The 121896-nt window shown below is 43.5% G+C and overlaps 1 protein-coding gene across 2 annotated transcripts; it reads right to left on the reverse strand.

The window, feature by feature from the left end:
- Positions 1-36658: 36658 nt before the first annotated feature.
- On the reverse strand, positions 36659-112350 carry SLC6A1 (solute carrier family 6 member 1). 2 transcript variants are annotated; one of them, XM_063164413.1, is made up of 15 exons: positions 112251-112350; positions 57251-57664; positions 55872-56003; positions 54491-54591; positions 53002-53111; positions 52757-52889; positions 51213-51347; positions 50990-51093; positions 50541-50665; positions 48337-48449; positions 44774-44905; positions 43329-43431; positions 42146-42246; positions 40387-40554; positions 36659-37770 (listed from the first exon to the last, which is right to left on the reverse strand). In XM_063164413.1, the coding sequence occupies exons 2-15, from the start codon at positions 57483-57485 to the stop codon at positions 37666-37668; spliced, it is 1797 nt and encodes a 598-aa protein (XP_063020483.1). In that variant the 5' UTR covers positions 57486-57664; positions 112251-112350; the 3' UTR covers positions 36659-37665. The 2 variants fall into 2 exon arrangements, with proteins under 2 accessions (XP_063020483.1, XP_063020482.1); XM_063164412.1 differs by lacking the exon at positions 112251-112350 and adding an exon at positions 90357-90563.
- Positions 112351-121896: the final 9546 nt, after the last annotated feature.

The following is a 121896-nucleotide window of genomic DNA, read 5'->3' on the forward strand; positions in this document are numbered from 1 at the left end:
TGGGAGTTTGGAACTCCATGATCTTTGAGGTTCTTTCCAAACCATTCTGTGACTCCATGAAAATCCCATAAAATCATTTACTCCCACAGTTATCCTGCTAGAAATAACTATCAAGTTTATGACATTTTTCCTGTTGCAAGACCATCACAGACATCTTTTTTCCCAAAGCTGCCATCCTGAGGTCAGCCTTTCCAATCTGGCAGAGTCAAGCCAGCACTACCCCAAAATTGCCATTTTTGTCATTAATTCCTGCTGAAGCTGTGTTCCAGCTGGGGAGCAGCTGCTCCAATATTTCCTTTATCTATTTCATGGCCACTAAACAGTTGACTTCTGCCACGTGCTTGACTGGGGACAGATTTGTATTTGACAGCTTTGGAACAGCTGAAAAATACACAAGGGAAGATTTGTGCTGGGCCAGTGAGAAAATACAGGAAATAAATATTTAAGGAAGCATTTATCAGATGAGTTTAATGCTGGATTTTACATAGGCTGGAAAGCTAGGAAAACATCCAAGACCAGAAGGGATTGTTTACGTTCCAAGTGTAAGTTCAGGTATGCTAATGTCTGTATGAGCAGCAGGATTTGTTAAAAAATTGTAGAAGAGCTTATTTTTTTTTTTTTTGCTTTAAGCCTTTTGGCTGCAGAAGTTTAGGATTAGAGAGGGACAATGGTTCTGGCCTATTTTATACTGTTCAGGGAGCCAAGAGTTGTCTTTTTGTTTAATTATGAGTGGAAGAATGTTGATGTGAAAAGGACAGATTTTCAGGTTTTAACACAATGAAGGATATTCAGAATCAAGTTGGGGATTGATTGGGAAAACCCAGAGGTGGAGAACATTTTCTCTTCATTTCCTCTTCCATTCCTTGTTGTGTTCAATCTGTTCAGCAGCACCCAGGAATTTCTTTAGCCTGATGACAAGAATACTCTTCTTGGGTGGATGCCTCAAGCAGAATGTGTTTCCAGCCTCTTTAAGTACTTTCCACACTCAAAGGTCTGCAAGAAAGGATGAAATGTGGCCCTCTGTTTCCTTTTTCACACTACATAAGAAGCTGATGTTGAATGAAATAAGTTCTTTCCAGTTAAAAGACAAAATTTAATGTAATTTATTTGTTTAATTGGAACGTATATCTGATATGAAATATTTAAGCTTTTTTGTCTCATTAAGCAACTTAGTTTGGATTTTACATCTGAAAGGTTTTTCAGTTTTGCTGTTTAATGAAGAAAACAGACTATGACATCCTCTGGGGAGAAAAGAAAAAATGTTGGCACTCTGCAACTTAATATATTCATAAAGAGAAAGGGTAAAAATATATAGAATTGAAAACGGTAAAAATATATAGAATATGAAAAGGGTAAAAATACAGAATATGAAAAGGGTAAAAATATAGAATATGAGAGCTAAGTGTTGCATGAGAAAAGCAAAGAATGGCTAAGGAAGAGAATGCCCAAGGGAGAGAACAGCTCTTTGCCCACCCTATCCCATCCCCTCCCAATGGGGCTGTGATATCTGCCCTGCAAACCCCATTGGGTTGTGGCCACCTCCCTTTCCATCTGTGAGGTCAGAATTTGACAATTTCAGCAGATCATTGCTCTAATTCCCAGGCACATTCAGAGTTTCTCAGGAGACAAACGAGCTCCTTGCCCACGGTGCCGTCAGAGCCGGCGTGGAATGGAGCCGTGCAGTTTTGTTTGCAGCCAGATCAGATGGTCCCCGTGCAGATCTCTGATGCTGAGGTCACCATTTGGGTGACATCAGGAGAATGCTGCTGAGCAGCAGGCAGATCTTGGATCCCACATTTGGTTCCTGTGATTCTGAGTTTGGGATCTGTCCTGATGCCTTCGTGTTCCAGACCTGGGCACGGGGCTTTTTGCTGGTCAGGGTTTCTCACATGCAGGAATTGTCCAGCTCATCAAGCCCAGCCCTTTGGACTTGAGCAAAGCTTTGTGGGCTGAGAGACCAGCACAGACTGTGGGGAAAAGAAACAAAATAAAACATTATTGAAAGAGAAAACGAAGAAATAAAGTGATATGAAAGAATAAAGAAACCCACTCTTTCCTCCTTGGATAACATCCCAGCTGGTCCCACAGACACCTCTTTTAAAAACACATATTTATTTAAAGCTGCATAGTATTTGTCCTCCTCCACACAGAGCAGGCTAAAAATGTCCTCTAAATTGTGCCAGGCATAAGCGGAAAATGAGATTCATGACTGCATGCCCTACATTTTGCATTCAGCTTTGTTTGGAATTGTATATTCTCTCCATTATTAGTCCTTTCTGTTTAATTCCACATGAACATTAGGCAGTAGTTCATAAATGTTAATTAAACTTTACTATTCACCAGTGGGGAATTATTCTTGTTTTATAGGCAAGGAGCACAGAGTGGAAGTGGATGAGTATAACCTGTGTAGGTGGGGGACCAATAAACAGAATGCACTTTTCCTGGTGATTTTTGGGGTTTGAATTAGCACTGCCAAGCCCAGGAGAAATCCAGGGATCTCTTCCCACAGTGTCTGAGGTCTGTGTGACAACGGCCACATAAAACTGACCTCTTCAGAACAGCCAGCTGAGGTCAAGCTGCCTTTCCCAGCTGAAGCCCCAAATTGCTAATTAACTTTCCCTGCCTTGATGTGCTAATTTCAAGCATGTAGAGCGAGGGTTGTCTAGCCCTGAAAAAACACCACATGCAGCAGTTTTTTCTCCCCAGATATCAATCTAAAAAGGCAGGAGGGGACTGTTAGCTCAGGGACAGGAATCAGCAGTGTGATCAGGTGTTTGTTATGTCCTCATCTCACCCAGGATTGGTGAGCAGCCACCCCTAACCATCCAAAGCCCACCTGCCTCCTCCAGCTCAGCCCCTGGAGCCTGCAGCCCCCCTTTTTACACCCTCAGGAGCAATGCCAATTGGATTTTTCATGTGTAAACACCTCCAAGTGCAGTAGTTTGGGAGAAGTGTCCATGTTGAATGCTGCAGGTTTGGATTTGCTCTTGCTCTGCCTTGAGGCAGATGCTCCCCGTTACAAAGGAGAATCTTTGCACAGCTGCACTCTGCAGGCATTTCTGGTAGCAAGAAAGATTCCTCTCCAATGGGAATTTGCTTTTTGATCCAACTTGGTGATGCCTCAGGTTTGGCTTTTATATTTTCAGGTTCTGTTCTGCTGTAGTGTGTGGGTCTGAGCTTCATGTTAGGGGATGGTGAGCTCTGTGCACAGAGCAGGGAGACAAAACAATTCCTGCTCCAGCTGGGCACCAAGGACAAATGATCCAAACCTCAGCCCCAGAGCACAAACACCGTGGGCTGGAGAGAGAAAAACAAGCAGGGTGGGACTGCCTGGGCTAAAGCTGGAATGGGACAATGAACTGCAAGGTGCAAATGGAGCAGAACTGATCCCAGTGACAGAGCCCATGACTGCTCGTGCATTTTGGGGCCATTTTGGTTCATCTTGGGTTCATTTTGGGACCATTTTGGTTCATCTTGGGTGCAGCCCAAGAGTGGATCCATGGAAGGGATCCTTTTAATAAATCCTTGCTTTATTCTTGAACTCTGCCCAGCCTCTGTTCTAGGGCAGCCTTCCCAAGGCATCATTGGAGTCAAGAAAACTCATCCATGTGCTTTGTACTCACAGTGGTTTCCTTCTCTTGACCCCACTGAGGACACTGAAGCAATGCTGCTGCATCACTCCACAGCTCATTCAGCTACAGATTATTCAAACTGGCTCTTTGGGTAACTCAGTTTCCCATTTTTTCCCAAGAAAGTACTGCAGTCACACTTCTTTCTTATCAAAGCCAAGAAGGGTTCACCATTCAGCCAGAATGTAATATTTGGTTCTCAGGTTACAACAACTCCTTCTGGGGTGGTGGTAAAATCTAGATGGGAAATATAATCCTCCTTTTTAGCCTTCTGAATATCCCTCTTTCTCAGAAGGTTTCTCATTGTTCCATTCCATCTTTGTTCCAAGCAGATGGTTCGCTCCTTTCACATATTCTGCATTCTTAGATTAATTCTAATTATTATCTCTCTCCCTAAATGCCTCATGCTTTGTGTGCTGACAAGCACTCATTTGTGTTATCCCAGGAGTGATTTTAATTCTGTTTCTTCACAGCCAGTATTAAGTTCAGTCTGTACAATTAGTGGTATAAAAAATATTGTACAGAGAATAAAGCTGTGTCTAGACTTGAAATCTCTGTGTGTGTTTGTAAAAATACCTGAAAAATCACAGCACCTCTGCTGCTCAACTGTCTCAGGATTTTGCTACAGAAATAAGGGCTAGATTAAAAAAAAAATTAAAAACCCTAAGGCCTTGGAAGCTGATGGGTAGAGTTTCAGAAGGTCAGTGCTCAAGCCTTGATGGATTTTGTGAAATTCTGGCTTCTCACATCGTGTGCCTAATTAGGAGATTGGAGGCTTTTGGAAAATGAAGGCCACACAGTTCAGTCTCCTCCAGCAGCAGCCAAAAGAGCTGAATTAGGATGCTGAGAAGGGACCTGCAGGCTTCAATTAACCAGCTCTGAGCAGCCACGTGTGTCTTGGAGGGCTGCACAAGGGACCGAGGTCAGGCTGGAGCACCAAGGGAGAAAAATTCTGCACCTCTGAAAGGGAGACTGCGGGAACTGCTCTCCAAGGGCTGGAAAATAACGCAGAACTAAAAGAACGTGGCCAGAGAAAATGAGGGAATGATCTGCAGCAAGTGGAGGAGGACCAGGCTGACCCCGTGCTGGGAACTGGGTAATTGTTCACAATGCTGCCCTCAAATACATCTGGCTTTATTTCCCAACAGCAAAGGCAGCAAAGGGGTTAAAAGGAAAAGCTAATTTTCACAGGTTAAATAAAATCTTAATTTTCATAAGTATGCTCCACCATTTTCCAAGAAAGAGGTGAAACAGTGAAGAAAAAAGTGATTTTCCGCTCATGCCGGCATGCTGAACGTGCAATCCTCAGTGGAACTGAGCACCAGAGGAAAGGAAAATTCAAGGGACCCAAAAGCCCTGGGAGCCTAAAGCTGTGGGTGCTGGTAATTTGTCCATGCAAAGCATTTGGACATCACCTTACTGGGGACATGAAAATACTGCAATGTGTGCTTTGATTTCAGAGCAAGAGCACAGAGAAATGTCAATATCCAGTCAGCACTGGCATGTCTTGGTGGCACTGATCCTCAAACTCACTTTGTGTCCTTGCAGAGGAGCCAAATCCCAAATCCTTCTCCTGAGATTCCCTTGGAGACCGAGAACCTCGAGGTTTTGTCTGGATATTCTGCTTTTTTGGGCTTTTTTTATGTGTTTTTATTTTATCTGAAGCTTAAAAGGTCTTCTTGAATTAATTCTGTGATAAATTCAAAATAGTGAACTTAAAACAGGTTATGAGCAAGGTTTCCTCTGAAATATTTATCCATGGAAGAATGGAAGGTGATTCATTTCCAGGTGAAAATAAATGATAACTTAATTGATTAAATTAAATTAATTAAATAATAATTTAATTGTTAAATTCCCCCTATTGGAGAAGGAGAATTTAATCCAGTGAGGCAGCTGTACAATAATCATTGCATGGGGCTTATGTGATCTCATAAATCATTGGGTATACCATTAAATTCTTTGGATACTTTTGGAAAGAAATCTAAAATATCTACTATAATATATAATATAAAAAATCAATCTTTATTTTTTTGCCTAATGAGTAATTATGACCAGGTGATATTTTGTGATTCCTTGCTATTTTAATTTGTGATATTCCAGGAATGTGTGCCATGAAAAATGGCAAAATCTGGGAGCTGGTGGCAGATAAAATTTTCTTCCCTTTGCTTGGGAAGAAAAGGGGCAGTGAGGTGAAACTGAGGGACCCAAACACCTTGGGGGTCTGTCCAGATTGTTTGTGGAGCATTTTCCCCCCTTTTTTTCCCTTTTATATCTCTTTGAGAAGCAGAGGCAAAGCAGGAATGGCAGGAGGAGCCCTGCCCTGAGCTCAGCAGATATTTAGGAGCTCTGCCAATCCCTGCTGTAAATCCTGTGATATTTTTGAGGGGTGTGGAACTTGTTTTCCATCAGGGATGGTGAGGAGCTGTCCCAGGTAACTCAGGTTTCAGGCTGGGAGGAACCACCAGGTGCACTCCCTCACCTTTGGCACTATGGAGGTAAATAAATTCCACATTTTCGTGACTCGCCTGAGGAATTGATGGAGAGCAGATTTTTAACGCAAGCTGAAACAATATCCAGTGACCAGCAATTCTGTTTAATGCTGAAAAATCATAATTATAACTCACCTGTAACAGCACTTTACAAGGTAAAGCAGTACAGGAGGACAATCAATTATCAGGACCAATTAAGTCAGAAATAAAGCATGGAATTAGCTGAGTGTGGTCACTGAAATTCTGCACTGTAAGGGCAGGCTGAACTCTGCTGTTCCCTGACAGCAGCTCACTTGGATTTCCACCTTAATAAACCCAGAACTCACCACAGATCCAGGCAGACACTGAAATGCCTTTGAAAGTAATTGCTGCAGGAAAATGTCCAACATTACAGGAAATAAATGTATTGTAAGTGCCAGGACCTGACAGAGTCCAAAGCGATCCAGGAAAGAGATGGAAATAGCCTGAGACACGACTGGGATGATGTGGGATTTGGGAGAACATGTCTAAGGATCTGATTGAAGGATTCTGTCTATTAAATAACCCTGATGGAAGAAAAACCCTTTGGGTTTGGAGGGCATGGCTGGGACTGGACAGCAGAGCCTTCAGCCCTGGAGAACTTCCCAAAGGAATTAGCTTAAATGAGGAGATTTTAAAAATCTTTTTTCTGTCTTTCTAAGCATTTTTTAGAGGAGAAATTGTCTTTGCTGGTTCTTGAGGAACCATCTGGGGTTTAATTTTTGTTTGGAGATCTAAGAGAGGCCAGTGAATAACCCCAACCCTCATGGAGTAGCTGCACCACAAGCACTTCTGCATTTTGGTTAAAAAATAAGGGTTTTTTTTTTAATTAGGAGTTAATTTTTTTGGCTGTTATGAGGTTCATCCTCAACTTTAAAATCTTATTTTGTTGCAGTCTTAAAGAAGGCTTTACATAAAATGAGTGTTTTTCTTTATCGTAGCTCCTGGGCTAAACCTGCACAAAAATATGTTTTCTTCTCCCTAAAATCCTTGCTTCCCTTAAATCAACATTGATTAAACCACTTTATTGTGTCAGCTCTATGAGCTTTCTACAGAAGGAAATCACATATTACCAGTGTGATTTTGAGGAGTTGCTGTGTATAAATCAAACCCAATCATTATTTATTTAACTGAGATTTGCACTTTGGTTTCCCAGCATCAAGGAAAACTTATTGACTGAGAACAACTTTGAGTTCTTTAAATTTACCTAAACTGCCAATTCTGGCTGTAGCTAATAATTCAAAGCTGCTGTAAATCAATTATTTTAGGCTTTATTGATTTGTACCTGTAAGCAAGCACTCAGTTATTCGAGTTACTTCCTCAAACTGATTTCCAAGCTTTTCAATATATTCTGCTGGTTTGTTTTGTCAGTTCAATCCCTTAAAAATTTTGAATGAATGTATCTATACCTACCTGGGAGCACACTTTAGTTTTATTAGTGTGCCTTTTTGTTTGTGGGGAGGAAAAGAGAGACAAACTAATTCAAATATAGTTAGGGAAAATTGTTTGACTGGTGACCAGAACAAAATAGATCCAATTTTGTTTTCAACCACTTCATTAGAATTTCTTTTCCCCGGGGTTCAACAGTGGTTTCCCACTTTCTCTTGTCAGTGTTCACACCACGAGGATGACAAGCAAGAAGCTGTGTGCTGGAAAGAGAGGTCACTTGGGCAGGAGAATCAAACATGGGCCGCAAAACCCTAATCTGGGCATCAAGGGAATATTGGCTTAATGAGGTCATTAATGGCTTCGTTGTTCAGAGGAAATCTGGAGAAAGAACAGTGCTGATGCTGCGATTTCCTTGCACAGTTGCAATTCCTTTGCATGGTTTCAATTCCTTTGCACAATTTCAATTCCTTTGCTCAGTTGCAATTCCCTCGCACAGCTGCAATTTCTTTGCACAGTTGCAATTTGCTTTGCACACTTTCAATTCCCTTGCACAACTGCAATTCCCTTGCACATTTTTAATTCCCTGCCATGGTTTTAATTCCCTTGCACAGTTTCAATTCCCTTGAACAGTTTCAATTCTCTTGCACAGTTTCATTCCCTTGCAAGGTTTCAATTCCCTTGCACAGTTTCATTTCCTTTCAAAATTTCAATTCCCTTGCACAGTTTCAATTCCCTTGAACAGTTTCAATTCTCTTGCACAGTTTCATTCCCTTGCAAAGTTTCAATTCCCTTGCAGTTTTATTCCCTTGCACAGTTGCAATTCCCTTGCACAGTTTCAATTCCTTTGCACACTTCCAATTCCCTTGCACAGTTTCAATTCCTTTGCACAGTTTCATTCCTTTGCACAGTTTCAATTCCCTTGCACAGTTTCAATTCCTTTGCACAGTTTCATTCCTTTGCACACTTTCAATTCCCTTCCATGATTTCAATTCCTTTGCACAGTTTCAGTTCCCTTGCACAGTTTCATTCCCTTGCAAAGTTTCAATTCCCTTGCACAGTTTCATTCCCTTACACAATTTCAATTCCTTTGCACAGTTTCAATTCCTTTGCACAGTTTCATTCCTTTGCACAGTTTCAATTCCTTTGCACAGTTTCAATTCCCTTGCACAGTTTCAATTCCTTTGCAGTTTCATTCCCTTGCACACTTTCAATTTCCTTCCATGATTTCAATTCCTTTGCACAGTTTCAGTTCCCTTGCACATTTTCATTTCCTTGCAAAGTTTCAATTTCCTTGCACAGTTTCATTCCCTTGCAGTTTCAATTCCCTTGCACATTTTCATATTTTCATTTCCTTGCAAAGTTTCAATTCCCTTGCACAGTTTCATTCCCTGACACAATTTCAATTCCTTTGCACAGTTTCAATTCTCTTGCAAAGTTGCAATTCCCTTCCATGATTTCAATTCCTTTGCACAGTTTCATTCCCTTGCACAGTTTTAGTTCCCTTCCACATTTTCAATTCCCTTGCGCAGTTTCAGTAACTTTGCAGTTTCAATTCCCTTGCACACTTTCAATTTCCTTGCACAGTTGCAATTCCCTTCCACGAATTCAATTCCCTTTCACAGTTTCATTCCCTTGCACAGCTGCAATTCCCTTTGCACATTTTCAATTCCCTTGCACACTTTCAATTCCCTTTGCACGGTTTCAATTCCCTTGCACAGTTTCAGCCAGTGCTGTGTGGTGCAAATAAGGATTCTCGGGGCTCTGGGGCTGTAGACACCCCGTGTTTAGGGCTGAGCATGGCTCCAAAGCTCAGTGCAGGAATAGATGTCACAATAGGGAAAGGCTGAGTGACCTCTCCAGGAGGATGAGAAGCAATGCAAGGTGAGGGGTTGGCTGTTGGTACAAACTGTGACTATTCCAGTGGCCCTAAAAGGACCCAGCTTGCTTCCCCATAGCCCTGCTGCCAGGAAAAGCCCTGCTACAAGCAGCTGCTTGGGCCAGATCCCAAAATTTATATATTTCTATAATGATATGGATCAACCAAAGCTGTTCAGAGCAGTCTGGGCTGTGAGGGAACAATTCTGCAGGACCCTGGTCAGTGTGTGCAGGGAGAAATCAGGACAATGCCTGAACTCTTACAGATACATAGAATGGATTGAATTATTAAAGTTATTACAATATGGAAGCCTCTGTGTCCTGAGAGGAAGGAGATGCAGTGCTAGATGTGCTACAGAGCTGATCCTTGCACTGGAGCTTTCCCAGCTGGGAAATCCTGCTGGGAGCTGCTCTGATCCGTGAGGAGATTCAAAATCTATCCCTGCAACTGAGCAGCGAGCCCTCTGGAGAAAGAAACTTTCTGGAGATTCCTGTCTGACGCTCCCTTTGCACCATGTCTACAATGGCTTTTTCAGGATCTGACCTGAAGGATGAAAAACCTCTAAAAGTCTGAGTTATCTGCAGGGAGTTGCTTGGTACCCTCTGTAAAACTGTGACAGAAATCCTGTCCTGCCATCCCTAAAATGGGAAAAGCATACAAGATGGAGCCCAATTTATTATTTCCATGTCATCAGTGCAGCCTGTGTTCTCTCAGCGCACGCCTGCGGGCTTGCTTGGTGTAAATCTGTCAGCAGGAGCTTGCCCTGCTCCCACAGCTTTAGGATCAGTGCAGGAAGGAGCTGGCTGTCCTCTCTGGGCACTGCCACTGCCCTCTCTCCTACCCCATCAGCTTTGGGAAGCAACTTAAAGAATGAAATAAAGCCCAAACATCTGACCCGGCACAACCCTGCAATGGAAATTTATCACCAGGGTGGCTTTTATTCAATAGCTCAGAAAGAATCCCACTGCTAAAATCAATTACATTTTTTTACATTCTTCTTTTTCCTTTGAGAGGAACTGCCCAGCTAGCAGCCTGCCCCAGCACTGCTGCCTTTGCAAGGCACACACAGCAGTGCCCTGTAGCTCCAGGTGGTTTGCTGGGGTCACAGAAGAAGGACATGGATCTATTTGAAGATGAGAACTTAACACTTTCCCAGCTCCTCTGGAAGGATTAAACCAGCCCTTCACAGGGGCAGGCTGCAATTATATTTAATATGTGTTAATCATCAGTGAATATTATGCTCTGAGAGGTGAAGGCTACTCTCACACAGAGGAAATTTAGGAAAGTGAAGTGATTTATGAAGAATAACGTTTGCATTAGCAGTTTGATGTTATAACTCAAGCAATCCATCAGATTTCACTTTGGTCCATTTATTTTGTACTTGCCTTGCCCAAGGCCTTGTTTCTCATTGCAATAAAAGGTCAACTCCCAGCACTGAGCTAAGCAAGAGCAGTGCAGAAGAGAGTTCAAAGACAAGGTAACATACAAACCAGAAGAATCCAGACAAGAGCTGATATTTAAAATGCATTTATTTGAAATAGAAATACAGATAAAAATCAATACTTAGCAATGAACCTATCCTGGCTTTTTAAATTATCTGCCTTAAGCTTGCATTTGGTGTGTCACTTTGGGGACAGCAGCTGGTTTGGTGCACATCCGTGTCAGGCTCTGCCAGGTGCCACAGATTCTCCTGAAGCCTGAGAGGCTGCAAGAATCCTCTCTGAACCCCAAAAGTCCTTCCTGAAGCCTGAGAGGCTGCAGAAATCCTCTGTGAGCCCCAAAATCCTTCCTGAAATCTGAGAGGCTGCAAGAATCCTCTGTGAGACCAAAAATCCTTCCTGAAGCCTGAGAGGCTGCAGAAATCCTCTGGGAGCCCAAAAATCCTTCCTGAAACTTCAGAGGCTGAAAGAATCTTCTGTGTGCCCAAAAATCCTTCCTGAAATCTGAGAGGCTGCAAGAATCCTCAGGGAGCCCAAAAATCCTTCCTGAAATCTGAGAGGAATCCTCTGTTAGCCCCAAAATCCTTCCTGAAGCCTGAGAGGCTGCAGAAATCCTCTGTGAGCCCAAAAATCCTTCCTGAAGCCTGAGAGGCTGCAGAAATCCTCAGGGAGCCCAAAAATCCTTCCTGAAACTTCAGAGGCTACAAGAATCCTCTGTGAACCCGAAAATCCTTCCTGAAACTTCAGAGGCTACAAGAATCCTCTGTTAGCCCCAAAATCCTTCCTGAAGCCTGAGAGGCTGCAGAAATCCTCTGTGAGCCCCAAAAATCCATCCTTAAACCCAAGCTGGGGATTTCAGAGCCTTCCCCAATGTCCTGTAGCCACAATCATGGCAATTTTCTGCACAGGACCCCTGCCTAAAATGAGAGCAGTGGGAGTGGAGAAAGCAGAGTTTGTGTGCCTGGAGCGTCACGCAGCAATCCCAGTTTCTGTAGTGAAGATGACGATCAGGATTATTGTTGCTGCCAGGTAAGACTGAGCCTGGATGGAAGAAAAACTCAAATAAGGCTGAAGAGGAAGAGGATGTGGAGGAAGAGGAGGATGGGCAGAGGATGGAGCAGCTCTGCTGGGAGGAGAGGCTGGCACAGCTGGCATTGTTCACCTGCACAGGAGAAGCTTTGGGGTGATGGAATTGTGGCTGTGTTTTATTTCCCCTGCTGGCCCTGCGAGGCCGCCAGAGCAGCTGTGGCTGAGTTTGTGGACACGGCCAAACACGAGGGACATTGGCTGTGCCACATTTGCTTGATTTGCAAGAGATTTTGTGCCAAATTAAACCAGAGCCTCAGTGCAGCAGCAAAAGCTCATTTTCACCTGTTGGTGCAGCTGCCATCCAGCCAATAAATGTCCTTGCAGAGCAGCAGAGGCAGTTTTTGTTTGCTTTGTGGTTTCTTTTTTTTCCCTTGCAGTGGCTGGATAAGTGTCAGTGGCAGAACAAAGAGGTCAGAAGGAATGAATTTTGTCAGGTCTGCCTTTGCTGGAGCTGCTCCTCCTGCTCGCTGTGCCCAGCCCTTGCTGTCCCAGAGTGTCCCCTCAAAGTGGCACATGCCACTTCCTTCATGTCTCCTTGGGCTGGTGTGAAACTGCACAGCCCTTCTCTGGCAGCCTTGAAGGGTTCAAACCAGGCCATATTGAAACACCAAAGATAAAATAAAACCAAAAAAACACCCTAGCTCTGAATTTTATCTCCCTGGAGAATGGCTCTCCTCACTTCCATGGTGCCACTGTGGCTCTAGATTTGCTTTTTTAACTCTAAATACATCTACTACTTGAACCTGACAGTGTGTGGTGCACAATTAACAACAGAAATCTTTGAATTAAGCTGCAAATTAATGCACATTGACATAGGAGTCCTTTATTTTGTGTTAGCCAATTCTTGCTTTCCAGTTGCTGTCTAAATATTAAATATCTATCTAAATATAAACCCCACAACTTCTTGGCTTTGTTATTTAACCCATTATACACACAAAATCCTCATCTGAGAGAATTTTTAGCTGATCCATGAATGGGGATAAACTGAGGAAAAGCTGGTGTGGAGCTCACAGGAGAATATGGAAAGTGTCAAAAGAAGCATTCATGGTATTTACTGACAAATGAAATAATTAACAATTAAGAAACTTGGTGGATATTTCTGTGCATAAAAGGGTTGGGTTGCATTTCTGTTCCACAGCTCTCTGATTTGCATATTAAGGCATAATTGCTGCTCATGATCAGTTATGTTTTGTTAAATTTGGATGAATAACAGTACTAAAAAACTCCCGATTTCACCCACTTTTGAGCATTTCAAGTTGTTCAGGTTTGGAAAGCAGCATCCCACCAAGAGAGCCAGACCTGCACAGAGAGGGTTTGAATTGACCAGCTGAACAACCCAGTAAATGAAAACACACAATATTTAGGCTGGGAATTCATTATCCCAATATTTTTCAGGTCAATACCAAACAAAACCATACAGTATTTGAGATAAGAAGAGACTTTTATAAGTGGCAGTCCTAAAAAACAGCTGGGCTCACCTTGGAAAATGCTCTGGGAATAGGGGATATTCTGTAATTGCAAATATTTATAGCAAAAGGCATTAAAGAAGGAAGAAAATGCTGGAATAATCTCCTCTGGGACCAATTCCTGGTGCCTGGGATCTCCTGGTGTCCAGACCTCCCAATGGAGCTGAACTTGGAGTAAATAGTGGAATATCCATGTTTTTAAGGGCTGAACACATCCTGAGATAAATTGCACCAACGGGATGTGACCTTTTAATGGCCCCTTTGATATAACGTTAATAACTGAAAACAAATATTAAAAACAAAGCAATATTTTGAGTACAACTGAACAGCACTGTCCCTCTGCCAGCTGGTGAGAGATCTGTGTGAGGAACAGATTTCTCAATCAAATTTGATTTGAGAGCACAGTGCAGACAGATATTAATTTCTTGTCCTGCTAATATGGGTGGCAATTTGAAGAAAACACTTTCACCCTCCCCAAGTCTGCTTTTTTTTTTTGTGTGTGTGTATTTCTCAGTTCTCCCTGCCTAAAGCCACTCATCTTCTAATCTCCTTAAATTAGCTCTGAAGGTCTCATTTCTTCATCATTGGAGCCCTTTGGAGGCTTTTAAAGAGCATTTTAACCAGGCTGAACAATGCACTGCACCTCTGTGTGGCTGGGAAAACACATTTTTTCCCCCGCAAACACCAATTTTAACCATGAAGCTCTCAGAACTGAATGCCTATTCCTCTTCTGGAGTGAGATTTATGTTCTCCTCTCACCGAGTGAGCAGGTGTGTTGCAATAAGGTAGAAAAATCATAAAGATTAAAAAAAAAAAAAAAGGAAAAATTATAAAGATAAAAAATCATAAAGCAAGGCTTCATAAAATCAAGGCTGCTCTCCTGGAATCAGTGGCTGGCCTTGTCAAGCCAGCATTTTGCAATGTGAAAGCAATCCTGGTGGGAGCAGTTTGGCAACATAACAATCTATTCCTGAGCAAAAAAAGTAATATATAAAAAATATTGCATCTGTATGAATTGTTTTCACACCATCAGATAGAAAAATGAAAATTACCTCTCACAAACAATTGTCCCTGCATGTACACACTGTGATTTTTGAGTGACCAATCAAAACAGAATAAAAACTTGTTAATAACCAATAAAAATAATTGTCAAGAAAGCTCCTGTGGCGATTTCAGTTTGAAACCAGTTGGAAACACTAATTTTGTGTAGTGGTTTTGGTTTTGTAATTTGACATTTTCCTAATTTTGAGATTTTTGGTTAATGTATTAAAATATTGTTGTTGGTTAATTACTAATATGCTTAATTCTTGTTGTGAGATAGCATTAGGAGAAAGGTAAAGTAGGCTTAAAACTTTAAAATTTACAAAGAAAACTTCACTAACAGTAACTAAAAGAAAGAGTAATAAGAATTGGAATAAATTCTCAAGGCACATTACTTCTTTACTAATCAGAAGAGAAAAAAGTAGTTCTGAAGTTTCTTTCTTCTTTACCATGTATTTTTCACAAAAGCATGTTTAGTTTTCTAGTAGCTAGAAGCTTTACCTCACTTCCCTAAATGTCTCTCGTGTAAAACCACCACAACTACTAAAAAATTGGAGTCCCACACAAGGTCTGTAAAACTGCACAAAAAGGAGTTATGTGAATAAAGAATTGGCTTTTCCACCACGAAGGAAATGGAGCCTGTGTGATTTATCCCCGTCCAGGTGAGGCACAGCAGTGCTGTGTTGAAGAAGAATAACCACTACAGAATGAAATGTTTCTCTGGGCCTGCAGGCTGAGCCCACTGGGCACAGCCGAGAACAGAATATATTCATTTTATATGGGCAGAATATCTTCATTTTATATGGGCAGAACATCTTCATTTTATATGGGCAGAACATCTTCATTATATATGGCTGCGGGCAGAACACCCTTGTGGTCGTGTTCTCAGGGGTTCCAGGATGAGGGAAGAGATGAGAATCTTGACTCCATGTTTCAGAAGGCTGATTTATTATTTTATGATATATATAATATATTAAACTATACTAAAAGAATAGAAGAAAAAAATTTATCAGAAGACTTGAAAGGAATAGAAAGGAATGATAACACAATCTTGTGACTGACCAGAGAGTCCGAGCCAGCTGGCTGTGATTGGCCATTAATTAGAAACAACCACACAGGACCAATCCCAGATGCACCTGTTGCATTCCACAGCAGCAGATAATCAATGTTTTTCTTTTCCTCTGAGGCCTCTCAGCTTCTCAGGAGAAGAATCCTGGTAAAGGGATTGTTCATAAAATTGTCTGTGACAACCTTCAACCCCAAAGCAGCTCCCAGGTCCCTGTTGATGCATTTACAGAGGAGAGGGTTTGAATTGGGGACTACTGCAGGGACGCCCTGTCCTTCACAGCCTTTGGAGGCTCCAACTTTAGGACTGGGGAGATTTGCTAATTGTAGGAAGGGTCAGAGTGTGGGGCAGTGTTTTGTTCCAAATCCACATCAGTGAGTTTGTCTGGTCCTTGTGGTGTCACAGACACCCAGGCTGAAACCACATCCACTGCTCTGCCCTCTCCTGCTTTTTTCAAGAAGTAATTCAGAGCCAAATACCAATATTTCATTCAGCCATGACTGCCTCACCTTGAAATTCCAGGAGATTTGAAAATCTCACCATTCCCTTAGAAAACTGCACCTTGAATTAGATAAATTTGTCTTTGGGTCTTTGTTTCTGGAGATGCTCTGTTGGCTTCATTCTGAAATGAAATATTTGGTTATTTTGCATCCTTTTCTCTCCTTTTTTTTTGTTTTGGCAAAAACCTGCCATGGAGTTTGACTGTTTCACAGATAGTCTGGATGGCAAATATGTATTATCTGATGGAAATAGCAGCCAATCTCCCTGCTGAACAATTTGAATAAAGGAGGGAAGCAAAGGACTCCATGTGTTTTACTGATGGTAAACTGAGGCTCAAACGCTCCAACTTGTTTCCAAACTGGGGTCTGAGAGCAGGAAAGGACAAATGTTCTGCTGAAGGCATCAGCACAGGAATATTTTCCATTTTATGGTACTTTTAATGGAAGCTTGGCACTATGGTGGTTTCCAGGAAATCCTGAGGGCTGGGAGAGACATCTGGACCTAAAAATCTGGAATAAGTATTGCTAAAGGAAAGCAGAGCAGTGCAGTTGGTCTTTTTCTAAACAAACATATCTCTACATATAAAGTTGTAAACTTTTTTTTTCCCAAGTCTAGTCCTGTGAGATTCCCCTCAAATAATTGGATTACACAGGAATAGAGGAGCACATAAAGAGGTTAACTTTGAATTTGCTGAGTAGCTTAAGTGAATTGTGTTTTTTATTATTTCTTTAAGATGTTCATAGTCTGTGTGGGTGGATAACAGGAGAGAGAGAGAGGCAGCGCTCCGGCCTTGCATTAGGAATAAATTGCAGCCTGGAGGAATTCTGCTTTATGGTCAAATTTTAAAGCCTTTGATAATAAGGGGAGTAAAGAAAATGGATTTGCCACTGCTGCAGAACACACAAGGCTGTGTGTCTGTAGCCTGGCCTGGATCGGCGCGGCACGTGCAGGGCTTGCTGGAGCAGCAGCAGGGAGGGATCTGCTTTGGGAGCTCTCTCCTGGCTGGGGCTTCTTCTGAGCCCAGCCTGGCCGTGCTCTGCTCTCCTGAGGCCTGTGCTGCTCTGCAGAGGGCAGAGAGGAGATTTAATGTGCTGTGAAAGGCACTGAGCACGCCAGAGAGGGGAGGCAGCGCAGCAAAAAGTTTACGCTCCCGACTTGTCAGTACAATTTTGCCCCTGCAGGATCTTTTATTTTTTTTTCCCCCTTTTTTTTGTTTTTTTTTGGGGGATGCAGAGCATGTGAGGCAGGAATGTTGCCTGGCAACTGGAGGGGAGCAACCTGCGCAGGGGGAATTAATTATTGCCCTTATTGCTCCTTTTAGGACTGAGCCAGGAAACCTTTGGCTGGAGCTCTTCTGCATTTCTTTCCCCCAAACAAGTAATTTCTCTCTCTCTTAGCAGGATGCGCCCAGCTGATGAATTGTTGTGATAATCTGGAAATAATAAAAATTTAGGGTTCCCAGAGTGAATAATAAAAAATATGAATAAAAAAAAATGAATAAAATGATTCTACTCAGGTATTAGAGGAGATGCACCTGGTTAACAAATCCCATGTGAAGGGTCAGGGCTGGGGGTCTGGATTTCATGGAATTCTCTCCAGCATTCTCCTGGTTTGTGTCAGGTGCCAAAAGGAGATGACACTTTAGAGTCACCCTGCCAGCCTCTGTGGGCACAGAGAAATTCTGGCTCACCCCTCAGGAATTTTAGGAGGAAAGCCAGGCAAAGTATCTGTTCCAGGCTCTTTATTGTCAGATAACTTCAGCTGTAGAATCACAGCTGAGACCATCCAAACCACACTCGAAGCATAAAATTCCCCTCACTGCAACTTTTATTCTACAAGTGTCAGCAGAAATAGTAGATTTAAGTTGGCCTCTGATTGCATAGAACATCACTGGTTGCCTGCAAAACTCTGCAGAAACAGCTATAAAATGGATTTTAACCAGCAGTGAGTCCATGAAGCACAGCTGTTTGAAATTCAGGTCTTTTTTTGGAATGCAGGAGCTGAAATTCAGGTGCTCCCCTGCAAGAGCTGGAACAGGAGGTGGGAGAGGAGGTGCCCAGAATGTTTATTTGCATGCAGGACACTTGGTGCTGGCAGCCTGGGAGGGAGCACTGAGCAGATTAACAATCAGCTCTGGCTGGGCAGGAAGCAGTGACCCAATGCTGAGCTCAAACCCTTCCCCAGCCCCTGGCACTTCTTCCTCTGCCACTTCTTTGCTTGCTAAGAAATGTCAGAATAAATATTTTCTTTTTTTTTTTTTTTTTTTCTAGTGAGTCTGGAATAGTCCTGCAATTGCAAAGATGAGCTGCATGTAATTTTCATGGAATCACAGGATGGTTTGGGTTGGAGGGACCTCAAATTTCATCCAGTGTCACCCCTGCCATGGCAGGGACACCTCCCACTGTCCCAGGTGCTCCCAGCCCTGTCCAGCCTGGCCTTGGGCACTGCCAGGGATGCAGGGGCAGCCACAGCTGCTCTGGGCACCTGTGCCAGGGCCTCAACACCCTCACAGGGAACAATTCCTGCCCCATATCCCATCTAACCCTGATCTCTGTCAGCCTGAGGCTATTCCCAATTTCCTGGCACTCCATGCCCTTGTCCAAAGTCTCTCTGTTGGATGTCTTGCTTGTAGTTCCATTTCTCTCTCAACAATATCTCTCCTATTCTAGAACATTTCTAAACCAACATTTCTTTTCTCAAAGTTAACATACAAACACACACTACGTAAACCTTCTATCAAATTTTAAAATTTTTCTACAACTCCATTTCCCACATCTCTCCATCTTCCCTGCAGCCCTTTCAGGTGATGGAAGGCCACAATTCAGTGACCCCAAAGCTTCTCCTGTGCAGGTGAACAATGCCAGCTGTGCCAGCCTTTGCTCCCAGCAGAGCTGCTCCAACCTCTGCCCATCCTGGAGCCTCCTCTGGGCTCTCTCCACCAGCTCCAGCTCCTTCCACGGCTGGAATTTGTCCTCACATGTGAAAAACCCTGTGCTGCCATTTGTGAGAAGCTTGGAAGGGCTCTCAACAGAGAGGCCAGCACCTGTGTTTGGGTGGATCACCCCAAAAAAAGGGTAAAATCCACTCCAAAATGTGTCAAATTATATAACTTTGTACAGAGCTCCACATCCTGAGAAGATAACAGCTGGAGCTGCCTGCATTGGATGTTTTTTGTGGAGGAGGGAGGGATCTGGAATTCCAGCTCTGTAGACAATGTCTACAGAAGGGGAAGGAGGATCAGGATGATGTTGTGCTGCACTCTAAATTCAGGTTGTTCTGAGGCAGCCTGAGCTTTGCTTTGGTGCTGGAGGACTGGGCAGGAGAAGGGTGGGAGATGAGGAGCTCCTTCCTCTCCAAAGCCTTCCCTCTCCAGGGAGAGCACCAGGCCAGCAGCTCAGCAGCAGCCAATGCCAAGACATTGCCCTCTCCTCACACAGCCCTTCCCTACAGCCTGATTTTTGGAACCAGGGAATTCTCACTGATGGGAGCCATTTGATTTGGGAATTACCAAGGGAAAAACACAATGTTGAATTCTCACCTGGAATTTTGGTACAATTTAAGGATTTAGCAGGAGTCCAAAGAGACGTTCAGGAAGTGCCCAGACTTTGGGTTGGCCCTTTGGGTTCACTGCCTGCCTTGGAGCCCTGAGCTCAGGCAGGGTTGGAGTTCTGGGAAGCAAGGATTTGTGTGCAGAGTGTAAGGCCTTGGAGTTGCCCCTAGAGCAGAGGCCAGGCAGGGTTCAGAGAATAAAGAGGGGATTTATGAAAGCCTTCAGTGGGCACAGCTTGGGCAGCCACAGCCTCCAGAGGCTGCACCCAAGGTGGGCCATGGGCACGAGTTTGTCACACAATTATCAGTTTGGGCATTCACAGATCAGGGGTTAATGCTCCAATTCCAGCTGCAGATAATGAAGTCATTCACCCCCAGTTTGCTCCCCCTAACTCACTTTTGGTTGTACTTTTTGGGGCCTGAGGCAGTGAGGTGTCCTTGAGTTCCAGGCCCAGAGAGGAATTGTTGTATATCTTATAATGTGCACAATTTATAAGCATGGCAGCACCTGTGTGTAATCAATAATTTTATCTGACCAAAATGTGAAGACAGTTAACTAGCACTCTGTGTGGAGTTCAGAGTTACAGCACAGGAACTGAAAAATACAAAAGCCAAAATCCTAACACATCACACAGCACAAAGGCTGACTGGAGGGCTCTACCTGAGTGCTCCTCTTTGCCACGGGAGAGATTCCTGTTCCAACCCTGTTATCCCCGGCAGCAGCACCTGCAGAAGGGCACAGAGCCATTAACTCTGGGCCACCTAAAACCTGGGACTGCCATCCAATTTCATTCACCTCTCATGTTGCAAACCTCGCTTGTTAAGATTTTTTTTTTTTCTGCCGGATTTACATATAAACAATTCCGATTTAAACTCAACCAGTGTATTTTAGAAATAACTCCAGTAAATCACTTTAATCTCCAGTGTGCTCTGTTAAATATAGTTGTTGTTAAAGTGTAAGCTGATATCATTAAGAGATTTAGCTGAGTGATGTCATACTCTGCTTTATCTAAACTGCCTTCTGCAGATGAAATAATTAAGCACCAAAATTTTTTCTCAGAGGGCATCCTGAATCCGAGACTATCCAGATATATCTCATTTTTCTGCAGGTTTTGGGATTCTTTGTCTGCAGTTAAATACTTTAACAGAGCGAGCCTCTCTGGTATTATTTTATTTGGGTTTTTTTTCCTTTTCTTTTGACCTTGGTGTGTCCTCAATCTTTGCTGGATTGCTTGGAGGCTTGTCTCAGCCATGAACCTCGTGTGTGTGATGTCAGCTCCATGCCACAAGGCTTGGAAGGTGAAGAACACTTACATTTTCCTCTGCAAGGCTTTCTGAAAAATATTCTTTCGTGAATAAAAACAAAAATGTTCTTTTAGTTGAATATTCTACTCAACAAAAATTTCTGTTGCCAGGTTTTGGATTTTGCTGAGATGTGAAGGGGGAAATCAGCAGCAAAATGGGAATGGAGGGAGAAAAGATTATAAGGAAATATTTGAAATTACTCTTCAAAGTATTTATGATTTACTTTGCAGAAGAGGTTATAAAACACAAAAGGCTTGAGATTAAAAATAACAAAAAAAGAAAGATGAAAGGAGATGCAGTAAGAAGCTGCAAGTGTTCTTTGAGATTAAGTTGGCTGATCAAATAATAAGAGCTAAAAAAGTGTGATCTGCTCCATTCATAAACCTATCCTGGATTAATTAAATCTGCCATTTATTTATTTTAAATACATGTCACATTGCCATGTTAAAGTTTCTAACTAAAACAAAGGGGTTGCCAGGAAAAATAGAACAATTTGGTTTAAAATCAAAGATATGAGCACAAGCTGAAGATCAGAAGGTTTTATAAACCCCACGCGTGGCTGCCTGATCCCAGCATCCTGGAATTTATCACCCCCCAGAGTTGGATGGGCAGGATCCATCTTCTCCTGGAGCTCTCTGGGAACATTTTAGGAAATTTCACTTTAGTTTAGAAGGTTGTGCTATTCATTGTTTGCCTCCATGGTCTCAACTATTCTGAACTTCTGTGAAACAACCAAATTATTTTCTTTTCATCATCCAGACAAACTCTGGTGAGGAGGAAACCTGAATTTGTGCTGAACTCTGTGGAGTTGCCTCACCATGAGCAAGCCCGCAGATGAGAGTGAGGCAGGATTCTGGTGTTGGGGCTTTGCAGAGCAGCAACCTGAGCAGAAATTAAACTATTTTCCCCACTTTTGCTGCCCTGGATAAATCAGCACAGCTTGCCTGATGTGGGGAAAGGGAAGATTCCTTTCAAACAGGCCCTGGGACCTGCAGGTGCCAGATGAAGCTTTGTGAAGTTATTTCCCATGAATTTTATTTCACTGGCTGCACTTTGTCATGGGCAAATATTTCCAATCATAGGGAAATATTTGTGAAATAAATGAGTGTTAAATATAAAAACAATGGGATTTTGGCAAAGTCTGAAGAGTTATATGGTTTCCTTTCTGTGCCCTTGTATCAGCTCACCAGAAAATGAGATTTTCCACAGAAAATTTCTGCAAGTTACAGGAAATAATAGCACGAGTGAACCAGAGGAGTCTTAGACTTCCCTTGCTTGCTCTGTGTTTTATTAGGAATTGAAATTCTTCAGATTTTCACAGAGTTCATGAACATTTCAAAGCCATCTGTGCCTTGCTGTGTATGAATGTGAATTTCAAGCCAAGATTTATTACAGATAGAGGGAAACTAATGGGATTTATCACTTCAGCAGTTTCAGGGGGGTAGTGAAGCCATTGCCACTACAAAAATACTGCTTAACAGAAAAAAATGTTGTTTTCTGTGAGAGGGAATGGCGTTTTCTGTTTGCCTCTCTGCTCTCCACACAGATTGTGACTTTCTTTTCGTGCATCTGAGAAAAGCAAAAATCTGGTGAGAAATGCCTTTAAAGCTCTCAGATCCCAAAGTCCAGAGCTGATCCCAGGACTTTCCTGAGCAGGTCCCCCAACTCCTGCTCTCAGCAATGCAGAAAGGGCTGGGGGAGCTGACTCAGGACTGACAGAGAAAATATAAAAATAAAATATCTGAATATCCCAGAAAATGTCTGATGGTCAAAGCACAATTCTCTGCTCCCCTGAAGAGGTTGGGGGGAGTGCAACTGCTTATAGCAAGGAGCAATCAGGAGAAAATGGAAATTCTTCACCTTTCGGACTTGTTTTCGGCTTCAGGACAGAACTGATGGAGGCTCACACTCCAAGGAAGCTTTTGTGGGGTTTGGTTTGCATCCCCAGCTGCTTCCCAAGACCTCCAATTTGTCCCAGCTGCAAAGCTCATATGACAGGGTGATTATCTTGATTGGTAGGCAAAACAAGAAGGCTCTGAGACAGACTAATGAAGTCAATTGTGCTGCTGCAGGGGCCAGTTGAACACACTTTGTGGGAAATGGATTCACTCAGCTTCTGCAGAATATGTGAAAAAAAAAAAATCTATATTTTCCTAAATTCTTACCCTCCAGAATAATTCTGAACTTTAATCCTGTTTAGAGCCATGATATTGAGAAGTATCAGGCACCTTTCCACCTTTCATTCTTCATTAGGAAGGAACATTCTGGTCCTTTGCTTGCTGCATTTTGAGGAAAGGGACTTTCCAGGCAGTGACGTATTGGGGTGACCAAGCTTTGGTGTGAGCTGGGGAGGGGGTCCCAAACAGAATTCCTCAGAGTCTTAGAGTGCAGTGCTGGGGGTGTGTATTATATATAATTCTATTGCCGTTTATTATATATAATTCTATTGCCACCTGTTAAAACCAGGTAGGGCAGGTATCTTCTGTTCATTGGGCAGTATTCCTTATCTCTTCCACAACCAATCCTCCATCCAGGAGACCTCTTCTGTTAATGGGCCATTAAGTATTAATTAACTTCTGTCCATGGCCAGTGAGTGTCCCTGCATGGCCAATAAAATTCCATCATCCCACTGGGAGATGCTCCACCCAGGGGGAGGAGCCAAGCATTCCTACCTGGATATAATCTGAGGTTTGGGACACCAGGGCAGCCTTTTTCCAACTCCATTCCCAGAGGAGCAGCTTTCTTCTCTACTGCATTCCCAGAGGGAGCCCAATGATCTCATTCAGGGGTCATCAGCAGCCTAGATGGAGGTGATGATTTCTTCTGTTTTACTCTAGGATTAGTTTATGGTCATTTTTCATATTTGCTAACATGCTTTTACATTTTAATTTTCCTTCTTCCCTGAACTGCAGCTCCACAATTCATCTGAATTTACTGTACCTGGTACCTTTCACATATTTTAATTTTTTTTGTTTTGTTCCTCTCTAGGTCTGCATTTCTGAGTATTGGTCAGCTGTTTATTGCCTTGGAGGTCTCTAGTATCCCAAATTTTACCATCCCACCTGTGTTCTCCTCCTCCTGTGGCTCCAGCTCTCGCTGCTGCACCAGGCCCCTGTTTCTCCGCATTTTATCTTTGCATTGAAGTCATTAAAAAACCCTTTTCACATAGAATTACTGCTGTGGCTATAAAACTATGTTTGTAGCACAGCAAGATAACAAAACCAAACCAGATTATCCGTAGATATCTGGTCATTCAGAGAAATTGCTGTCACAGCTGAACCAAGTAAAACAAAACTGTGGGCAGGTCAGGAGAAGTTCAGACTGAGCAGCCCCGAGGTTCTGCAAACCCTGCATGAAACTGATGGCTTGTTACTAACACAGAAAATGCCAAAAAAATCCACTTCCTAAGGCCTATTCTGCTGGTGAAGATGTTTATGTTTTACGCAGAAAAACTTCCAGTGTGTTTTCCCAATTTCCTGTTGAATCTGGGTTTTTTGGACATACAGAGTTTGCCTGCACACATTCCTGATTTGTACAGATGTTTTTAGGGGTGTTACCACTTGGCCAACATCCATCAGTGTAGGTTTTCTCACAAGGAATTCCAAACTCCTAAAAAGGCCCAAATTGAAATCATTAGAGGCAAACCCTGCAAGAAATCTGCACAAGGGAAGAAAAATCTGCGCATGGGAAGGTGGATGGAGAAAACATCCAAGGCAATCTTTAATTATTCACAAATCAACCCAAAGAACCCCAAAGCACATTGCCTGGTCTCAAGGAAAAGGTTGTTTATAGGAATGAGTGTATACATACATATTTATATATATATATAATATATATTTCAGTTACATATTTCATCAGTTTCATATATATGATATATAAATATATATATATAAATTTTTATATATATATAAAAATTATATATTATATATATAAGTATAATTTGTTATATTTATAATTTGTATATATATAGGAATTTGTATATATATATACACAAATTATATATATGAAAGATATATAAATCATATATGTAAAATGGATATATTATATATAATATATATTTTTAGTTATATATTTATATATATGTATTTATAAGAATTTTTTGTATATATATACAAATTATATGTATGAAAGAGATATATAAATCATATATGTAAAATAGATATATTATATATATAATATATATAATATATATTTTTTCCTTATATATATACGTATTTATAGGAATTTTTGTATATATATACACAAATTATATACTTTTATATATATATATAAATATAGTTTGTTATAAATATAATTTGTATATATATAGGAATTTGTATATATATACAAATTATATATATGAAATAGATATATAACTTATATATGTAATATATATAAACTTATATATGTAATATATATATATATATATGTATTTATAGGAATTTTCTCAGTGTTGTCACCAGCCAGGAGGATCCTGGAGCAGATTTTCCTCCTCCTCCCCTGATTTTCTGCTTCTCAAGAGGCTTTGGAAGAGCTGGTGCTCCCCTGTGTTTGGATTTTGCTGTCATCACCTGCCCACACAGCAGATCCTCTGCATTTAGCACAGAAAACACCCTTCCCCTGAGAGGGGGAATTTCCCACTGGCATTCCTGCTCCCTGTTTAGCACAAGTGAAATTTTCCAGGATTTTTTTTTTTCCTAAATTCAGCCCTGCCTGCCTCTCTGCACTCTGTAGCTGCATTTTTGCTGTGGCCCCTTTCCTCTGATGTTTTCTATCACAGAAAGATGTGGTGCTCTGTTAGAAAGTTCTTGGAATTAAAAATACCCTTTTTAAATTAACTGTCTGCTAATTCTCCTCATTAGTAAGCAGAGAGGAAAATCAGAAAATCATTAAGGTTAAAAAAGAGCTCCAAGTACCTTCAAACCAACACCACCATGATGCAAAGTGCCACATATGCTAAATTTCTTTACATTTTCAGGAATGGTGACTCCACCACCTCCCAGGGCAGCCCATCCTAATAAATACCTGAACAATTTCATTTTTTGGAAGTAATTTTTAACTTTGAAATGAGGACATATGTATCAAAAGCATGTTTATCTGTGATTCTTCAAGGGAAAATAAAGGTTCTTTTTAGCTGTGAATAAATCTTTAAAAAAGTATGTCATCTGCAATAATTTATTCAAAATATTTGTGTTCCAATTAATTTCTAGAGTGCTAGGAAATATTTGCATAAGGAAATCTTTGTAGTTTTGACTCCTCTAAAAAATAAAACCAGCCATTCATGATGTAATAATTAGTGAGAAGTACAAAGTGGTCTAATACCCATTCTTGTGCATCAAACTGGCTTTCATTTTTAATCAGAAACGCTGCCATTCTTAGCTCTGCAATAATTGCAATTTCCATCGAGCTGCCCCGGGGGATGCGCTCAGCCCTGGGAGAAGGAAAACAGGTCACTCCTTTGTTCTTTTTTTTTAAAGGCCTGACCCAAACTTTTCTACCCATGGTGGGAAAGGTGTTGAGAACCTCATCCCATAAACACATCCACGCTTCTCCCTGAGCTCTTGGCATTGCTGCTTTGCCTTCTGGGGCAAATGTGGGTCTGGAGAGCCTTAGGAAACAGAATCACTAAGATCTGTCTCATTAGGAAATGCTTGTTACTCTTAAACCAGCTCATTGCAGCCCCTCAAGTCCAGCAGGTGCCTCCAGGTTAAAAATCAGCCCAGCAGATCCTAAAGCAGTTTTATCTTGCATGTTGGGTGTAAAACAATCTGGTTGCAGAATCACAATTATTGCTGAATTAAGGTGTTGGTGCTGATGCCTTTTCTGGGGCAATTTTCAGGCATTTTTCCAACAGCACACAGGCAAAATGAAAAGAAAATCCTTCAGTTTTGATGAGAAGTCTAGCAACCTAAAAACAGAGGCAGAAAGACAGAATTAAGGGAATAAAAAGCAGTTTTATTTATTGAGAGGCCTTCAGGTACATTTAGGGCAGACACAACCCCTCACAGCCTACACCCAAAATGGATGAGGGCTCACAGGTTTTTATACTTTTATAAATTTGGTCCATTTGCACATTGGGGGTTAATCTGCCAATCCCAGCTGCAGGTAATGAAGTCATTGAGCCCAAGTTTGCTGCCCCCAAGTCCCTTTTGTTCCCATCTCTGGGCCCTGAGGCAGTGAGGTGTCCTTGATTGCCAGGCCTGGAGAGGAATTGTTGTGTCTGCCCAAAATGGGAAAGCTGCAGCTCGCACTGGGTGTGGGGTTTGGAGTTACACACCAAAGAATTGCAGGAGTGCAAATAAATGGAAAATAGAAAAGCTAAAGTCCTACGGCATCAGTGCCTTTTTGCTAAAGTCTGCTAGGCAGTTTGAGTGGGTAAATAGCTGCTTTTACAGAAGAACCTGATGCTACTTTAGAGTGATGTAAGGAAAAAGGAGCTCATTCGAGTCATCACAGCCACCAGTGGTGTCTCAGGGAAGGACATTCCCTTGAGTGTGGGAGGTAATACTGTGTATTTGCCACATCCAGGGGGCATAAATCCTGTGGATTCAACAAGATTTCATGGAGGGATGTGTGTGAAGATGGTTTTTTGTCTGAAATAACAAGATTCAAAGTTCTGGGAAGATCCCTGTGAAAAGCAGAACTGGAAGCTGGACCTAGTGGGGTTTATTTTTAAAAGACGCTGAGCACTTTGTGTGCTGAGGCTTCTCTTTCCCTGTCCATTAGGATGAAGTTGGTGGGGATGTCACCTGAGCCTGTCCTCACCCAGCCTGGGATGTCCCCCTGTCACAGGAGTGTGTGCTCACTCAGAATTTGGATTTGTTATTCACAGATGGACAGAGCCTGGTGAAGGAATCTTCAGCCCTTCCTCCAAAGCCCAGGTAAAGCCAAGCCCTGGAAAGCCAAGCCCTGCTCGTGGCTTTGTGTTTGTGCAGTGTTGAAAGAGGGAGAGCTTGGCTTAGCCAAGACCCCTGGGCAGCTCCAGTGACAGTGGGAAATAAGGAAATAAAGAAATAAGGAAATAAGGAAAGTAAATAATCCTTGAGCAGATAAAGCAAACGACAAGTTGTCAAAGTGGTGGTGAGGTTAAAACACAACTGGTTGAGCTCAGATTTTGGGTTAGGAACTGGATGGCACGGCCCAGAGAGTGGTGCTGTCCCTCAGGGCTCTGTGCTGGGGCCAGCTCTGCTCCATTTTTTTATTGATCACATGGATGAGGGGATTGAGTCCTTCATTAGTAAATCTGCAGATGACACCGAGCTGGGAGCTTGTGTTGATCTATTGGAAGGAAGGAGGGCTCTGCAGAGAGACTTAGATCAGTTGGATGGATGGGCAGAGTCCAACAACATGGAGTTTAATAATTCTAAGGGCTGAGTTCTACATTTTGGTCACAAAAATCCCCTACAACATTATAAGCTGGGGATGGTGTGGCTGGACAGTGCCCAGGCACAAAGGGACGTGGGGGTGCTGGTTGAAATGACCATGAGCCAGCAGAGTGCCCTGGTGGCCAAGGAGGCCAATGGCTCCTGGCCTGCATCAGGAATGGTGAGGCCAGCAGGAGCAGGGAGGTCGTTCTGCCCCTGCACTGGGCACTGCTGAGGGCACACCCTGAGTGCTGTGCCCAGCTCTGGCCCCTCAGCTTGGGAAGGACCTTGGCACACTGAGCACATCCAGAGGGGACAACGAGGCTGGAGAGGGGCTGGGAACACAAACCCTGTGAGGAACCCCGGAGGGAGCTGGGGGTGCTGAGCCTGGAGAAAAGGAGGCTTAGAGGTGACACCATTGCTCTCTGCAGGTCCTGAAAGGTGGTTGCAGACAGGTGGGGTTGGTCTCTAACAGAACCAGAGGACACAGCCTCAAGCTATGTCAGGGAAGGTACAGGTTGGATATTAGGAAAAAGGTCTCCACCTAAAGAATAATAAAGTACTGGAATGCTCTTCCCAGGGGGGTGGTGGAATCACCATCTCTGGATGTGTTTAAAAAAGACTGGACAGAGCACTTGGTGCTATAGCTGAGGTGTTAGGGCATAGGTTGGACTCGATGATCTTAGAGGTCTCTTCCAACCTCATTATTCTGTGATTCTGCGAATTTGCCACCCTTTAAAACCCATCAGGACATTCCCAGGGCACTGTGAGGGCAGTGTGTGGCCAGGAGGTGTGAATTTGGTGGTTTTAATGAGGAATGTTGTCCACTCTGTCCGAGCTGCCCATCGTACATGAGAGGAGCCGCAGGCTGCTGGCCACCCCAGCATATGGACCCACCAGGGACTGCAAGGGAGGTGAATTTCCCTCCTCATTTGCCCCCCCTGGCCTCCATCAGTCCCAAAAAGGATGTCCCTGGCTGGTTTGAAGGCTCAGGCAGTTGTGGCAGTTGTTCCTGCCCTGACAGAAAGCCGGGCTGCGCGAGCGCCACGGGAACATCGTTCTGACAGCCCACTGAGCTTCACACTCCCAACTCTCCTGCTTAATGTACCATGGGCTCTGGCCTGCTCCCTGCCTCCCTGAGCTGCCTGCAGGCCCCAGGAGAGGCTGGCACACGTGCCCTGGCATGGATCCTGGCAGCTGGGATCACCCAGTGGGATGGGAACGGGAATGGGAATGGGAACGGGAATGGGAATGGGAACGGGATATTCCTGATCCCTCCTTTACAAGGGGAAATCTGTGTGAGGGTGGAGAGGGAAAAGTGGCCTTTGCAGAACTGGTAAAATGCTCAAAAAAGAGACAATGAAAATGTTGGAACAGGGAGTGCTCCTTGGGAAAAATAGGGATTTCTGACTTGGACAGCAGTGTGGTGTTGCAGACATTTTTTATGAAAAATCCTTCCCTTAGAATTTTGCCTCGTGAGAAGCTGAGAGGCCTCAGGAACAAAAAGTAAACATTGATTATCTGCTGCTGTGGAATGCAACACGTGCATCTGTGATTGGTCCATGTAATTGTTTCTAATTAATGGCCAATCACACCCAGCTGGCTCAGATAGAGAGGCCAAGCCACAAGCCTTTGCTATCATTCCTTATTATTCTATTCTTAGCTAGCCCTCTGAGGAAATCCTTTCTTCTATTCTTTTAATATCGTTTTAATATAATATATATCATAAAATAATAAATCAAGCATCTGAAACATGGAGCCAAATCCTCGTCTCTTCCCTCATCCTCAGACCCCTGTGAACAAGGTCACAGTGTGGTGGTGCTGTTCTCTTATTTGCGTTTTTGGGCTGATGAAAGCTGCTAATGAGGCTGCTCCTACAGCAGTGACTGATCTTGGAGAATTTGGAATGAAACATTTCCTGAAAAGCCAGCAGTAAATAAAAATAACCTCTCATCCACGAGTCCCAGTTGCATAATCTTGGGGAATCAAGGTTCATGAGATAAAGAAAAATCAGAGCAGAGTGTGAAAGTACAAAACAAGCCAGAAATCCCTGGAGAGGAGTGTGACTTACAAAGGAAAAAGATGAGCCAAACCCACAACAGATCATTAAATATTGAATGGTAAGTAACACAGAGCATGTAAAGAACAAAGAAAAAATCTTCTCAGAGCATTTTTGAGCAAGTTTTCTGTGAAAGTGAGAAGCTTAAAAGTGACACACACAATGTTCCTTGCTGACACTTGAATGGCTTTGAGTGATGGAGCTGAGCAAAATTCCCCTTCTCCACCAGCAAAAGGCAGAGGGTTGGTTCCTTGATGTTCTCCAGACTTGTTTTATTGTGCCATTTGCTTTTAAGCGGGCATTTTATTATTTATTTGCAGACATCCAAATCTATGTATTTTTTCTCCTCAAAATCCCACAGCAGCCCCATGAAATAGTATGTAAAGGGAGCAAGTAATGGGAGCAAGTGCTGTGAGTGGCTGCAGGGGGATGTGGGCTGGAACTCATTTCCCTCAGCACCATGGCAGGAGTGAGGCACAAGGGTTTTTATCCCTGTCCAGGGGCTATGTAGAATCACGAACAGGACAGGACTGCTGTGGAACGTGCCTTGAGCTGTTTTATTTTCCAGCATCAGCCTCACTACATGGTTATGACAATGGGAAGATGCCACCAGCTCACATCCCAGGCAGCAGACACAGAATTTAATGTTACAACTCACTTTAGAAGTTTTTTGGCCAATCACACAAAGCAAAAGCACACTGACAGTAGTTCCATCCAGCCTATAAGCACACGTACCTTTGGTTAAGACAATGCTTGCTTATTTCGAATACAATACCTACTTGTAAGCCTTAAAACACAACACACAGAGCTCCATTATTAAGCTTAAAACTTCCTAATATTTCACTAGATAAACTTTTCAACATCTTAGAGAGTTATTCGAGACAAGCATTAATGCACAAACCATTGTTCTATTTGTCTTTGCTTTTCCACTTTTTAAATAATTTTTCTGCTGACCAATCTCATGGCTGCTGCTCAGCTCTAATCACAGTTCTGCAGTCTCTGGGGCCTGCCTTTTGCAGCTTTCCCCAAACCCTCTGATTTTGTGGATTCCCGCAGTTTTTAATGCACACCCAAGCCTAAATTGGTAGGTTTGAAGCAGATCCTGACAGGCAAGTTCTGCCACGACACAGGGTGCTCAAAACAGGAGGAACCAGGCTGGGAAAGGTCACCCTGAGCCCCTCAGAGTGAGGCTGGATCTGGGGAAAATCAGCAGGAAAGGTCATGAGCTGCTGCTGTGTGACAGCTGGGAGGGAGCAGGTTAAAAAGCGCTGAGCTCTGTCACTTTTAGGCAGAGTTTGTTGCCTGCAGTGCGACTTGGTGCTTCTCCCCGGTGTTTTGATTAATTATTTTGGTCATTCATTCAGTGCAGAGTTTGCAGTGCGGCGCAGTGAACTGAAATGACCTAGAAATAATTCCCTAACACAACCTGACGCTCTGGCTCATATTCACAGAGAGATTTTTTTATTTTACCCCTCACCAAAGCACTCCTCAGCCATCCCAGGGGAGCTGGTGCCGTTCCTGCAGGACCAAACAGCTTTCCATCCACCAGGTGATGCTCAGTGGATGGAAAGTGTGCTGGGACAGAGATTTTGCCCGTGGAGCTTTGGAGGAGCCCTCTGGGACCTGCTCAGGGCAGCAGGAACTGCAGCTGGTTTTTGGGAATATGTCCATGGTTTTGGGATCAGCAGCTCCTCAGGCACAGCCAGGGCTGGGGCAGCTGCTGTTTGTGGGGTCTGGTTGGGGTTTTAGCAGGATCACTGCCCTGCAGGAGCTGTGGTTCCTTTTAGGAGCCTTTCCACCCACTGGGATGCGACGGCAGCTCTGTGTCTGCACAAGGTGTGGCCAGTGAATGACAGTGCCAGTGGGGCATGGAAAACCTTCTCCTAGACTAAACCAAGCCTCCAAGGCTTCTTTTTGCATGTTAAACATTTTCAGACATTCCCAGGTTGCTTTAGAATAATTATAAGGGAAAGAAGTGCACAATGTAAAGGAATAAGGCAGCGACTCGTTCCATTCTGTTTTATTCCCCTTCCAGCACTAAGTTTCCAGTTTGGTGAAGTGCAGGGGAAACTCCAGACTCCCTCCGATTGAACATGAACATTTTGGCTGTTTTCAACTCTCTGATACTTTGTTTGTAGCCACCTCTCAGCTGCTGATCCCCAAAGGCACGGCACAGGGAGCACTGGGATGCGACGGCAGCTCTGTGTCTGCACAAGGTGTGGCCAGTAAATGACAGTGCCAGTGGGGCCTGGAAAACATTTTCCTAGACTAAACCAAGCCTCCAAGGCTTCTTTTTGTATGTTAAACATTTTCAGACATTCCCAGATTGCTTTAGAATAATTATAAGGAAAAGAATTGCACAAGGTAAGGGAATTAGGCAGCGATTTGTTCTGTTCCATCTATTCCCCTTCCAGCACTAAGTGGGTGAAATGCAGGGGAAACTCCAGACTCCCTCCAATTGAACATTAACATTTTGGCTATTTTCTACCCTCTGATACTTTGTTTGCAGCCACCTCTCAGCTGCTGATCCCCAAAGGCACAGCAAGCAGCTCTTGCAGCCTGACTAAAGCACCATTGCTGGCAAAACACATTAATTTTTGTCCTGGTGACAATGCCTGATCCATCCTGTCCTTCTCTTAGGCACTGTTGGACACATTTAGCACCAGCATATACTTGTGACTCACAAATAACTCACAGGATTACTTCAGCCTGCTTGAGAGTCCATAATAATCACTCAGGATTTGCCACTGAGCTGAATGTGAGACCGTTCGCAAACCTGGGGGGAAAGTGATCAGATGCGAAGCTGCAAAATCATGGAGCTGTGGAATCACAGCATGGTTTGGGTTGGAAAGGACCTTAAAGATCATCTCATGGGCAGGGACACCTTCCACTGTCCAAGCCCCAGCCTGGCCTTGGACACTCCCAAGGACCCAGGGGCAGCCACAGCTTCCATGGGTACCTGTGCCAGGGCTGGAATTCCTTCCCAAAATCCCACCTAAGCCTGCCCTCTGCCAGTGTGAAGCCATTCCCGGTGTCCTGGCACTCCAGGCTCTTCTAAATAGGCTAAAAATTCTCTCTCACCAATCCACACATTATTTAAAAAATAATGACAAATCCTGAATGACAGCACCGGTGTAGTGTGTGGTCAGAAGGAGGAACAAACCACAGTGATGCAACGCTAAAAGTTAACGGGATTTCTGTGAAAACAGAGGAAATTTGCCCATTCTCCATTAATTGTCAGCAGGAAAGAGTGATGTAATTATTGACTGGCCTCAAACTGTAAAGGCAGGAATGAGAAGTGGCAATATTTGGACCAGCTGCTTAAGAATACCAAGCTCTGTGGAGGGATGAATATTTTGTTTCACTTTGCCCCACTTGTGCTTTAATATTTATTTTTTTTAATTTTTGAACTTTTTTAACTTTGTAGGAAGAAGAGAGGAAGTAATTTAAATTGCAGAAGAAAAATTGTATATGGGTAAATCCTGTCCTCCCATCTTATTTTAATTTGGTTTATTTAAACACCCCCAGCAGGGCAAGAAACTGGGAAAAGAGAGCAAGAGGGGGGAGTGGAAAGAGCCTTTGGGATGTAAAGGCTGGTGCCTTCCTTCCTGAGCAGTGAAAGTGGTAATTGTGGTGCTCTGGCAGAGGCAAACAGGGGCTGGCAGCTGCTGCAGCTCTGAGCTGATCCCTTCATGTGCTGGGAGTGAGGTTTTGGTGTTGCCGTATGTCTGTCCGTGGGTGTCTGTCCGTGCTGTGCAACACCTCCAGGGCTCCTCTTCCTGGGACTGGAGCCAATCCATCCTGGAGGGAAAGGGATCGAGAGGTGGATGTCCAAGTGCTTGAGTGCAGCCCCTTTTTGCTGCTGCCTGCTGGGCAGTGCCCGCAGAGGGGTGCTGGCAGCAGGAGCTGCTGCCCTGTGCCATGGCATCACCCTGCCTTTGGGTTCCAGCCCCCGAGAACCAGCCAGCACTGGGGGCTGAGCAGTTCTAACAGCTAATTGTAATGCTGTCGTGGCCTGAGCAGGACAAAACAGAAATAATCAGGCTTAAAACAAACAAAAAACCCCCAAAAGCAACACAGCGTTATTTTAGAATAAAAGCACGTGTAGCTGAACTAATACTCCTGACGAGCAAGGACATGGATTTCTCCCAGGGCATCCTGCAGTCCTGGAGGGGAGAAGTGACCTTATTTGCATTTTTCTTGTTGAATTGCTGTTGGGATTTCTGCAGCACGGCGAGAGCAAATTCCTCCAGGAGAGCATGGAAATATCACAGCGCTAACGCAAAATCCTCCAAGTAGCTTCCTGCTCCTCAGCCCCTGCTGCCCCCCTGCCCTCCCACCACCCCCAGGCAGCAGTGAAAGCCCTTGGCCTCTCTCTTTCCCATTTCCTTCTCATTTCCCTCTGTATTCCCAAAATTGCTGCCTCCCCTTTTCCAGAACAGTCTGGGGCCTCCCCTCCCGGCCGCGCCCTCGCCGTGCGCTCCTCGCGAAGGTCAGCGCTCGGTGCTTGGAGGCTGCGATTCCAGACACCTCTCTGGGGAGCCTTTTCCATTCTAATCAGGTCCTCTAATTGCTCAGGCTCTTCCCCAGCATGGAGCCCTGCTCCAGTTTTGCAGGCAGATAATTAAATCCCGAGCCCAGGAGCGGCGGGGCAGCCGCGACGCAATTTCTTCTCCTCCGCGTCTTCTCCTCGTCTTCCCACCCCGCCAGGGCAGCTGAGGCAGGAGCACGGAGCTTTTGGGGGCCATGGATCATCTGCCTGGGGAGTATCCAGCACTGGGATGGCTCCAAAACCAGGGAGGTGCTGCAGCTCACAGCACTGCACCCGAGGAACCGTCCGAAACATTCCAAAATCCGTTTTTTTCCTTTTCTTGGAGCTCGCTCTGCCATCTTCCCGCAGGAGAATGAAAGCAGCAGGATGCCAGGAAGGGCTATTAACTGTCACCTCTTAAGCTCCCTGTATAATGTATGCACATACTAATTACATTGTAGGAATAGCATGGATTAATTATACACACCACAAGTGGGATACAGCGTTTTGGTATTTAAAGGATATTTTTATATAAATGACACATTTGGAACAGGAAAATAGCACAGATTGGGTTTGCCCAATGAAAGACTGCAAAATTCTGGATTTAATGTATAATATAACCTTTATTCTTTTTCCTCTAAACTCTTGGAAACTTACATAACAATCGTGCTTTAATTATGACACCGCTTATAGACATTTAAAATGCATCTTAATTTATAAATATTTTACATTTGGTCCATAGAACAGGTTGCAATTTACTAAATAATACTGTACTCTTTTAAACAGGCTCTGTATATATTTTTGAATATGTATATATTACATATATATTTTTATATAGAGATAGATTTGCTTGGTGTTGGATATTTCCTTATTGCAAAAAGCATATATGATCATACAATAATCTTTCTTTTTCAGGGCAAGTACTACAAAAAAGATACAGCTATTCACAGTTTACACACAGTAGTTCTACAACACTAGTTTGTGCTATGTGATAACGTTTGTACAGCTTTTTGCTAAAGAGCAGGTCTGTCAAACATCTGTCATAATTGTTTACAATCAAACATTAAATACTGCATTTTTCTTAGAACAACATGGGACTCGGTTACATTAAACAATAAAGAGAAAGTCGGAGTTTTTACCCTTAGTCTAATGAAATTCACAAGTATGATGTATCACGTGTGATGTCTGTGTAGGATGTAGGGGTTCCTCTAAATCCCAAAGACTTACAGGACGTTTGCATCTCAGCTATGGCCGTTTAGGATGGAGCTTAGATCTCGTAGTATTTTACATTTGACCTAGGTATGAAACAGTTTAGAACCTACCCAACATACTCAGAGAGTTTAGGATGTAGTTTGAAATACGTGTGTATTATATATATATATTATTTCTACATAATGTGCTTGACATTCTGAGAATAATACCTTATTGCAAGAACATGTTTGTCACCTTCAGACGAGAACAACGAAAAACCCAACATTCACAGGTAACATGTTTTTTTTGTTTTTTTTTTTTCCACGTAGTAGTTCTACATAAATTGTGCTATCTAACATCGTACGGTGCACAAAAAGAGTTTGCTGAAAAGCATGTTTTTCATTGCACAGTTCTGTCACAGTCATTTACAATCAAACATCACCCTCCCAAAAAAAAAAAAAAAAAAAAACCAAAACAAAAAGCCTCCGTGCCTGTCTTATCTTATAGCTGCCAAACGAGAAATGCCGAGCGGGGCTCCCGCTGCATTCCCCACACGGGGAGAACTTCCAGGGGCTGGCCGGAGCCCAGAGTGGGATTGCAGGGCACCAAGAACTCTCCTCGTGCCCTCAGCACCACCCAGCCCCTGGAAATGGAAATCCCACTGCTCTCAAGGTGCTGGGGTATGGGGAGTTCTCGGGCAGGTTCAATCAAGCCCTACGTTGGAACTCACTTTGATCTTGGTTTGGTTTCTATTTCGGTGGCAATGCAATAGTAGAGTGATAACAGCATGATAAAAGCTCAGGGAGTCTGAGCTTGAATGGCAAATACTTTGTATTTTACTCCTGGGAATCTCTAAGAGCTCTCGGCTATTGCTTTACTAAAAAAGTTAAAAGTCGTATTTATGCCTCTAACATTGATTCTAACGCAGATATCTTCTTTTTATAAGAAGCAAGATATGTGCTTTTAAGGAAATTTATGACCTTGTTTGAAAGTCACCCTGAAAGGCTGAGCAGAGCCAGCATGTTTGGCCTGGGCTGCTCTGCCACAAACAACTCAATTTTTGCACTAGGAATGTTTATAAAGGCTGTGCCTGCTGTTAATTGAAGGAAGAGTCTCTTCCCCCCTCAAATGGCCTCAGCTGGAACAAATTTCGAGGGCAGACTTTTGCACTGGAAATCACTTGTTTACAAAATACTCCGTTCTCTTTTTGTACAAAACAACTCCAAACTTAACTTTACCCCTGCAAAGTCAGAAATAACAGTCTTGGGATTCAGCTGTAAGAAATAGTGATCAACTACTAAAAATCAGCAGCACAAAACTTCAAATAGTCGTGCTAAAAGGTAGATTAAAAAGGTCTTGGCACATCAATTTACAAATTCCAAGATATGCAACTATCATTGTGAAAGGATAAAAACATTAACAGTCTGTGGATTGCTGGAGAACACAAAAACACTGTCAAACATCTGAGCTCGTGACGGCTGGATCGAACCCATGGCGATTCCCTCGGAGTGGAGATGACCTTGTTGCTTTTTTTTCCTCTTTTTTTTTTAATATGTATTTTTTTTTTTTTTTTTTTTTGCCACTAGAGGTAGGTAATTATATTCTCAGATGTGAATTTGTGGTCATATTCAACCATATTTTTTGTTTTTCTGGAGGAGGAGCGGTACTTGGGCGAGAGAGGAGTTTAGATGTAGGCTTCTTTGTTGGCAGAGTTGCTCTGTTGGGCCTGGTCTGGCCCGTTCTCAGGGTGGGTGATGTCTTCACTTGGCTGAATCATCACTTGGATGCGCTGTTCAAAGGACAACAGTAAATGTGAGGCAGCCAAAAAACTCTTTCTGACCTTACTCTTCTTTTTTTTTTTTTTTCCTAAATATTTAAAGACAATTCTTTACAGCCACCTATCTTGCCAGGGACCAGCAGTGAGCCACTTCTACTTAAACAGAATTCCAGCTCTGTCCTGAAGGTGACAGGAGGAGCTGAAAAACCCTGGGTGCCTACAAGGAGCTTTCCTGGGGAAAATAAATGAGGAGAGGCTTTGCTGTGAGCTCAGGGTCCAGCACTGCAGTGGGCAGCAGTGCTGGGCACCAGAGTGATGGGCATCTCCCCAGGAGAACTGAGAGTTCCTCCAGGGATAAACCAGTGTTTTAGAGTGTTCTAGAATGTTTTATTCTTATTCTGTCTTTCCTCGTCCTTTTGTCCTCTCTGTTCCTTCAGCTTCTCTGCCCAGCTCATGGCAGAGAATATATCTCAAAGAAATCTCTCTTCTATCTCAAAAGAAATCCCAGTTTGGCTCCTCAGAGCCTCTCACTGGTGCAGGCCCTCCCCTCACTTAATAAAAATAATTTATCAATGCTTTCAAAAATACGACCTCAATCCACAACAAGGCTGAGATGAGGAACTTTTACCATGGTCTCACACAACCCTCCACAAAGATCAGCTGTATTTTAGGGCAACAGTTCTCCTTTTGCACCTAAAAGTTTCCATAAGACCAAGGGAGATCTATTCAAAATGTAGGAGCTAAGAACAGGCAGGGAGGGAAACAAAAAAAATCAAAACCCAGATTTTTTTGTGCAGACTTCTTTAAAGCCTCACTGAGTCCTTCAAAATTTGCTGAAGACAAATATTTGGATCCAGATCTGAGCATTTCATGAGGCATCACTCGTCAATTCTGCTTAAGATCATCCAGCCCTTTGCAAAAATGGCTCTGTCAGCTGATTTTAGAATATTCCAGAAGTTCTGACAAATTCCTTTTGACAGTCTTTGGTTGCCACAATCACAGAGTGTTTCAGTTCTTGGGCTGGAGATCTGGCTGTGATGCACAGGAGGAGTTGGAGAGGGAAAACTGAGGATCCACCCAGACTGAAAAAATGAGGTGTGGTGGTGGTGGGGGGTTCCTGAATGGTGTGTGGGGCAATGTTGGGGTCAATATTTCCCAGCCCTTTAGCTGCACATCGCTGAGGACCTCAGAACTGAGTGAAATAGAAACTGAGTGAAATAAAAACTGAGTGAAATAAAAACTGAGTGAAAAAAGACTGTCTTCCATGAGAAGTGTTACGTTCTTTAAAAAAGGAGCAGTCAGAGAGGCTGAGAGCAATGAGAAAAAGCCCCTACTGTTCATTACTAAGTGACTGCTCACAGAAATCCCCTGAATAAAGGCTCAAGGGAAGTTTTCCCAAGGGGTTCCATGTCCTCCCTCCCAGCTGCAGAGGAGCAGGGCAGGTGAAATGCAGGAGCTGCAGCCTTGGGGACCATCAGGGGCATGCAGAGCAGGGTCACTGAGCAGACTCTGCAATCCCAGAGTTCTGGAGCTCAGCCCCTGATTCTGATTCCAGCTCCCCAGAGCATCCCCTGCCACGATCCACGGCCGCGTGTCTGGCATTAATCAGGACAAATTTCCATAATTTGCCAACCTCTCCTCTGGTTTCTAGGTGTGAGGAGCAGGAATGCCAAGTGTCTGCAGCTGCCAGAGCAGAGATAAGGAGCCTGTGGAACATGGGGAATTGTGCTCAGCAACAGATGGCTCAGACACTCTCTTCTATTTGGCTGGCACTTTTATGTTTTGGGTTTTTTTTTTTTTTTTAAGCTCAAAGCAAAATAACTGAGGGGGAAAAAGATTACAGGAAAGAAGTGCCCAGCAATCTTTGATTGCACAGGTGCCAAGGTGGGGCAGTCATATTTTCTGAAAAATCCCCGAGAAGCTGAGAAGCCTCAGAGAAAAAAGGAAAATAATTCTTATATTCTTATCTCATTTGCCTCTCCTGTGTTATGCACATATATGGAATATGTGGCAGTCACCTTTTCTGAAAAATCCCTTGGCCCAGGATTTTTGTCCTGGGAAGCTGAGAAGCCTCAGACAAAAAAGGAAAACAATTCTTATCTCATTTGCTTCTCCTGTGTTGTGCTCATGTGGAATGTGTTTGGAGATTGTTTACCCACAGGTGATTGTTCCATTGGTTTCATGTGAATTGTTTTGACTCAAGGGCCAATCAGGGCCAAGATGTGTTGAGGCTCTGGAAGGAGTTAGGAGTTTTCAATATTATGTTTTTAACCTTCTGTAAGTATCCTTTCTGTATTCTTCAGTATAGTTTATTAATATACTATCATATCATATCATATCATATCATATCATATCATATCATATCATAATCTTTAAATAGTATCTTAATACATAAGATAGAATCTAAAACATTATTAAAATTAATATAATACATCATAATTTAATATAAATATAATATCTTCAATTAGTATCTTAATATATAATATAGTATCTTAATAAAATATTAATAAAATCTTAATAAAATAATAAATTAGCCTTCTAAAAACATGCAGTCAGATTCATCATTCCTCCCTTCACCTGGGCACCCCACAAACACCACACCAAGGGGGTTGGGACAGGCAGACTTACCTGTTTTAGGGATCCTTTCAGGGTGAGGAACATGTATGCCATGTAGCCAGGAATCAGCACCATAGAGGACAGGGCCATGAACCAGCCCACCCCCTGGCCCCATTTTGGGAACACGTAGCTGCCCATGGTCAGGGGGGTCATCTGCACAGCACTGAAGATGAACACTCCCTGCAAAAGCAGAAGGGAGGGTTTGGGGTCAGGTTCCCACAGTGTTCCGGCTTCAAGAGTTTTTCTGCAGCTTCCCAAGATGCCTTTTGCCAAAACGAATGTTTCACCTCAAAGCTGTGTTTTCACATATAAACCTGCACCTCAGACAATCCAGGTGTGCTGCTGGGAGCAGTAAATTCCTGGGATAACCTGCACAGAGCCAGAGGGAAAGGGGCTGCTGGGGAAAATAGGGATCCTGGGAATAGCTGGAACCCAAAAGCAACCCAACAGGGATCCTGGGAATAGCTGGAACCCAAAAGCAACCCAACAGGGATCCTGGGAATAGCTGGAACCCAAAAGCAACCCAACAGGGATCCTGGGAAAAGCTGGAACCCAAAAGCAACCCAACAGGGATCCTGGGAATAGCTGGAACCCAAAAGCAACGTGGGTGCTGCTGCTCAATGGCACCATGTACATGTCCCCATTGTGCCATTGAGCAGCAGCACCCATGCTGATTTTGGGCTGTTCTCCAATGATGCCCTGCAGACACAGAATTCCATGGGCTATTGCCAGGAAAATCTCCTGTCCTGGCCTGTCTCAAATGGCTAAAGCAGCCAGGAAAACCTTCTGAAGTGAATCAGGAGAGAGGGAGGCTCGTTCTGATCCCAGACTGAGCCCTTGTGCAGGACAGAGGCAGATTCTCATCCCTGCTCTGCAAATTCCCTGCAAATTCCCAGAGGCAGATTCTTATCCCTGCTCTGAGCTGGGCTGGGCAGCACATTCTGCTGAGGACTTGACAAATCTGGTCAGTCTGACAATGCTGGGCACCTTCCTTCTGTGCCACTAAAATAAAATGCATCTCTCATGCATTCCTGAATGCTTGTTTTTTACAAAAATGAAATCTGCCTTGATCTGGGAAGGGAAGACTCAAGGAACCCTCAACATGAGCACATTTCTGTGTCTTTTTAGTGCTCCTCATTTCTGGTTAAATGCTGGCTTATATGTAATAGTTTGTTAGATTGCATCTGGGTTCAGTGTATGTGCAGTACATTTACATTTCTTTGCTTACTACTTCACAAAGTACTGAATGGGATTAACTGGGTAAAGTTCTGAATCAGGAAAAAGCTGTTCTGTGGTTTCCAATACAGAATCTTTGCAGAGTTTGCCAGAAAACCCACAGCAATGTAGTAGAAAATGATGAATACATACCACAGAATGCCATGAAGGAAGAACATGAGTTTAGAACCCTGCTCTGTCACCAGAAGGGCTCGTGGAGGAATTCAGTTTACAGAATGTTGGCATTTTTGTGTATGTGGAAAATTTAGGTTTTAGGTTGCTAAATTCTATTTTAGAGCACCCACACATAAAAAAAAAAAAAAAGGGTCAAAATTTGTTCCTTACAATTTTCTAAGTTTTCCAATCAACCTCTTGAGCATTTTCAGAGGTCTAATAAAAATCTTGGCTTCTCTTTTTGGGGCACAATCTTCCTGGAATGTTTTTTGGCTATTGCCTTCAATGACATTGCTCAAATCCTTAAAAAATGAGTGAGGGCAGAACTAATATGAACCTCATTTACATCCTTTCAACCAGAAAATAAAAGTTTGTTCCTTACTGCCACAATGATAGGAGTGAAAAAGGACCAGCAGAGTTTCCACCAGATGCAGGGTCTGTATCCCACCATCTCTTGGATGTTGTCATAAAATCTATTAACACCTGGGTGAAGAAATAAGAAACAGCACAGAAACATATCAGGTAGTGGAGTTGTTGGGAAGCTCAGTGGTTCTGAGAGATATAGCCATAAATTATGATTATATTTGGAAGCTCTACAAAGATCTCAACTTTTCCTCAAGGCAAAAAGTGTGCAAGCTCAAAAGCACCAAAAATCAGCTGTTCTCACTCTTCCACATCATAATTTATTAAATAGTGACTAGCAGACTTATTCCCATGCCAAATGAGGAAGTTGTACATGGGAAGGTCAGATGCAAGAGATGCCCTTGATTGATTCCAACTCTAGGTTATATTAGGATGAGAAATTTAGGGTGTATTTTACAATTATAACCCCTCAAACCCATCCCAGCATTGATCAGCTCTGTTGCAGTGCCCACCATGGATGGGCAGAAGTGGAGCCGAAATCAGAGGGCCCCTGATTAATTTCACATTAACTTTGAGTTAATGTGAGCAACATCCTGCTGCTGCTGCTCTCCCAAAGCTGTGTCTCTCACCAGTCCATGGCTCTGATTTCTCCATGGTCAGAGCCTGGAGCTGACAATTCCAAGCCCTGTGTGGACTTAAGCCCACTTAAGCTCCTTGTGGGGTCCCTTCCAGCTCAGGATATTCTGTGATTTCTGGGAGAGTTTTGATGTATTTTTCCATTTGCTGGGTTCAGGTTGTGGATATTTAAGGTGATTATTCCCTAACTGACCAAAGAGCCAGGTTCACTGCAGGAACCTGGAGTGAGAGAGTTTCTGGAAAAACGAAATATTACAAATCCCAAGAGTCCTGAGACAATATGTATCCAAAACCTCTGAAGATCCAGGCTTCCCAAGGGAGTGGGACAGGAAAAGAGATGGAGTATCACCCTTTTAATATTCCTGAAACTCTTCATGGCTCCCAGGCCTCTAGGCTGGGTGTTTAAAAGGCAGCAGCATCTTCCACAGCCAACTTTGAATTATATCCACAGAAACCAAAGCCAGTTTCAGTTCCACCCCCAGCACATGCACATCAACCACGGATCAGAGGATGAATTATCCTCAGGGTGTGTAAAGCTCAGGGAAAAACACAAACAGGCTCTTTACCATAGCACCAGGATATCGAGATGCACTCAAAGAATACAAGGAACAAGAGACTCATTCCACTGGCAGAGTAGTAATCAAAAAGCTTAAACACGTAAATTCCACCCTGAAATGGAAAAAAAAAAAAAGTATGAAAACTAGAGCAAGGCCTCCAGCTTCAAAATGTAACATACAAAGTAGCAGCAGTGGGTAGGTTAGGGGCCTATTAGTGTAAATTAAAGAGGTGAATTTTTTTTGAGGCTTGAGGTCAATCCTGACAAAATTAAGGTTGCTGCTGTTTAAATGGAAAAGTTTCAATTTGTTTTTTTCCTTTTTATTTGATAATTTAATAATAATTTAATAATTAATCATTTCCCTCAAGCAGTTTGCAAAGGCAACATCTCCAGCTGCCACTTTTAGGACTGTAGGAATGTGGGGTTGTGCATTTTGCTGTCCCCTGAGCCCTGCAGGGGACACCCAGGTAAGGCCTTTTGGGACTACCTAAAACCAGAGGCCAGCCAGAATTAAGGAAATAAAAGCAGTTCTGTTTATTGAAGGGTCTGCAGGTACATTTAGGGCAGACAAAACCCCCTCACGGCCTACACCCAAAATGCACAATGGCTTACAGGTTTTTATACTTTTATAAGTTTGGTCCATTTGCACATTGGGGGTTCATCTGCCAATTCCAGCTGCAGGTAATGAAGTCATTGAGCCCAAGTTTGCTCCCCCCAAGTCCCTTTTGTTCCCATCTCTGGGCCCTGAGGCAGTGAGGTGTCCTTGATTGCCAGGCCTGGAGAGGAATTGTTGTGTGTGCCCAAAATGGGAAAGCTGCAGCTGGCACTGGGTGTGGGGTTTGGAGTTACACGCTAAAGAACTGCAGGAGTACAAATAAATTAAATATATAAAAGCTAAAAAACCAAGGCATCATTCCCACTGACACTCAGGAAGTTGCTGCTTGATTTGCAGTAAATATCAGCTACAAGGGGGATTTGTGCTGTGTTTTCTCCCCTCCCACACGTGTGATTTCTGTGTGAGGCAGTCCCAGCAAGCAGGAGCACACAGAGCAGGGATAAAATCAGGCACTGCCACTTCATGCAGCTCCTGAGAGTGGCTGCTCAGCCAACACCACTTTAAGTTTATGTGAGCAACATCGACAGGCAAGCTGCAGCTGACACTGGGTGTGGAGTTTGGAGTTTACACTAAAGAACAGCAGGAGTATAAATAGATGGAAAATAGAAAAGCTAAATATATAAAAGCAAAACAACCCTAATATAAAAGAATTCTATTAATATAAATGATAAATACAAATAAAAATATCAAAGCTAAAATCTAAAGTGCCTTCTACACTTTAACCGCCCAAACCTTGGTGAGCGCCAATCCCTGACAACCCGGGGGCTGGCAGAGATTCCTGGCTGGGCTGGGCAAGGAGAATGGTGGAGCAGGGCAGGGGCAGCCCCAGGGAGCAGTACCTGAGTGATGTTGGACAGCCCTATCACGTAGGACACGATGCACACCACGGCGATGAACAGCTCGCGGCGGTTGCGCAGCAGCTTGGGGAACTCGTCCACCAGGGCAGTGATGAACCCTTCCACGGTGCAGAACTGCAGGGAAAGGGACACAAAACACACTGCAGAGCCCGGCTGGACACAAAACACACTGCAGAGCCCAGCGTGGAGTTTTGGGGAGCAGTTTGTGATTGGACCCTTGGCTGGCCTGAGGCTGCAGCCGTCCAGCGAGAAGGGAAAATTCGCTTGACTGCAGCGGAAGCTCTGCTCCTGAATATCCTTGGTTCTGTCCAAAGAGATCTGTGCAAAAAGATTTCCAGCTCGAGGAACACTCAAAATTCTGAGCTATGAACTTTTGCTTTCGCTCTGTGAACAGGAACTGCTCTTTTTTTGTAATAAAGTTGATAAACCTTAAGTTGAGGGCTTTCATCGCTCAATCCCACAAAATAAACTTCTTTATTTTGTAAATCACATAAAAAAGTTCTTTTTTATGTGATACAAGACAGCCAACACACAGAGAAAGTCTAATCAGATTGGTGCTTCACACAGAAGGTTAAAGATTCTCATATGATTCTCATATGTAATAAATCAAATATTCTCTGTATCCTCAGAAAACATTTTTTGTTGAGGCTGTGTCCTCCAAATGGCCACACTCCAGAGCCCCTCTGTGTGTATATATTCAGATAAATGTTATCATTATGGTGGCTGAAATATGATCTGTGCAAGAAGATTTCCAGCTCGAGGAGCACTCAAAATTCTCAGCTATGAACTGTTGCTTTTGCTCTGTGAACAGGAACTGCTCTTTTTTTTGTAATAAAGATGATGAACCTAAAGTTGAGGGCTTTCATCCCTCAATCCTACAAAATAAACTCCTTTTTATATGATTTGCAAAAGAAACTTCTTTTTTATGTGATACAAGAAAGCTAACACACAGAGAATGCCTAATCAGATTGGTGCTTCACACAGAAGGTTAAAGATTCTCATATGATTCTCATATGTAATAAATCAAATATTCTCTGTATTCCCAGAAAACATTTTTTGTTGAGGCTGTGTCCTCCAAATGGTCACACTCCAGAATCCTTCTGTGTGTATATATTCAGATAAATGTTATCATTATGGTGGCTGAAATATGAAAAGCAGAAGATGAGTAAAGTTTTATTAATTTTCAGCACAGCAAGTAGAATTCAACAAATGGTTGCAGCTCCTGTAAATTAGAGTGGATGAAATGTTTCAGTGACAGACAGAAAATGCAGAGAGCATGACAGCCTGTAGATACATATTCCTTTTAATAATATTAGACCACCTTGCTCTGCTGTTAGTTGCCTAGAGACAAATGCTTTCAAGAATATTTCTGACCCAATTTTTCACAGCAGTTTCCCCCCCAGAATGAGCAGTGGGTTTTAATGTCAAGCCTGAAGCTCACTGAAAAACAAAGAAATCAAAAGTGTAAATTTTCAACTTCCTTTCATCTCCTAGGATAAAATACCCTCCTTGGTCTTTTTGTGTTCACAGGCTGAAGGCAGCTTGGATTTGTAGAAAATGATGGATTTTCAGTCCTGGAAGACAGGTCCAGTGCTAAGGCAGTAAATCCACATTCCTTTACATGCTGGGAGGGCTGTGCTGGGGACTGGGAGCTGCTGCTTTGCCAACTGCAGCTGATTGCAAATAAATTAACACATCTGCCCAGACTGGGCTCCTGAAAATGATCCAAGAGTTCAGCAGCCAGGGGGGACTTCCCTGACCAAATCCTCCAAATATTGCTTGTGAAATAAGGCAGGGTGAAATAAGGCAGGGTGAAATAAGGCAGGGTGCTCTCCTGAGTGCTGCCACTGGGGCTGTTCTCTGTATTAAAATTAGCACTGATTTACAAAAGGTTTTGTTGGGCATAGTTATTTCTAAAGAGTTTTCTCTCATGCTCTGTGGTTTTTTATTTGTGTCACAGTCAACATTTCTAATGATTCCATGTGTTAATTATTTAATAGTTTGGTCTAGACAGAGAATATCTTGGATTTGCAAAGCTCAGGGCTGAGCCTCCTCCTTCATTTCCAGTTGTTAGATATCAACCTGAGCTTTGCTACAGCCTAAACCAATAAACTGGTGATCCTTTCCCTTGGGAAGTGATTTCAGAGCACATCAAAACTCAGGAACCATCCCACTGCCCACTGAATTAACTCCAGATCTTAAAATGAAATGTGTGCTGTGTATTTTTGCTCCAGTGTTGAGTTCTGGAGTTGCCTTTCAGAAATTCCTGTGGCATCCAAATCTTGTAAAACATATCCCAGTGTCTCCTACACGGCTGAACACTGCACAGTTAATCTTAACATTGTGATTTAACAGGGGATATTTCAAAGGAAAGCTCCTTTTTGCCTGCAGAATAAATTTTCTGCCCGTTTTTCATGTGCTTCCAACAGTTCATGAAAGAGCAAAAGTGTTCAAGCATCTGCTTTTTTACTCAGTCTTTCCTGAGTGCCTCCTATTCTTTATTTGATTATTCCAGGGACCATCCTGCCCCACTTCCAGCTGACACTCTGAGTTTAGAGTTATACACTGAAGAACTGCAGGACTACAAATACATGAAAAATACAAAAGCTATAAGAATATATTAAAAAATCCTACTATAAAATAATCCTAATATAAAAGAAATAATCCTAATTTATTAAATAAATCCTAAATTATAAAATAAATAATCGTTATATACACTGAAGAGCTGCAGGATTACAAATATATGAAAAATACAAAAGCTAAATCTATGAAAAAATCATAATATAAAGCAATCCTAATATAAAAGAAATAATCCTAATTTATTAAATAGATTCTAAATCATAAAATAATGAATTCTAAACTATAAAAAAAAATCATAAATTATTAAATAAAGAATCCTAAATTATTAAATAAATCCCAAATTATAAAATAAATAATCTTTATATACACTGAAGAACTGCGGGATTACAAATATATGAAAAATACAAAAGCTATAAAAATTTATTAAAAAAACCCTAATATAAAATAGTACTAATATAAAAGAAATAATCCTAATTTATTAAATACATTCTAAATGATAAAATGATGATTTTGAAATTATAAAAGAAATAATCCTAAATTATTAAATAAATAATCCTAACTTATTAAATAAATCCTAATTTATAAAATAAATAATCCTTATACACACTGAAGAACTGCAGGATTACAAATGCATGAAAAACACAAAAGCTAAATATATATAAAAAAATCCTGCTATAAAATAATCCTGATATAAAAGAAATAATCCTAATTTATTAAATAAATCCTAAATTATAAAAGAAATAATCCTAACTTATTAAATAATTCCTAATTTATAAAATAAATAATCCTAAATTATTAAATAAATCCTAATTTATAAAATAAATAATCCTAACTTATTAAATCAATCCTAATTTATAAAATAAATACTCCCAGTAGAAATAAATAAAATGCAAATAAAATATCAAACCTGGTTCCACCTAGCGGCAGAAAATCTGTATTTTTATTGATTTTCACCCCAGCTTTACCTGACTGTCAATGCCCAGCATGAGCAGCATGGAGAAGAAGAGGATTGCCCAGAGAGGGGAGATGGGCAGCTGTGTCACTGCCTCTGGGTAAGCCAGAAACGCCAGTCCAGGGCCTGGGGAGAGACAGGAGACCCAACATCAGTGTCAGGGGCTGGGATTGGGATCCTCTCTCCTGCTGGGCTCTGGATGCAGCCCCTGAGCAGGGATTTCAGTGCTCGCTGCTCCCTGACCACCAGGGCACTGCAAACACCTGGCTTTGAAAGTGAACCAGCCAAAACAACAAAAAAAAAATTATAAATACACCTCAAAGACCCTCAAAGTGAACCAGCAGAACACTGGATGGGTTCCGCTGATGCTCCTGCTTTGCACCACTCAGAAAAGAAACAGAGCTCAGTCACTTCCCAGCATTTCCATCTGCTATTCCACTCCACTCCCTCCCTCTAAATACACATGTGATTAAACTCTGTCATTGTGGATAACCAAACTTTTTAATTCTTCTTCTTGCTAACTGCAGATGGGGGGCAGAGTGTTAAACCCCTATTAAAATCCCCTATTTTAAAACTCTATTTAAAAGGGTTTTTTTGTTGTTCTCATGGCATAGCTGGAGGTCAGGGTCAGAGGGAAAACCAGCAAATTTAATAAAAAAATTTATTAATACAAAGAATATATTATAAATATACTAAGTTATAATAAATATATATTTATTACATAACAATTATATATATTTACTTTTTAGTTAATGTAATATTTAATATATTTGTTATATAATAAGTATATATTAATTATATAGTCTATTTATATTTAACTATTAATTGATATAATATTTATTATATAATAAATATATATACATATAATAAATATAATAAATTATAAATTTATAAAGACACAGAACTAAAACTCGTGTGTTTCACCTAAGGAGTGCCTCTGATTTTTCAGTTTCCATTAAAAGCCTGTCAGTGACAAGTGCTTGGTCCCAGCCCCCAAACCAGTGGAGCAAGGGTGCCATCAACACCTGGATTGTCAAAGTCTAATGAGGATTTTGAAGCAAGTAATTGCTAACAGGAGCAGATATGACTGGAAAACAGTTCAGAAAGCATTCCAAATAGCAGTGCTAAAAGCAAAATAAACTTCAGATAAATATGTTAATTTTACTCTGCTTGGCGTTCCATAGAAATGCAGCTGGGCCTTTTAATAATATCATTTGTTTTATAAGGCTGTATAAAAGATGGCAAAACAACCTCTCATGGTGGTAAAATCTGGCACCAGCCTCTGAGCTTACTAGGAGAAATAGAAGCCTTAATTAAAGGTCAAATTTTTAAATATCCTTTGCAATTAGTGGCCATGGGCATCTTTCAGAGATCTGTTATCAAATGTACTTAATATGATGTAAAAATATTGTGGTGTTTGCAGGTGTAGCCTTTATATAACTCCTTCTGTATCAAAGAAATAAATCCAAAAAGCTTATTTCACACACCACTGCCTTTCCAGAGCAGCTTCTAATAACAGTGCCTGCCATCATCACTTTGCACCTAATCTCTTTGTATGTGTAATTTATTGAAGATTATTTTCAGCGCTTAAATTCTCTCCTTTTCTCACCGAGGAGAATATTCCAGCGGGTTTTGTGTTTGCTAATACAGTCATCCAGATTTTGTCCACCAGCGAGCTGCAGCCAAGCTCTGGGTTATGAGATCCCTCCCTGTGGCCAGAACTGCTAAGTGAGTATCTGGTGCACCAGCTGGGGCAGGGCAGCCATCTGCTCTGCTGCTTTTTGAGCTTTTTCAGCTGGAAGACACACAAGGAAGAACAGAATCCTCCCATGGACAGCTCCACAGCTCCCTGCCCTAAATAAAATGTCTTTCATGATACAGAGCCACATGAAACAGGTGTAGGCGTGAACAGGGGAGAGAAATGAATCTGCCTCCAAGGGTTTAACCTCAAGAAATGGGAAAAGGAGTTAAAACCCAGCTGAATTGGGAAATATTAGTTTAAAAACCACCCCATAATGACCAGCATTCCTCCTGCTCTGCCTGGAGTGGGTTGGGACAACACTTTTCCTTCTGGGAGACTGAGGGGACAGGGAGCTGAGGAGCTGTGAGGAGATATTTTGAGCAGCTGCAGGAACAACCTACAAGCAAAAAAAAAAAACAAAACCCCAAAACAACAAAACCCTGATGCACAGCTTAGAGGAAAAAGATTTTGGGTACCTGATGCTGCCACATCTGCAATTGGCCTCTTTGTGACATTGGCCATGAATCCCACAATGGAGAAGATGACAAAGCCAGCAAACATGCTCGTGCATGAGTTTATGCAGCACACTATGATGGAGTCCCTGAAACAAAGGGAAGGGGCTTTAAGCAGCAGGGAAAGCAAATGTTCATCCTTTTTGGGTTGTTTTATTTATTTATTTTTGTCCTGTGGAAAGACCTCAATGATTTAGGATTTCACAGTTTAGGATTTCCCAGTCTGGGCTCCATTCCATGCTGGGGAAGTCTCTCCCCTTGGTGTAAAGGCAGTTACACATCTCACCCCCAGCCATACAGAACAGTTAATATCCAACACTAAACTTTATTTCAATTATCTGTGCACAGAGACAGGAGCCAGCTCCAGCTGAGACAGGCAAGTGGCACTGCAATATGTGCAGTCATCTGCTTACCTGTAAACATTATTGTGGAAAGGGTTGTAACTTCCAAGGGCAATCAGTGAACCAAGGCCCAAACCGTAGGAGAAGAAAATCTGTGTGGCAGCATCAAGCCAAACCTGATGGCAGGAAACAATTTTTTTTAAAAATTCTGTTTCTGCTCTTGAGGAGCAGCTCATGTGGCTGAAAGGGGAGCAGTGAGGAGTGAAACTTTGGTTTACCAGCATGCAATATTTACCTCAGAGTCTGAAAGCTTGCTGAAGTTGGGAGTTATATAGAATAAAATGCCTTCCTTTGCTCCAGGCAGTGTTACACCACGGAAGAACAAGATAAGCAGCATAACATAGGGATAAGTAGCAGAGAAATACACCACCTGATGTGAAGAAACAAGACAGTGTTAAGTGTGCAAGGAGGAATGATCCAAAGTATTTGCTCCCTGAAATTACTCTAACAGCAACTGGGGATGGCTCTTAAAATTGAGGCATTTTTCAGTGAAAAGGTTTGGGAAGTGCCTACAGGAAAATTCCCTAAACTCCAACTCTAAAGGCTGGTGGCTGTTACCTATTTTTCTGAAAAGGGAACAGTGTGAACTAGGATGTTTTCACTTTTTTTTTTGGGGTATTTAACACAAGGAAGTCCCAAAAGCACAAGGATCATGGCACCAGGATCCTGCTTGTAACACATCTGGCAGTTCATTTTTCCCATTCTCTCCTCCTCTGCATTACAGGCTCCTCTTTCTTGCCTTTCCAGAGATCCTGTCAGAAACCCTTTCTGAACTCAGACTAAGCCCTCTTTCTGCCCTCTTTTCCCCCTCTTTTTGGCCTCTTTGTGCTTTGGAGACAGGAGAAAGAAAATGATTTGCTCTGAGCTCAGCTCAGCCCTGTCCAACACACAGTTCAAGGTGGGTCACAGTTATAACCTCTTGTCAAAAACCAACAATCTCTTCCCTCAGTGTGAAGAAATCCCAGCCCTCTGCACCAGACTCACTTCTTCTAACCCAACACCAAACCCCATTGCTGTGGCTTTTCATTTCCCTGGGATTTCTTCCGACAGGGAAAGGCATCAACCATCAGCAGATGTTGCTGCCCTTTCATTCAGAAAGGTCTCTCAAGAGTATAATTTCCTTTAATTGATTTGTAAATCCTAATTTCCACTCACCGCCAGGCAGACCCCAAGAAGCACAGGGTGAAATCCTGTGAGAGGACCTCAAATGTTTCTCACTCACATGAGGGAAGGTGGGAGCAGCTCTTCCCAACACTTCCTTACATATCCAGGTCCAGCAAGAATTTTGCATTTATTGCACAGATCTTCTGAATATTCCAGCTGGTTTGGATAGCAATAGAGTGAGGATGAAGTGGTTTGGTTCCAGCAAGAATTTTGCATTTATTTTACATTTATTGCAAAATTCTTGCTGGAACCAAACCACTTCATTTTGTTCCAGTTCTTGCTGGAACCAAACCACTACATCCTCACTCTGGTGCTATCCAAGCTGGAATATTCATCCCAGGAATGAGCAGGAATATTTTTAGGTGATTTTATACCTGGCCAAGCCAAGAGGCCTGTAAGTGAAGCATCTTAGGCTGTGGTCTGACCTAGCTAGAGAGAAGCCAGCTCTTCCTTAAACATGGGTCTGTATTAATCCAAGAAAACACAAAATAAATCCTTCACAGAGCTCTGACAGCCAAACTTCCCCCGGCGCCTCTTACCTCAAGAATTTTCAGAATATTTGAGCAAAATGGGCATTTTAAATTGAAAGGTATTAACAATACTTTTTAATCTTACCTTTCCAGTCCAGCCTACCCCCTTCCAGATACAAAAATACACCAGGATCCAGGCAATTGCCAGGGTGATTGCCAGGGGCCATCGGATTTGCCCGGGCTTTTCCAAGCCGTCGGTCATTTGGTGCATGTTGCGTCTGCAAGGAGCCAACACAACTTTTGGCAAAGGATTCAGGGGGTGAGACAGGAAGGACAGCAAGGTGATCCTTGGGCATGCACGGGGAGGAGGGAGGGAAATGCTGAGCTTACTCCCAGAACTCCACCACGGCACTTGTCATGTTGGTGGTGTTCGCTAGGGTGTAGTTGGAGAAGCAGCGGTCGGTGTTCCAGGGGTTCTCACAGTGTTTCCAAGGAAGGGTCTGCAGAGGGGAGAGCACCAAAAACCTGGAGTCAGACACTTCTTAAGCAAGGATTACCTCAGGTGTCTCTTTCTTTGCTAGAACTGACAGCTGAGTGCAGAACTAAAGCACCTGGAGCTCTGCAGACATTGATCTCCCCGGGGTGAAAGTTATTTCAATTCCTATCAGTTGTGGGAGGCAGGTGTGGAAATAGTCCCTCTTTTCCTCAAAATTGCAGCCCAAATGCTCTGGATTCAGTGCACTCACCATGAGAGTATGTTGAAACAGCACAAAGGACCTCCTGGAGGTCCTGGTACCTCTTGTTGCACAAGAGATAACAAAATTGGGATGGTTATTGATCAGAGAATTTCATTTTCCCCTCAGGTCAGAGGATAATTGGATAAATATTAAATATCTATCTGTTATGTGCATGTTCTGCATGTGTCCATCCCATCTTTCAGAAGCTGTGAGGAGCAGAACCTGTTTCTCATGGTATCCATTAGAATGAGCCTCATTTAAATACAATTTATAATCTTTTTGATGGTAATTGTTGGGAAATCCTCTCACAGAACTGCATGCTTTATACACAAGGAGAAGAGGCTTCAAGGGAATTAGAAATCAATATTCATTTAACACGGGCCACAAGAAACACTTCCAGACTCTGCCTGACCTTTCACATCAATACCAATTCTGAGGACAACAAAGCAGAAATGGTCATGTCACTCCCAGACAGTAATTAATGCAAATTTGGTCAAGGCAAAATCCTTTAAAGCCAAGAACAAGCAAGCATGAGCAAAATTTATAGAAGAGACAATTGAACAATGATGCATTAATTATATACAACTTATGTAAGAATGCTTCCTCGGATGGCCAAACCCCACAGATCAGACAGGACTTACTCAGCTGATGAATCACCCTTGAGGGGGGAAAAAAGGCAGCTAAAAATAAAGTAAACAGGAAAGAAAACAAAGCAAAAATAACAACAATGAATGGAAGTTCAGAGCTAATCAAATCACAGACCTTCCATTCCATGGGGGTTTCTTTAATAAACCCCTCCATCATGAAGCCACATTGCAATGATACCATTTCCCAAAGAATTCATGTTTGTGTGGCTGCTACTGAAGAAACAAAATAATTAGTTGTACACTAGAATTTTTCTTAGGGGAGTGACTGACCTGTAAGCTCAGTTTTCTGCTCTAAATTTCTTGTGGAGGAAAAAAAAACTTAAAGGGATTTTTACAAAATAGGTTTTTTTCAGTAAGAATGGATTATCCTACAGATTTCTGTGCGTGCTGTGTTAACCTCACACATCTACACTGAGGCAGATTAGTGGTGTATCCATATTTTACTTGGCTTTACATCCAAGAAACAATTCCCCATCCCCTCTGACACACACTTACAGTGGTAAAGGAATTATACAGGTAGTATATGGCCCAGGAAATAATCACAATGTAGTAAATATTTAGCCAAAAGGACAGGACTGCAGCAGCCAGCCCCACACCTGCAAGGAAAACAAAGAGAAATAAAACCAAGGGAACTTCCAAGTGAAGGGCAAACACATCACATGGGGCAGGCACCACTGGGAAATGTTGTAGGAGTGAGAATTTCAGCAGTGCCACTACACAGAGGTGATTATTTGGGTGATGGCTCAGCCATCCATGAGCTCACTGCCAGCCTTCAGCGGTGCAGTCCCACCTGCTGAGAGTTCCTGGCATGTTTTACTCCCAGGAAAAGGAGCTAAATCAGCTCATTCTCTGGCAGAGCAGCCCCACAGGAGCTGGTGGCAGATGCTCACACAGCGAGAACGTGTTCCAAGGCACTCAGGACACGATCAGAGTGCCTGCTGGCAGCCAGACCAAAGACGTGCCAGGGTTCCACCACGAGGGTGCCTTCTGCTCCACGTGGACACTCCAGGGGTGTTCTGAACTATTCCATGACCCTGAGCTGGAGGAAACGCTCACAAAAATCAGGATAATGCAAAGCCAGGCTTGTACCAACCCCTACCAACAGCAGCAACTCGAGCAAAACCACTTCTCTGTGAGAGACAATTCCATCTCCCTGCGTTTTCCCAGCGCTAAATCTCCCAGAGCAAAATCCAATCTCAACAAACTCTCAGCTCACCCTGTGCTAATTGTCAGTCCTACTGGGTGAGGTAATTTGTAACACCACGTGCAGCTTTGCTGGGCCAGAACTCAGCTCAGGAGCTCAGAAGTGTCAAAGGATTTGGGATTAGAAGGGTGAAAATCATCATTTGGGAGGTCTGTGGGTCTGTGCAGAATCAAGATTAAAACCCTGGCAATCAAACCTCAAAACTCAGAGCGTGGAGTGAGTTTTTCTTAAGGATTTCAGCATGAAATTGCCAAAAGTGTCTGGCTTTTGAATTTCAGTCTAAAAACCAGTTGATGCCAATCTCTGTCAGCTCAGAAAAATTTACCAAAGTTTACCAAATGGCTGTGAACACATCCAATCCTGCTCAGACAACTACTGCTGGATATGCTATTTTTAACAGTCTTCATGCATTTCTACAGAAACCCTCAAGAGTTTTTGAAGCTCAAAAATAAGTTTGTTACAATTCTAATGCCTAAATCTTGCTATTTTTAATGGAGAATAAAAAATATAGCCCAGCATGTTTCAAAATCATCAGAAAATCAGTGTGTCTTCTCTAGAAAAATCATGGTTTAAATATAAATGAAAGGCACCAAGAAACATCCTTGCCCTGGCATTTTGGGAAACTTCTGCAATTTGGAACCAAATGAGAAAGAATTGGAATCCATACTGTACCTTTGAACATTGGAGCAAGCTTCCACACTCCAAGGCCTCCTATAGATGTGTACTGACCAAGGGAGCACTCCAAAAGGAACAGTGGCACTCCAGCAAAAATTAAAGTAAGGAAATAGGGAATCAGGAATGCACCTAAAAACAAATTTTTAACAAGCCTGTTACAGTGGGGAAAAACACAAGTGAATTTCCAGTTTCCATCCCTGTTACGTATGAAAAGAATTTTTTCCTCTCAAATGTAACTTTTAGTGGAAATCACACGTGTACTTCTGAACCAGCACCTCCAGAGGTGAAAATAAAGGGAAAACCAGAACTCCCTATAGTTTAAATGTTTTCTGTTGAAGTAAAAAGCTGAAATCCAGAAGCCTGTGGGCTTTGCTGCCTTCACCTCTCACGGAGAGCACAAAGGCTTTAACCAGCCCTGGCTGCTTTCCAGTCTTTTATGGAGAGCTCAGAGTCAGCTACAAACCCCATGAAATCCTCTCAAAACTCAGCCCAAAAGAGAGGGATCTGCAGGGTGGGATGGAGGGCAGCGTGCTTTAGTTCTGCTCTGATACTTTATGGTCTTTTAAGTGCCACTGACAGCTCGGAGTTAGGATAAACTTCAGGGCAGAGCTCAAAGCAGAGCTCCACAATCCAAAATGGCTCTGAACCTCCTGGAAAAGTGGAAAGCACTAAAACCCAAAAAACCAAAACAAAACAAAAAAAAAACCAAGTCAAAACAAAAACAATAAAATTCCCAAAACAAAACAAAAAGCAAACAACAAAAACAACAAAGCAACAAAAAAACCCTAGCTCCAAAACACCACAGCAAACAACCAAAAAATCAAAAACCAAACCAAAACAACAAAAAAAAATCCCCCAAAACAAAACAAAAAACCCAAAAACTAAACCAAAGCAACAACAAAACTCCAAAACACCAAAAAACGAAAATCCCCCAAAACCCCCCAAACCCCTCACAGCAAAGAAACAAACAAAAAATAAAAAAACCAAACCAAAACAACAACAAAACCCAAAAATACAAAACAAAGTAAAACCAAAAAAGACTCCACAGCAAACAATCAAACAAAAAAACCAAAACCCCAAACCAAAACAACAACAAAAACTGAAAGACCAAACAAAACAGTAAACTCAAAAAAACTATTAAAAACACCATAGGAACAAAAAAAAGCAATAAAACCAACCTCAACCTCACCCAATAAACCAAACCAACTAACTAACCAAAAAAAAAACAACCCAAAAACTTCTCAAAAAAATCCTGCAACCCCACAAAAAAACAACAAAAAATCCCCAACCATATGTATGAAAAATCTCTCCAAACCAGGTTTTGATTTGCTGGTGTTTTGCTGGTGACTCCTACCCCACAAACCCGCCCAACGTACCTCCACCATTCTTGCCGCACAGGTAGGGAAATCTCCACACATTCCCTAAGCCAATGGCATAACCTACACAGGACATAAGAAAGTCAAATTTCCCTTTCCAAGTGTCTCGGTCTGGAAGGTCCGTCTTCTTCTTCTGCACTTTTACTACCAAGGTTTTGGGCTTGTCGTTGGTGATGGAGGCGTCGACCTCGGTGGAGATCTGTCCGTCCGCCACTTTGGTGCCGTTGGTGGCCATGTCTCTGGGCTTGGCAGGCGAGGCTCTGGCGGCGGCGGGGCGGGAGATGTCAGCACCAGTCCACGTGGACAGCAGCTTTGCGGCTCGTGGCGATCCACCCGATGCACCAGGGAGCGACGGCGAGCGCAGGGCCGGCCCGCGGAGCCGCCGCGCGGAGCCTCAGCGCGCCCCGGAGCCACCTGCGCGACACCGGGGACACGCTCAGACACGCGGACACGGGATCGTGGGAGGAATGGGCCCTGCTCTAGGGGATGGGGCTGCGCCCACCAATCCCCTTGAAGCCCCAAAACAGATAGCCTTCAAGAAATAATGAGTTAAAACATAGAATGTGAGGCATTTGAAGAAATCATGGCATTTAGGAAACACATAGAGCAATAAATCGGCTAAAGCATGGAACACAATGACAGGAAAGAGAGATAGGGATAGGGGAACTGATGGGCTAAGCATGTTCAGAGCCAACAATGTCAAACTGACCCTAAGAACTTTGCCAAGCCATAGAGACCAAGCCAAGTACACCGGGAATTGACCAAATTAGGAAAGAAGTTCAAAAGTTTAAGGAGGAAGACTCATCAGGAGACCCCAGCCCATGATGAAGGCAACCGGAACGACCACCAAGATGATCCTCAAAAGAGGTATCCCCGCCCACGCTCCGCCTACACCATGCCCCGTATGAATATTCATGCAAAGATATGATTATGTATATGATCTGATGTAATCTTATATCCAAAACTGTATAAAAGGCTTGCCTTTGTTACGGGAAACTTAGAAATCCATTTTGTGATTTCTCCAACGCGTCGCAATAAAATACCTCCTGCTTATTTGACTTAAGCTGAGTCTCTTAAGCAGTTATTCTCACCTTTTGGGGCAAAATTCAGCATCACCCTACAAAACAAGCCCTAAAATCCACTGGTTGGAACTTTTCCCCATGGATCGCCCATGAGTTTACAGAAGAAAGAATTTAAAAGAAAACTAAACCAAGTAATAGCAGTTGCCACCTTTAGTAATGGGAATACTGAATTTAGAATGTTCACAACTAATCCAAAACAATCTCCAAGACCCATTTATGATATTTTTTGATAGATCTATTTTATGATAGATCTTCTGTGAGTCTACAGAAAAAAGAATTTAAAAACAAACAAACAAACCAAGGAATAGCGGCTGCCACCTTTAATAGAGGGAATACTGAATTTGGAATGTTCACGGCTAATCCAAAACCATCTCCAAGACCCATTTATTATATTCTTTCCTATGGATCTCCTATAAGACTACAGAGAAAAGAATTTAAAAACAAGCAAACCAAGGAATAGCAGCTGCCACCTTTAATAGAGGGAATACTGAATTTAGAATATCCACTGCCATGTTACCAAAACAATCTCCAAGACACATTTATTGTATTTTTTCCTATGGGTCACCTATGACTCTACAGAGAAAAGGATTTAACAAAACCACAAACCAAGGAGTAGCAGTTGCCACCTTTAATAGTGGCTTAATACCGAATTTAGAAAGTTCACTGTGATGTTACCAAAACAAACTCCAAGACTCATTTATTGTATTTTTTCTATGTATCCCCTATGAGTATACAGAAGAAAGAATTCAAAAAACCCAAGGAATAGCAGTTGCCACCTTTGATAGTGGGTTAATGCTGAATTTGGAATGATCATAACTAATCCAAAATAATCTCCAAGACCCATTTATATATTCTTTCCTATGGATTGCTTATGAGTTTACAGAAAAAAGAATTAAAAAAAAGAAACCAAACCCACAGAATAGCAGTTTCCACCCTTAAAATAGTGGGTTAATTCTGAATTTGGAATGTTCATGACTAATCCAAAACAATCTCCAAGACCCACAGATTGTATTTTGTCCCTATAGATCTTCTATGAGTCTACAGAAAAAAGAATTTAAAAAAAACAAACCAAGGAATAGCAGTTGCTACCTTTAATAGTGGGTTAATACTGAATTTAGAACGTTCACTGTGATGTTAACAAAACAATCTCCAAGACCCATTTATTGTATTTTTTTCTATGGATTGCCTATGAGTCTACAGAGGAAAGAATTTAAAAGAAAACTAAACCCAGGAATAGCAGTTGCCACCTTTAATAGTGGGGTTAACAGTAAATTTTAAAGTTCACTGTTAACCCCAAATCTCTAAGACCCATGGATTGTATTTTCCCCCTGTAGAACTCCTATGAGTTTACAGAAAATAGAATTAAAAAAAAAAAAACAAACATGAAATAGCAGTTGTCACCTTTAATAGTGGGTTAATACTGAATTTGGAATGTTCACAACTAATCCAAAACAATCTGCAAGACACATTTATTATATTTTTTCCAATGGATCGCCTATGAGTCTACAAAGAAAAGAATTAAAAAAAAAAGAACCAACCAAGGAATAGCAGTTGCCACCTTTAATAGTGGGAATACTGAACTGAGAACATTCATGGCTAATCCAAAACAATCTCCAAGAGCCATTTATTATATTGTTTCCTATAGATTGCTCATGAGTCTACAGAAAAACAAACCCCAGGGAACAGCAGTTGCCACCTTCAATAGTGGGTTAATGCTGAATTTGGAATGTTCAGGACTAATCCAAAACAATCTCCAAGACCCATTTATTTTATTCTTTCCTATAGATCTCTTATGAGTCTACAGAAAAAAGAATTTAAAGATAATCAAGAAATAGCAGTTGGCACCTTTAATAGTAGGTTAACAATAAATTTTAAAAGTTCACTGTTAATCCAAAACAATCTCCAAGACCCACGGATTGTATTTTGTCCGTATAGATCTTCTATGAGTCTACAGAAAAAAGAATTTAAAAAACAAACCAAGGAATAGCAGTTGCTACCTTTAATAGAGGGTTAATACTGAATTTAGAACCTTCACTGCGATGTTACCAAAACAATCTCCAAGACCCATTTATTGTATTTTTTTTCTATGGATCACCTATGAGTCTACAGAGGAAAGAATTTAAAAGAAAACTAAACCCAGGAATAGCAGTTGCCACCTTTAATAGTGGGTTAACAGTAAATTTTAAAGTTCACTGTTAACCCCAAATCTCTAAGACCCATGGATTGTATTTTCCCCCTGTAGAACTCCTATGAGTTTACAGAAAATAGAATTAAAAAAAAAAAACAAACATGAAATAGCAGTTGTCACCTTTAATAGTGGGTTAATACTGAATTTGGAATGTTCACAACTAATCCAAAACAATCTGCAAGACACATTTATTATATTTTTTCCAATGGATCGCCTATGAGTCTACAAAGAAAAGAATTAAAAAAAAAGAACCAACCAAGGAATAGCAGTAGCCACCTTTAATAGTGGGAATACTGAACTGAGAACATTCATGGCTAATCCAAAACAATCTCCAAGAGCCATTTATTGTATTTTTTTTCTATGGATCACCTATGAGTCTACAGAGGAAAGAATCTAAAAGAAAACTAAACCCAGGAATAGCAGTTGCCACCTTTAATAGTGGGAATACTGAACTGAGAACATTCAGAAGCTATCCAAAACAATCTCCAAGACCTATTTATTATCTTTTTTCCTATGGTTTGCCTATGAATCTACAAAGAAAAGGATTAAAAAAAAGAACCAACCAAGGAATAGCAGTTGCCATCTTTAATAGTGGGTTAATACTGAATTTAGAATGTCCACGACTAATCCAAAACAATCTCCAAGACACATTTATTATATTCTTTCCTATGGATTGCCTATGAGTCTACAGAGAAAAGAATTTAAAAAGAATCAAGAAATAGCAAACAGTAAATTTTAAAAGTTCACTGTTAATCCAAAACAATCTCCAAGACCCACAGATTGTATTTTGTCCCTATAGATCTTCTGTGAGTCTACAGAAAAAAGAATTTAAAAAACCCAAACCCCAAGGAATAACAGTTGCCACCTCTAATAGTGGATTAATAGTGAATTTAGAACGCTCACAATTAATCCAAAGTGATCTCTGAGACCCATTTATTATATTTTGTCCCTGTAGATCACTTACAAGTCTATAGAAAAAAGAATAAAAAAAAAACAAGGAATAGCAGTTGCCATCTTTAATAGTGGATTAATAGTGAATTTAGAACATTCACAATTAATCCAAAACAATCACTGACACCCACTGATTATATTTCATCCCTATATATCTCTTACAAGTCTACAGAAATAATTAAAAAAAGAAAAAAACAGATCAAGCATAGCTGTTGCCACCATTAATAGTGGATTTAGAGAGTTCATTATTAATACAAAACAATCTCCAAGATCCACTTATTGTACTTTGTCCCTATAAATCTCTTATGAGTTTACAGAAAGAATTAAAAAAAATAAATCAAGAAACAGCAGTTGCCACCCTTAACAGTGGATTAATAGTGTGTTTAGAACATTCAATATTAATCCAAAACCATCTCCAAAACCCACTGATTATAATTTTTCCTATGGATCTCCCAGGAGTCTACAGAAAGAATTAAAAAAAGTAATCAAGGAATAGCAGTTGCCACCATTAATAGTGGATTTAGTGTTCACTAGTAACCAAAACAATCTCCAAGACCCATTTATTATATTTTTTTCTAGATTTTCTATGTGTCTACAGACAAAATAATTAAAAATAAATAGCAGCTGCCAACTTTTATAATGGATTAATAATGAATTTAGAACATTTACTATTAATCCAAAACATTAGAACATTTACTATTAAACCAAAACAATCTCCAAGACCCATTTCTTATATTTGTCCCTATTAATTTCTTATGTGTCTACAGAAAGAATTAAATAAAAAAAATTAAGAAGTATCACTTGCCACCTTTAATGGTAAATTAAACAGTAAATTTTAAAATTTCACTGTTAATCCAAAACAACCTCCAGTGTGCACTGATTACATTTTGTCCCTATAGATCCCTTACAGGTCTACAGAAAGAATGTAAAAATTTCAACTAATAGCAGTTGCCATCTTTAATAGTGGATTAAAACTGAATTTAGAATGTTCACTATTAACCAAAGCAATAGCAAATGAGACCCACTTATTATAATTTTTCCTATAGATCTCTTACAAGACTGCAAAATTAATTTAAAAACAATTTCAACTAATAGCAGTTGCCATCTTTAATAATGGGCTACTAGTGAATTTAGAAAGTTCAGTATTAATCCAAAACAGTCTCCAAGACCACTTATAATCCTTTTCCCTATAGATCTCTTATAAGTCTACACTAAAAAGAATTCAAGAAATACCAACCAAGTGATAGAAGTTGCCATGTTTAATAGTGAATTAATGATAAATTTAGAATGTTGGCCATTAACCAAAATAATCTCTCTGAGTATATTTTGTCCCTAGAGATCTCTTAAGAATCTGCAGAAAGAATTATAAAAAGGAAAATCAAGAAACAGCAGTTGCCACCATTAACAGTGGGTTTGTAGTGAAATTAGAAAGTTCTCTTATCTAAAACACCTTTCCCTGAAATGCTCCCAAAGGAATTAAACAATAAATCAGATCAAGCAATGGTACTTAATCCTGGGTAATGATGTCAAGTTTTACATGTGGTTATAATTAGCTGTTAATGTAAGACAAATGTTTGACAAAGCTGGAATTGTCAGCACAGTGAGATGGCAGCCTGCAATGGCCGCTCCTCATTTCTGTTCCCAACCATTTTAACCTTTTAAAACACCATTGCTGTTGCTAGGTACACTTCCAAAAGCTAAATAAAACAATAATCAAGGAAGCCAATATGGATTATGAAAAATATGGATTATTAAAATACCGGGGGTAATTTAATCAATTTTGAAGTGCTTGTGGCTCCTGCACGCTTACACAGCTGGAAAAAACCTACTGAAACAAAGCTTTTCATGTCTTCTGTGACCCATCCACAACCAATTTATTGTCTGTTTTCTCTTGATAACTCCTTTTTGTCACCCAGTGCTCAAACCAGAGGTGCAGCACATGAAACACTGGCCAGGGTGAAGAAGCTGCACTTTGTGTTGGCAACACTGGGCACAAGCTCAGGCAGAGATCAACAATTTTATTTACACATTTTTGGAAGGGGGAATTGAGGTTCCAACTGAAAGTTATGGTAAAAGAAATATCAAATAAAATGTAAAGGCTGTGTTTTTCTTTGAATTGTCATTTTTGATCATTGCATGGTTATAAAGCCATGTGCAACTATTAAAAGAAGTTTTTGGTTGGAAGCTGTAGAAAATCAGCTGTAGGTGTGGTTGGGGTGAGGAGAGAAAAAGGATGGTGCTTGTGACCTTCCTTCCTGTCTGTTCCACTTCAGGGTGGGCCTCAGAGAGGAAAATCCATCTCTGCCTGCGTCCTCACAAGCCCTGTGTGCAGATATCTCCTTTTTAAACCCAGTTTTCCACATCCCATGCCTGTCCAGTGTTCTGGACCCAACCCCACCACTCTCAGCATTCCAGGAAAGGCATTTCCCAATGCAGGAGGAAATTGGGATAAGGGTGGGACTCAGAGAGGGAAGATCCATCTCTGCCTGTGTCCTCACAAGCCCTGTGTGCAGATATTTCCTTTTTAAACCCATTTTTCTACATCCCATGCCTGTCCAGTGTCCTGGACCCAATCCTACCACTCCCAGCTGTGGTCAGCATTCCAGGAAAGGCATTTCTCGATGCAGGAGGAAATTGGGGTCATGGTGGGACTCAGAGAGGGAAAATCCATCTCTGCCTGCATCCTCACAAGCCCTGTGTGCAGATATCTCCCATTTTTCCACATCCCACGCCTGTCCAGTGTCGTGGACCCAACCCCAGCACTCCCAGCTGTACTCAGCATTCCAGAAAAGGCATTAGCTGATGCAGGAGGAAATTGGGATGATGGTGGTGGCAAAAGGGGGCTCCTCCAGGGACAGCACCCCGAAACTGGGAGCTGCCCTCCTTCTGCAGGGCCATGCGTGGGTGGCTGCAGCCAGCTGCAGGTGCAGCCCCAGATGTGCAGTTTGGCAGCTCCATCTGCTGCTCAACAGCCAGAACTGATCGTGGATCCTTTCAACCAACACAGCCTGGATGGAAAAAAAAACCCACCAGGGTGTCCTGGGACTTTACAAACAGCCCTGCACTAGATTAGATTTGTTCTTGTTGCTGCAGGTTGTGTTTGGGTTGGGCTTTGCCATGAGCAGACTTTCCAAGTATTGGGAGAGGCTGAATGTGTTGAGGATGAGTGGGAAAAACCCAAACCAACATAAAATCTCCCTCCAACAACTCAACACTGCTTGAAGAGATCTACAGCACATCTCTGGTTTGGTTCATCATGAGGAAGAAATTCCTGCTCCCAGGAATCTGGCCTGAGTTAGAATGGAGCAACAAAGACAGGAGGGACAGGGATTGCAGGAACAGGGATTGAGAGGACAGGGATTGAGGGGACAGGGATTGAGGGGACAGGGATTGAGGGGACAGGGATTGAGAGGACAGGGATTGAGGGGACAGGGATTGAGGGGACAGGGATTGAGGGGACAGGGATTGAAGGGACAAGGGTTGCAGGAACAGGGATTGAGAGGACAGGGATTGCAGGAACAGGGATTGAGAGGACAGGGATTGAGGGGACAGGGATTGAGGGGACAAGAGTTGCAGGAACAGGGATTGAGAGGGACAGGGATTGAGAGGACAGGGATTGAGAGGGACAAGGATTGACGGGACAGGGATTGAGAGGGAAAGGGATTGAGAGGGACAGGGATTGCAGGAACAGGGATTGAGAAAACAGGGATTGAGAGGGACAGGGATTGCAGGAACAGGGATTGAGAGGGACAGGGTGAGAGGGCAGGGATTGAGAGGATAGGGATTGAGGGAGCAGGGATTGAGAGGAGCAGGGATTGCAGGAACAGGGATTGAGAGGACAGGGATTGAGAGGGACAGGGATTGAGGGGACAGGGATTGAGAGGGACAAGGATTGAGGGGACAGGGATTGAGAGGGAAAGGGATTGCAGGAACAGGGATTGAGAGGGAAAGGGATTGCAGGAACAGGGATTGAGAAAACAGGGATTGGAGGAACAGGAATTGCAGGAACAGGGATTGAGAGGGACAGGGTGAGAGGGCAGGGATTGAGAGGACAGGGATTGAGGGGGCAGGGATTGAGAGGAGCAGGGATTGCAGGTACAGGGATTGAGGGGACAGGGATTGGAGAAACAGGGATTGTAGGGACAGGGATTGAGAAGGACAGGCATTGAGAAGAACAGGGATTGCAGGAACAAGGATTGAGAGGGACAGGGATTGCAGGAGCAGGCATTGCACAAGCAGGGATTGAGACGAACAGGGATTGAGAGGGACAGGGTGAGAGGAGCAGGGATTGAGCCCCTGAGATCTCCAAACAGGTCCCACAGGTGAGTGCTGGCCATGGAGCCTGTCCTGCTGCCCAAGCCCTCCCAGGCTCTGCAGGGCTTTACATCCTCTGCTGAGTGCACAGAGAAACAGCCCGGTGCAGGACTTTGTGACAAAGACAAACCAGAGGGTTAGTTAGGAAATCTTCATGAATAAAGCAGGAACCTCCTGGAGGAAGGAGCCCAGACCTGTTTCAGCACTTCCCAAGGCAGCCCAGCACATTTGTGTCAAGGGTGATGTATGCCTGGCAGGCAGCCTGGGGCTTTTTATGTTAAAATACATTGAAAACAGTGCTTCAAACAATCACCTGGGGATGTGCTGCACTTTATGCCACAACACAACCACTGCACATAGCACAGGTATCCCAAACCTTGGCAGCAGCAAACCCAGAGCCTCAGCAGAGGCTGCTTTTAGAGGATGCAGGTGGGGATTGAGCAGTTTGCTGCCCCACCACTGCTGGTGCCATCCTTCCAGCTGTTACTGGCACTGGCTCATACATGGACATTTGTGCATTTATGGGCACACAGCACATCAGCTTCAGATAATGAACAAATATTTCAGTTCCAGTTTGGAAATTAGGGGTTTTTCCAAACTATGAAAAGTAACTTTTCCCAAGCCTAAGAAATAATGGCAATAAATTACAACAGCAGAAGTGGAGTCTAACCTGCAATCCACGCTCTCCATACACTGCAGTGCTTTATGACTTACAGAAACCTGGAAGAACTGGCAGTGCAGCACAAAGACCCTGGGTACACGCTCTCTAATCACATTAGGCACTATCCCACAGCACTGGGATTTAAATTTCAAATTGCTCTGACATGGAATGGGACAGAAAGACACTTATGTAAGCTCCATGGGCTGGCCTGGGCAGGAGGAAATACAAACTGCAGCTGTCAGGCAGCAGAGCAGGTACAGCACCCGCTGCCTTTGTGGGGAGAGGATGGAGAAATCCCTTAAACAACTCTGCCTTTGCTGCCCCATCCCTTCAGGCCAGCCCTGAGTGTTGAAGATTCAATGCAAGACGTTTTCCATTCCCATCTGTATGGCAGATTCCCTTTGCCAAGTGGGCAGTTTGCCTTATCTCTCTCTCTGAGTGACCACATTCACTCCTCCCTCAGGAGGGGACATTGCTGATAACAGCTACTGAATGTCACTGCATGGCTGATAAGAACTACAGCATCCCATTGGGAGATGTGAGCCCAGAGGGAGGAGCCAAGCATTGCTACCCAGATATAACCCAGAGGGAGGAGCCAAGCATTGCTGTCCAGATATAATCCAGAGGGAGAAGCCAAGCATTCCTACCAGATATAATCCAGAGGGAGGAGCCAAGCATTGCTACCCAGATATAATCCAGAGGGAGGAGCCAAGCATTGCTACCCAGATATAATCCAGGGGGAGGAGCCAAGCATTGCTACCCAGATATAATCCAGAGGGAGGAGCCAAGCATTGCTACCCAGATATAATCCAGAGGGAGGAGCCAAGCATTGCTACCCAGATATAATCCAGAGGGAGGAGCCAAGCATTGCTACCCAGATATAATCCAGAGGGAGAAGCCAAGCATTCCTACCAGATATAATCCAGAGGGAGGAGCCAAGCATTGCTACCCAGATATAACCCAGAGGGAGGAGCCAAGCATTGCTACCCAGATATAATCCAGAGGTTTGAGACACCAGCACGGCTTCTCCACTGGATTCCCCAGAGGAACAGCAGCTGCCTCTCCTTCCACTGGATCTTCAGAGGAAGAATCCATCCTTCTCTACAGATCCCCCTGCTCCAGCAGAACCACCCCTGACACTGCAGGAGGGCTGCAGCCACATTTCCAATGGGACTGCCACCAACAGCCTGACCCACAGGGTGTCAGGTTGGGTTCTGACTCTGTCAGTGCTGTTCGAGTGCACTGCATTGTTAATTTTATCCTTTTATTTTTTTATTTTCCCTATTAAAGGACTGCTATTTCCTGCTCCCATATTTTTTTGCCTGAGAGCCCCTTAATTTAAAATTTATAGCAATTTGGGGAGATGGGGAGGGTTTACATTCTCCATTTCAGGAGAGGCTCCTGCCTTCCTTAGCAGACTCCTGTCTTTCCAAACCAAGACAGCTAGGAAGGGCACAGCAGCTTCCCACCACATTCCTCAGGGCACAAAGGAGCCTCCTTGACTTCAGTTACTAGGGCTCCTGAGCCAAGGGCTGCAAGGATCTGCAGCAGGATCCCAGCTGGGCAGGAATGGCCTGGGGCAGAGCCAAGCTCACATAGCAGCCCAGGGCATGGCCACTGCCGGGGAAACTGCCACAAAGGCAGGGTCACCGCACAAAGGCAGTTTTCTCTCTCCTGGGCTGCACAGAAGTGGATTGGAGGAGCTGAGCTCATGGAAGTGAACAGCAATATTGCTGTCATCTCTCACAGGTTCTCTTGCTTGTGGCAGCAAAAGGCAGGGAAATCTCAGTTTGTGCATGACCAAAACCAACAAAATCTCTATTTGTGCATGCCCAAAACTATCAAAATCTCTGTCTATTTGTGCACGGCCAAAACCAACAAAATCTCTATCTATTTTTGCACGACCAAAACCAACAAAATCTCTATTTGTGCACGACCAAAACCAACAAAATCTCTATTTGTGCATGACCAGCTGTGCAAACATTTCTGCTCAGGATGGGGCCAGGAAGGTGGGCAGTGGAAGGAAATGCATCAGATGCACTCTGCAGACTGTGGTGCCTAAAGTAGGATGTGAAAACTGATTTTTGACATGTCTGTATGAATGTTAGCGTTGAGAAAAGCAGAATTGTCCATTTTGGGTGCCTGAAACTTCTCAAGAGCAGGGATCCAGTGCTCACTTGTGGAAATCCCAGCTCACTGGTTCCAAAGTCACCAGTAAAACATCCCCTCATCAAACCCCAAAGAGTACAAATTTGTGAAATAACCAGAACCACAGAGTTAAACCTGGGAAAACCTTCTCTCTTCTGAAACAGCTTTCTAATCCAGCTGTGCTGACAGGAAAGGCACCAGAACCTCAAAGTCAGATCCCTGTGCACATCTGGGCCCCAAGCCCTGCAGAAAGGAGCCCAACAGGGCAGGGCAGGGCTGGGCTCGACAGAGGGATCAGTGCCACAGGCAAAAATGCTGCTGATTGGTGGCCAAATATTCACCAGAAGAAGGCACCAGCATGGTTAAACAGCAGAGAAAGCTCTTCTCAATTAATTCTCTACTGATCCAAACCCCAACAGTTCCAAGGCAGCTTTGCCCTTCTCCACCCAGGACACACTAAAAGCAGGAAAGGCTCCAATCTGAGGCAGGTGTCACAGCCCAGAAAGGAGATATTGGAACAACTTGGACAAGTTCTGCCATACCAATATCAATTCTAACCTGTGCTACAGAAGCCTGCTGCTCCTGCAAGCTGAGGTTCCAGGTTAATTTACTGTTTCAGTTATTTCATGTGATCATGCAAGTCTACACCTAGTCCAAGAAGGATGGCAGAGCCAAGCTAAATCCAGCAACTATTTTTATTTAAAACAAATTTTGCGTGGATGTGGAGAATCCAGTCCCATCTGAGTCCAGTTCCTTGGTGCAATCTGATCTCCAAAGAGCAGCACAAGAAGGAAAAAGGGGAGGATGTGGCTCAGTTAAAGCCTGGCAGAGGGGAGCCCATGTTCAGGTTTCAGACATTGCCACCTCCTCTGATCTTTGCAGCTGAGGAGGAGCTCAATGAGATCCCATCTCCCCAGGCTGATGGGCTGTGCTCCCTGCCCAGCCTGGTCCTAAATCCCCCAAAGAGCATCTTCACCTGGTCCTAAATCCCCCAAAGAGCATCTTCACCTGGTCCTAAATCCCCCAAAGAGCATCTTCACCTGGTCCTAAATCCCCCAAAGAGCATCTTCACATGGTCCTAAACCCTCCAAAGAGCATCTTCACCTGGTCCTAAATCCCCCAAAGAGCATCTTTACCTGGTCCTAAATCCCCCAAAGACCATCTTCACCTGGTCCCTAAATCCCCCAAAGAGCATCTTCACCTGGTCCCTAAATCCCCCAAAGAGCATCTTCACTTGATCCTAAATCCCCCAAAGAGCATCTTCACCTGGTCCTAAATCCCCCAAAGAGCATCTTCACCTGGTCCCTAAATCCCCCATAGAGCATCTCCAGCAGCAGCCAGAGGAGCCAAGGGAGCCCAGATGGGAGGAAGGGGGCACTTTGGGGGTCAGGGTGGAAGGCAGATCCAGCTGTGGGGCAGATCCAGCTGTGGGGCTGCCAGAGCCAGCTCTGAGGGTCAATTCCTGAGGCAGTTCCTGCTGTGGGCAGCCTCAGGCCCAAGGAGCCAGGCAGGAGGGAAGTTGAGACTTTGAGCACCAAGTTTTCCAAGGAAGGAGCCACTGGAGTGGGGAGACAGAGCTGAGTCAAACAAGGGTGAGACAAAGCTGGGAAGGAGCAGCAGAAGAGGCCAATGGATTTCCCTCTGTCCCTCCTTTCCTCACAATGTGGAGAAAAGACAGGAAGGTGTTGGGAGTTGACAGAACTGTCATGGAATCAGTGAGGCTGGAAAAGCCCTGTGAGATCCTCACACCCACCCCTGACCAACCCAGCCCTGCCAAGCCCACCGTGCACCTCTGTCCCCACATCTGCACATCCCTTAAATCCCTTCAGGGATGGTGGCTCAGACTCTTTCCTGGGCAGCCTCTGCCAGTGCAGGACAACTTTTTAGTTATGAATTTTTCCCAAATCTCCAATCTGAATCTGCACTGGGGCAACTTGAGGCCATTTTTCCTTCTCCTGTCCCTGTTCCTGGGTATGCACAGCCCGACTCTGGCTGTCCCTTCCTGTCAGGAGCTGTGCAGAGCCACAAGGGCCCCCCCTGAGCCTCCTTTTCTCCAGGCTCAGCCCCTTCCCAGCTCCCTCAGCCCCTTCCCAGCTCCATTCCCTGCCCTGGGCCCCTCCAGCCCCTCCAGGTCCCTCTTGTGAGGGGCCCCAAAGTGACCCCAGGGTTTGGGGTGGTGCCTCAGCAGGGCCAGCTCAGGGGACAATCCCTGCCCTGATCCTGTGGCCTCTCCATGCCTGACCCAGCACAGGTGCCCTTGGCCTCCTGCACATCTGGGCACAGCTGGGTTCATGTCCAGCCACTGTCCCCAGCAACCCCAGGTCCCCCCCTGCCAGACAATTCCCCATCAGGTCCCAAGACAGCCCATGAAAGCTCCTCTGCTTTCACCCCTAAGGAAACAAATTTCCTCTCTAGCCACGCAGCAGAGCCTGCACGTGAGGCAAAGAAAGAAAATAGTTTCCTAAAAATAGCCCCTCTTTGCCTCTCCTTAAATTTAGGGTAGCAGCCTTCCTATAGCACTTGTCTGGCTCTCATGGGATGCACAAATTGCCACAGGAATCCAAAGAAATCACAAGGATATTATATTTAACTGCGCCTTGGAAACAGGCCCACCACCCCCAGGAAGGAAAAGCTTTGTCTTCCAATCTTCACATGCAAGGAGAAAATAAAGATGAAACCCAAAAGCCACAAAACATCACCAGAACTGTCCAAATTTCTGTGGCATGCAGAGATTCCTGAGGAGGCATCTGTGGAACTGAGAGCCCAAAGAACAGGTATTTACTGCCCAGGTCCAGTTCAGTGATGAGATTTATCATTTTCTGTAGCTCTCCTGGTACAAAATTCCCTCTTAATGTAAAGATACAAAGGTCTAACCTGAAGAGAGAGCTTGTCTCTTACACAGTGCTGCTAGCAAGGACATATCCTGGTTACATCCTTAAATAAATATTAATCACTTAATCCTCAAAAAACCCCAAAGTTTCATATTTCTAAAGAATTTACTAGCAAATGTGTAGTTGTGCAATTATAAACGATTCTGTAATCAGTCTGGGAGAAAAAACCCACTGTAAAATTCAAGGAAAAAAACCACACTAAAATTAAAGAAAAAAGAAACAAAGGAGAAATGCAAGATGCAAAATCCTGGGAAGTGCTGGCCACATAGCCCATAGCAAGGTTATTTCTGAAAGACAATGGATTTTTTTCTTTTGGTTAACATCAGGGTCAGGATGCAGCAAAACACACTTAAAGCACAAGTGCAAAATTTTCCTGACAATCCTAGGAGTCTGCATGAGGCCCATTGCAAAATCTACAATATTTTCCTGCAAGCATGGAGTGACATGTAAAATTTGTTGTAAGATTTTTGTTTAAAATAGATGATAGATGCTGGAAGGAGAAGCTTTTTCCACTCATCATGGAATACTAACTGATAACCAGTCCCTCACAAAGATTTTACAGTGATCAACACCAATTCCTAATCCATGCCAGAAGTTCTAACAAGGCTGGGGGTGGTCACAAACTATTTTGAGAGTATTTCTCCTCAGCCCACATTAGCACCATCTGCTCCTACTACTTCATATTTACACACCACAACATTTTGGGCCCAACTTCAGAGAGATTTCTAGCAATTTACAACAGAACCAAATGGCTCTGGAGTACCTGCCTGCTTTGGTGATTCCCACCTTCTGGAATGGTGTTTCCTTTGCTGTTTGTACTGTTGTCTTTGTCACAATTTCTATTTTTAGCTTCTAGACTGATTAAATACAATAAATAATAAATAAATAGAAATAAATTTTCTATAGTAATAAATTTTCTAATAGTAATGAAAGTTAGTAAGTATAATGAAATAGAATAATCACCAACTACTGCAATCACAGATTCACTTCTAGCTCCCACACAGTAAATAGGATATGCTTTAGGAAAGCAGGGACAACATTCCCATATTTATCTGGACTCCTGGTTGTACTCCCATCCTTCTGAAGTTTAAGGGAGCAGGGTGATAATACAAGTTATTGCTGCATAAAATTGCTCATTGTTCTTTATGTGTATTGGGTGTTATTCTTTAGCCCTAGCTGGTGTTAATTGTCTGTTGTGCAGACCCCAAGGCCTTACCTGAGAGGCCACACTGGTTTGCAGGTAGAAAATGGAACACAGAGAGGCTCAAGAAAGGACAAAATTGGTGCCTAGAAAATGCAACATCTGGGGACGAGGGAGAGGCTCAAAAAGGGACGAAACTGGTGCCTAGAAAATGCAACACCTGGGGATGGAGAGGCTCAAAAAAAGGACACAAGTGGCGCCAGTCAGCATCGGGGTTGATGCTCCAAGTTCCATTATCCTTTTTCTGACACCCAGGAAATCACCCAACATTGCTGGTCCATGCTGGCCACAGAAACGAAGCCAAATTTAGTGGGAAAATAGATTTACTGCCCTGTGCTGAACTGCAGAAATTAAACACTCCTACCCATTAAAGATTCTCACCCACAGGTATCACTAACCACAAGATTTGCTCCCCTCCTCCCACCTCCTTGCCTGGGAGGAGATGAGGGTGCTGAGGAGCCCACCCAGCCCTTTCTCCCGCTGTTCTGCCCCTCTTTTTTTGTCCTTTCTGGAGTTCGTGCCGTGTGGGGGGGGAGCTGCAGTGGGCAGGAGTTGGGCAGTGCTGACTTCCTGCCTTGGGGGCATTGAGCTCCTGGGCCCAGGGAGCTGCACAAAGCCCGTCCTTGGAGACACACCAATGCAGGAAGCCAGCCCAGAAAAAGGGAGCAGCAAGTGCTCAGGAAGGCAAAGCAATTTGCCCAAGCAGGAGGCTGGAGCAGAATTTAGAGCAGAGTTTCTTTGCGTGCCAGTGCAATCCCTTAACCTTCAATAATAACGCGGCTACGCTCTCCTCACGGCCTCTTTTCATCTCCGGCATGTACAAATGGCTAAATATGAAAGACTTTTTGCCTCCTGGAAGCAAATAAAGGCAAATAAAAGCACATAAAAGCTCCAGCAAGGATCACAGTCTTTGTGGAAAAAAAAAAATAATCTCAGTAATTGGGGTTTTGTAATTGGGGGTTGTGGTGTTTGTGAGGTCCCCAGGATGAGGTGAGAGATAAGACTCTAACTTCATGTCCTCAGAAGGCTGATTTATTATTACATAATATTATATATATTATATTATATTATATATATTATATTATATTATATTATATTATATTATATTATATTATATTATATTATATTATATTATATTATATTATATTATATTATATTATATTATATTATATTATATTATTATAGTATAATTTACTAAAACTATACTAAAATAAAAGAAAGATACAGACAGAAGGCTTAACAAGAATGATAATGAAAGCTCCTGACTGACTCCTCAGAGTATGACACAGCTGATGCTGATTGGCCATTAATTACAAAAAATTCACATGTTTGGATAAACAATCTCCAGACCACATTCCAGAGCAGCAAAATATGGAGAAGCTGAGGCTTCTCACCCTCCCAGAAGAAGAAATCCTGGCTGAGGGATTTTTCAGAAAACGTGACAGTGACAGGTGTTTGTTATTTAATTTTTACCAATCTCTAAGCTCTGTGCCATTTCTCCTCCCAAAGAAGAGAATGCCCTGGCATGCCAGAGCCAAATTTGCTGGCAGGCAGTGTTCCATGAGGGAAAGGTGATGGAAAAGGTGGTGCTGCTGCCCTGCATCTGCTCTGCCAGTGCCTGAACCTGCCAGAGCCAGCCCTGGGCACTCTGCAGTCATGCTGGAACCCAGGACATTGTTCTGGCTGCCCTGGGTGATTCCAGACCCTGGCAGGGGGCTCGGACACCTTGGCACGGAGTTAAAATCACCTGTGCCTTTGATTTTAGTCCATGGAAACAATTACTAACTTTGTGTGAGGATTTACAAGCCAAAAGAGTTTGAGTAGAATGATAGTGAATTTGTCACAGGGTGAAAAAGTAGAATTTTGGCGATTTAGAATGGGGGTTCAAGAGGCAAGATGGAGGAATCCGGGCTTGTCCTGTGCTCCTTCTTGTTCTTGTTCTTGTTCTTGTTCTTGTTCTTCTTGTTTTTCTTCTTCTTCTTGTTCTTCTTGTTCTTATTCTTGTTGTTGTTGTTGTTGTTGTTGTTGTTGTTGTTGTTGTTCTTCTTCTTCTTCTTCTTCTTCTTCTTCTTCTTCTTCTTCTTCTTTTTCTTCTCCTCCTTTTCCTCCATCTTCTGCTGTGATGGTGACACTTCTGGATTGGTTTAGATAAGAGACAGACTGTCTAACATAGGTGGTAGGTATTGGGAAATTATTGTAAATAAAGTACAATTAGTTCTTAGCATTAAATGTTAACACCACCCCAAGGGTGGTCAGTGTGCCACAGACTGACCTGCTGGACAGATCTCAGCAGGTCAGAGGAAGAAAGGAATGGAAAAGGAAAAATAATCCTTGAGAAGCAGAACCAATGAATCTTGACTTCTTCTTCAGTCATGAGGCTGGGAAAAAAGAGATTTTCTAACACCTCAGGAGTCCACACAGGCACAGAACCCCAACAGCACCAGGGCTCAGCAGTGGCTTTGGAACCCTGTGAGAACCAACACACTGCCCAAATTATTTGGAGGTGCCACATCCCTGAAGTAAAACATTTCCTTTGGTGAAAACACGATGTGAAAACAGGATATCCAACACTCTGCCTGCCTTCTGTATGAGCTGCTCAGGCCCCCAGGGTTTCGGTTTGTTTGGGGGCTGGAGGCAGCTCCCATCTGTTCCTGTGCCATTTTTTAGTGTTATTGTTTTGGGTGAGAGTAGGTGGAACCACATGTCAGAACGCAGCGGGAGGAACATCACTGCAGCCTGGATTTCTCATATTTAAAGGAAACACTGACTATTGATCAGCAGCCTGTGAATGGCTCCTGCTCTGTGTCAGTCCCACGTCACACACAACAGCCCAATGTTGATGGGGAGCAGCAGCCAAGGCAACACTGAATTGTTTCACCAAGATTCCAAGGCCAAAATCCACAGAATCTGACCCAAATCTGACCCAGATTTTCACCAAATGCTTGGTGTTCCTCAGCCTCTGATTTCCCACATGGCTCCCAGTTTCCAACGAGGCCAAATTTAGACCAGATACTATCTTAAAATGGATCTCTAATCTGAAAAGGCTCTTGATGCTTGAAAAGGGGCACCTTCACCATTTTGGGGGTGAGGTGGAGAGAGAGAAATAAAGTTTTAACAATGTTTAAAATTCTCCTCATTAGATTTAAAAATATTACCCAAGTTTCCCTTTCATGCCTAAGAATGAAGCCACTAGGAGAAGAAAAATAATTTCTGTAGAGCGATGCTGAAGAAAAAATAGAGCTTTGAAGATCACTTCAAACTCAAGTAGAGCTTCAAAATCATTGATAAAACCAACAGAATTTGGGCCACAAAAATACAACATTTTTGTTCTGGATGTTCTCCCTTGTGATTCTCCTGCCACCTCCAGTGAGTGCTTCAGATTTTGGGGATATTTGAGTTTCTCTTAAAGTTGAAAACGCTGCCTGGAAGTGCCAGGGCCGAGTTATTGTTCAGGGGATGACATCTTGGCACATCTGAGATCAGATTTTGTCTGTGTGACTGGGCAAGTCACTTTGGGTGACATCCAGAGGGGGAAGCTGTCTGCAGCTCCCAGAGCCACCCACCAGGCAGGATCCACAGAGCTCCAGCATCACAGTGAGGGCTGGGAATACATTCTGACAAACAGAGCTAAATTATTCCCCTTTTTTAGAGGCTGTGCTGTGCCACCTTCGTGCAAGTCGAGCTTCTTTCTTTTTCTATCATTTTGTTGGAATTTTGTCGGAATTTTTTAAATTTTGTTGGAATTTATTTTTATTTTATTTCCCCCCCCCCAGCTCCCACAAAACTCCTTGTCCAATTTTAGCCCAGCTCAAGGCCTGCACTTCCCCAAGCCTGGAAGAAAAGAGGCAGCTCTGGCAGATGCTGTTTCCTGGTTTACAAAGCCTCTTCACTGGCAACAGCAGCTGCCAGCACTGCTCATCCAAAGGATTCTAATTTTGGGGCTTCCTCTACGTGTTTTAGCTCGTGGCTTCTTTGAAACAGCCCCTGTTTTCTGAATAAGAAAAGGCTTCACATTTGTGATTCTTACATGCAGTTATCATACAGAGCAAAGCAAACAAAAAAAGGCTGCAGGCACATGCACATGTTAATGCAGTTAAGACTCTTGGCAGGAGAAATTGCAAAAATCAGACCGTTTTGGAGGGGGTGCAGTGGAGAGAAGAAAAGCCCTGAATCTGAGGTTACCCTTTTCAGATATAGCTCCAAGCTAAAGCCACATTTTCTATCTGTTCTGTTTTCTTTGATCCTCAAACCTCAATCCAAACCTTCAGGTTTAAATGGGATTTCAGTCTGAACTAAAAGCAGTTTAAATGGAAACAAGAAATTCTTTTCCCCCTCCTGTCAAATCAGGAATTTGAAGCTGCAATATTGATGTGCTTTGCAAATCTACAAAACTTTCTGCCTTGAAGTGATAAGGACAAACAATCAGGGCACTCAGAGGGTAGGAGATAAATAGAATAATTTGGGGTTTTTTCAGTTGAAAAAAAAAAAAATAAAAGGAAATGTAAAAGCAATAAAAGTAAAAGGCTGAATAGAAATTTGAGCATTTTGCAAGGGGTCAGGGGATGAAAAGCAGCCCTTGCTGGTGTGGGCTGATGGCTCAATTGCATGACAATGCCAGCAGGGCAAGGCTTCACGCCTGTCCAGGAGCATTTCCAGCCTCCCTCCAGACAAGCACTGGGCTCAGGTTCTGTTCCAAACCCTTGGCATGGCTCTCCAGGGAGCACAAACGCCTTCGGGGGGATTTTGGAGCCCTGAATCCCGGCCCTAATTCCCGGAACAGCAACTCAGCAGCACCTCAGATCAACTTCCTGGAACTAATTGGCCTTTGGGAGATGCAAACCTGAATTCTCAAGTGGCAGGAAGGCTCTGCTGGGCTTTGGGGCTCCACTTTGGCTTGGTCAGGTGGCGCTGAGGTCTGGCTGCAGCCCCTGCCCTCATTTCCCTGCATCTCTCTGCAATGGCAAACCCTGGGTGAGGGGACTTGGGATCCCTTCCTGGAGGTGTCCTTGCTCCAGAGCACTCAGATATTTTATTTATTTATTTATTTATATTCCATATAATATTTATTTATTTATATTTCATATAAATTTTATTTATTCTATAAAATGTATTTATTTATTTATATTTCATATAAATTTTATTTATTTTATTATATTTATATTTTTATTTATTTTGTATATTTATTATATTTATTTATATTTTATTCATAAGGTTAAAAGTCCACCTGGCTGGTTTTTTACCTGACTGCACTGATAGTTTAAATAGGTTTATTTTGAATATATTGAAGCATCCTACTAAGACTTTCAGTGTGAAGGACATGCATTGAAGACCATCAACCGAATTTTGGTTTCACCTGTCTGGAGCTTTCTAGCTGCAAAAAAGATTTGAAGCTTTGCTGCTTTGGTCAAAATAAATCTATTGAACAATCTCCTCAGGCATGCCTTGAGTATCCACGAACAACTCATTGCTTGGGAGATATATATTACAAATACCTGCTTCTCACAGCAAGTCAGTAATTTCAAATATAAGACAAAATATCCACTTTGCTGGCTGCAGTGTAAACACAGAGTTACATGTTCCTGCCTTGTGAAGGAATTGATTTGTGGAGGTTTTGTTTTGTTTTGTTTTGTTTGTTTTGGGTTTCTTTTTGTTTTTGTGTTTTTTTTTTTTTTTGAGGTTTTATTTTATTTTATTTTATTTTATTTTATTTTATTTTATTTTATTTTATTTTATTTTATTTTATTTTATTTTATTTTATTTTATTTTATTTTCAGCAAGCTCACCAGCAGCCATCCGCGCAGCAGCAGTGACGTTGCTCAGAGCCGCCAACCATCTGAAGGGTCAGGGAGCCCCACAGCACCAAGTGCTGGCTCCTGCCATGGCTCAGAGCCTGCTGCTCTTATCACACACACGGAGATAAGGCACCAGCAGGGCTTCCAGGAGAACTCAAGGCAGCAAAGGTTAATTCTGCAGCCTGAGAGCCACTGTCAGCATCTGGGACAGTTTCCCCCTTGGTCTGTGCTGCAGAGGAAGGGCTTGGAGCTCTGGAACTCCTCCGGATGCTGAGACCACACTGGAACAGAATGAATTCCCTGGGATTTCAGGAGCCCAGAGCAGCAGCAGGATGAGGAGAGAAGCAGATCCCAGCCAGAACAGGGCACCTGGGTGAGTTCAGGGCCAGGGGAGCTCCTGAGCAGAGCAGAGCTTCCTGGGAGCCCTGCTGGTGACATGGCAGGTCTTGTCCAAAGTGGTAAATCCTCATTTTTTAACCCACTGATCATCTCTGTTCTAAGGGGACAGCTGCTCATTCTAAGGTAGAAATTGAATTATTTACTCCCAGCCACTACCAAACATATTTTCCTGATCTCTAGGGCATATTTTTCACTATGAAGCCTTAGGAAGCAAACACCTTCCTCAAGGAGGGAGTTATTTTCCCCCACACCATTTGTTTGAATAATAAACCACTTGAGCAAAAATATGACACATGGGAGTTATGATTTTTTTTTCCCCTGGAGGAGATTAGGTTAAACTTGCCTTTTTTCCAGAGGTACACAGTTCATCAGCAAGAAGTTCAAGGAGGAAAAATGTGTTTTCATATTGGGTAAGAGTGCACACAGTGCTTGCCTTTCTCTCAAAATGGATGAGTCTGCAGCAAGCTGCAGGACTGACAGCTTTATTTTCATCTGCCTGCCCTGATAGAGCATAGCAGGAAACATTTTTCCAGATCCACACTTGAGGATTTGAACATTCCTACTGAGACCACTTTAATCTCATTTGGAAAAAAAAAAAAAAAAAAGCCCACTCATATATGCATTTAGTTACATCAGACAAAACCTTATTTGCTGCAGTTTGGTGTTTTTTTCCCTCCCCCATTTTTTGGTAACTGATTTTTTCTCCCCCTCAGACTTTCACAGCCTTCCAATTGCAAGGTTTGTGGCACTTGCCAAGGGTGAAGGAATCTAATAATCTAATTTGCTAATTCAATCATCATTTGCAAACTAATGACTGTGAGCATGGATAAAACCAACATTAAAATGTCTGAAAGAGCAGCCATGGTGGGGGAATACATTCTGAGAGTAAACAAAACCACCTTGCAACTGAAGCATTTACAGCCTGAGCACATTTCTGCTTCAGGAATTCAGTCTCTTCCTGGACAGCAGCTCCATTATTAATGAAATTAGCAGTAATAAAACCAGAAATCAAGCTTTTCCCCCAGCTGGGCTTCTCCAAGAACTCCAGCTGGACTGACTTTTGGGTTAAGGCAGCACAACAGGAACAGTAATAAACGCCCTACTTCTCAATCAGTGCTTCAGATTCACCCAAGAAATGACATTTCTCAGTGCTTCTCTTTAAAATTCCTCAAGCTCTCTAAATTCCAGCTCGCAGTAAAGGACATATGTATGAAAATAAACAAAAAACCCAGTGTGAGCCATCAGCAACATTCAGTTCTCTCTGTTGACATTGCTTTGGGCCAGATCTCTAGTGGATAATCAGCAAAAATTCAATTTCCTGAAGCACACCTGGAAATTCTACCTTTACCCACCTGTAAAATCTGAGGTGGCAGAGAGGATCCTCACTGGGAAAAAGGAATGTACAAATCCCCCAGGGAGCACACCCCTGCCATTCAGGTGTTACAAATGACCCTTAATCTCCAAATTAGATTATTGTGCCAGAGTTTCTCCAGTGGAGAAGAGAGCCCTCAGGCCATCACAGATGCAATAATAAATTAATTTATTTGAGAAAACAGCCTGAAAACAGAGATTTTTTTTGGACAATCAGGAAAATGTGTCTTCTCAGCTGCTTTTGGATAATAGATGAGGCATGTTATTTATCAGCAGGCATCCAGTGATATTTAGGATGGATTAGCAGCTATTCCTTTGCTGCCATGCTGTAGTACATGTTCTACTCCATCCTTTTCGCTACTAGGATTTCACTTTATCCCAGCCCAGGGGCTCCTTGGGATCATCCATGCATTCCACTTCCATCAGCACCTCAGGACTGCCCAGACAATGTTTTCCAGGCAGGAGTGGATTTCCAGGTAAATCCTGTAGAAGATCTTAGAAAAACATGTATTTTCACCCTGGAACAAATTAGGGAGGCATTGATCTTGCATGATGCCTGTGAGTTCTCTCAGCAGCAGCAATTCCTTCCTGCCAGGGTGTTAGAGCAGCTTTCAGAGGGCAAAAATCAATGGAGGAACATTTGTCTGTTTTACAGCAAAGGCAGAAAAAAAGAAAGGTGAAATGGCCACCACCATCTAACAGGAGCTGATTGAACTGGAATGGGAGCCTGGTCCAACATTCAAATATCTGAAACAGCAGCTCTGGTGGGAATACATTCTCAGAGTAAACAAAACCACCTTGCTTTAAGTGAAGCTTTTAGACCCTGAGCATATTTCTGCTTCAGGAATTCAGTCTCAGACTCCAGAGCACAAAGTTTTCCACATTTCCACAAATTTTACCCCACCCAAGAGGCTCTGGAGGTTCAGGTGGCTGCAATCACCTCCAAGGGCAGCCTCTTCCCACCCAGAGCTCCTCTGGAGGAGAACATCCAAGTTTCCAAAGGTCACCATGAACTTTGGTGTAGCTGACACAATTCCTGTCCTCCCCTCCCAAAATCAGAGTGCAATTTGCAGTATCCAAAGAATTCATCTCACCAGTCCCCACAATTTGGAATGAACATCTCAGCAGCAATTGGGTATCCAGATCTCTGGGGAGATTTTAGCATGTGAACTCTGATTATCTGTGCCATAAACAACTTCTCTCTTTACCTGTGGGGTTGAGCAAAAGAGGGGCAGGCTGGAAATAAGCTAAAAATCAAAGCAGTGCATGGATAAGCTTTGCAGAGAATAAACCTGGAAGGATCTTGCTAATCCCAGCTCCAATATAGGTTTCAAATGCAAAGCCAAAAGAGACTCCATTTATTACCAACCACAATTTCTGCTTTTCTACATTTTGAATACAGGTTTCAAATGCAAAGCAAACAGAGCTTCCATTTATTATCAACCACCATTTCTGTTTTTCTACATTTTATTTTACATATTTGATTGAAAATACTCCAGGGCAGACTGAAGGCAGGATAGTACCACTTGAAATTCTTTACAAAGAAAGCCCAGAGTGCTGGTGGGCAGATCCCAGATCTCACAGAATCAGCACCAAGCAGAGCATTCCAGCAGCCAGGCAGTTAAAAGGGCTCAGAAAATGCCAGCTCAGCTGCCACACACAGCCCTGTTGAACAAGCTCATCAAATCACCCACTGGAGCATTTCCAGGGACTTGCTGAGCTGGGGGATTTGCTTGGCTACACTGCCACAGGGAATTTCAGCCCCATTTGTGTACCTACAGCCTGTGGGATCTCTTGGTACAGGGAATTTCAGCCCCATTTGTGTACCCACAGCCTGTGGGATGTCTTGGCACAGAGAATTTCAGCCCCATTTCTGCGGTCACAGCCTGTGGGATCTGTGGGCCCAGGGAATTTCAGCCCCATTTGTGTACCCACAGCCTGTGGGATCTGTTGGCCCAGAGAATTTCAGCCCCATTTGTGTACCCACAGCCTGTGGGATCTCTTGGTACAGGGAATTTCATCCCCATTTGTACTTCCACAGCCTGTGGGATCTGTTGCCACAGGAGATTTCAGCCCAGTTTCTGTGGGCCACAGCCTGTGGGATCTGTTGGCCCAGAGAATTTCAGCCCCATTTCTGTGGCCACAGCCTGTGGGATCTCTTGGCCCATGGAATTTCAGCCCCATTTGTATTTCTACATCCTGTGGGATCTGTCGCCACAGGAGATTTCAGCCTCATTTGCATGACCACAGCCTGTGGGATCTATTGGTACAAAGAATTTTGGCCCCATTTGTGGATCTGTTGGCAGAGGGAATTTCAGCCCCATTTGTACTTCCACAGCCTGTGGGATCTGTCACCACAGATTTCAGCCCAATTTCTGTGGGCTACAGCCTGTGGGATCTCTTGGCCCAGGGAATTTCAGCCCCATTTTTGTGGCCACAGCCTCTGGGGTCTGTTTGCAGAGGGAAATTCAGCCCCATTTGTGTAGCCACAGCCTGTGGGATCTGTGGGCCCAGAGAATTTCAGCCCCATTTGTGGATCTGTTGGCAGAGGGAATTTCAGCCCCATTTCTATTTCCACAGCCTGTGGGATCTGTGGGCCCAGGGAATTTCAGCCCCATTTGTATTTTCACAGCCTGTGGGATCTGTTGGCAGAAGGAATTTCAGCCCCATTTGTATTTCCACAGCCTGTGGGATGTGTGAGCCCAGGGAATTTCAGCCCCAGTTGTGGGCCACAGCCTGTGGGATGTGCTGACCCAGGGAATTTCCTGTTCTCAGAGGGCAAAAATCTGTAAAAAAAATATATTCTGGCCATTTGTGTGGCCACAGCCTGTGGGATCTGTTGACACAGGAAATTTCAGCCCCATTTGTGGGCCACAGTCTGTAGGATCTGTGGGCCCAGTGAATTTCAGCCCCATTTGTATTTCCACAACCTTTGGGATCTGTTGGCCCTGGGAATTTCAGCCCCATTTGTGGATTTGTTGCCACAAGGAATTTCAGTCCTATTTATGTGGGCTACAGCCTGTGGGATCTGTGGGCCCAGGGAATTTCAGCCCCATTTGTATTTCCACAGTCTCTGGGATCTGCTCCCTCCATGGATATTTGCCAGTTCATCATCACAGGGCTGTGGTGTGAAATAATTCAGTGCTGGGAAGGGGACACCTGGACAGCTGGACAATGCCAGAGCAGTGCAGGGACATGCTGAGGCAAGGGAAGGGAACCTGCCCAACCTGCAGGGAGCAGGAGAGACCAAGCTTTGCTCAGGGAGATGCTGCTGAGGACATCACTGCTCCTTCCTCACTTTTCCAGCTGCCCTGCTGAGAAGTGGCTGCCACAGCAGAAAGGGGGAAGGAGAGGGGACACTCTAAAATAACCACCCCTCTAATCTCAGGAGTGTGATTATGGACCACACTTCAATCTAAAAAGTCCATCTAGTGCTCTCTTTCTCAGGCCTCAAGTATCTGAAATGTCTCTGAATTACCCTTCTCCTAAGGGCAGACTGCTTTTCCAAGAAGCATTCTGATCAAGAAAGAGAGATATTAATATTTTTCTTTATTTTATATTAATATTTTTTCTTCATTTTTCTTCTCCCTTCTGGCCCTTTTGCCATGCAGAAATGGCATTTTTTTGATGCCAAGCTCTGACATGCTTACTGAAAAGCAGCTCCCAGAGGATAAAAAATTAAGATGACCACCACACAGTATCACTGATCTCAGCTACCAAAATACAATGTTTGGGGGACTAAAGCTCCTCAAATCCTAAAAATTCCAGCCAGTTCTTACTCACAAACAGACCTGCTTGCTCTCTGTTGAAAATGTAGCTCCTGGGTTGGTTTGACTGTTCTTCACAAGCCTGACAAGCATTCCACACATTTTGTCCCACTTCTTAAATGTCTCCATCCACTTGCTAGTGGGACCAACATTTTTGGAAATAATTGCCCAGACCCAGAAGTGGGAATTCTTCTCTGCCACCTGATAAGGCAGCAGACAGGCAGCTCAAAACTGTTTTTGATTTCAGGATGAAACTAAACAAGTGAAAAAACAAGCAAAATTTCTTTTTCCAAATGGGCTTTATATTTAACCTTCAATTATATTAACTGTGCCATAAAAGTGGATGTACTACTGTAATTATACACTCAAAAATGCTGCTTAAAAGCTGAAATGATTGCACTGTTTCCTTGCCTGGCTGCTTTAGAATATTTCCTTTTCCAAACATCTCCTACCCTCAGTCCAAGAGAAATGTTAAAGGTGACAGGATCTCTCTGAGCCCTGAATTTTCCTCAGAAATTTGCACCTTCAGGTTCTATAAAGCCAAGAGGAGCTTAATTGCCTGCAACTGCAATTCCAGCCACTGCAAATCATATACAGCTCTCCCATGAAAGCATTAAAGAGCTAAGACTTAATTAGCATCCCTGATTAAATAGCAATTCATACAGCCATTATATCTTCCAGTTATGCAGCGCAGAGCTCTGGAAAAGCAGAGAAGGGGAAAAAAAACAACAACCACACACACTCCTCATCTCAATGAAAAAATTCACCTCCACCCACTTTCTCCAAACTTCATCCTGGGGAATGTTCATTATTTGCCATGCAAAGGGCACTGCCGGGCACAATTTGAATGCTCCCAGTTTCCACCAGCAATCTCCCCCTGTGTGAGAGATCAGAGAGCCCCTGTGCGAGCCTGGCAAAGGCAGGGGCAAACAGAGCAGCTGAGGGAGAGCAGCATGAGAAGGCTCCCACAGGCCCTCACATTCCTGGGGAGGAAAGGGGCTCTCAGCACAGAAAACCCCACAGTGCTGATGGAAGTCTCCAGAACAGGCTTTGCTCAAACTCTGCTCCGTCACCACATTTCTCTTCACAGAGAAGAGCGAGGCAGAACTTCCCAAGAAATTCCTGGGATTCATATTCTCTAAACCTCAGAGAAAGGAAAAACAGTTCTTATATATGTTCACAAGTGGAATGCATGGTAGAGGATTGTTTACCTGAAGGGAATTAATAATTAGATTCTGGTGTGAGTGTTGTGGTTTATTGGCCAATTGAATCCATCTAAGCCAAGGTGTCACTTCCCAAGAATATTCCTGGGATTCACATTCTCTGAACGTGAGAGAAAGGAAAAACAATTCTTATCTCATTTGCTGCTCCTGTGGACGATTGCGCTTGCATTCACAAGTGGAAAGCATTGTGCAAGACTGTTTACCTGAAGGGAATTGGTGATTGGATTCTGGTGTGAGTGTTTTGATTCACTGACCAATTGACTCCAGGTGTGTGTGTCAGGACTGTGGGCTGACTGTCACAAAATTCTGTGCAGTGGAGTGCTTGGCAAATTCAGTGTACATGTAATGTAATATAGTATAGAAATTATAGTCTAATAAAGTAATTAATTAGCCTTCTGATAAGATGGAATCCTTCTCATCATTCCTCCTGGATGTCGGGCAAAAATATTTACTATACTGCTCCTCTTCTGTCCTGTTTGCACGTCAGCATTTCAAACACAGCACAGGGAGAAAGGATCAGCTCCTTCCTGGGACAGCAAGGATGGCAATTCTTCACCCCCTTTGCTGCGATGGAAAAAGGGGAGCAGGAGCAATACTGGGAGGCAGAGGCACATCCAGGGACACCCTCTCTGTGCTGGGATAGCACAGCCAGGGGTGGCTCTATGCTGGACTAAGAGCTCGTGTTTTGAGGTGGAGGAGGTCCCTTGGATTGGGAATTTCCAGGCCTGAATATAATTATTCCCCACTTGGTTCTGCCCAAAAGGTGCTGCCTTGTTCCTTGTTGGATTTGGGAAGATCTGCAGACAAAGAGGAGCAGCATCTGTTGCAGTTTTTACCAAGTGGATCATGCAGCACCAACAATTCCTTCTCCCCTGGCTGTGCTCTCCAGGCTGGAAGGATCATTCCATTCTAGCCCCTTGTGAATCTCATTTTATGAAGCCAAGCAGGAAAAATGTACAAGAAGCAGTAATGGGACAACAGCAACAAAGAAATAAGGAAAGGGAGCAAAAGTAAACTTGCACCACATGTGCAATTACCATCATAGAACAACATTTTATCAGGACAGGATTAACAACACTGCTCCTCTACTACAGCAGCCTCTCAGTTTTCACATCAGGAAATGATCACAAATCATGGATGATTTGTGGCTTTTAATGACAAAGCAGAGGGTCAAGAACTGATTTGGGCTCCAACCACACTGCTCCAGGGGAGCACATTGAGATTTTGGTAGCTTATCTCTCAGATAAATGGAGAATTGCACTGCAGCAATATTCCTTCCCTCAGCCAAACTGGAAATCTTGGCTACAGGAAAGAAGTCTGTGATGAGGATAAATAAACTGTCACAAGACAAGACTCCAATAAATTAGCCAGACAGACAGAACAAAGACAGATGGGATATAAGAGGAGAGGGAGTTGCTGTATTTAGTGTCTGAAATGTCATTTGGATGCTGCTCACTGCTAATGTGCCTCCTGGGCCTTGCAGAGTCCTGCTCCATGGGCCTTCAGAGAGCCAGAGGTCAAATTTACATAGAATAATCTGAATACTTGCTCAGATTTGAACATTCCTTGCTTCCTGCTGAAAACATTCTCCAGCAACTTTCTGGAACAAATGTGTTCTCACAGGGCTGAGCAGTCCCTCAATGCACCCCACACTCCTGGCATTCCCCATTTCTCCCTCGAGTCCCATCCCACTATCCTATTCCCTTTCCAGAGCTCTTGGAGCAGTGTTTTCCCCCCTCCTTTTTCCATCACTCCCAGATCTCACCCAGCTCTCTGATGCCAATCCCCAAGGCTCTGTTTGCCCCTGATGCTCCACAGCCCAGTTCACCCCTGGCTCTCGTCTCTGCAGCTCAGCCACTGGCTCCTGCTGAGGGAACAGCCTGGATTTCTGGATTTGCACAGCCCCAAAGAACTCAAGGCCATCACTTAACACACAACACATCTCAGAGATGAGTGTGGAGCAGTTTCAGCTGTTTGCACTGTAATACATGACTGCTCAGTTGAGGAAAAGCTTGGAACAACATATGGTTCCAATTACCTCTGTCCTCCTGCAACCAATACTTCTCTTTTCCAGCTACAATTTATCTGTGCTGCTTGGCAGCTCAGCTGGCTCCCCTTCTTCTCCTGAGGAACACAACCACATGCAGATGCTATTTATACACCGGGCAAATTATTTCTGCAGCCATATTTTCCCAATAAAACCAGCCTCGTGTCCCATCCAAAAGGTGAGAGTCATGATCTGTGACTGTGAAAGATGCCTTGGCACTTTCTGGAAAATAAATCCACAGTCCTGGCACAGTGTCAGCTTTGTAATTACATTCTGTGGACCTGTGGTAGCTCTTTCCTAACAAATAGCTGATGAATTTCCCCCGAGAAGTGACTGGGAGTCAGCCCCAGGTTCCAGGAAGATGTTAAATCAAAGAACAAACTTCATAATGAGCACCACAATTATAAGCCTCATTTTTTTTCCTCATGGATCTGTCCTTACAGGTATTTTTTATGCTCTTTTTCAGCTCCCACAATCCACTCACAATAGCTGGGATCAATAGGACTCACAGGAGGAAATCTCTTCCTCACTTTGTGTTTGAAATGCTGGTCAGAACCCCAGGGGAATACAAATGGCACACAAAACCTCATTTCCCTCACTCCCTTCAGCAGCAGCTTGGGAGGCTTCAGTTACTTCCCATTTAAAACCTTTCCAAGCCTTGGCTGAAGGGAGAGTCCCACATGGTGACAGTGCCAAACGCTGACAAACAGATCTGAATGGGAGCAAAATGTGTTTTGGAATAATGAATTCAGGTTTGTTTCCCCTTGCGCTGCTTTTATAAGGTGCATTGTTGTATTTAGGAGCAAAGGTAAAGCAAAAAAAATTGATTTGCAAAAAGCCAATTGCAAAACAGATTTTTTTAGGTAAGAAAAAGATCCCTCCACACATGAAAACTGCTACAGAAATCCCTACAAATGCCATATGTGTTTTTATCCACTGTCTTAGGGTTCACTTAATTCATGCAATTTCAAAATGAGCACAACATGCTATCACTTAAAAAAACTACAAACCCAAGCCCAGCATTATTATGAGGGACCATATTTATTGTACACCAATGGAACATCCTTGCTCAGCTTATCCACAAAAAGCCCCAAAGATGGGGATTTTGTAGCCCAGCTCTGCAAGCTGAGGCAGAATGTGAAAGAGAAGAGGTGTTTGGAGCATCTCCCATTCTGTGTTTTGGTAAAATGAATTCAGGTTTATTTCCCCTTGCACTGGTTTTATAAGTTGCATTGTTGTATTTAGGAGCAAAAGTAAACAAAAATAAATTTGATTTGCAGAAAGCCAATTGCAAAGCAGGTTTTTCTAGGTAAGAAAAAGATCCCTCCACACATGAAAACAGCTACAGAAATCCCCACAAATGCCAAATGTCTTTCTATCCAATGTCTTAGAGTTCATTTAATTCATACAATTTCAAAATGAGCACAACATGCTATCACTTAAAAAACCCAGAAACCCAAGCCCAGCATCATTATGAGGCATCATATTTATTGTACACCAATGGAACATCCTTGCTCAGCTTATCCACAAAAAGTCCCAAAGATGGGGATTTTGTAGCCCAGCTCTGCAAGCTGAGGCAGAATGTGAAAGAGAAGAGGTGTTTGGAGCATCTCCCATTCTGTCACACCCCCCAGGCTGCACACTTGTCACAGTGCCATGTGCTGCCAGGTACCCAGCAGTTTGTTGCAAAGCAGAGAGCTGGATGCTCGGTAACCCTCCTGAACTAATTTTTCTCACTCTCTGGAAACAATTTTCTAGGCCATCTATCTGGGAATGTCACCTTCCTAATGTGAAGCAATAACTGCAGCCTCCTTGAGCTCCTGGAGAACACAGCTGAGCTTTGCTTTTCTTTTTATTAACAATCTACAGCAGTGATGGCACAGGAAAATATGTATTTTATTCAAGACTTTAATCAACACTTGATGAGAATTACGTGCTTTCTCTCTTTAACTGTAGCTCTGTGGCTTTTTTTTTTTCTTTCTTTATGCTAAAATGGATAAGTTTTGCTTTAAACTGGTGAGATTGATGCTTGAAATTAAGAAGTTTAACACAGCTGAATAGCAGGAGGAAAACTTTGAGCCATGCTTCCATGAGAAACCTGCCAGGGAGGAGATGGTTCCATTATTGGAAATGTCTTTTAATTTGCTTCACTACAAATGCTTCCATTAAAAAAAGGCAAAACATAAAAAAAAGATGTCCCCCAAAACATAAAAAGAGATGTTCCCAACTGGTTGAAGGTTTCACAGGAACTGGGTGAACCCCAGCGAGCACTGAACTCTTCTGGGTCCAGTGACTGGGACCATTGAGAGAAATACTCAAAACACCATGATACTTCAATGAAGTTTTTAAATAAAACTGAAAAGATCATATTCAGCACCATCATTTCTGAAGAAAAATGCTGAGCCTAATGCAAGACCAGTGAGCAGCACTGCCCTGCTCATGCAGAGCTCCTGGAGGAGAGATACAGGAACGGGGAGCAGAGGAGAAAATTCCCTTCCACTCCCTGCATTATCCCTGTGTGGAGAGTTTAGTTCAAGCATGGCTTAAAGAAAAAGGCCATGAAGCCATACAGTTGAGAGAACAGTAAAAGGTAGTTGCAAAGCAGTTCCAAAAGCAGTTCCCAGCCTGATTTCTATAAACAATTAGACTCTCTCATATATCACTTTATAAACAATAAGGTTCTCAGACAGTCTTCCCATAACAAGTGTAACACCCTCTCTGGGAAAAGATGGCACCCTGAGAACAGATGTGGAAGTTTTGGGAACCTTTCATATCACAGTGGGAACACTGGTTTTGTTTTTAATAAACAATTATAGGTATTGTAAAACAAAAGGAGTGGTTAGAGTTTTCTCTGTTAGCCTATCGTGAACCTGGATTTTGGAATATGCATGAAGTTCGTTAACACTGTTATTTAAAGTGACTGATAGATCAATAAATCGGAGTTCGATGCATTAAAGGATGGTTGTCTCCCCTTCACTTCAATATCCCTGGCTCTTGGTTGGGAAGAGAAGAGAGAAGTAGGAAGCAGACAGAATATTAGCTATATTAGATGTATTAGAAATATTCCTTACCTGCCACAGAGAATCCCAAGGCAGCTCCTCATTCACAACCACCTCTCTGCCCCATCAACAGTGAGTCCCCAGAACTCTGCACTGACTCCTTTTCCAAATTATTTTTCTATACAGTTCCCCAGGGGCTCGTCCACCTCCCAAGCAGAGGCAGAGCTGTTTCCCCACAGCAGCACCAGGCTCTGGAAGGTTCCCTGCCCCTTTTGTCCCAGGATTTCAAGCTGGGAACACTGTGCTCTCACAGAGCTGCCTCCTTTCTAAAGGAGCTGGAAGTGTTCCTCAGGCTCTGGTCCCAGGAGCGCATTCACCCCTCCGGGCTGGGAGCCTTCCCTCTCCCCTTAGGAGATGTGAAAAATGTGTATTTTATGATTGGCTTTCTGCAAATATTCAAATTAATGTTACATGTGTTATGTTAGAAACTTATGCCATAATAATTTTCTTAAGTAGTGTGTTAAATATAGTTTTAGGTAAAAACATAATGTTAAAACAGAAACTATGCTATTTAAGGTACTTTTTTTTTTTCTAAAGAAAGGACTTGCAGTAAGATAGCAGCCACAGGACACTGAAATCTTTCAGAGAAAGAGAATTTATTGCTCCATCATCAGAATAAATTAACAATTTCCTGCCTCGCTCAGCCCTGAAGACACTGGTTAGGATCAAGAGGAAGAAGTTGACACTGACCAGACAGAATCCTGTGTTTGAATGGAATTTATGCATCATGTATGAGGTGTATGAATATGCAACAGGTTATTGTTTTTAAGGGTTAATTCTCCGTTAACGTGGGTCCTTTTTCAGGTTTATGCTGCCCAGAAAAAGGTACCTGGACATCCGTAACCCTTTGTCTCTACTGTCTCATATTGTCCCAATCCAAATTGTCCAAAACTTTTATTGCTCTAAGTATATTGCTATTTTTATAAGCATTTTATTACTATTAAACTATTAAAATTTTAAAAACAAGTGATTGGCGTTTTTCAGAGGAGGGAAGTTCTGAAGGACTGGCAGCCAAATGCTGCTGCCATTGTTGGGGCCCTCAGAAGCCCCAGCTGAGGGGAGGTCCCATGGCTACTGCAGCCTCAGGAGAGGGAGCTGGGGGAACAGAGGCTCTTTTTGGGAAAGCAGCATTAACCTGGGCAAGGGAACTGTTCAAAAGGCTGAGGACTGTCCCAAAATGTGAAAAATGCCAACCACTTGTTTTTAAAATTTAGAAAGTTTAAGAGTAATAAAATGGTTATAAAAATAGTAATATAATTGGAGCAATAAAAATTTGAATAATTTGGATTAGGACAATATAAAACAATAGAAACAAAGAGTTATTGATGTCCAGGTACCTTTTCTGGGCAAAAATAAGCCCAAAAAGGACACATGTTACTGGAGGATTAACCCTTTGAAACAATAACCTGTTGCCTATTCATACACCTCATACATGATGCACAAATTGCATTCAAACACAGGATTCTGTCTGGGAAGTATCAACTTCTTCCTCTTAATCCTAATCAGCTTCTTCAGGGATGAGCAGGCAGGAAGAAGTTCATTTCTTCTGATAACGGAGCAATAAATTCTCTTTCTCTGAAAGATAGGTGTCCTGTGGCTGATATCTGGTGCAAGTCCTTTCTTTAAAAAACGTATTTTGCATAGCATAGTTTCTATTTTAACATTATGTTATAACATAAAACTATATTTAACACACTACTTAAGAGAATTAATACAGCATTACTTTCCAACACAACACATATAATATTCACTTTAATATTTGCAGAAAGCCAATCATAAAATATGCATTTTTCACACAAAACAAGTCCTGACCTAAATAATGGATGGGTTTTGTTTGCTGAGGCGGGAGCAGATACTACTCCTCTGCTTTAAGTGAGCAGGCCCAGCGCCAAAGCTATCAATGGAATTATATCTGCTTATGCTGCTGGGAAGTTCTGCTCTTTGCACAGCACTCACTGAGGTGTAAAATGAGGACTTAATGTTACTTGCTTGGACTCATTTCAAAAGCAATTGCTGCACCTGTTCATACCAAGGCACAAAGTTCTTTTATTTTTTTTGCCAGAGCCCAACACTGCAAAACCTGGATTGAAATAATAATGCTATCTTTTATATTAATCCACGTTTCTTTATTCTTTACTAATAACCTCCTTTCCAAACTGCATTTTACCCAAAGAAATCAAAATAAAAATCTGTTTCTGCCTATTAGACAATAAGCAATTCCTTGGCTCTGCAGAAGAACAGAAATCTTTCTGTATTGCACAATATTGAGTTGGAACAACACACCCCAGACTCCTCTGGAGCTCCATCTTCCAGGTATTAACCAGGCAAATGGGAGTCCTCAAGAATAATGCACATTGTAGTTAATTCCATACCCTCTGAGTGCAACAAAATAACAGAACAAGTCGGATTTCTCCACAGAAAAATCTCAGTTCTTATCTGCACGGCACAGACTGAGTGAAGAGTTCTCCCCTGTGAGTGAGTCTAAAGCAGCAATGGAGCTGCTCCAAATATCCTGCCAGACTGCAGGGATTGTGCACACGGGGGCCTTGGCTCTGCAAAGCTGTGAAGATCCTCAGCCTCCACTGGGAGCCCGTGTTGCTTTGAAGGAAAATGGAATTTCACCAAAGGGAGAGGATTTTAACCTAAACAAACAAACAGCACACCATGGTATAAAGTTATTACAGTGAGGAGAGAAATCTTCATTGCCCTGTAGCTGCAAACATTTGTGTGCCTGGGGGGAACAGAGAAAGTGAGGGATGTGCAGGATTTATTGATTTATTGCCATTTGTCTGTGAGCCAGTGAAATGCAGCCAAACAGCCGAACCCACAGGCTCCTGTATGAGCCTGGTGACCTCCAGAGGTTCTTCCCAAATTTTCTGTGAGGTGCGTCCTGAATTTGGGAGATGTTCACCACCTCTAAAGGTGGCCTAGAGATCCTGGGGGCATCCAGGCCCATGGAGGCAGCTGCTGTGGATGAAGCTTTCCATCAGGGAAGGCAGAATAAATCCTCCTACCTTTTAAAATATATTTATTTATAGACCAAATAGGCTCCAAATACTGTTTCTTTCTGGTGTAAACATTGGCTGAAGTGCCTCCCACCAGCAGAGGCTGCATTCAGATATCTCCAATTTTGCACTCCCATCATTCCCATCTTCAAACCACAGGGCCTTTATGTTTGGTTACCAACACAAGTATCAAATTCTCCCAATAATCCTGAAGGGATAAAAACACACAGGGCAGAGCTGGCACGTTGCTTAAGAGGGCAAAACCTTGTCACACCTCAGCAGGGCCAATGGTATTTGAACATTTTTATAGTGTTCTGTTTCTTAAGGTTTGTTCAAGATAAGAGAACTTGTGCAAAATCCACAGCAATTTACTGCCTGCCTCGATGAGGAAGCTGAGGAAAGTTGGGTTCTCTTGAGCTGTGGAAGCACTGGTGGGTATCAAGTGGTAAAATTAAATAGAGAGAAAAAAACAACTGTGGGAGCATTATTGTTTTAAAACATTACATGGGCAATGGGAATATCTCACAGCAAATATTTATATGTAACTCAGAATGTGTTGATCAAAGATCACCATTGAATTATATTAAAGAGTGTGGCTGGATATTTCAGAAATACACACATGTTCATTTCAGTGGGATTGAGGTGTCTGTCTTCCTTAGACTCCTCAGAAAAACTAAAAAAACCCCATGCTGAGTGATTAATGCCTAGTTTGGGTTGGAAATACCAAGTTTAATTAAGTTTTGGCCTAATGGTCAGCTCAGAATAGGGAGGGAAAGATGTGGATGGGGGCAGGAGAGGGGCAGGACAGGAAAGATGTGGATGGGGGCAGGAGAGGGGTAACACTGCCAAGCACATCCACAAATGGCAGCACCATTTATAAGACCCATGGGACCAGAGCTTGAAGCCTTTTATTAGCCAAGAAATTCCCATTTCTGGGGGGGCCCCCCACACGACAGCACTGCACCTTGTGTAACCCAGCTCCTGAGCACCAACCCTGTGTGTGACTCTCCCAGCATCCCATCTGTGTTATGCAGCACATCCCCCGGTGCTTTCAGCAGCTCTCTGCAGGGCTCATCACGGGAGATGGATGACAAAGCGTCAGCTCCCAGCTCCCCCTGAAGATCTCCCCTCCCTGGGAAGGTGCCAATCTGAGCTGCCACAAGCCAAGGCACGCTCGTGTTCTATCACATGTCAGGAGCCAGCGACAACAGCCTGGAGGGTGCCTTCCCCCCCTCCTCTCCTGTAAACAAAGGAACTCTTTATTGCTGGAGTATCAGAGCTGCAGGAAAGCTGTGAATCCTGACTGCTACACGGCACACAGAGCTCCTGCTCCTACAAACAAACCCTGCTGCTGGAGGCTTTTATCTGCAAGGCACCTCCGGCACCCTCACACACAATTCATTCTGGGTATTTCAGAGTGATTCCAGTGATGGAATTTCACTCTGCTTTTAAGGAAGATGCCACCATTACACAAACAAAATACAGAGCCTTGGTTTCAATTGGGTGGAGGTTATTTTAATTTCAGATGTATAATTTAATTAATTAAATTAATTAAATAAATTTAATTAAATTTAATTTAATAAAGCTAATAAAATTTAATTTAATTAATAAATTAAATTAATATATTAAGATATTAATATATTTTATATTAATATAATATTATATTATATAATATTATATAATATTATATTATATTATATTATATTATATTATATTATATTATATTATATTATATTATATACATATATATATATATAATGTTTATTATGATTTATTTATTACAAATTATTTAACAATAATTTAATTTCATAACATTCAATTTAAACGTCCCAGAACTGGAAGCATTTTGTGGGAGCAGTGGTGACATTAAGTGGCTGGGACTGAATTAAAACTGCAAGGAGAATAAATGGAAGCAGCATTCTTTTGTGATTCCCATCCTCCAGAGAGAACAATGACCAATTCAGCCTTCCTGGGGAAAAATAAGGACCCTCCCACACAAAAAGTCACAGCAGCCCAGCTGCCACCCAGTCCACATTTTATGCTCCCCATCACCATCTAAAAGCACAGAACTGCATTGTCCGCTGCTGGAAGGGTACCCAGGCCAGTGGAGCTGTGGCTTTCTGCAAAGACTCCGTTTCTCTCTCTTCCAGCTGCCCAAATTCCACTCCAAGAGCTTCCTCTCATTTCCAGCGGTGTGCAAAGCGTCCATCTTGCAGGCTTTGTGTGCCACAAACATCCCAGCTCAGAACAGAGCTTAGAACAACCCCTGGCCATCAATTCATACACAAACACAGCAAATGCCTTTAAAAAATAATAAACAGACAAAGCAGTGTGATCTTAACCAGGAAAGCCAAGGGGACGTGGTAGATCCACAGGCTGGCTTCCCACAGAAACCACCCCAGAAAATCATGGGTAACACGACAGCAGAATGGATGGCACCCATAAAAAATGCCCTTCCAGCAGCCCTTCTCTGCAGGAGTGCATGAATCCAGCCCTGATAACAGAAGGAGCTGCACACAGACATTTCTTTTGCTTCCACACACAAGGCAGGCTGCCACACGAGCACAGTAATCTCTCCTGTCCCAGAGCTGCTTCTTAAACAACAATTCTTAGGGGTTTTTGCTCCTTAGCTGGTTTGTTTGGGGTTTTTCAGATGGCCAAAGCATTCTGCACAGTTGTTTTTTTTTTTTTTTTTTTTTGCTTGTTTATGCTCCTAATCCAGAAGCAAGCATTGAGCAGACTGAGGTGTCACAAGCTGAGGTTGATCTGTGTTGCTGTTCAAACTCTTTAGCTGCAAACTCTTCTCTTGGACCCAGCTGCAAACCCTTTACATGCTGGGGAGGGATGGATTAAGTGCAGCAGAACTTCTTGTAATCACAAATTAGCAGACAAAGTGGAATGAAATGGTTCATGAGGGCCAAAATTGCCCAGGCTTTGGCTCCTTGACCATTCTTCATCCCAAAGGATGCAACTGCTCGCTCAGGAGGAAGCAGCAAATATTTCTGCACTGCTGCTGCCAAGAGCCTCCTGTGAGCAGCCAGGGCAGGCAGGGAGGGTGGCCTTGATGGTTCCCATCTGCTTCCCACAGAGGATGACTCTGAGCTCCCTCTTTGGGGCCATTCTTGTGCAGAGTTAATGATTTCTGTGTGTTCCTGTCCCCAAGGGAAGTGCCACTGACACATCTCTGGGCACTTACAGCAATTTTCGCCTCAGTCTGCACACCTTGGTCACTCCCAGGGAGAAACCAGACCAGAAACCTGTTCAGAAACTTGCCCACTTTTATTCTGCTTGCTTTACTCTCTGCTTCTCCTCACCAGTGTGGTTTTCAGATGGAGGAAGCAGCTAATTTTGACATCAACTCAATTAATCCTCACAATAGGTTGTGGGGGTTAAAATTAAGCTACACAAGCTTTGGAGGGAGTCAGAATACAAAGAATTTCAGTAAAAAAGCAGATTATTGCCCTGCCCCTCCATCTCACCTCTAACATCAGCACATCCATAAATGAAAATAATTCACCTGTGCCCACAACACACCTGGATTTTAGCCACCAGGTACTCACATATTTACCTGCCATGCCTCAGGCACCTCTCAGCAATCCTTTTTTTAAGCTCTTGAAGCAAATCTCAACACCAGCAGCTCTGTTCTTGCAATGCAATTCTGTTGAGGTTTTCTACAACTTCAAAAATAGTGGCCAAATGAAAATGTAGTGGTGTCATGACAGGCAAAACAATCTCTTGAGGGGTTTGCTCAGCAAGTGTGTGTTCCTTGAAATAAAACAGCTTTTGTGTTGCTCAGAAGACAAGGCAGCAAGTTCTTACATAAAGAACAAAAGAAACTAAATGGAGTTGCCTTTCTACCACTGTCAGTGCTGGCACAGATGTGAGCTGAACATAATAGTGTGCTTGGTTTTATTTAAAATAGACTTTAAAAAATTACCCAGAAAATTTTGGGACATATTTAAATGCCCATTTAAGCATTTTCCAGGTGCATATTTGTCTATTACTAAATCACTTTGTTAAGATATACAGGCTCCTGTTAAGTAAAATACATTCTTGGAGCATTTTCATTTGAACCTTCCCCGAGATATTACCACCATCAGTTAGCCATTTATTTTTATGTAATCTGCATAAAGACAGGAGCAGGCTCTCGTGCTGCAGCTCAATTTTCCATATGAAAAGGTATAAAGCTGTAATAAATCCCAGCAGTCACAGCTCAGCTCCCTTCTGTGGGAGGAATCACACTGAGACAAATCCAAATGTTCCACGGCCCCTCCAAATTGCTTTCTGTGGATGTCCTTGAGCACCTCCACTTCTTTATTATTTCCATCAGACCCAATTTCCACTGGGACTACCCCAGCAGTTGATCATCACTCTATAAACCTGTCAAGTGCCTTGGAGACCCCTGGCAACAGCTTCTGTCACTCCAGTGCCTCCTTGGAAACTCTTGTTGTGCGAAAGCAGAGCCATCCTCGTGCTCAGGGGAAATTGATATCCTCGGAGAGGCGGAATGCAAATGTAGGGGGGATCTTCCCCACAGCCATGCCTGGGTTTGGGAAGCACAGCCAGCTATGAAGATGGAATCCTACCATGTCTCCATGCAAAGCTGCCTCCTCTGGAAGGCTGCTGGGAGCACTTCAAAGGGAATTCTGAGGGATCAACTACTGCCAGCCCCCTTTGGTGGCATTTGGGATCCAGCAAAACCCTCCCTGTGCTCCTTGGAGGAGGGATCAGGATGCCAGGGCCAGATTCACAAGCAGGGCAAACTCCTGTTGGTTTATTAAAGCCCTTTTGTCATCTTATTGCAGGGTTCCATACTGTTGTCTCCTCATCACAAAAGTTTCACCTTCTTGGTGTTTCTCATGGTCATCACCTCAGAGCACTGACTCTTTCTCCTTCATAAAGAAGCTAACTGAACCAATTCCCTTCTCACCCAGCCACCGCACTCTTTTATAGCATCTCTGTCTCATTGGTCACAGCTGTGGCCTGGTAAAGTCAGGCCTGCTCCTAATCTTTGCTAATTGGCCCAGCTGTAGTTCCTTAGGGGTGAGATTACTTTCTACACTATCTTTATTTTCTTACATTCTATTCCCCCACAACAAACTGCTTTTTCCATCCAAAATCCAGCTCTGGGATGGAACCTGTGGCACTGGCTGTGGTTGTCACTCAAGGGCACAGCCCAGCATGGGGTCCTGTTGTGCCTCAGCCCATGGATCCAGCCTGGCCAGATCCCTCTGCAGAGCTCCCTGCCTTCTGGTAGACACACATCCCACCCAGCCTGGTGGGATCCCAGAACTGACTGAAGGTGCCCTTGATCTGTTGGCATCTCATTGCAGGGGTTCCGCGCTCTTGTCTCCTTATCACAAAAGTTTCACACCTTCTTAGTGTTTCTCATGGGTAGCTCCTCAGAGCTCTGACTCTTTCTCCTTCTCAAAGCAGCCACTGACCCCAGTTCCCTTCTCAACACCACTCCCCTCTTTTACAGCATCTTCTTCTCATTGCTTACAGCTGTGGCCTGTTAATGTCAGGTCTGTTCCTGATCTTTGATAATTGGCCCAGCTTAGTTCCTTAGGGGTGAGATTACTTTCTACACTATCTTTATTTTCTTACATTCTATCCCCTCACAACAAACTGCTTTTTCCATCCAAAATCCAGCTCTGGGATGGAACCTATGGCACTGGCTGTCACTCAAGGGCACAGCCCAGCACGGGGTCCTGTTGTGCCTCAGCCCATGGATCCAGCCTGGCCAGATCCCTCGGGCAGACGCACATCCCGCCCAGCCTGGTGGGATCCCAGAACTGACTGAAGGTGCCCTTGATCTGTTGGCATCTTATTGTAGGGTACCACGGTGTTGTCTCCTTATCACAAAAGTTTCACACCTTCTTAGTGTTTCTCATGGGTAGCTCCTCAGAGCACTGACTCTTTCTCCTTCTCAAAGCAGCCACTGACTCCAGTTCTCTTCTCACCCAGCCACCGCACTCTTTTATAGCATCTTCTTCTCACTGGTCACAGCTGTGGCCTGGTAAAGTCAGGCCTGCTCCTAGTCTTTGATAATTGGCCCAGCTGTAGTTCCTTAGGGGTGAGATTACTTTCTACACTATCTTTATTTTCTTATGTTCTATCCCCCTACACTATCCAAGGTACACACTTGCCTCCCTTCCCTGCTGTTTCCCCCAGAAATATTCCTTCTTATTCCCCTCTCAACACCACAGCTGGTCATTGGGACAATTTTGTGCTCCAGCCATCAAACAGAGCTTTTGTGGTTTGGGGAAGGGGCAGAAGCCACATTTTTTCTCACATCTGCTCTCCTAAAACTTGGCCAACCACAAAGGAGTAATTTACTTTATAATCCCAATTTTAGTGCAGTGAACAGGGGGAGAATTACAGAATGCTGTGCACCACACCCCAGTGAGAGGAATAACAGATTTGTTTTTCCAAACAAGCTGTGGGTCTGCTGGTAGATAAAACAGCACTGGGAGATAAAAGAAACAATGGGAAGTATTCCACTGATTGATGAATGGAAAAAGATATTTTCTTTTACAAATAAACTTTAGATTGCTGATAAATGAAATTAGACATTGAGAGATGAAAGAAACAATGGGGAAGAGAAATGCCTAAATTCTGTAAGAATTAAAAATTAAAAGGGAAGGGTTGTGCATTAGAGGGAAATCTCTGGTATCAGGTGTTTTGGGAAGTCTGTGCCTCTCAAGTACCTCAGAAATGGGGAAAAAGAGAAGGGAAATGCAGCCAGGAAATTGGGATAAAAAGTAGGCTGCGTCCTCCAAAATTTGGAGAGACCCCAGGGGGTGCCCCATGGCCTCTCCCTTTATTGGGATAAAGTCAAAGGACTCCTCTGTTTCTTTTTGGACATAAACCACTGGTGTTTGTGGGTTAATTTTCCTGAGGGCAGCAATCGGCAGTGCCTCCCAGGGCAGAGGAGTTCAGCCAAGAGAGGTCACTGAGGGCTCAGGTGGGGTCAGGGGAGAATTGGGGTGGTTTTCCATGGAACAGCAGCACCAGATTCCCTGCCTTTCACGTGGCTTTGGGATTTACCCCCTCAAAGTCTACTTTTTCAGAAAAATGGCAGTTGAGAAGTTATCATAGTATAAACACTGGTTTTATCAAATGTTGCAGGATTTTGGTATGGGAAATTCCTGGGTGCAGAGCAGAGGCTGACAGACATCAACACCATAAAACCCCATAAAACTTCATAAAACCCCAGAAAACCCCACAGGCATACAGCCAGGCTGCTGTGTGTGGTTATGGACATTTCTGCTTGGCCCCATACCTAAAGGTGAGCTTTCTTTAAGATGCTGCTTGCCCAGGACTAGCCCAGACAGCCCAAAAACAAACGAGTGACACTCAATGGCTGTGCCACTGCTGCAGGTTGGCTCAGAACGACATTGTCACCTCGTTATGGTGACAAACCACTCCCAGCTGGGTGCACAGCATGGGCCAGAGCACAATCTCCATCTGACACTCAGTCTGTTCACTTGGAGATGAGCTGGAGAACTCCAGAACCCCAGAAATCATCTTAACCACTGCCAGGAGAGGGCAGGAGAGGGGGAGAACACATTTTCACACACACTCACACACAAATGGTGCTGGGTGTGGATTTGTGCATTTACAGGCAAAGGTGGCCGGAAATCCCAATCCTGCTGTGCACAGCAGCTGCACCTGGAGGGATGGCTCACAGGGCATGGGAAGTTTCAGTCAGGCAGAAATCTTACTGATATCTATCTAAAGCCATGCCCTAATGTCCAAGTTCATTAATTAGTTCACCCCCTAAATCCAAAATGGATTTTGTTTCTAAAAAAGAAACAAATTACTCTAAAAAAGACTAAGATTTTCACCTGCAAAATTATTACATAAACTCAGAAAACATTAAAACATTACCAAAAAAACCCCCAAAAATCCCAACTAACAAAAAAAAAAAAAAAAACAAAAAACCAAAAAAACAACACCCCAATGGCTTTAATTAAACATACCAAATCCCTCTAGTGTGTTTAGGTGCTCTAATATATAACTTTTGGTACATTACAGAGCAGGTGTCCTGCTTATCAAAAGATGTCTTAAATGATATCTCAGTTTGTCCTGGCTGTACAAAACCCCAGAAATCCAGAGGAGCTGATCCTGTACCATCAGGTTTTGGAATTTTTGGCAATAAAACTGGGAGCTCAGCTGGGATGTGGTGGCAGGATTTAAAGCCAAAACCAGCAGGAGAGAATAAACTGAATGGCTCTCTGAGCACCACGTTGGACATGACCTGTGCTGAAGAACAAAGTCACACAAACCTGCAAATCGTGCCCACAGGGCACAACAGCCTAGAATTTCTAAATCTGTCCTCTCAGTCACATTTCTGACAAATAACACCTCAGATATTTTTAAAGTTCACCATCTCTGCCTCAAGATAAGCATCTTATTAGAACTGCCACAGAAATTCACATTTCCTAAAGGTCCACTGCTTTTAAGGCCGATCCAGACAACACCAGGAGGTCCAAAGAGCACAAGGCAGGTATGAAAAAATTCAAATTATTTCCCAAAACCTGCTAAAGTCCATAATTACACAATATTTCCTCTAACAAGTAGCCAAGTGCCAGCAATCCTGCTGAAAGTAAGCAAGAGTTTGTGGCATCACCCTTCCTGGAGGGGAAAACATGAAAAGGACAGGAATTTAATTAGCTTTTCCTCATCTGCACAATCCTCCCCAGCAAGAATGGCCCCAGCTGCCTCTTGCCAAGCAGAGAAAGCACTGGGGAAGTTTTGCTGGTTTTTGTTACTGAGGAGCTGGGCTAGAGCAGCAATAATTAGAGTTTCTTTGTCATTCCAGGAGCCAGAACTTCAGGCTGCAAAATTACAGCAGAACCAATCCTGCTTCATTCATTTTAATGCAAGAATCCCAAACTCACCTAAAAAACAGGACCGAGTGTGATCCTACTCACAGGGAATTCCTCCAAGTTAAAACCTTCATGTTTTACCTTGCCCCAAATGAAAACCTTCAAGTTTCACTTTCCCCAAGTTAAAACCATCATCTTTTACCTTACTCCAAACAAAAACTTTCATGTTTTACTTTCTCACAAGTTAAAACCTTCATGTTTTACCTTGCCCCAAATGAAAACCTTCAAGTTTCACTTTCCCCAAGTTAAAACCATCATCTTTTACCTTACTCCAAACAAAAACCTTCATGCTTTACCTTGCCCCCGTTTTACTTTCCTGTTTTAGTTTCCCCCAAATGAACACCTTCATGTTTTAGTTTCTCACAAGTTAAAACCTTCATGTTTTACCTTGTCCCAAATGAAAACCTTCGTGTTTCACTTTCCCCCAAATTAAAACTTCAATGTTTTACCGTCCCCCAAGTTAAAAAGTTAACCCCCTTTTTTTACCTTGCCCCAGCTTGGAGAAATGGCCAATACTGCCATAATAATAATAATAATAATAATAATAATAATAATAATAATAATAATAATAATAATAATAATAATAATAATGATGATGATGATGATGATGATGATGATGATGATGATGATGATGATGATGATGATGATGATGTTTGGCTGCCAATGAGTTGCTGTTTCTTAATCCCCCAATTTTGCACAGCTCTATCACTAATTAGACTCGTCCTTGACAAGCTGGGACAAAAATGAACTTTTCAGTGCCACCATGAATGGATACAGAGGGGACCAGTGACACTGTCCAGGTGACAGCCACCACAAGGAACATCACACAGGTGAAAGTTCATCTTCAGGGGTGTTTTATTGTCCCTTTAATTCAGGGCCCTGCCCTGCAGCACCTCAGACCCAACTCTTCATTAACTGCAGCTCAACACCCAGGAGCTCTACAAGGAAAGGCTGTGACCCTGATCATTGTCCCCAGGAATTCCTGCTCTTCCTTCCCCCATGCCATGGAAAAACCAGCTCTGCCCAGAGCAGGAAGCTCTCCCTTGCCCCAGCCCAGCCGATGAGCTGCTCTGCCTCGCCAGGTGGAACACCCAGCAAAGCCCAGCGCTCCCAAGGAATGCAGGGGAGCTCAAATCAATATTCAGCACAGATCCCTGCACCACAGCACTGCCATTATCTTGTGTGGCACATGCACTGTTCCCATGGCAACCAGCATCCTTCATCCTGCTCCATTATTTGGGCGGTTTGAGGCTCTCACAATCTCTGGTGCCCAAGCCACGGCTCAGAGCTGCTTTGTGCTAATCAGCCTCAAGAAGAAAAGAAGAAAATGCAGCGAAGTCTGGTTTTTCTAATCTATCAGCAGCATGGAAAGCAAGAAGTGGCATGGGAAATAGAGCTCCAGCAGCTGAGGGGAAGGGACTCTTATGTAACCTCCTTCATTAGGCGAGACTAACGTGCTGCAAATCCACCCCAGCCTTTCATTGCCACACATTGAACAGCCTGCCCGGGCAGGATCTTCACCAGGAGCAGCTTTGTAATAGGTGTTAGGAAATCAAATCTCCCTGCACATCTATTGTAATATTAGTGCCTCTCTAATTGATATCACACAGGTCTTTATTTTGAAAAAGGGCTCAGCTTGTAAGCACCAGCAGCATGGTCCAGGAAAATAATTTGATTCTGACCTTTTTATGATGTCTGCTATTAGAGTTTTAAAGGGCTATTATCAAAATCTATAATCTTTATAGTATAATCTATATTTGCTTGATATAAACTGTCCCTAGATACCTTAAGTAAGCTTCATCAATAACACCATTTCATTTCTTTCTTTTTTTTTTTTTTTTGGGGCATTTAAGCATTTCCACATCAAAGCATTACAGCAACCTCATTATGCTCTGCACAGATTAATACAAAGTTCCCCTTAGTCACCAACCAGGGAATTTCAGGCAGAAAATAAATAACCTCATTTATTAAAGAGACCCTCGAAAAATCATCCCTAAGTTGCCAGCCTGGGCTTTATCCCTAGGAAATACACATGGGTCAGTAGGAACACACACAAATGCTTTGAAGTTGGAGGATTTGAAGGCTCCTAAAAAGAGATGCTGAAATAAATAAATAAATAAATAAATAAATAAATAAATAAATAAATAAATAAATGAGGCACTAAGCCAGAAAATGTCCTTACAAGTGACAAAGGAGCCTGACAGGCTGCTGAATTAAGCTGAGCTTAAATGTGCTCAGCACCTGTTGGGAGGAGCAGCAATTCTCTGAGTGCCCTGAGCAGCATCTCTGACAGCCACATTCCCTGTCAGGGCAGCTCTGGGGTCTTCTGGAGGTGAGCAGGGTCAAAGCCAAGGTCAGCCATGCCCACTGGGGATGGAGGGAAGCAGCTGTGCCCCTCTCAGCACCCTATCCCTCCCCAGAGCATCCAGGCAGCACCAAAGCCCCATTTCCTGGTGTCTCATGGGTTCAAACAGTGCAGGAGCAGGGCTGGCTGAGGTGGGAGCCACTCTCCTTTCCTCCCCAGCCCCACAACAAGCATTCCAGCCCAGCAGAGTGTAGGAGGGTCCAGGCAGGCCCTGCTGCCCCAGGCTGGAGAGCTGACATTGTGCTCCACACACGATTTCAAACAGAAACAGCAAACACTGAAAGGTTCTGCAGAAAAGAAGCCCCAAAAAAGCCCTTTTACTGCTGGCTCATGAATGTGTCAAGCACTGAGGGGAAGAAAGAGCAACACGAGAGGTCTGTGCTGCTGCCAGGGTTCGTGGCTTGTGGGAACCCAGAACATCCCTCTGGCTGTCCAGGATGGCCAAGACCCTGCCAGGGGGCTCAGAGACCCTGGCACAGAGCCCAGAACACCTGTGAGTTTGATTCTGACCTGTGGAACAAATTAACAACCTGAGATGAAGATCAGCAAGTTTAGGTAGAATAATAGTGAAGTTATCATGGGGTGGAAAAGTGGATTTTGGGGTTTCTGGAATGGGAGCTCAGGAGGCAAGATGGAGGGAACTGGGCGTGTCCAGCCTTTCTCCTTCTTCTTGGCCTCCATCTTCTGCTGTGATGGTGGCACTTACAGATTGGTTTAGAGTAGAAGCTCACTGTCTGACATAGGTGACAGGTATTGGGAAGTTATTGTAAACATTGTATATGTAGTTTTTAGTATACAGACATAACACTACCCCAGGGGCAGGCAGAGTGCCTGGAACTGTCCTGCTGGACGAACCTCAGCAGGACAGGAGAAAGAATTTTATAGATAAGAAGCAATAAACAACCCTGAGACTGAGAAATGAAGAGCTCCAACTCATTCTTCAAGAGTTCAGGCTGGGAAAAGAGATTTTCTAACTTTTCTTGGGGTCACTCTGACAAGCAAAAGATCCCAACAGCGTCTGGGTGCAGGGCACAACCCCAGAGCCTGGTGCCCTGCCGGTGCCCCCAGCCCAGGCTCACCCACTGCTCCCAGCCCTGTGCAGCTGGCTGGCCCCGCTCAGGGCAGCAGAGAAAGCCCTGATCCCCATGCAGGGATGAGATTTCAGTGGTTTCACACTCCTGCTCCTCAGCCCTGGCACAGATTTGGAATTCTGCTCGTGTTCGACAGCCAGCGGAATCAATGGAATTAAATCCAGCCCATTTGTACCATTTAAGCCCACAGAGAAGCTTAACATATTTAATCATATAGCTTCCTTCCATTCAATAATTTGCCAGAGGAAAAGGCATGGAATTTTCCATCCACGCTTTCCCTTTGGAACATGCATCACAAATGTGTACAGCTCCATTTTTCCTGCTCGTGTGATGGAGAAACTCTGTTGGTGACCCAGGAATGCTCAAACTTCTCTCCCTTTCTGTGTGCTCCAACCCAGGGGTGGCTGTTTCCTGCCATGCTCTGTGTCACCCTCCTGTAGGTGACCAGCAAGTGATGCTAAAATGGGAATAAAATGGGATTGGGAGGTGAAGGAAGCAGCACATGCAGCTGAGGAAGATGACATTGTGTTACCCTGAAGCCCATCTGTCAATTCAGAGAGGATCCAGCAGACAAGAGCAGCAGGATCCTTGAGGAATGATCTCTTTTTTCAGAGATGTTCAAACCCCTTTCAAATAATCCCAGTTAATTTTAATTTCGGAAGGTTAGATAGTCCTCAGAATTTTCTCTAATTGCATATTCCTCAGAATAGACTCCTCTGCTTGCTCTGTAATCAAATCATAATTAAAGCATCTGTGTCATTTTATCCATCCCTTCCTGCTATTTGTAACATTTACAGAAGGCAACAAAGATGCAGAATGCAAAATTTCCAGCGCCGAGGCTGGGCAGCAGCAGTGCCATGATGGGGATTTGTGCTGCTGTGAGTGCCTGAGCATCTCCTCAGGCTTTCCTTGGCCTTTCCAAACAGCCCAGGAGGAGAAGGGCACCAAACAGTGCCCCCCTTGTTGTGGCCACCACTGGAGGCCGTGTTTCATTCCTGGGACCCTTGTTTTTAACCAGCTGAACAGGAGGCCGTGTTTCATTCCTGGGATTTTTGTTTTTAACCAGCTGCCTCCTTCCATCTGGGCACACTGGCCTGGGGCAGGCAGAGGGGCTGGAATCAAGGGAGGTGTCACACAGCAATATCACCTTGGCAGAAATGAGGATTTTCTCTCTGGGCAGCTGTTAGATGAGTCTCCACTCACCCAGGAAGAAAATGAGTCTCCAGATGAGTCTCCACTGCTTTCCAGGCAGGAAAAAAATCCCAGACCAAAGCAACCAACAGTAAAGGGGCTCCCTGGGCTTTATCAGAAAACTCAGAGTAACTCATTTGTCACTGTCACATTTTCTGAAAGATCCCTTCACTGGGTTTTCTTCTCCTGAGAAGCTGAGAAGCCTCAGAAAAGAATGAAAACAATAATTATCTCATTTGCTTCTCCTCTGTTTTTCTGCTTTGGAATGTGGGATGGACATTGTTTACCAACAGGTGAATGTTTGATTGGTCCATGTGAATTGTTTTTAATTAATGGCCAATCACCATCAGCTGTGTTGGACTCTCTGAGTCTATCACAAGTATTATTATCATTCTTGTTAAACCTTCTGTCTGTATCCTTCTCTTTCTTTAGTATAGTTTTAGCATAGCATAATATAATGTAATATAATGTAATGTATTATAAATAATATAATATAAATAATATGATATGATATGATATATGATATAATGTAATATAATGTAATATAATGTAATATAATGTAATATAATGTAATATAATGTAATATAATATAATATAATATAATATAATATAATATAATATAATATAATATAATATAATATAATATAATATAATATAATATAATATAATATAATATAATATAATATAATATAATATAATATAATATAATATAATATAATATAATGTAATATAATGTAATAATCAATAAATCAGCCTTTTGAGAACATGGAGTCAGATTCCTCATCTCTCACCTCATCCTGGGGACCTCAGAAAGTCAGCACTAATTGGATTATTGGAGGCACCCTTTGCCTCCCAGAGCATCATAGAAGTCATATTTCACATTAGAAGTGCTTCCATAAACTTCTCACCCACTGCTGTGGAGTGATGAGCAAACCTCTCTGGGGAAAGAGTTTGCAGTTTGGGTTTTGTCTGCTTTATTTCAGAAAGACAGAGGGGAAAGAATCAGAATTCCTTGCACAAGCAGAGTTCAGGCTCAGACAGGGATAATTTCCTTAGGAATTTGTAGTTTGTATTAAAAGGAATGCATTGATTGGTAAATGAAAGCATCTATTTTTCAAAAGAAAAATTTTTGAATGTATTTATGCACCACTAACATGGCTTTTTCTTCCATCCTAGATTTTAGTCCTGTTACACAATTTGGTAACACTACAGAATGAACCTCAGCTGCATAGGCAGCACTTGATAAACTCCTGATTAAAACTGGTATAAAAAGTACTGATTTCTCACTGAATGTTTTTCATTGCAGCATCATTCTAGTGAAACATTCAAATAATTGTCGTTTTGCACAGAAAAGATCCAGTTTACACAAAGGTTACTCTAAGCACTTCAGACTGAAATCAGTACTGAGTTTGCTCTCAACATCACTGTCCTTCTGAAATATAACTTGTAGATCAAAAGATCAAAACTGGAAAAAAATAAAAATTTTCCATCTTAACAATTCACTGTAGGAATAATTTTTAGATAACTTCTATTTTTGGACAACAAATCCTTTCAGAACCCACTTTGAATTGAAAAGAAATTTTGGAAAAATTAATACCTCAGTTTCCTTAACTTAAGTCTTAAAGAGAATTTTCATAGCTACTGGATAATATTAGATATAATATCTGGGGTGATTTTATTAATTTCAGGGGGTGTTTTATGTCATTGGGATTGCTGCAGATCATTCGGATGGGATTGCAGCAGATCATTGGAACGGGATTGTTGCAGATTTTTGGGATTGCTGCAGATTATTGGGATTGTTGCAGATCATTGGAATGGGATTAGTGCAGATCACTAGGATTGTTGCAGATCATTGGGATTGCTGCAGATTCCTGGGATTATTAATTGTTTTACTTCCTAGTTTACAAGGGAGAATTCTTGTCCATGTTCTGTCACTTTCCTCCATCAATAAATATCAATTCACTTATCACACTTCACATCTCAAATATCCAGCTGCCAGCCTTGCCCTTAGAAAAGGCCCACACAGGTGAAGCTGTTATTGATATTATTTTCCCCTTAAAGATCTACATTTGAAAAGCAGAAAGGTAAATCAAATAATCCAGCTGGTGCCTGGTTCCATCCTCACACAGAGCTGAGGACGGGAGCAGAAGTTGGGGCTGAAACGCTGCCTCTCCTCACCCTGACAGCCACAGGGCAGGAACCAGGGGGACAAAACATCTCAGCCGGGTTCTGAAGCACATTGATTGGGGTTTAAAAACCCAAAGGCTGAATTTCTCATTGCTATTGGCACAAGCAGACACTCAGCTGCCTGGTCTGAGCTCTGCAGGAGCCGAGCCCGTGTGTGAGAGCTCTGTCCCCCTCTGTCACCGGCTCAGAGAGCTCAGGGATGCTGCAGCATCACCCCTGCCCTGCCAGCTCAGGGCAGGCTCTGCTTTATGTAACCAAATGTGGCAGCACATCCAAAGCACAACCATGCAAATGTCACAGCTGACCCTCCAACGTGCACTTGCGAGGCACAGATTTATCCCCAAGTCCAAACTCATTTCTCGTCTCCAACGTTCAAGGCAGGCATGAGTTAGAAGAGATCATGGTAAGTAGAAAATCCTAAGATAACTTGAAAAGAAATTGTCACCAAGGATTCTCTTCAGAGATAATATTGTTTTTCCAAATCACTTGTTCGTAGTTGAGTCATCCCAGAGAGAATCTAAAGCTTGTGGAAATTTGTCACTGCGTGTAGTACGAGGAGTGCAGAACTCTTGCAGATTATTTAGAAATTTCCCTTTTGCATCTGGAGCTTGGATTGCACTTACAGGGTGAATAGATTCAAACACACAGCCAAAAACATCTTCCCCCACCGCCCTCCCACTCGTTCCCCCTCCTCATGTTCAATTACTACTGTGTTAGACTTAACAGTGCCACCAACACTGTAGCTCTGGAGCAGCAATGAAATCAGCAATCAGTGCCTTCAGTAAATACATTAACACCAACTCATCCATGCCAACAAATCATTGTTTACTTCTGAAATATGTTTTAGCAGCCCACGGTATTCATCAATCAAGTGAGGCTGGGCTCTGAGTGTTCTGAGAGAGGCTCAGGTTTTCACTTTACCAACAGAACCACAAAACAAATGGAAATTGCTTTCCTTTCTCCCTTTCTTCAAGGAAGGTTTGCACACCTGAAATATAACACTGCCCTGTCTGGAATCTGTCAAACTCGCTGTCTGTGGAGAAATTCATGATCACAAAGCTATTGAGGAGGAAAACACCTGAAATTCACACAGATGATGCTCATGTGGACACACACAATGCAAACCAGCTGTGACAACCAGCAGTCCCTGCTGATCATCAGCAAATGACACCATTTGTGCCTTTAACCTCAGAAGGAACCAAACCCATCAATTCTGCACACGTTCCATACACTCGAAAGATTTAAAACTCACTTACAAGGAGTTCCCTATGATGGCAGTGTTGCTGTTAAAATCCTTCAAACTTACCAATTATGCTGCCTAATTAGAGAGAGAAATAAATTCTGAGCTGTCTTCAGAACCGTTCAGTACCGTTCTTAACATGGCAATTCCTGGCAGATTTCATGCATTTACCATTAGAATTGCAATTTATTTTGGCAGCTGAAACAGCTCCTGTTTTCTCTGTGCCCCCTGCAGCACCTCCAGCACTCCGACTCACACACATTACGTGACTTGATCCTCTTTGAAACCCGAGCCACCTTCACACCTGCACACAAACGTACTAAGTCCAGAGTTTTAAATCACTGCCCTCCACATCCAGAACTCCACATTTGAAACACAAGCTGCCAAGTTCCTCAGCTTTTGAAAGGACCAGGAGGAGCCACTGTCCCTTTAATGTTCCACCTCGTCTCCAAAAGAAACGTCTTTTTACTAGAGCTCAGTGTGATTCACTGGAATTTGCCAGGCAGGTCAGGAAATCCCCTGAAGCAGAGGAAGAATATTAAAGAGATGGGACATGTATATCAAATCTCATTACTGTTCTCTTCTGAGAATCAATCAGGTGAAAGGATGTGATGATGTCATTATGACATCATTGACTTTGGGATTAGCAATTCAGAGCTACTTAGCAACCAAAGCTGTCCAATACAGAAGTAAGAGATCCAGTGGAAGATGTTATCATCTGACCCACTTACTGCAAGATAAATATTTGTCAATGCTGGTTTCGAGACTTTGTCAGAGATGCGAAAACTTACGAACAGCCTTGTTTCAAGTGCAGAATATTTGAAATAAAACGTTCCCCCTGAACCTTTTCCATTTATATCCAAGCGTATTCTTTACCCCATAACAGCTCATACTCATGTTCCCTCTCAGTCATCTTCTTCCTCACCTTCCCATAAATCTAAACCCCAAAAATGCACAAAGAAAAACCTTCTGCTAAACAGATTACTGTTATTTTAAGAACTACAAGCTCTATTAGAAACTCAAACCTCGTATAGTCAAGGGAGACTAATATAATTGCATCAAAATGCAAGCTTGGAAAGCGTGCTTATTTCATTAAAGTAAGCTGAAAAGATCCAGTTGATGAACTCCGGTATCCGTCAGAAATTCCAACCAAAATAAAAAGGAAAAAGCTTTGTGCATGAAAAAAGAATTGGTCACGCTACTTCTGTGGCTATTTCTGGGACCTGAAAGGGTTTGATGCCCGGAATCTATGGCTGACCTGATTTTCTTTAAAGTTCACTCGTCTCCGTTGAAAATACAGTTCTAAAGCAACCGAGCGAAGCTCTCCGATGCCCTGAAATTCAAACTAAAGCTTTAAACCCATTCCCAACAAGCCAGAAGCGGAGCGCTGGGCTGACACTTGGTGTTCCCGCAGCCACGGGCGAGCGGAGCGCCGCGACGCCTTCGGGGAGCAAACGAAAGAAAATCAACCACTCCGCCTTCTGCAAAGAACTTTTATTATCGGGGCGAGGCCGCTCCAGCTCTCCACGGCTCCGAGAGCCCCGCGGTGCCGGGAGCGCCCGCGGAGCCCGCACGGAGCGCGCAGGGAGCGGCGGAGGCTCCGCGGAGCGCGGCACGGCTCGGGGAGCCCCGGAGAGCCGGCTCGGAACCTCCCCGAGCTCCGGCAACAGGCGGCAGCTCCCGGCCATCGCCGCTCCCCGCGGGGCTCCGCCGCCCTGCGAGGAGCTGCCGGCTCAGCCTCCATCCCCCGGGGGCTGCCGCGTCCCCCTCTGAGCCCCGGCAGCATCCCACAGCATCCCTTAGCATCGCTGCATCCCGCAGCATCCCTTCATCCCGCAGCATCCCTGCATCCCGCAGCATCCCGGGCGCGTTTCCCCCGCGGGGCTCGGGCTCGGGGTCGTGCTGGAGCCCGCGGTCACAGCGCACAGCCTACCTGCCGAGGAGGAGGAGGAGGAGCAGGAGCAGGAGGAGGAAGAGGAGCTGGAGGCGCCGCTGCCGCCGCCGCCGCCCGTCCCGAGCCACCGGCGCTGCCCTCCCCGAGCGATATTAATGTTCATTTAAAGCTCGGCGCCCGCCGCTCCGCCGCGCCCTCCCCGCTCGGGCTGGGGGCCGGGCCCGCACCGCCCCTGCCCGCCCCCGGACCGCCCCTCGGCACCGGCGGGTCCCCCCGGGGCTGACAGACCCCCCTCGGCACCGGCGAGTCCCCTCGGGGCTGATGGATCCCCCTTCATCAGATCCCCCCTTCATCAGATGTCCCTCAGGGCTGCTGGATCCTTTCGGGGCCGGCGGGTCCCCTCGGGGCTGCCAGACCCTCCTCGGGCCTGACGGATTCCCTTGGGCCAGCAGATGCCTCTCGGGGCTGGCAGACCCCGCTCGGGACCGACAGGTCCCCTCAGGGCTGATGGATCCCCCTCCGGGCTGGGGGGGTCCCCTGGGGCCAGCAGATACCCCTCAGGGCTGATGGATCCCCCCCCTACGGGAGTGGCAAATGCTCCTCAGGGCTGATGGATGCCCTCGGGGCCAGGAGATGCCCCTCAGGGCTGCTGAATCCTTTCTAGGCTGGCGGGTCCCCTCGGGGCTGATGGATCCCCCTCAGCACCAGTGGGTCTCCCCGGGAGTTGCAGGTTCTCATCTGGGCTGATAGATGCCCTTGGGGCCAGCAGATGCCCCTCAGGGCTGCTGGATCCTTTCTGGGCCAGTGAGTCCCCTCAGGGCTGATGGATCCCCCTCGGCACCAGCGAGTCCCCTCAAGGCTAATGGATCCTCCTGTGGTCTGGCGGGGCCCCCCGGGAGTGGCAGATGCTCAGTGGGGCTGATGGATGCTCTCGGGGCCAGCAAGATGCCCCTCAGGGCTGCTGGATCCTTTCTGGGCCAGTGGGTCCCCTCGGGGCTGCCAGACTCCCCTCGGCACCGACAGGTCCCCTCGGGGCTGGCGGGTCCCCCCCAGGAGTGGCAGATGCCCCTCAGGGCTGATGGATCCTTTCTGGACCGGCAGGTCCCCTCCGAGCTGATGGATCCCTCTCGGGGCTGGCAGGTCCCCCGGGGCTGATGGATCCCCCTTGGCACCAATGGGTTCCCCCAGGGCTGATGGATCCCCCTCCGGGCTGGCAGGTCCCCTCGGGAGTGGCAGATGCCCCTCAGGGCCTATGGATGCCCCTGGGGCCATCAGATGCCCTTCAGGGCTGCTGGATCCTTTCTGGGCCAGTGCATCCCCTCAGGGCTGATGGATCCCCCTCGGTACCGACAGGTCCCCTCAGGGCTTATGGATGCCCTTGGGGTTAGCAGATGCCCCTCATGGCTGCTGGATCATTCTGGGCCGGCAGGTCCCCTTGGGGCTGATGGATCCCCCTTGGGAGTGGCAGATGTCCCTCAGGGCTGATGGATGCCCTTGGGGCCTATGGATGCCCTTGGGGGCAGCAGATGCCCCTCAGGGCTGCTGGATCCTTTCTGGGCCAGCGAGTCCCCTCAGGGCTGATGGATGCCTCTCAGGGCTGATGGATCCCCCTCGGCACCAGCGAGTCCCCTCAAGGCTGATGGATCCCCCTTGGGTCTGGCGGGGTCCCCCGGGAGTGGCAGATGCTCTGTGGGGCTGATGGATGCTCTCGGGGCCAGCAGATGCCCCTCAGGGCTGCTGGATTATTCTGGGCCGGCAGGTCCCCTTGGGGCTGATGGATCCCCCTTGGGAGTGGCAGATGTCCCTCAGGGCTGATGGATGCCCTTGAGGCCTATGGATGCCCTTGGGGGCAGCAGACGCCCCTCAGGGCTGATGGATCCCCCTCAGGGCTGATGGATCCCCCTTGGCACCAGCGAGTCCCCTCAAGGCTGATGGATCCCCCTGTGGTCTGGCGGGGTTCCCCGAGAGTGGCAGATGCTCAGTGGGGCTGATGGATGCCCTTGGGGCCAGCAGATGCCCCTCAGGGCTGCTGGATCCTTCAGGGTCCCCTCAGGGCTGCTGGATCCTTTCAAGGCCGCGGGGCTGGTGTCAGGCTAACCCCGTGTCTCAGGGCCTGGTGACACCTGTGACCAGTTCACCCCATTTTCCCCCATCCTCCCCCGGATGGTGCCGGGCAGCCCCAGTGCAGGGATCTGGTGCCCTCAGCTGGTTCCCCCCAGCCCTGGTGAACCAAAGTTGACCAGAGAAGTTGAGAATGGCCAGGCTGGAGCTGCTGAGAGCTCTCTGCCCAGGTCTGGGTCACCAGTGTGGGATTTATTTCAAACAGGAATGCCTGGAAGTGTGTTTTGAACCTGCGGAGACACAGATGTGCTCCCGAGCCTTCTCAAAAATGTGGCCAGGATGATCTTATTTCTGGAGTCCTGCTCAGTTGGGTGAGACGTAAACTTTAAGGAATTTAAAGATTTTTGAGGAGCTAAGATTTTAGTTAGATAAGCTTTATTGGAGTTAATCAAAATAAATGGGTAGGCCTTGATGAAGTTAAGAGTTAGTAGTTAACTAATAATTGATTGCTTGTCAGCACAATGTTTGGTTAGCTGGGTTTATAGTGAAGAATATAGAAACTGATAAATGGCTTTTAGGAACATAAGACAATTACTTTTAGGAACATAAGACTATTGTGGCCTCCTCTGTTCTGAAACCAATTGAAGATGGGGAGTGGGAATTCTACCAAGGGTTCGTTTGTCATATTTGCATTGAAAAGGCAGAAAGGTCAGAAGGAGGAAGACTTCATTTACTTCCTCATATTGGGACCCCTCCCCATGAAAGGGACCACTGACCCATTTCAAGGAAAAAACTACGCATGTTTAATGGCATTTGAACTAATTACCATGCTTAATGGATTTTGAACTAATTACCATGAGAAGCAAGGAATGGGATTTACCAAAGTTACGAATATGCATTTGTATTTTGGGTATTCAATACTTGTATAGATAAAAGGACTCTGCAATCACCTGTAAATTTGGTGTGTGTTTGGGAGTTATCCCACAATAAACCTACACTTTCTAACTCTAAACTGTTAGAGAGTTTTTGTCCATCATAGTTAGATATCGGTACTATATCAATACCCATATTTTTAATAGATCATTGGTGCTCCCTCACAGGGCCAGGTGGGGTCACCTGAGCCAGCCAACCCAGGCACTCAGGGAAGGTGAAGAGCGGGGAGAGGAGACATGGAACTGAGCAGGAATGCCACAGGCAGGGACAGACCCAGGGCACAGACCCCAGGCAACACCTGCTGGAGAGTGTTCCATGATGGTTCCTCAAGCAACCATCCCAGTGATGAATTCAATCTTGTCTTGTCCTGTGCCTCACTGCACGAGCACACAGCTTGGAAAGTCAGGTAACACTCACAATTTTGTGTTAAAATGCACCAAATCAATAACAAGACCAGGCACATGCACTTCACTGTCAAACACATGTTGAGTCCAGAGGGTCTGACCTCCTCCTTTCCATCCCAAATAGGGCTGAAAGGGTTTTTTTACTTTTATTTTCCCCACCAAAGCATCATGAACCCATCCCAGATGCTTATTTCCTCAATGTCCACATTTCTCAGTGTGAATTTAAGGATGATATGTGAACCAATGTTTAACTCGTGATAATCACACAGCAAAAGGAACTTAAACACTGATGTTTATTAAGACATAAAGATCAGAGCTTAAAAAGGGCTAATTAGCATTTCCAAACCCAGCTAATTGTGCAGAGGTTGTCAGATTACTCAAAATCTTCAATGACCTGCTTGCAAGTTTTAATGGAGAAAACATGTCAGCAGAGTTTAACTCTGTTGCCCATTAATTACAAAGAGTATTTATGCTGAGAATAATAATTGGATTGCCCTGTAATCCACCATAATAATCAAGAATTTTCTTTGCCCATGTGCCTTGGAAAGGTAATAGCTCATGATATTTGAGCTGATTTTTACAGCAGTAATGAGTAACTCCTATCATTACTTCAGGGTTATAGATTTTGCTCCTGATTAGCACTTGATTAGTCCTTGTCTTCATCATGGTGCCATTGTCCTTGCATTTTGGTTCAGCATGGGTGCTGATTGACTCAGCTTTTTAAAAATACAGGATATATTCAGTTGTTCAGAGTTGTTCAGCACAATTTGACTCCTCCTTTTCCTTTTCTCTCAGAGATGCTTTTCTCTGGGCTTGGACATGCCATCAGCTCTGGTGGCACTGCAGTGGGGCTGGCTGTCTTCTGCCTCTGAGATTGTTTGCAGTGGATAGGTCAGGACCATCAGAACCACTGGAAAAGGTCAGAACCACTGGAAAAGGTCAAGACTGCATGACCTGGCACTGCCAGCCATGCCTGGGACCACTTCTCACATTTTTGATGCCTGAGCCTAGATGTATTTCTACTGGAGAGCTCCAGTTTGGTAGAGTAAATCATCATGAAGAAAATCAATTCTGTGAGGGAGTTGAGGGAATAAATGACACTAACAGCCACCAAGGTGCAGACCAAAACCCCCAAAACTCCACTGCATTTGGGTCTCAAATTGTCCTGGACCTGCATTTCAGTAGATTTCAAGCCCACCTGAATTCAGTTTGGTCTGATCCATGAGAGATTTAAAAATCTAAACTAATCCTGTCATTGTGATATTAGAGAAGAAGTCTCAGGAGAAGGAGCTGAGGGAGCTGGGGTGGTTTAGCCTGGAGAAAAGGAGGGTCAGGGGAGATTTTACCTCTCTCTACAACTTCCTGAATAAAGGGAGATGGAATCAGTCTTTTATCCCAAGTAACAAGGGACAGGACAAGAGGACACAGTCCCAGGTTGTGCCAGGGGGAATTTGGAAAGGAGAAGTCTGTGCTGTGGCTTGGAGGCAGTGCCATAATCTCCCTCTAAGCCTCACCTGTGAGGAGAGCTGTGCCATGCTCCAGTGGAAAGATCTGGTTGAAGCTGGATGTCACAGTGCAGTTCAATGACTTGAGAAAGGTCTGCAGCTCTTCCATCCTCACTCAGGTGATGTCCCCTACACAAATCCTGGCTGGCTATGACCCCACTGACCTCAAACCTGAGGGTTTGCAACCCACAATGACCACCAGCTGTGACAATTTAGCAAATTATCAACAAAAAAGTCTAATTGTTACTGCTTGAATCTGGTCCCTTATTCAGGGCATGATCTTTATCTGCTCTGAGTACATTCCTGTCTGACCTCCAGACATCAAAAGCAGCAAAAAGCAAAACCAAGGAACAACCCACACTGACCACAAGGCTGTGTTTTCCTTTTGGCACAAAAAGCAGCTACCTTTTGGGATGAAAGATGACACTGTGGAATTGTTTAAGCAGTTGACAAATTGAATGATCAAAGCTCCAGTCTGTTTATGTGTCACCTAGAACAGCATCACAAGCACAGCACTGGAGCTGGGGGGTTCAGCACCATGGAAACTGCTGCAAACAAAACACAGATAACAATAATCCTCACAGATTATTAATAATCCTGCCAGAACCAGGGCTGAGGTGTTTCATGCTTGTCAGTGCCACTGCTTCAGGTCTTCTTTCAGGCCTGCAGGGAGCAGCTTCCACTTTACACCCATTTTCTAACTGAAATATGGGTAAGGTTTCAGCCCTCAAACCCTCAATATTCCCTTGCAGTGCCTGGGTAACTTTTCCTGCCCAGACTGCCCAGGTGACACTGAATTCCTGCTCCTGTGGGCAGCCCTGTCCCAGTGGGATCTGAGGTGTTCTCACTGAGCTGGCAGCAGGATGCTCCAGACTTCTCCCTCTCTCCATAGCATCTGCATGTCACAGACGTCTTTTTATGAAAAATCCTTTCCTTAGGATTTTTTCCTCCTGAGAAGCTGGGAGGCCTCAGGAACAAAATGTAAACAATGGTTATCTGCTGCTGTGGAATGCAACAGGTAGATCTGGGATTGGCCCATGTTGGTTGTTTCTAATCAATGGCCAATCACAGTCAGCTGGCTCGGACTCTCTGTCCAAGACAGACGCTTTTGTTATTCTGTTCCTTTTCTATTCTTAGCCAGCCTTCTGATGAAATCCTTTCTTCTATTCTTTTAGTATAGTTGTAGTATAATAAATATCATAAAATAATAAATCAGCCTTCTGAAACATGGAGTCAGATCCTCACTTCTTCCCTCATCCTCAGACCCCTGTGAACACGGGCACACCTGCAGCCAGCCCATGTCACCCCAAAATGTCCCTGAGGGGAGCCAGCACCCAGGCACACCCCACAGAGCCTGACCTGCCTCCATCCAACGTTTTCCCTGAGATTTGTGAGTCACCAGCTTGCCCACACAGCAGGAGAAGCCTGGCACATTTGTAAATAATCTGGGGGAAACTCCACACTTTTCTCCCTCCCAGGAGCTCCTTGCAACAGGAGACCCTTTTAGATATTTTTAAAGGAACTCTGCAGCACACAAAGGAATTTAAATCAGGATGTTCAGGGGACAGACAGGGTTCCACCTGTAGACACTAAGAGCAGCACAAGCCTGTGCTCACAGGGTCAGGCAGCAATGAAATCTCTCTGCTGCTTTGGGACAGTTGGCTCTGATGTGGAAGTATTTCAGTATTTCAGTATTGTTTCAGTATTTAAATATTTCAGTATTTCAGTATTTATTTCAGTATTTCAGTATTTCAGTATTATTCATTATCTCAGTATTTCAGTATTATTTAGTATCTCAGCATTTCAGTATTAATTTCAGTATTTCAGTGTTTATTTTAGTATTATTTCAGTCTCTCATTTCAGTATTTCAGTATTTATTTTTTCAGTATTATTTCAGTATTATTTCAGTATTTCAATATTTCAGTATTTCGATATTTCAGCTTTTCCATATTATTTCAGTATTCAATATTATTTCAGTATTTCATATTATTTCAGCATTATTTCAGTATTTCAGTATTATTTCAGTATTTATTTCAGCTGTTACACTTGAATTGCTGCTCCTTATCCCTCGTGTGAATGTTCTTGCCATCACCTGACCTGTTAGGGCTGGGATTCAGCAAGGACTGGAGCTGTTGAGGTGGGGATGCAGAAAGGGACACAGCCAGAGGAGATAACTGGAAGAAAAGAAAGAAAGAGCTGAAAAGTTCAGGAAGGAACTGAGCTGTTTCTAGCCCTGGTTGCCCAAACTCCCCAGGCAGTGCTGTGGAGCTCTCTGCAGTTAACATCTCCACCAGCAGCACCCTCTGTGTTTATTTAGGCTTTGGGAGGACCAAAGGCAGCCTCTGCAAGCTTGGGCAGTTTGAAGCCTGATCCAAATCACCCCAAACTCAGTGGGAGAAAGTTTCTTGTTGACTTTGACAATGGTTTTTGGAGCAGGTCCCTGGTGATGACTGAGCTGGAGCCCAGCCACAGTGGCTCTGTTGGAGCTCTGATTTGGCCTTGACAGATGATGAGAAATAATCTAATGGTTATTACAGCACTTATTTCTGCATTTCTAAAGCATTAAAAGGCATTCATAAGGCTTTGTTGTATTTTTACATCTCAAAGAAAGAAAGCTGGCTTGGACTGTGTTTTAAAAAATAGCTTTACATCTGTCTTGGCTGCAGAGAGCAGTGATTGGGCTTGGACAACATCTGGAAGGGATATAAAACTTTCACACAAGGAGAGGCACTAAGTATAGCAGGGACAAAAGACTTGAACCTCTCATCAGAGCACTGAGCCAAGGGAGAGAAGGGACTAAAGAGGCCTTGTGTGGCTGAGGAAGTGGCAAAAGCCAGCTCCAGCAGGGACAATGCCTGGGAGATCTGCTGCCAGCACCAGCCTTTCCTGCTGGCCAAAAAAGTTTTCAAAATTTCCTCCTCCAACACACACTCTGCTTCAAAGCAGCCCCTTGCATTCAATAAACTCGTTCTGCAGTTTATTGATGTAGCCAGGAGATGATTTTCCAAATGCAGTTAACATTATTTTCATCCTGCAAACCGTGTCAGATTAATTTGGGACAAGCTGTGTTTGTTTTATTTTTTCCCCCTCCTGCTAGAACAGTGTGCTGGGCACTTTTTGGAAGCCAGGGGACCTTGCTGTGGCTGTCTAGGAAGGTGTCACACAGAGGTGGCCACAGCCACATGTCCCACAGCCCCAGTGCCACATGAATTCTGTGCAGAAAAACCTTTAAAATATCAATAAAATTTGTTCACAGCAGGAAAATAGAAAATTTTAATGGACACAGCACAGGGAGAACACTCTCCTCAAAGTCATGGGAAAAGAGAACAGTTCCACATAGGGTTGATTATTTTTTACCTTTAAATCCCTTCTTAGGTTATCAGTGAACAGCACAAAGGGATCAGTGGGACCTCAGAGACAAAATACTTTTTTTGAACATCATTTGAAATACACAATTTCCTGATTGCAGGGTGCTTGTGCAAGGATTTGGGCTGGTGCAGACCCTTCTTTATTATTTCCCCCAAAATCTTTCAGAAACAACTGTTTGAGACACTGAAAACTGGAGGAACCCAAAGGGCTTTGCGCTCAATTTATTGATTATTGCCCTCTGAGGGTTCATTGGATCTCATCCCTGGGAAATGGGCTCAGGAATGCATTGAGTCAATGGAGAGAGTTCTTTTGTACCACTTAATTGAATCTCATCAGCATTTCCTCCTGGCTGTGCAACTGATAGCAAGCTGTGTTCAGGCAGTGTGATTTGCTGAGGAGAAACTTAAACTTTGTATATACATAAAATAAAAATTTAAAATAAATATAAATGATATAAATATAAATAATATAAAAATAAAACAAACAGTTATAAATATCAATAATATAGATGTAAATATAAAGATATAGATAGATATAGATATAGATATAGATTAGATATAGATATAGATATAGATATAGATATAGATATAGATATAGATATAGATATAGATATAGATATAGATATAGATAAATATAGATATTTTTGGTGTGAATGAGGTTTGTTTCCCTGGTGTGAATGAGTTTTGCTTTCTTGCTCATCCAGAGGGAAGTAAAACATTAAAATCCTTGAAAGATGACTGCAGAAGCACCAGATCCACTCTCCACCTGCTCTTGAACAGGTTTAAGGATGCAAGAAGCGACATTTTATTCCCTCTGTCAAGGAGCTTGAAATCAAAGCTCCCCTCATTCCTGTAGCACTTCTCTAGATCCAAGTTTGTGGTGCACCTTGGAGAGGAAGGTGGTGTTTGTTCAATGCAGGACTGAAAAATGTGCCCCTAGATTTCACACTTCAAAGGGTTGGATATCACCGCACAAGAGAAAAGAAGAGGAAAAGGGAAAGGAAAGGAAAGGAAAGGAAAGGAAAGGAAAGGAAAGGAAAGGAAAGGAAAGGAAAGGAAAGGAAAGGAAAGGAAAGGAAAGGAAAGGAAAGGAAAGGAAAGGAAAGGAAAGGAAAGGAAAGGAAAGGAAAGGAAAGGGAAAGGGAAAGGGAAAGGGAAAGGGAAAGGGAAAGGGAAAGCATAGGAAAATGAGTTATTGTCTCAAAGCATCACTGCATTTTTTGTTTTTTTAAGATAGTGTAAGGCAGGTGATGTAAAGGATTATAAACTTTTAATGTAAGAGTTTCTATTTCAAACCAGTGTGCTGGAAGAGAAGCAGTATCCCCAAGGACATAGCTGAGCATAGGGACTGATTTTCTGAGACAAGGGGATTTCTAGGGGTTAAATCTAAGGGACTGAGGCACTGTTTGGGGGA

This window comes from Melospiza melodia, chromosome 10, assembly GCF_035770615.1.
Source record: "Melospiza melodia melodia isolate bMelMel2 chromosome 10, bMelMel2.pri, whole genome shotgun sequence".
Classification (NCBI taxonomy): domain Eukaryota; kingdom Metazoa; phylum Chordata; class Aves; order Passeriformes; family Passerellidae; genus Melospiza; species Melospiza melodia.

Bases quoted from the DNA above. Each gene is read 5' to 3' on its own strand.
- SLC6A1 (XM_063164413.1), bottom strand. From the start codon at position 57,485: ATGGCCACCAACGGCACCAAAGTGGCGGACGGACAGATCTCCACCGAG. The intron at 56,004-57,250 runs GTACGTTGGGCG...ATTTGTTTTTAG, and splicing joins GTGCGGCAAGAATGGTGGAG to GTGCATTCCTGATTCCCTAT. The intron at 52,890-53,001 runs GTAAGCTCAGCA...GGCTCCTTGCAG, and splicing joins GCCGTGGTGGAGTTCTGGGA to ACGCAACATGCACCAAATGA.